This window comes from Odocoileus virginianus, chromosome 4 (genome assembly GCF_023699985.2).
Source record: "Odocoileus virginianus isolate 20LAN1187 ecotype Illinois chromosome 4, Ovbor_1.2, whole genome shotgun sequence".
In the NCBI taxonomy this organism is placed as follows: domain Eukaryota; kingdom Metazoa; phylum Chordata; class Mammalia; order Artiodactyla; family Cervidae; genus Odocoileus; species Odocoileus virginianus.
The window spans coordinates 38,378,421-38,521,218 of NC_069677.1; the positions used below are offsets into that span (position 1 = coordinate 38,378,421).

A 142,798-nucleotide genomic window follows, 5' to 3' on the forward strand; every position below is an offset into this window, starting at 1 on the left:
ACTGTCACATCCTTACATGACTACTGGAAAAAACATAGCTTTGATTAGATGCACCTTGGTTGGCAAAGTTATGCCTCTGCTTTTTACTATGCTGTCTAGATTGGTCATTGCTTTTCTTCCAAGGAGCAAGTGTCTTTTAACTTCATGGCTGCGGTCACCATCTGCAGTGATTTTGGAGCCCAAATATATAAAGTCTGTCACTGTTTCCATTGTTTCTCCATCTATTTCCCATGAAGTGATGGGACCCGATGCCATAATCTTAGTTTTCTTAATGTTGAGTTTTAAGCCAACTTTTTCACTCTCCTCTTTCACTTTCATCAAGAGGCTCTTTAGTTCTTCTTCACTTTTTGCCATAAGGGTGGTGTCATCTGTTTATCTGCAGTTATTTATATTTCTCCTGGCAATCTTGATTTCAGCTTGTGCTTCATCCAGCCTGGCATTTCCCATGATGTACTCTTCCCAACATCAGGAAAATGTTGGGAGTATCTAAATCTATCTGGATACTTCTGAGCTCAAATGGATACACTCTTCACATTGCAATTTTCCAATCAGGAAACAAGTTCCCTGTAGGAAATAATTGAGGACCAACAGCCCCACGATGGGAGTGAAGATCCCATGGGCAGGCTGGTCACTATATCCTTATGGTAACTCTGCATAATAAGGGATGCATAGGTGGAAGATAATGAGACAGGACTAAGTGTTAGGGGTTGTAGAGAGGCCAGGAATGTATTGGCTGCACCCAAAATCCTGCACTCAAGACTGGTCTCTGTCTTCTGTTACCTTGGGACCCCAGAAGAGCCTTGGGTACAAGCAGTGAGTGAATGAGTGAAGGTCGCTCAATCCTGTCTGACTCTTTGTGACCCTATGGACTATACAGCCCATGGAATTCTCTAGTCCAGAATACGGGAGTGGGTAGCCTTTCCCTTCTCCAGCAGATCTTCCTGACCCAGAAACCAAACTGTGGTCTCCTGCATTGCGGGCAGATTCTTTACCAATTGAGCTAAAATTGTTATTATTATAACTTCTATTTTATAGAAGATATTGAGATTTATAGATTACAAATGTCTAGGATTACACAAAATAGTAGTTGAAAAACCTAAATATAATAAGTAAGACTTTGTTTGGGCAACATATTTCAACTCTTTTGTTCTTTTGCCTACCGTTTACCTCTACATTTCTACATAACACACTTATCCTGTTATTTCAGCTTTAGATACTATATATGGTTCTATGAAGACCTACAAGACCTTTTAGAACTAACAAAGATACCAAAAAAGATATCCTTTTCATTATAGGGGACTGGAATGCAAAAGTAGGAAGTTAAGAAATACCTGGAGTAACAGGCAAATTTGGCCTTGGAGTACAGAATGAAGCAGGGCAAAGGCTAGTAGAGTTTTGCCAAGAAAATGCCCTGGTCATAGCAAACACCCTCCTCCAACAACACAAGAGAAGACTCTACACATGGACATCACCAGATAGCCAACACCAAAATCAGACTGATTATATTCTTTGCAGCCAAAGATGGAGAAGCTCTATACAGTCAGCAAAAACAAGACGGGGAGCTTACTGCGGCTCAGATCATGAACTCCTTATTGCCAGATTCAGACTTAAATTGAAAAAAGTGGGGAAAACCACTAGACCATTCAGGTATGACCTAAATCAAATTCCTTATGATTATACAGTGGAAGTGAGAAATAGATTTAAGGGACTAGATTTGATAAACAGAGTGCCTGAAGAACTATGGATGGAGGTTCATGACATTGTACAGGAGGCAGTGATCAAGGCCATCCCCAAGAAAAATAAATGCAAAAAAGCAAAATGGCTGTCTGAGGAGGCCTTACAAATAGCTGTGAAAAGAAGAGAAGCGAAAAGCAAAGGAGAAAAGGAAAGATATACCCATTTGAATGCAGAGTTCCAAAGAAGAGCAAGGAGAGATAAGAAAGCCTTCCTCAGTGACCAGTGCAAAGAAATAGAGGAAAATAATAGAATGGGAAAGACTAGAGTTATCTTCAAGAAAATTAGAGATACCAAGAGAACATTTCATGCAACAATGGGCTCAATAAAGGACAGATATGGTATGGACCTAATAGAAGCAGAAGATATTAAGAAGTGGCAAGAATTCACAGAACTGTACAAAAAAGATCTTCATGACCCAGATAATCATGATGATGTGATCACTCACCTAGAGCCAGACATCCTGGAATGTGAAGTCAAGTGGGCCTTAGAAAGCATCACTACGAACAAAGCTAGTGGAGGTGATGGAATTCCAGCTGAGCTATTTCAAATCCTGAAAGATGATGCTGTGAAAGTGCTGCACTCAATATGCCAGCAAATTTGGAAAACTCAGCAGTGGCCACAGGACTGGAAAAGGTCAGTTTTCATTCCAATCCCAAAGAGAGGCAATGCCAAAGAATGCTCAAACTACCGCTCAATTGCACTCATCTCACATGCTAGTGTTTGTTTTTGGCCATCTTCTATTCATCTCTCTCAATTTCTCTCTCGTCTTTTTATATCATAGATCAGTTTTCAAATGCCACAAATTCTTTGATATGCCTTCTTTTACAGAGTGAAACTCCCCACACCCAGAGTGTGGACTGGACTTAGGGACTCACTTCTAACGCCTGGAATAAGGTGGGAGGGATGGTGTGTGATCCGTGAATCATGTGCTCTGGCAAGTCAGCTGTGGTTTTGTGAGAATATATCAGGCAGCCTATGAAGAGGCCCATGTAGTTACCTTCGGTGAGGAGGGTACAATGGGACAGCTCTCCTAGCTTGATGGCTTTGCTACTGTTATGGTAGTTAAAGAATATTGCCTCGGGCTTTTTGAAGCTGCTTTTTCTGCCCTGTCCCCCACTTTATCTGGATCTTCTCTTGCCTTTGCTTGTAGTATCTGTGCTACTCAATTTATTTACTTAAATAATTTAAAGAATTAATTATTTCTGGCTGCACTGGGTCTTTGCTGCTGTGCATGGGCTTTTTCTAGTTGTGGTGAGCTGGGGCTACTCTCTCATTGCAGTGCACAGGCTTCTCATTGCAGTGGCTTCTCTTGTTGTGGGGCATGGGCTCTAGGGAACACAGGCTCAGTAGTTGCAGCTCTCAGGCTCTAGAGCACAGGCTCAATAGCTGTGGCGCACAGGCGTGGTTGCCCCCACAGCATGTGGGATCTACCCAGACTGAGGATCTAACCCATATCCCCAGAATTGGCAGACAGATTCTTAACCACTGGACCACCATGCAAGTCCTGGGCTACTCAATTTAGATTCTACCACCACAGATCCTTCTCTGTGAAGGACTCTGTCCTGGAAAGGAGGTTCAGTTGGTTAGTTCTGAGATTTACTAGGACCCAGATTGTCCCATACCATCTAACCTTTCCTTTGTCTTCACCCTTAGAACCCAGCTCTGGCACTGTTCCCAGGAAAAACCCAATTATCTTTCTATACCAAGTGGGCACATTTAGAATTTTGTGTAAGTGCCTTTGGCAGTTTGATTAGAGTTTGCTGTTGTTCAGTGTCACCCCAAGACCCTTTGCCTGCTTTCTACTTCCTCTTGCCTACATACTGATAGCCTGTAGGTCTCACTGATGTCTGTTAATCAGCCCTTTTCTTGTATTTCAGAGTTCACAGGATATCTTACTTTCATAGTAGATGATTGTCATGCATTTGTTGTGATGATGTTATTGTTGAGGATTAACATGTTGTTTTATTCTGCTTTTTCCATTTATCTTTTAATCTTGCATGATTGTGTGCTCAGTCATGTCCCACACTTTTGTGACCCCATGAACTGTAGGATTAGGTGGATTCAAAACTACAGAATGTCACTTTAATCTAGCACAGAAACTATCTCATTTTTAATTTCTAAAATTTCCTTTGTCCCCTGGAGTTCCCCTCTTGTTCATCTTCTGATTCTTGGTTTATGGACCCAAGAACTCTCAAAATATAATAGTGATTTAGAAAGTTCTTTTCTTCTCCTTACACTGCCCTTATTTTCTCCATGTTTCCTTTTTCTTACTGTTTCTGCATCTCATTTTCTTCTCAGAGTCTTTCCTCAACTACCTTGAGATCTTTGGCTCAACCCAGGCATATAGAGCATGAATGTGTGTGCGCTCAGTCATGTCCAATTCTTTTCGACCCTGTGGACTGTAGGCCACCAGGCTCCTCTGTCCCTGGGATTTCCCAGGTAAGAATACTGAAGTGGGTTGCCATTTCCTCCTCCAGGGGAACAGAATGAAGGGCTCTGTGTATATACATAATAGTGTATTGGTTGCTCAGTCATGTCTGATTCTTTGTGACCCCCATGGTCTGCAGCCTGCCAGGCTTCTCTGTTCACAGAATTCTCTAGGCAAGAGTACTGGAGTGGATAGCCATCCCTTTCTTCAGGGGATTTTCCTGACCCAGGGAATGAATCCAGGTCTCCTGCATTGCAGGCAGATTCTTTACCATCTGAGCCACCAGGGAAGCCGATAGGATGTGTTGATCAGCGGGCCTCTCTGTAATTGCTTGGGCAGCTGCAGCTTCATTTAATTGAGGGACTCGACACAATCAGGATCTGTAGGGTCCTTCTTTTGGGTTGGTCAGTTTCCTGCATAGGTGTCCTTCCACCTACCTCCACTGGGTGGGGGAAGAGAGTGACTAAGTTTGGTTGCCAGTGTGTTCTTCGAGGACCTACAGGGGAAATAGGGAGAGATCTTATTTTTCCGTACATAGACTTTATTCAACCTCTGTATCCAATAAAGTACTCAAAACATAACCAGAGTCTCTGAATCCAGATCCTCTGTGATTCAACTGGTTCTGAAAATAAACTTTCTGTCTTTTCCAGGGTGGGAGAAAGAGCAGTCTTCAGTCTGCCCTGGGGTGAGAAATGGAATTGGTTAGCTTAACTTCTTACACTTTTAAACTAATCATACTGTTTTCACCCCTACCCATACTCACGTCTTCCTTCCAAGTTACCTGGCACAATTACGGGTACACTTACTGAACCTTTGGGTTTCAGAAATTTGAAAAAAAAGGGATTAAGGGATAAACAAAGGTTACAGAAATGACTTTTTTTTTTCATTTTTTTTCCATTTATTTTTATTAGTTGGAGGCTAATTACTTTACATCATTGCAGTGGTTTTTGTCATACACTGAAATGAATTAGTCATGGATTTACATGTATTCCCCATCCCGGTCCCCCTTCCCACCTCCCTCTCCACCCGATCCCTCTGGATCTTCCCAGTGCACCAGGCCCGAGCACTTGTCTCATGCATCCAACCTGGGCTGGTGATCTGTTTCACCCTAGATAATATGCATGTTTCGATGCTGTTCTCTTGAAACATCCCACCCTCGCCTTCTCCCAGAGTCCACAAGTCTGTTCTATACATCTGAGTCTCTTTTTTTTTTGCATATAGGGTTATCGTTACCATCTTTCTAAATTCCATATATATGTGTTAGTATACTGTAATGGTCTTTATCTTTCTGGCTTACTTCGCTTCTCCAGAGCTTTTTTATCTTACAAAAATAAAACCTTGTATGCATTAAGACAACTCCCAATTTTCCTCTCCCCCAAGTCTTGGCAACCACTGTACAATCTGTTTCTATATATTTGATTCCTCTATATACTTCATGCAAGTAGAATCATATAGTATTTGCCTTTAGGTGACTGGCTTTTTCCTCTTACATTCTCAAGCTTCATTCATGTTGTAGTATGTGTCATGCTTTTTAATGAAATAAGTTTTGGGAAGAACAAAAAACACATTTCCCCTTAACAAGCAACACTGAAAGTATGATTCACTCTGAAAACATTGGATCAAAATTATAAGGCCTTTGAAAGCATTCCTTGAAAATTTTAAATAAACATTAAGCCAAAAACCTAAGGATGGAAAAAAAAAAAGATATTCCTCACTTTTGCAAAAATAAATGAAAACCACTTAAAAGAGAAATAATGTGTCAAATATGTATCATCCTTGGGGTTTCATGGCAAATAGCCTTACCAACGGATAATACAGTAAATTATCAACAATAATTACTCAGCTAAATGCCAGCCATTGGTTTTCCCAAAGAGCTTTTAAGTGAATGCCTCTGATTCTGGGAGAAGAGGCAAAACCTCCGTTTTCTTTTGTGGCTATAGTCTAATTATGCTATGATCTGAAAAGTTCCCCAAATTCAGTTTCCAGGATTTGTTTACCTTCACAGTGAAAAACCCAGCACAGAGATGCGGGGGAAGCCAGACTTAAAGCTTGAGTTGCTGTGAGAAAGTCTGAGAACTTGTTCAAGTTTGTATATAAAGAGGAATTCCCCAAAGACATTTTGAAAACACTTCTTTTCTAAGCAGGAGCATGGTAACCTACTGCTTAACCCACTGTGCATCAAGAAATAGGCGGGTGCTTTCCCCTTCGCTCCCACAAGCCGGCCTTCCTCGTACTTGGGACTTTCCCGATTCCCTGGTGCCTCTCAGAAGCTTTCTTTTCCTTTCTGCTTTCCTCGTTCCCCACTGTGTGCTGTTTCCTCTGTGTAGTTTCTGACCCTCCCTGGCTCCCGGCCCTCCCCACTCTGCTCTGCCCCGTCCTCGATGCACACGGAGAGCCCAGCAGGGCCTCACCAGCTGGGTGGGGTTTCATGCGGGGAAATGACCACATCCTGGAGCACCGCCCCGCAGTGTTTTCTTAAGGCTTGGGAGTTGAAGTCACAACATTTAAGGAGCAGGGAGAAAAAGGGAAAGCATTTACTGGGATGGCTCCAGAGAATGGCTGTGTGTATACCTCCAGAAGGTGAAATTGAGTGAAAGTGACCATGGAGGTAAGTCTTGGGTGGATGCCAGAGAAGCAGTGAAAGGAAAAGGGCCCTTGGGCGATGGTGGAACTGAAATGGGGCAGGCACGGCTGCAGGTTGTGGCTGGATTCACAAGCTAAAGGTCTCTCCCACCTAACCTTCTGAGGCTTGGTCAGCTGTGGGGCTGGAGCTGGACAACTGTCTGGTCCCAGAGCTGTCTGTTCCTGTAAACACCTGGGCTGAATCCTGCTCTAGTTTGAAAAGACAAAAAAAAAAAAAAAAGACCCCTAGCTGTTACTTCTAAAATAGTACTCCAGGGGACTTTCCTGGTGCTCTAGTGGTTAAGACTCCGAGCTTCCACTTCAGGGGGCATGGGTTCCATCCCTGATCAGGGCCAAAAATAAATAAGTGAAATCATTAAAGTAGTATTCTAGGTATTAGTAACATTCCATCCCCCAAGCATGGAGGTGGGCTCTGCAAGGTCATTGAGGATCCCCTGTGAGCAAAATGTTTCTTGAACCATTCTGGAATGTAGTATTACAGACAGACCTATTTTATAGGGAGGGAGCCATGAACATTGTTATTTCAAGGATATCTATTAGGCCCGAGCCTAAGGACAGAATCTAAACTTTAATAGCAGAATCTAAAATTCCATTTATAGTTTTATCCCTTGAGTTTAAGTCTTTAGTACTTAGTTGCTTTGCTCAGTCGTGTCTGACTCTGCAGCCCCATGGACTGTAGCCTGCCAGACTCCTCTGTCCATGGGATTTTCCAGGCAAGAATATTGAAGTGGGTTGCCATTTCTCACTCAAGGGGATCTTCCCTACCCAGGGATGGAACCAGCATCTCTCTTGGATCTTCTGCCTTGACAGGCGGATTCTTTACCACTAGCGCCACCTGGGAAACCCTGTTTAAGTCTTTAATCCTCCTGTAAAATGTAAGCAGATCCCAGGAAGGATGATAGATTAAACCCTCATGAATTTTGAGCCTCAAGTCACACCAGACCCACCCCTAACCTCCAGCCCCCACATCCCTTGCTCCAGGCACCCAGAATCCTCTCCTAGAGGCAACCCCAGGCTCCTTTAGGTCTTCATACCTGGAAGCTTGTGAGACTGATTTTTCCTGCCTGGGACACTTTCCCTTCTCTCTTTTTAACTATCTCAAAACCCAGGTAATGTCATTCATTGCTCAGAGTTATGCTCCAAGTCTGGCTTAATCTAACAGTGGGTTTCCTGACCACAGGGGTCTCTCCTCCCTGACGGCCTTTGTCCCAGGGTAATTATTGGCATATGGGCCCATCTTTCCATCAGGTTAAGACTTTTAAGTAACATGAGCTGCGTCTTGTTAGTCACTGACTCTCTTGCGTCAAGAACAGTATCTGGCCCAGAGATGTTCACTTCGTGGAGTAAATTAATTCCTGACTGCTGATGTGTTTTTATGGGAAAAAGTGCAGGGCTGAGTAGGGAAGGTGAAAATGCCAAGAGAAAAGGAACAGTGTGCCAAGAGATGCACCTGGAGTCACTGAAGCAGTCTCCTCTGGGTGACAGTTTTGCAAAGGGCCAGGGAGCTTAGAGGCATGCCAACTTACTTTTATACAATCTCTCTCAGAAGGTAACTATGACTGTTGAAGTATAAAAGGTATCGACACATTCAATGCACTTGTCGAAGTGGTGTTTAAAGAATCGTTTCTCCCAATAAAATAGGGCAAAGTTTCAAACGCAAATTTGCTTTGGATTTGTATCTGCTGCCATCTGTTAGTTCCAGGATCCTGGGTTACATCCTTCTTATTACTACGTTAAACATTATCAGCAATAAGAACAGAAAGAGGAAACAAAAACGTGTGTAGGGAAGTTGGATTTCACAGAGGCTTGACAGTCTTACTCTCTTTTCTTGCTGAAATCCTAGAAAACAGAAAACCACAGGAAGATGGCTTATTGAGAAAGACCCTATTCAACTTGACCATGAGTCGAACAGGGAAGAAAAGCTCCTCAGATGGAGAAACTACACCCCAGGCTCCACTTGTCAATGAGAGCATCAGGGGGTCAAAATCCAGGTTCCCCAAAGCTGGAAGCAGAAAAGAGAGCATTGACGCTAAAACAACTGATTCCCAATCCCAGGACAAGACACCGAAGACAATCTCCTTAGACTTTGGTAAGCTTCTGCCTGATGTTATTTCTTAATTTTTTAGAACAATTTTCTCCCCTAAGGGCTTCTTTGGTGGCTCAGAGGTAAAGAATCAGCCTGTAATGCAGGAGTTGCAGGAGAAGTAGGTTCGATCCCTGGGTTGGAAAGATCCCCTGGAGGAGGGCATGGCAACCCACTCAAGTATTTTTTCCTGGAGAATCCCATGGACAGAGGAGCCTGGTGGGCTACAGTCCATAGGGTCACAAAGATTTGGACATGACTGAAGTGACTTAGCATTCTCCCCTAAAGAGATGACATGAGTTAAATGACAGCTAATATAATAAAATCTGTTCTAAACATATATTTTGTTAAGTGTTTTAAATAATTTGCTCATTTTACTTTTAAATTATCAAAGGTAATTATGTCACAGAAAGGTTTAGAGAAGAATACCCAGTTTCCTTTCATTTTAACACAAAGTGCTATCTCTTCAAGATTCTTTTCAGATTCTTTTCATATGCATGTATCTATGGTCAACCAACCAGCCAACAAATATTGAGTACCTCCTACGTGCCAGTCACTTATTAGAAATATAGCCATGAAAAAAGAGAACCTTACGTACACAAAGAACCAAAAGCAGGCATACTTTTTGTGTGATAAGTCATATGAAAACCAATAAGCAATCTAAGGAGAGAGCGAATGATGGGCTGGGGTAATTTTAGATGCAGTTGGCAGGAAGGAGTTTCTGATTTAGTAGCAGAAACTCTGAGCTGAGATCTGAAAGTCAGCCACGAAGAATGAATGAAACCAGCCATATAGATATTTTAGGGAGTAGCTTTCCAGGCAAAGGGATCTGTGAATGCAAAGGCCCAATATGGGAGTGAGCCTGGAGTGCTTGAGAGCTGGCCCGGAGGGTAGGGATACTGAAGCAGGATGAAAGATGGAGAGAGGACGAGGTAGCAGAGGCCAAATGGACATACTTTGTACAATTAGAAGAGCTTATAAACCCCCCTGAGCTTACATGGAGCCATGATCCTACTTCTGGGACTTATTATACTGTTCAGTTCTCACATGGTTACATGATGTTCATGTGCCTACTTTTGACAGTGGCATAATATTCCATTCCATGCCTATGGCATACTTAAGTTCCTCTTTTTGCCCTTTGGTGAATATCTTTGGCTTTCCCCCTCCCTTGTTTTCTGCTTCCCTGTATTACACTAAATAGCTGAAAGTTCCCAGCACAGAGATTACAAATTCAAGGGTTATGAAAATATTGCCAATCTCTCTCTAAAGTCATGACATATACAGGGTCATCAATACATTATTAGAGTAAATGTATTTTTAAAACATTTATACTTTTCATGCAAACACATATAAGAGAGAACAGTACGAGTCCCCATGATTACCTTCCTCTAACAATTATCAACCCATGGCCAGTCTTATTTCATTTATACTTACCCCCATGTCTGTCAGATTATTTGTACCAAATACCAGAAATATCACTTTACCTGTGAGCAGTTTGAATACATTTTTGAAAGTAGAAAATTAAGAAGTCTATCTTTAAAAGAAGGTAATCAGAAAGTTGTTGCTGTTTGTTCTAAAATATGACTTGGGGCTTTAGGAACTTGGTTAATGGATACCCATGTAGTAGTGCTCAGTGGTGTCTGATTTTTTTGCAACCCCATGGACTGTAGCCTGCCAGGCTCCTCTGTCCATAGGATTTCACAAGCAAGAACACTGGATTGGGTTGCCATTTCCTCCTCCAGGGGATCTTCCCAACCCAGGGATCAAACCTGCATCTCCTCTGTCAGCAAGTGGATTCTGGGGAAGCCCCAGTGGATACCTATTATCATGATTAAATCAACAGTGCGGTCAGCTGGTTATCTCAGCTGACCAATACCAGCCCCTCAAGATGTGTGTGGCTTCTCCATTTTCATTTCTCCCTACTCAGCAGCCCCTGGAGTTACATGAATTGTCCCCCAGATGGCTCTGGGACCTGGCTGGTCTTCTCTGTTGCTGTCCTGGCTTTCTCGTCTACGGCATGGACCACTGCCACTGTTTCCTACCTGGTTTCTCTCCTCCTGGTCTTGCTGTCTTGCCAGCCTGTCCCCCACACTTCCACCGGACGCCCTTTCTAAACCACAGATGTCTTCCACTGGTTTGAAATTCTTCAGTGAGTCTTTCTTGCCTTGAAGAGAAAGTCTATACTCTCAAGCATGATCTTCATTGTGTTTGTGGTAAGCTGAATATCTCTTCATGGCCTCTGCCTTCCCCCAGCCTCACATTCATCCTCTACTGCTGATATTCTGATTTACCTGCAGTTTCCTGATCTGGCCACATTCCCCCAGAATGGTTCCCTGTGCCTAAAAAGACCTTCCCCTGTGTCTCTATTCTCCCTCTGCACCCCTCCCCCACTTATCCCTCTCTCCTGACCACCCACCTGGCTGACTCCAACTCATCTTTAAGGTGAAATTTATCTACCACTTTCACTTAGGCTTCCCTGGCATCTCAGACAGTGAAGAACTTGCCCGCAATGTGGGAGACCCGGGTTCGATCCCTGGATTGGAAAGATCCCCTGGAGAAGGAAATGGCAACCCGCTTCAGTATTCTTGCCTGGAGAATGGCACGGACAGAGGAGCCTGGTGGGCTACAGTCCACAGGGTTGCAAAGAGTTGGACATGACTGAGCGACTAATACTTTCACTTGGAAGCTTGCGAAGACCCATCCCAAGAACCAAAGCATTTACTGTCTCTACCCTGGGCCACCTGGCACCCCTGCTGGCCTCCACCCTTGCACTTTTCCTCTGTACTGTGACCCTGGCTGTCTCATCTGTCTCCTCCATCAGACAGGTAGCTCCTTGATAACAGGAGCTTGTTATCTTGATTCTTTGCACTGCACCACCCACGTTGCAAACATATAATCATGTTTTATGAGAGTATTAGGATTCTTGGTTGTAAACAACAAAAGCCAACCTCTCCAGGTTTAGCTTGGAAAAGAACTAAGGTGAGAAGATCCTGCTTGGCTCACAGAATCTCCTGGAGAAGCAAGAATTTGGTTCAGCAGAACTGCAACCAGAAAAGGCCTTGAATCGCTCCGCGGAGCTGCTCACATGTGGTCACTTTGCCCCCTCCACGGAGCACCAGCCCTTCTGTAGCAACCGCCAACCTGTAGCAGATCTGACTCATCTGTTACATATATTGATCTGTGACATAAGATGTTTTTTGAAGGAAGAGTTTCATAGATTAAAAAAAACATATATATGGTCTGTAAGGTGATGTGTGGGGGCCTCAAAAACTGGTACTCATATTTATACTTAGGTGTTTTGATACAGATTTATCATCTTGATTTTGGTAATTGAGGAACTATAAAGCTAATATTCATTCATTCACTCATTGCCGGGACCAGCCGGCAATGTGAACAGGTCTAGACCGCAGCAACATGGAAGCCTGAGAAAAAAAAGCTGAAAGTAAAGAATGGGGTCGAGAGCGCTGAATGCTCTTTAGGCAAGTCAGCGGTCTTATTGAGTAAAGCAGCTACCTTTATACTAGTACAAGCAGAAAACACAGTTCATAAAAAATGCCATCTAGTGTTTGTTACATCAATACAATTTTTTGTCTTAAGTGATTGCAGAAGCTTACATCTTGTTTTTGGCATTCCAAGATAAACTACTAAGTGAAGGTCACTACTACGTTTTTCTCAAGGAAGAACAAAGGAGGCCCAGCAAATGTTTTACTACTTTATCATGGGGTGGCGGGACAGGGAACAGCCTCTTTCAAGGCTTTCCCAGGGCCTTTTTGGGCCTTGAGCAGGCCGGCTCCCCGCAACTCATTTAGCTATTTGTTCATTCAACAGTGTTTACAAAGTATGTATCACGTCAAAGGTATTGTAGAGGCCCATCTTCCTGGGAAGGTTCAGCAACTTTAAGTCACTACACTCCTGATAAATGATCCAGGTGGGAATTATAGTTTCCAATTTATAGATGAGTAAACCAAGGCTCAGAGAAGTTAAATGACTTGCTTACCTGATGGACCCACGAGTTGATCCAGGTTTTCCAGTTGTGCTGCCTTGGACTTGCCAATCATATAAAATACATATTACAGAGCAGTCAAGTAGGATGTGGTCTGCAAAGGGATTTCAGAATCTGTCGGTTGGTTGTTGGGCTGCACCCCGCTGGCCTGCACATCTTGTAGTTGCCCCAACTTAAGACCAAAGAAAAAGCCTGGTGACAGCAATAGAGGCATCAGTGGTCATTGGTTAGGGGCATCTTACAGAAAGGCCCTGGAGTCACACCCCACCATGTGTGACAGACAATGGGCAGGACAGGGCAGCAGTCTTTGATATTCACCAGGAGGAGGAGGCTCCCATTTATAGGGGAGGTGGGCTCATCAGTAACCAGGGAAGCCAGCAGCTGGGGCAGGGGGCAAGCAGGCAGGCAGTTACTGATAAAGCCCTGTCATTAAGAGGATTGGATAGTCATGTGAGGAAAGCAAGGCCTGGTCAGGCAGGGGATGGACAGAGATCAAGAGAACAACCATCCTTAAAGGCCTAGCCATCATTGGTGGTGGTGACCTTGGAGAAGCAATTTATTTGGCCAGGTGAGCGTGGCAACTAGAATGTGGAGGATTAATTGGTGACTGTGTTGAAGAAGCAGGGCTAGCAGGCACACTCCACTCTTTTCAAACATTTGACAGTAAAGGAAATGATTGACAGAACAGTGGCTTGAGGAGAAAACAGAAAAAGAAGGCTTGCTGAAGCTGGAACTTGACCATGGTTGTATGTTGAACCTACAGAGATTAAAAAAAAGAAAAAGCTAAAAGACACAAAGGAGCACAATAAGACACAATGCAGAGAAAAAATTTTAAGCACAAAAATTTAAAAAGCACACACACATAATGGGCTTCAGAGCAGATTGTTCTGGGTTCAAATTCTGACTCTGCTGCTGACCAATTAACAGTCTGAGTCTCGGCTTCCAAATCTATGAGACAGTGTGCTTACGACTCCTCGCATCAAATGTACACAAAATGTTCTGTCCTCACTGGCATGTAAAAGGCAGTCCCTCCTCGTCTCCCTCATCCATAACTCTCCTCTGATCCAGCCCAAATTAGGGTTGTCAGAAAAAGAAAAAATACCTGCATTATTTGGGATGTACTTTTACTAAACAATGATTCTTCATTTATCAGAAGTTTAAGGTTAATTGGACATGGTATTTTTGTTTTTCTTAAATCTGCAACCCTACCTAAAATAAAATACCTTGTATCCAACTTACTATAATAAAAATTGAAGGCCAGAGTGAAGAGGTAAACAGTGGGAGGATGATGCTGCCTCTTACTGGTAGAATGTGGCAACACCAACCATCCTATCAAAGATGTACAGCCTGTAGGTGGCAAGCCAGTAGACCCACTGCAGAAGAGAGATGGAGTCTTTATTATCCTGCTAATATTTTAGTCTAAATTTACTACTATGGTAATGCTGCTATCTTTTCATTTTCCCTGGTGCCAATATATTTCTTTTTCTCTATATGATTTGTATATTTTTTTGTCAGGGTTAGTAGAGTATTATTGTACATTCGTACTTATGCTTTCCTATTGGATCCCAGTATGCATACTGTTTGTATGTATTATATTTATTTATTTGGCCTGACCACACGGCATGAAGGATTTAAGTTCCCTGACAAGGGATTGAACCCATGCCCCCTGTGGTGGGAGTGTGGACTATTAACTATTGCACCAATAGGGAAGTCCCTATATGTATTATCACTACAGGACCTCATTAAAGTCACTGTCTGTACATGCTTATTCATTTTGTCTTACAAAAGTACAGTATGTTCCACATGTGGCTTACATGTTGACACATGCAGTAGTAAACAATAAAATTAATATTTATTAATTATTAATAAATAAAATTAATATAGTCCATGGGGTTGCAAAGAGTCAGACATGACTGAGAGACTAACATACACACAAAATTATAGCTCTTATTTTTATTTAATCTTTTTAAATGTTAGTGACATGTTAGTGCAGCATTATTACAGAAGAACTTGGCAAGGGTGTCACATATGTCCATAAAAAAAAAACTACCTTATAACAAAGACAAATGAGGTTTTCTGAATATATTCTCTGGCAGGAGTTGAGAAAATACAAAAGCTCTTGTAGGCACTACTCTCTCTGGATTTATTGGTTGAAGGGTCTAGGAGTGAGCAGCATGAAATGAGCGGCAGGTGCTCCATTTGCTCCCTTTAGCCATCTGAGGTTCATTGGGAGTGACTGCAATGTTCCCTGTTAGGAGGCCAGCATGTGGGCACCTCCCCCAGCAGTGCGTTCACCGAAGATGTGTGTGCATCCTTCCACCAGAGCTGTTTTAAACGCGGTGCTAACAAGTTTACCGCTTCGTCTAGGAACATGATTCAGCCTCCATGCAAGAAGCCCAGGTCAGGCCATGAAAGAAGAGCCTCTGAGTTCCTCAGGCTCCATTGTAGGAAAAGGGTCCCTAGAGCAGCGAGTGTTGAGCACCAGCCACGGGGACAGAGGTCAGGTTTTGTCCCCTTCTGAGTTGAGGTTTCACAGAGGACTAGGTCACAGTTGTCTGTCTTCTCACGTGTCTCATCTTTAATACTGTCATTCACAGCAAATTCTTCTTTCTTCTTATCATACAGCCAAGACTCTCACTTCAGAAACAGAATTGGGATCCAGGATGCAGGAAAACGAGTGGTTTCTGCGGAAGCTGGGCAGAAAGGCTGTCAACAAGTGTCTAGATCTGAACAACTGCAGGCTGACAGCAGTGGATGTGACGGAGACGGGTCTGTATGGAGTCAGCCTTATCCAGAGGCGCAGAGGGCTGAGATGAGCAGGCTAAGCACTCCGACCTCACTTGGTAACCCGAGGTCTGCAGGGTGGCCTGGACAATTCGGGAAGAGCAGCTACGTCGCTATTTTTTTTTTTTTTAAGTCAATTGATTCTTCCTCAAGTTTCAAAGATTTGAGCCCAAGTTTAGGAGGGAGGTTTGTTTTCCCTGAGCAATTTTACCTCTCTACTAATTACCTCTAACTCTCTGAAATTCATCTGCTCCTGCATAGGATATAAACTCATCCATAAAAGCAAGCCCTGCTGGGAATTTAAAGGGGCATCATGTTGCTGTCTGCGGAATGAAAAGTATCATTCCTAGTGATTACAGCTCACATCTTTTTTTACACAAGAGTACAACTACTGTTTGTGACACTCCAATAGGAGTTTGGTTGCAAAAAACCCTCTTCCCAACAACACCATCATCACCTTCTTAAATATTCTCTTTTTTTGGATATCTTAAGTCAAGTATTTAATCACATTAAATGTGTCTACCAACAGAGGAATCAAGAGAACTGCGTTTTGAGTGAGGGGAGTCGGTCCTTGACTATTTTAATGAAAATCCATGCCATTACATTTGAGACAGATCTCTTAGCAGGAAACTGTAACCATGCCTGTGGTTCTCAAATGCCTGTATATGTGTCAGAATCTTGCAGAAGCTGTGGAAATGCAGATGCTTGAGTCCAACCCAAACCCACTGAACTGAAATCTTCCAGAGTGGGTCCCAGGAATGCTGGTTTTTTGCCTTCCAATGTGTTCAGTAGACTTTCATACTTTGTAAAGCTAGGATCATGGTAAACAAATTGAAATTGCTGACATGCTTTGGGCTTCCCTGATGACTCACAGTGAAGAATCTGCCTGTAATGTGGGAGACCTGGGTTCAGTCCCTGGGCTGGGAAGATCCCCTGGAGAAGGAAATGGCAACCCACTCCAGTATTCTTGCCTAGAGAATCCCAAGGACAGAGGAGCCTGGTGGACTATAGTACATGTAGTCGCAAAGAGTAGGTAGGACATGACTAAGTGACTAATGCTTTGAATGCTGGTAAAAAGAAAATATAAACAAAGTTTTGCCCCTAAGTATGTGTTCAGAATTTCTTCAGAATGGTGGAAGATCAGGAATTGCTGTGCCTGTAACTCTAGAAGCTCACCGTGTAACATCTAAATCCTGCCACTATTTTGACGTCCAAGATATTTATTTAAAGCAAGCAAGCAAAGATACCTTCCAACCTCGACTTTGGCATTTCCACTGTCAAGTCTTGTTGCTGCAGGAGATAAAGACAACCTTGGATGATTTTGTTCACGGAGAGCAGCTTCACTTTTCGTGGGCAATGGAGGAGACTCAGAGAAGGTTCTGGTCAGGCTTTGTGCCCGTATAAACCTCCACATGTTGGCCCATGTAGGTATAACAGGAGGTTTGTAAGATGGTGCTACCCAGGTGATCTAGATAAGGAAAAAGAGTTAATGGGCACGGTCTGAGCAGTCCTGGCCAATGGAGTGTTCCCCAGGCCTTCAGCTTGAAGATCCAATGAATGACAGGGTGGTGGTTGTTAGAGGGTTTGCAAAATAAAAGGACCAGTGTATACACATTGTGGTGACAGCAGTAGTAACATTTGTAGTTGAATTACCATTTCCACTGCAGTAAAGGAATTATTATGAAATCTCAGAGAAACACCACTGCCTTTTCAGAATGCAGTTATTTGGCAGAAATAAAAAAGGTCCCAAGAAATAGGATATGTAACATCACAACATCTCCAGTTGCACCCCTCAGGGAGCCCTGCTGTGCGGAAAGTCAGCCCGTCCATCCTTCTATCCTCTTACAGAGCAACAAGCAGTAGATGGATCCTGTTTACTACAAGTCACAAATTCCACATGTAAATCTGTCTTTTCTTGTGTTCACTTCTAGTTGCTTTGCTGCCTTCTCTCCCAGACTTGGAAAACCTGGATATTTCCTGGAATGATGTCATAGGTGGAAACCTCCATGTATTCACCCAGCAAATGCATCTTGTCAGCAAGTTAAAAATCCTGAGGCTGGGTAGTTGCAGACTTACTGCTGAGGATGTTCGGGCACTGGGTATGATGAATGCTTCCCTTGAGAGAGTGCTTGCCTGGAAGGATCTCTGCAATCCAAACCCTCAAGGGCAAATTACCTGGGTGACCACTCCCTGTGGATTCCCATGGACGAGGATGAAAGCGTTGTCTGTACATGATGCAGTGCTATGTTGAGGATTTGCATAGTTTTTAGAGAACTGTGTAAGCTAAGCCCTGGGATAAAGAGGGGAACAGGCTGAGCAAGCCTCTGGTCTCAGGGAGTTTAAATGGAAATAATAATTGCAAAATTTTTGCTCACTCTGGGTCTGTTACCTCATCTGTAACACAGAGAAATTGGGATAGATAAATTAAGTTCCTTTCCAACTTCAAAATACTTTTCTCTTTTCCCATTCCTATTTTTAAAAAATTGATCAAAACAAGATTTTTCAAATAAAAGCAATGGTTTACGTAGAACCAGAACCTCGGTTAAGTTAGTTCTGTATGTTGAACATTGAATAACCTAAAATGTAGGCTAAAATTTGTCATGCTGCTAACCCAGCTGCTTTACTGGAATGCTTGCTGATTTTAGATGCCAGACATACTTTTTTAGTCTTCTTTTCATCTCAAGTCTTTATTTCAATGATGTATTTTGATCATTTACATCTTGGCAAAGATTTCTGTAAAAGCAACAAAATTTATGCCAATGTCTTTTCTCTGAATTGGAGGAGGAAATGGCAATCCACCCTAGTATTGTCAGAAATATCCCATGGACAGAGGAGCTTGGTGGGCTACAATCCACGGGGGTCACAGAGTCAGACATGACTGAGCATGCACAGATGCACTTCTTTCTATTCATGCCTTAGAAAATGGCCAGATCCTAGTTAAAATCCTGGTCCCACTTCTAACTACTTTTGTGACCATGGACAAAACAACCTTTCCGAGCCTCGGTTTTATTACCTCTGAAGTGGGGATGATAGCCACCTCAAAAAATTGTGAGGATTAAATAATTTTTATAAAGTACCTACTACATGCTTGACACATAGTAGGCGCTCAATAATCAATAAGTCTCTCTTTCCCTATTTCCCCATCCAAAATTACCTTTCTATGGTTTTCTATGATCAATTTAGCCTCACAGGTTAGCAGCTGGTTATCATGTAGCAGAGTCTCAAATTTAACATACTGTTACTCAGTCATGAAAAGAAGTATAGTTTCTTTATTTTTGACTAATCTAATCTTTTTCATGATCCTCCAACCTTAAGGAACCAGAAATTAAATTTTCTTTAATGCTTAGATTTAATTAACTAATTTTAATTTTATTTTTGTAGGCACTGGGTCTTCATTGCACAGACTTTTCTCTAGTTGTGGCAAGCGGGGTCTACTCTCTAGTTGCAGGGCATGAGTTTCTCACTGTGGCGGCTTCTCTTGTTGAGGAGCACAGGCTTTAGGGGGCTTCAGTAGTCGTGGCACAGGAGCCTAGTTGCCCCGAGGCATGTAGAATCTTCCCTGACTAGGAATCGAACCAGTGTCCCCTGCATTTCAAGGAAGATTCTTTACCACAGACCACAAGGGAAACCCAGCAAATAGAATTTCTACCCTGGGACTCACTCCAAACTCATCTGGTCCAGGAGAGAGTCTGCAACCTTGTCACTGACATTCTGTGTCCCTTTCCCTCTCCTCAAGAAGTTATCCTCTCTGGAAGGACTTCTGTATCCTCTTCACCAGGAGGAGCTTTCTTATCATCCATACTCTACTTAGCCGTAATGGCAGATGGGGCATAAGAAAAGTAGGAGAGTAAATGGTTTATTAAGAAAGCACAAATCAGGAGTCATTCCAACATTATTACACCTGTTACAATTGCTTAGTGCAGGATGGCAAGTGTATAGCCCTCCAATTAGATGTACTACAGACAATCATGCCCTCTTTCTCCCTGATTCTGGGCATGCCTCAGGGCTATTAAAGTCACACTCCATTGACTGGCAATGGCATACAAAGTGATACCTGTTCATCAACTTATGTTGTTAAACTTCCTGAAGAATTTGCATTTTTAAGTGGGGCTCTTGGACTCCAAAAACCTTAAAGTGAAAGTCACTAAGTCATGTCTGACTCTTTGCAACCCCACGGACTGTATAGTCCATGATACTAGAATATAGTCCAGAATACTAGAGTGGGTAGCCTTTTCCTTCTCCAGGGGATCTTCCCAACCCAGGGATCGAACCCAGGTCTCCTGCAGTGCACGTGAATTCTTTACCAGCTGAGCCACAAGGGAAGCCCGAGAAACCTTAACCCATAGAATAAATAATCTGTGGCAGAAGTTCACGCCCGGTATCCAGCAGTAGAATAGAGGTTTCTGGACCCAGTGGACCTTCCAACACTTAATTGGTGTTCAGATTGACTCCACATGTTCAGAAAGTACATTTTGCCTGTGTGCAGCTCACCATTCTGTTCTGTCCCCAAAGCAATGACAATCATTCCTAAGGGCTGATCCCCCATTCTCTCCCGGCTTCCACTCTGTAGCCCTCAAGTAGTTTCCTGTGTGAAATGGTGTCAGAAATGTTAAGTTTCATCCCTGCTCACTGCATCCTTCTTTACCCCAGGGCTGTCATGAGCTGCTTGCATCCCAAGGCATGGTGAGCTGCTAATGCCTGCTGCTGCTGCTAAGTCGCTTCAGTCGACCCCATAGACGGCAGCCCACCAGGCTCCGCTGTCCCTGGGATTCTCCAGGCAAGAACACTGGAGTGGGTTGCCAATTCCTTCTCCAATGCATGAAAATGAAAAGTGAAAGTCTCTCAGTCATGTCCGACTCTTCGCGACCCCATGGGCTGCAGCCCACCAGGCTCCTCCGCCCACGGGATTTTCCAGGCAAGAGTACTGGAGTGGGTGCCATTGCCTTCTCCTGCTAACGCCTAGTGCTCGCTTATTCACTCCTCCCTGCAGTGGATGGATCAGTTGTTCGTGATATTCTTGAGGTCAGAGTGAGCTTCTCCTCTGTGATGGCCAGTGCCCTGCTTTTGCTTCTACCTCTGGCTGAAATATAACAGTGGTTATGTTGGGGAATAAAATTATGGGTGATTTAAATCTTCATGTTTTATTTTCTAAATCTTTTATATTTCTACCTCTGGACAAGCTTCTCAGCAATAATGGTCCCTAAAGAGGGTGGATGAGAGAAAGTAGATGGACTGGTAGAAATATTTACTACCATAAAAACGATTTGGTAAAATCATGGTGACTCAGGTAAAGAATCTGTCTGCAATGCAGGAGACCTGGGTTAGATTCCTGGGTCAGGAAGATCCCCTGGACAAGGGAATGGCAACCTACTACAATATTCTTGCCTGGAGAATCCCACAGAGGAGCCTGGCGGGCTACAATCCATGGGGTCCCAAAGAGTTGGATACAACTGAGTGACTAAGACACACACACACACACCTTACCGACAGGTGGATTTTTTGTTGTTGCTGTTGTTTTTACAATTTTTGCTTATGAGCATGGCTTCAAAACCCTGGCTGTGCCTAGAAGCTCACCCTGCTGGTCGTGGGTAGGAACTGGGTCCTTTTCTCCTCCCTGTTCCCTGGCATCTAACCAGGACCTGGCCCGGCTTCAATACTTTGGAAATGATGGTTGTATTGACTTTGAAATGAATTCCCTGCTTTGTGAACCTGACAACCAATCTGATCTTTGGACCTTTTTCTTTTTTTTTCAACAGGAGAAGCACTTAGAGTGCTGCCTGAACTTGAAGAGTTGAATTTGTCCTGGAACAGTAAAGTGGGAGGAAACTTGCCTCTGATCCTCCAGACGTTGCAAGAAGGGAGCAAGATACAAACCCTTGAGCTTGTGGACTGTATGCTTACATCAGAAGATGGGGTGTTTGTGGGTGAGTAGAGTTTGGTAGAGTCCTTCCCAGGAAAAATGTGAAGATGCCCATAATTGGAGAGCCTGGGAGTTGACATTGGCTGTGTTTCCTCTCGCCCTGAATTGAAAGAGTAGCTCACTATATCCCAAGTCACATGATCATGTAACACTCCCCCTACCCCCACCCCCTGCCTGCCCCAACTTTCATGCCCACATCTGTTTTCTTGGCTGTGCTGGGTCTTCACTGCTGCAAGTGAGCTTTCTCTAGTTGCAGTGAGTGCGGCTACTCTTGCGGAGCACGGGCTCTAGGGTGCACGGGCTCAGTAGTTACAGCCTATGGGCTCCAGAGCACCGGCTTTAGTATTAATAGTCGCAGCTTGCAAGCTTAGTTGCCCCATGGCATGTGAAATCTTCCCAGACCAGGGATGGAACTCGTGTCCCCTGCATTGCTGACAGATTCTTAACCACTGGACCACCGGAGAAGTCCCACACCCTGTGTCTTTACTGAGTTGTTCTTTGATTTCTTTTCTTCCAGGTCAGTTGCTACCTAGACTGCAAAACCTTGAAGTACTCGATCTTTCTATTAACAGAAACATCAGTGGCAGTCTCAATAGTATTGCTCATGGACTAAAAAGTACATCAAACCTGAAAGTCTTGAAGTTACATTCATGTGGGTTGTCACAAAGGAGTGTCAAGCTACTGGGTAAGTTAGCAATGACTGAAGCTTCTATATAATTTTATTTTACATTTGATTTTTTAAGCTGTTAGGAAATATAACAAACTAGAAACAGAGGTTAGGTTGGGGAATGAGATCATGGGTAATTTAAATCTTCAAGTTTTATTGATTTTCCAAGTCTTTTACAGTGAGCATGTATTTTTACAATTACAAAACTAAATGGCCAACTCCGAAAAGGCCAGGGTATTTTAGGTTTGAGAGAGACAGTGTGCAAAATAAAAGTGTGCTACTAAAGCTCTCCATTTCTCTCTTACTTTTGAAAGTGCCAGCATTATTTTATGCTTAGTAGTAAGAAGGAATTGGTGCTGATAAAAACAACTTCAGTGACATCTGTAGTTAAAATTTACTCTGCTATATAGAGTACCCACATTACTTGAGAATACCAAGTGAAATGTATTTTTATCCTTTCATCTTCTAGAGCCTGTCCTATCCTTCTCCTTGGCAGTTTCAGTCTAGAATGCTGCTAATGTACCAATGCTCAAGGATAGTAGAGGAAGAACTAGTAGGTGCAGAAATCGAAGCAAAAGCGCTAGCAATCAATGTAGGTCAAAGGGAGAGTGTTCGAAGACATTGTCAGGTCCAAAGGGCTTCGTGGTACAAAGCAGACAGTTATCCCTCCATCTGGGGTTTTGTCATCACAGTGTATGTATTTTCTTAGTCTCCCTTCTCCACGCCTGCCCCCTCCCCTGCTCCACTCCTGCTGACTGTCCTGTAATATGTCAGAGCAGGATTTTGACCTTCTTTGTAGATGCTGCCTTTAGATACTTGTGTGAGCTGAGGACACTAGACCTTTCCTGCAACAAGGAGCTGGGTGGAGGGTTTGAAGACACTGCAGGACTGGCCACGCTGGAGCACCTGGAGGGGCTGGATCTTCACCAGTGCTCGCTGACGGCTGACGACATGTTGTCCCTGAGTAAGTAGGTTCTGCATAGCTGAGGGAGGACTCTCAGAGCCTTGGCATATGTTTGGGAAACTGGCAAATCTGAGATGTACTGTTCATGAAGTTACTGGGAGGATCACATCATAAAAGTTCTGTGAATGTCCCAGTATAGTATTTGGCAAATATTAGGTGCCCAATAAATGTTGCTGTTGTTGTTGTTCAGTTGCTAAGACACGTCTGACTCTTTGCAACCCCATGGATGGCAGCAGGCCAGGCTTCCCTGTCCTTCCCTATCTTCTGGAGTTTGCTCAGATTCATGTCCACCAAGTTGGTGAATGTTAGTGAATCTAAACTCCTATACATATCTGTGAAGGATAGATGTGGCACTCGAGGAAGAAATTTTGAATTCCTGTGACTGTTTAGAAATGAATCTGTGAATGTCACAAAGCATATTACAAAGAAGGACGCAGAGGGAAAGTCAAAACAAAGGGCGCTGAGGCATTCTCTCTAACAAGTTACGCCAAGGCACTTAGATAAGGTGAAGTTACAGAAAGTAAGTGGATAGTGCATAATTACAATTTTAGGTCACCACCTTTACTTTCCTCCCACAGATATAGTCCTGTAACAGGTAATGTATATGCAGTTTCCCCTAGCAAACAGCAAGCATAGCCATAGGGATTAAGGGTTTTATTCCATCTGTGGCCACAATAAACCTTCAGAATATATCCTGAATCTGACCATGGCTCACTGTCTAGACCTCTACTATCCTGCTCCAGCCCACTGTCAGTTTCATGCCTAGATTATTGCAAGTGTCTAGATGGTTTTCCTGCTTCTGTCACTCTGACGGAATCGATATTTCTTTTCCCCATCAACTTCTCCAGTTACACTGTGCTGACTCCCACGCACACCAGCCATGCTCTGCTTTCTCTCTGAACTATGGGCTCCTCCTAGGTAGGGATGGTTTTCTTTGGTATCTCTCTATTGTTTGTGCACAAGGTCTGGCACAGAGTTGGCACCCAGAAAATGCTTGTTCAATGTGCGATTGAATGAATCAATCAATAAAGAACAAGAAAAAGAAATTTTTGTCATGTTTTGTACAATTGGGGGAAGAAAACAGCAGAATAGGTCTTTGGGTCTAATATCGATCTTTTGGCCCTGCTAATTTATTTCTTAGACTCTTATCCCTCAATTTGGGAAAATAAAATGAGTTTGAGTCTTTCATGAAGATTTTAAAATAGTAAACAATACCTTTTTGAGCTTTAAGTGGAGATTGTGATGGAATCAGCATCCCTTTTACTTATGAGTGTTATACCTGTGGAGACACTCCTGAATTATCAGGCCATTGGATTCCAAATAATGAATTTCCTCTGCTACAACTGAATAACACAAACCTCACATCTCATCTTGCTGCTCAGATGAAGATTAAAGTGCTAGAGGACTTGAATTGTTACCGATAGTTCAACTGAGAGATTAGCCTCTATTATCTGGATTCACAGCCACCAATGGGAATAAATGGCCCCAGAAAGGTAATGGTTATTTAATAAGAATTGCATGGTCCTCCTGCTCAGTTTTAAAAAGACAGAATTGAAAATACATCCTGTTTTCTACCTTGTGATGTTAAAGAATTGAACATTCTTTTATCTGATCATTCTCAATGGCTTCAAAGAAAGGGAATTATAGATCACTTAGCCAATGACATCTGATCAATCATCTAGTTGTTCAAGGCCCTGTGCTGAAGGCTAAGGGAAATTCAGAGTCAGGAGCTTCAGTTTGGTGAGGGTGGAAATAAACCAAATACGTGGTGAAGATCCCCTGGAGAAGGAAATGGCAACCCACTCCAGTTTTCTTGCCTGGGAAATCTCATGGACAGAGGAGCCTGGCAGGCTGCAGTCCATGGAGTCAGACAGTCGGATGTGACTGAAGTGACTTAGCACACATGGTGAATACAATGTGCTGTGGGCATCAGACGAGGGAGAAACTGTTGCATCTGTAGGGACCACAAGTACCTGCCCTCTTTTTTCCTTTCCTTTTCCTTCCTTTCTTCTGTCTTTCTCTCCTTCCACTAACGTTTGTGCCTCCGATTTCCAGACTCTGATGCACATTCTGGGCAGGAAGCAGCCTCTACACAAAGAGCTCACCTTCAGTGAGGGAGGGCAGAAGATCTGCATACGAACAATAGATACACAAACAAGTCACGCAATAGGGGTCCTGGGAGGAAAAGAGAATGGGGTGATGTCATTGTGAACACAGGGTTCCTGTGGCTTTGGTGGCCCTGGAAGGCTCTGAGGAGGTGAGTCAGCCCCACAGGGGTCCCAGGAAACTATATTTCCCACACTGGGAAGAACTAGGGCAAAGGCCTGAAGGCAGGAAAAGCAGCAGCAAAACAGGGAAACAGGGGTCCCTCCTGGCACAGCAGGGGCCCTCAGGACCCCACTCTGGTGCTGTTACCAACAGACATCTGGTGGGGTTTGTTTTTTTTTTTTAAACCAATGTACATACCTTAATTAAAAAAAAAAATTTAGCTGCATGTAGGATCTTAGTTCCCCAACCTGGATTGAACTAGGGCCCCCTGCATTGGAAGCGCGGAGTCCCAACTACTGGGCTGCCAGGGAAGTCCCAACAGACATCTGTTCTGATTGCTTGATTTCATTGCCTCTGACTTACATTTTGAGGAAAGGATGATCATATCAAACATTAACTGAGCAGTTAATGCGTGCCAGGCACTGTACCAGGCACTTTATATATACCAGGTCGTTTTATCTTCCCATTCTCTCTATGGAGTAGTTATTGTTGTTTTTATCATCGAAAAACTGAGGTTCAGAGAAGTTAAGCAACTTCCCCAAAGTCACACTGTTCTTTAGCAACAAACAGGATGAGAACCCAGTCTCCCCTGTCTCCAAAGTCTTTGCTCTCTACTTCTGGCCTGGAGAGAGGCTTAGAGAAGAGCCCAAGCTGCATGCTGGGGAAAGTGGCTGGCGTGTGTGGTGAGGAATGGTGTGTAAGGAAGGGCACGGGTCACATAGGCAAGCGCCATGCTTTCTGATCAAGAAGACTGTGGCACCTCAACACCCAGAGACCCCTTGTGAGATGCTGCCTGAGCCACGTCCCTCTTGATGTTTTAACAGCTCCCGTTATCCCTTTACTCTCGAGCCTTCAGGAATTGGATTTATCTGCCAACAAAGAGATGGGCAGCTCTTCTGAAAACCTACTCAGCAGGCTCCGATTTTTACCAGCGTTGAAGTCATTGATAATCAGCAACTGTGCTTTGGAGAGTGAGACTTTTACTGCCCTGGGTAAGCGATTCTCCGGATCCCTGCAGACACTGGTGCGGTAACACCCGAGAGGGAGGCCTCTGTTTCCAAGTGAATTTCACTCCAAGGCCCAGCCATAGGCACAGTGAAGTATCAATCTGTCTTCTTTTCAGGAAATAGGCTCTCTTAAAAGTGACTTTCAAAGCCACATGGATGACTTCTGGCTTTTGCAAATTTAACCTTTAACATTTTAAGGTGTGCATAGTTGACTCTTTGTATCCAGGGGTTCCAAATCCATGGATTCAACCAAAAGCAGGTCAAAAATAATTTGGAAAAAATTTCTGGAAAAAAATTTCCAGAAAGCTCCAAAAAGCAAAACTTGAATTTGCCTCATTCAGGCAACTGTCTATATAGATAGAATTTATATTGTGTTAGGTATTAGATAGGTGATGCTAGTGGTAAAGAACCCACTGGCCAATGCAGAAGAGTTGTGAGTTCAATCCCTGGGTCAGGAAGATACCCTGCAGGAGGTCATGGCAACCCACTCCAGTACTCTTGCCTGAAGAATCCCATGGACAGAGGAGCCTGGTGGGCTACAGTCCATAGGGTTGAAAAGAGTTGGACACAACTGAAGCGACTTAGCACAGCACAGAGATGATTTAAAGTATATATGGGAGGATGTGCATATATTATGTGCAAATTCTATGCCACTTTACATAAGGGACTTCAGTATTGATGGATTCTGGAAACAATATCCCTGTCTATATGGAGGGATGGCTGTATAACCAACTCTGGAGGTTCACGTTTGTAGTACCTTGTAATTCCACCGAGGTCAATATAAATTGAGATTGCTGTGAGTCTGATGGGCCATCAGAAGCATACTCTTTTCAATTATAGCTACACAATCAAAGAATCATAATCAGGTAGATATGACACTAAATTGCATCACATGACATGAATCTACAGATAATCCCTGACTTAACAATGGTTGAACTTAAGAGTTTTCAACTTTAAGATGATGTAATGGCTTCTCTGGTAACTCAGCTGGTAAAAAAAATCCACCTGCAATGCAGGAGACCTGGGTTTGATCTCTAGGTTGGGAAGATCCCCTAGAGAAGGGAACAGCTACCCACTCCAGTATTCTTGCCTGGAGAATTCCATGGACTATATAGTCTATGGGGTTGCAAAGAGTCGGGTATGACTGAGTGGCTTTTACTTTCTAAAAGCAATATACATTCAGTAGAAATCACACTTAGAATTTTGATCTTCCCCTGAGCTAATGATACATAATGTGGTATGATAGTCTCTCATGCTATCATAAAGGCAGACTTAACAACCACTCTGTACCCAGACAGCTCTGTTTTTCACTTTCAGTATAGTATTCAATAAATTCCACGAAATATCCAACACTTAAGTATAAAATAGGGTTTGTGTAGGATGATTTTGCCCAACTGTGGATGAATATAAGTGTTCTGAGAATGTTTAGGTAGGTTGTGTGCGTGTGTGCCAAGTCACTTCAGTTTTGTCCGACTCTTTGCAACCCCGTGGACTGTTGTAGCCACCAGGTTAGGCAAAGTTATACTGATGACCTAGGTGTACTAAATTCATTTTTTACTTAAGATATTTTCAACTTATCAGAATGCAATCCCACCATAAGTCAGGGAAGATCTGCTTAATTCCATTTGAATTAAGAAGTAAACCAACAATAAAAAAGAAGTAAATATATACAAAGAAATATATATATATGTATTTACGCATATAAACACACACATATAAATATGTATTTATGCATATAAATATACACACATATATAAATATATATCTAGTAAATATATACATATTTCTTTATATCATTTTTAGAATAAAAAGTTCAATTTCTTGTTAATAGGTCACTGAATCACATGAGTGGGAGGGGTGTTCTTATTAGATATTATAAAAAGAATATATATCTACCCCTCAAACATTTTTTAGAAAGAAAATGTAAAATGTAATTAATGACTATACCTTGTGAATAAGTTGCTCTGGTTAGTTTTAATGTTAGGGGAAACTATGAACTAGGCAGAAAGTCCTTCCATTTCCTTTAAACATCTTTCCAAGATACACTATTTCCCTTCCTTGTTTCTGTAACTGCAGTTAAGTAAACACAATACATTTTGGTGTTTCAGAGTTCCAGGAAGGTTTGGCCTTGTCTCCATTTCAGAAGCCAGTGGGATGTGTAAAAGCAGAACACACTCTGGAAATCTTGACTAGATGAGAAAACTGTTTACCTCTCTCTCCTTCTTAAACGTGAGGTGAAGGAAAGAAATGCCAGTTGATAGTGAATAAACCATTTAACCAAGTTTTACTTTTCTGAAGTTTCCAAAATTTCTTCCAAATGCTCTCTCCTTCTTAAACATGAGGTGAAGGAAAGAAATGCCAGTTGATAGTGAATTAACCATTTAACCAAGTTTTACTTTTCTGAAGTTTCCAAAATTTCTTCCAAATGAAAATAGGCAACATAAATTGAATCCATGGATTTCAGGCAGGAGAAACAAGGAATTGTGGAGGGTACTGCCCACACCCAGAAATGATGTCCCTCTTTCACCCAATTTAATCCAAAGACTGCTGGATCTCAGGATTCCCCTAGTGGTCCATGGGCTAATATTCCACACTCCAAAGCAGGGGACCCAGGGTCGATCCCCAGTCAGGAACTAGATCCCACATGCTGCAACTAAGATGTCTCTGAAAGTAAATGTGCTAGTTGCTCAGTCATGTTTGATTCTTTGTGACCCCCATGGACTGTTGCTCACTAGGTGCCTCTGTCCATGGGGATTCTCCAGGCAAGAATACTGCAGTGGGTTGTCATGCCCTCTTCCAGGAGATCTTCTCAACCCAAGGATCAAACCCAGGTCTCCTGCATTGCAGACGGTTTCTTTACCATCTGAGACACCAGGGAAGCCCATGACTCTCTTAACTCAGTGCTAATGATGTTGCCCTAGCCTAGGTTGCTCAAGTTCAAAGTTTATGACCTCTAAGGAAGTCTAAGTTATTGCTATTCTTATCGCTGTCAATTTCAGCTGAAGCCTCCATTCACCTCCCTGCTCTGAAAATAGTCAACCTTTCTTGGAATAAGTGTATTGGCGGCAACCTGAAGCTGCTCCTGGAGATGCTAAAGCATTCAATGTCTCTTCAAGTGCTGAGGCTGAGCAGCTGTTCCCTGGTGACAGAGGACATGGCTCTCTTGGGTGTGTATCTTCTGGTTCCAAAGCCATCCTGACTCTCAGAGCCCCGTGTGCCTGCCCTGCCAGCCTGGGGGAAGGGAGGTGGAGGAGGCAATGAGGCCTGGAGTTAAGCTCTCTGTGCACCTTCCCTGCTCCTTGACATCGGCTTGGGAGAAAGCTGGTTTGTGCTCAGTCACTTCAGTCATGTCCAACTCTTTGCAACCCCATGAACTGGAGCCCAACAGGCTTCTCTGTCCTTGGCATTCTCCAGCAAGAACACTGCAGTGGGTTGCCATGCCCTCCTGCAGGGGATCTTCCCAACCGAGGGATCAAAACTGCATCCCTCCTGCATTGCAGGTAGATCTTTTACCCACCCAGGAAGCCCTAAAATAGACACAGGCAATTCTAACACCAAATACACAGTAGAAACTGGTTCATAAGGAGATGGAGGAATTCCCTGTGGTCCAGTGATTAGGACTTCATGCTTTCACTTTTGAGTGTGCAGGTTCTATTCCTAGTTGGGGAACTAAGATCCTGCAAGCCACCAGGTGCAGCCAACCATTTAAAAAAAGCAAAAGGAGATAGATACAGATATGGGGTGGAAGAAGGAGGATTATCTGACATAGAATAGAAAGTTGGAACTGGATGTGGATGGGCAAGGCTCCTTGTCCTTGGGAGGGCTGTGCATGTGTGGATTTTGTTTATGCCTATTCCTGGCTTTGTTCAGCTAGGTGTAGTTTTTTTCTGTTCACCTTGTGGATGAATTATGTGTAAGCAAACAAGAAATTCGTGTTACGTTCACACTGTTCTCTAATATTTCAACCTAGTTGGAATAAATACGTGCTTTCAAAACAAGTGTTATGGCCAAACACTGTAATTAGAAGATGGGGACAAATCACTGTTATTTTATTTTGGATTTCCCTAATGACTAATGTGTGATCACCTGACCTGCCTCTTGAGAAACCTGTATGCAGGTCAGGAAGCAACAATTAGAACTGGACATGGAACAACAGACTGGTTCCAAACAGGAAAAGGAGTACGTCAAGGCTGTATGTTGTCACCCTGCTTATTTAACTTATATGCAGAGTACATCATGAGAAACGCTGGGCTAGAAGAAGCACAAGCTGGAATCAAGATTTCCGGGAGAAATATCAGATATGCAGATAATACCACTCTTATGGCAGAAAGTGAAGAGGAACTAAAGAGCCTCTTGATGAAAGAAAGAGGAGAGTGAAAAAGTTGGCTTAAAGCTCAACATTCAGAAAACTAAGATCATGGCATCTGGCCCATCACTTCATGGCAAATAGACAGGGAAACAGTGGAAACAGTGTCAGACTTTATTTTTGGGGGGCTCCAAAATCACTGCAGATGGTGATTGCAGCCATGAAATTAAAAGATGCTTACTCCTTGGAAGGAAAGTTATGACCAACCTAGATAGCATATTAAAAACTAGAGACATTACTTTGCCAACAAAGGTCCATCTGGTCAAGGCTATAGTCTTTCCAGTGGTCATGTATGGATGTGAGAGTTGGACTGTGAAGAAAGCTGAGTGCCGAAGAATTGATGCTTTTGAACTGTGGTGTTGGAGAAGACTCTTGAGAGTCCCTCAGACTGCAGGGAGATCCAACCAGTCCATCCTAAAGCAGATCAGTCCTGGGTGTTCATTGGAAGGACTGATGCTGAAGCTGAAACTCCAATACTTTGGCCACCTCATGCAAAGAGTTGACTCATTGGAAAAGACCCTGATGCTGGGAGGGATTGGGGGCAGGAGGAGAAGGGGACGGCAGAGTTTGAGATGGCTGGATGGCATCACCAACTCGATGGGCATGAGTTTGTGTAAACTCCAGGAGTTGGTGATGGACAGGGAGGCCTGGCATGCTGTGATTCATGGGGTCACAAGAGTCAGACACAACTGAGCGACTGAACTGAACTGAACTGAACTGAAGTAATAGAATGTTATTAGCTAGCAGTTTTTTTCAGGGCATTTGAAATTACTCTGGTAACACTTCTCTGCATCCCATGTACAGCTTGAAAATGGATTTTTTTCTCTTTCTTAGACACAACTGAGCAACTGAACTGAACTGAACTGAACTGAATGACTAATGAGGGCTTCCCAGATGGTGCTAGTGGTAAAGAATCTGCCTGCCAATGCAGGAGACACAAGAAACATGGGTTCAATGCCTGGGTCGGGAAGATCCCCTGGAGAAGGAAATGGCAACCCACTCCCGTATTCTTTCCTGGAGAATCCCATGGACAGAGGAATCTGGCAGGCTACAGTCCATGGGGTTGATTTTTGGCAAAAATGCAAAATCAATTCAGTATGACTTTTCAACTAATGGCTTGATTAGTTGAAGGCTTGATTAATTGAGCTATCATACACAAAAATATTAACTTCAGCCTATATCTCACAACTTGGACAAAAATAACTCAAAATGGATACGTAAAATGTAAATGTAAAACCTTTAGAATAAAATCTAGGAAAAATACTTGGGAACTTGAGTTTTGCAAAAAGTTTTTAAGATATAACACAGAAAGCTCTGCCCACCAAATTAGCAAATTGATAAATAGATCTTTATCAAAACTGTGAGTTATGCTGTGTGAAAGATACCGTTAAGGGGGTAAGAAGAAAATATAGGTAAGTTCTTTACCACTGAGCCGCCAGGGAAGCCTCCATTGGTCTATGTGTCTATTCTTTTACCAATTTCATACTGTCTTGGTTACTAAAGATTTATAGTAAGCCTTGATGGGAATGGAGCATCCTGCTTGGTCTGGAAGCCATGATGTGTGACAAATGATTGAAGGACCAGGGCATGTTTAGTCCTAAAAGGGGGACATTTGTGGGGACCTGACTGTTGTCCAACACTGCATGGCTGGCACGTGGAGGGAGCTGAGATTCCCAGCAGGTAGGCAGTGGCAAGGTCAGATGGGGCCCAGAGGCACAGCTTCCTCCAGCTTCAGTTCAGTTCAGTCGCTCAGTTGTGTCCAACTCTTTGTGACCCCATGGACTGCAGCACGCCAGGCCTCCCTGTCCATCACCAACTCCTGGAGTTTACACAAACTCATGCCCATCAAGTTGGTGATGCCATCCAACCATCTCATCCTCTGTCATCCCCTTCTCCTCCTGCCCCCAATCCCTCCCAGCATCAGGGTCTTTTCCAATGAGTCAACTCTTTGCATGAGGTGGCCAAAGTATTGGAGCTTCAGCTTCAGCATCAGTCCTTCCAATGAACACCCAGGACTGATCTCCTTTAGGATGGACTGGTTGGATCTCCTTGCAGTCCAAGGGACTCTCAAGAGCCTTCTCCAACACCACAGTTCAAAAGCATCAATTCTTCGGCACTCAGCTTTCTTCACAGTCCAACTCTCATCCATACACGACCACTGGAAAAACCATAGCCTTGACTAGACAGACCTTTGATGGCAAAGTAATGTCTCTGCTTTTTAACATGCTATCTAGGTTGGTCATAACTTTCCTTCCAAGGAGTAAGCATCTTTTAGTTTCATGGCTGCAATCACCATCTGCAGTGATTTTGGAGCCCCCATAAATAAAGTCTGACACTCTTTCCACTGTCTCCCCATCTATTTGCCATGAAGTGATGGGACTGGATGCCATGATCTTAGTTTTCTGAATGTTGAGCTTTAAGTCAACTTTTTCACTCTCGTCTTTCACTTTCATCAAGAGTCTTTTTAGTTCCTCTTCACTTTCTGCCTTAAGGGTGGTGTCATCTTAGTGCCACTCTTATTACAAATCCTGGAGCTAGTGTGTTGTGTTATTGGAAGTGGGAAACAGTTGACTAGCAAGTGTTCTTGGCTTTTAGCAGAGTGATTTTATTTTTTAGCATCAGTAATTCAGACAGGTCACCTGACCAGGCTGCAGAAGCTGGACCTGAGTTATAACGACAGCATCTGTGAGGCAGGATGGACCATCTTCTGCCAAAACCTGTGGCTCCTCAAGGAATTAACTGAGCTGGATATAAGCCTTCGGCCATCAACTTTTAGGAAGTGCGGACAATGGTTTAGACACTTGCTAAGTGCCGTGACCAAACTTCCCAAGATCACTGAGATAGGAATGAAGAGGTGGCTTCTCTCAGCTTCACAGGAGGAAGAACTACAAGGCTTTGACCAAGATCAGAGAAGCAGCATTCACTTTGACCATGGTGGGTTTCAGTAAGCTGACTTTCCAAGGCTTTCCATGTCACCCAAAGGAAGAAGAAAAGAACATGAGTGAATCCTGGTGAAGTCAAAGGAATACCAGCTTCTGAGCTGTGATTCATGTTACAAGAGCTTTGTAAATATATGTCTAGGATAATCTAATAAGAACATGCCGTTTTATGCTCTATTTTATGAAACAATGGTGGCATTTTTCAATGGGTTTTCATTTGTTTGGATACATAGTTCATTTTCTATTTAGAAGGCCTGACAAAATGTTTAGATTCCAGTAACGCATCTCCTTTTTTCTTTCCCTAGAATTTTCTGCCTCTTTTACTAAATGTTTTAAATATAGGGGTGTGTATTTATGTGAGTGTGTAAAATTCCAATGTGAAGGCACCAATGTGAAAATGTGGAACATTTTCATGTTATCTTTATCATCATATGTGTCTCAATGTGGTCTGATGGAAATGTAATCTTCATCAGAAAGTATGCCTTTCAGTTGTTTATTGTTTTTTGTTCTCTTGCCTTTTATATCAGATACAAACCATGAGTACAAACAATGGTCACTGACATACAGATCTTCATTAAAAATGATCAAAAATTCAAAACCCAGTATCAAAATCATACCTTGTTAAAATAAAGTAAAATATTTTGTTGCTAAAATAAACAAATTAACATATTACTAATACCTCTGAGCATTTCCTGGACATGGAATTTGCCTCATAAAAACCTATTTAATTCATTAATTAAAGTTCCTGTGTTGCTGTCAGTGATTTTGGGAATTTCTGGTTTTCTCTTACTAGAGCATGAAATTCATTGCATGGCAGAGGGATCTGCTCACACATTTCTATTCTGATATATTCTAATCATATTATGTTTTGCTTTCTTCTTGCTACACTAATAATTCATATTATAATCATTGCTTGAAGGACATGTTGAATTTGAAATCAATATTATTCCAAAAGAAAAAGTCATCAGGGTGAAGAAGTCTTGATTAGGATAAATGGGGATGTCTTAGGTAATGATCCTTCACTTCTCTGAGTAAATGTTCGGAGCGACTTTATTCATACTAGCCAAAAACTGGAAACAGAGAAACACCTTTCAATGGGTGGATGGTGAGCAAACTATGCACTACTACTCAGCAACCGGAAAGGAATGAACTATTGCTACGTGCACCATTTGGATGGACTGGAAGTGAATTATGCAAAATAAAAAGGCCAGTCCCCAAATGCTACTTATTATGTGATTCCATTTATATGATCCTCCTGAAATAACAAAATTACAGGTCAGGGGCTGGAAGAGAGACAGGTGGTAGGTGTGACGAAGGGTAACAGCACAAGTAGTGATAGAACAATTCTGTATCTTGATTGTGGTGGTGGCTACACAAAAGCTGCATGTAAGAAAATTGCATTGGACTACACACACACTCACAAATAAGTGACAAGTGCATGTATAAGTGACGGAATCTGAATAAGGCCTGTGGATGGTACTGACGTCCGTTCCTATAGTCATGGAGGATGTCAACACTGAGGAAGGGTGAAGGGTGCATGGACCTTTCTGTACATTTCTTTGGAACATCCTGTGAATTGTTTCATAATTAACAGTTTTAAAAGCAGACATGATAGTATAGTGAACCTCCATGTACCTATCACATGCTTTTACAATTACAATTTATGGCTGATCTTGGTTCATTTTAGGGCTTCCCTGGTGGGTCAGACAGTAAAGAATCTGCCTGCAATGCAGGAGACCTGGGTTCGATCCCTGGGTAGAGAAGATCCTCTGGAGAAAGAAATGGCAACACACTCCAGTATTTTTGCCTGGAAAATAGTCCCACGGACAGAGGAGCTTGGTGGGCTACAGTCCATGGGGTCGTAGAGAGTCAGACGTGACTGAGTGACTAAGCACACTTATTGGTTCATTTGGATCATCTACACTTATCTCTCTCTGCTATTATTCTGAAGCAATTCCCAGACATCAAAGCATTTTATCCATAAACATTTCAGTAAAAGAATCTTTATATTTATATGTAATTATAACCCATCACCTCATGGGAAATAGATGGGGAGACAGTGGAAACTGTCTATTTGGGGGGGCTCCAAAAATCACTGCAGATGGTGATTGCAGCCATGAAATTAAAAGACGCTTACTCCTTGGAAGGAAAGTTATGACCAACCTAGATAGCATATTAAAAAGCAGAGACATTACTTTGCCAACAAAGGTCTGTCTGGTCAAGGCTATGGTTTTTCCAGTGGTCATGTATGGATGAGAGTTGGACTGTGAAAAAAGCTGAGCGCTGAAAAATTGATGCTTTTGAACTGTGGTGTTGGAGAAGGCTCTTGAGAGTCCCTTGGACTGCAAGGAGATCCAACCAATTCATCCTAAAGGAGATCAGTCCTGGGTGTTCATTGGAAGGACTGATGCTGAAGCTGAAGCTCTAATACTTTGGCCACCTCATGCAAAGAGTTGACTCATTGGAAAAGACCCTGATGCTGGGAGGGATTGGGGGCAGGAGGAGGAGGGGATGACAAGAGTTTGAGATGGTTGGATGGCATCACCAACTCGATGGGCATGAGTCTGAGTAAACTCCAGGAGTTGGTGATGGACAGGGAGGCCTGGCATGCTGCAGTCCATGGGGTCACAAAGAGTCGGACACGACTGAGTGACTGAACCGAACTGATAACTCTGTGAATAATTTTTATATGATAGGCATCTAATTCCTAGAGATTTTGCCTTCTTAATCCACCAGGTTTCATTACCTCAATTCATACATTTATCCAATTATTTATTTTTCTTTACAGGTTTTCCTTTTACATCTTTCTTTCCTTTCTTATCTTTTGGAGAATTCCTTCCCTTCTTTTGCAATTTTAGCAGTTCTTCAAATTTCCCACATCCTTTGCGTACCATCATTCCACGCCACCAAGCCTGAATCTGAAAATAAGAACAGCATCAGCTCATATCGCAATGGACTGGGGACGGGTACAGCTCTTTTTTCTGCTGTGCGATATGTGATTTTCAAAATATGGAGAATGGAATATAGCTAGAACTGCAAACCTTATCTTCTCTCTTTCTCAGTTGGCCAGTCATCCAGGCAAAGAATTTTTAAAGTATTTGGTGTTTTTACATGCCAGGCATGGTTCTAGGGAAACAGCAGTTGAATACCAGGATCACTGAGTCGGTGGAGCTCACAGTCCAGTGAAGGGAAAAGACAATAAACAAGAAACACGTGACTGTATAATTTGACAGATGGTGACAGGTGCCACGGGGGTAACAGCGCACGGCATTGGGGATGCGTGTGCCTGTACTCTGCCTTCTCTCTTGTTTCGGGACCACTTGTGCTCCTACTTACAGGGAATCGTCACTTGTTCTTTTTTTTTTTTTTAATTTTAACTTATTGTATATTGGGGTATAGCCAATTACTATTGTGATAGTTATAGGTAAACAATGAAGGGACTCAGCCAAACGTATACAAATATCCATTCTCCCCTAAACTCCCCTCCCACCCAGGTTGCCACAGAATATAGAGCAGAGTCCCCTGTGCTATAGAGCCCTCACCTGTTCTTGAGATCGTATTTCCTAACACCCACCCAGGAACATCCTTTCTCTAGCAGACTCTTCATACCTGCCAGTGGCTCCCCATTTCTCTCAGAATAAAACTCAAGTCCTGGTCTCTTGCCTGCTGAGACAGCCCATGCTTTCTCTGTGGAGTGTTTCTCCCAAGGTTTTTTTCACCTTTTGAGACCAACAGCATTTTGTCTGTGGAATGTGTATATGTGTGTGCTCAGTCAGTTCAGTCCTGTGCAACTCTTTGCAACCCCATGGACTGTAGCCCACCAGGCTCCTCTGTCCATGGGATTCTCCAGGCAGGAATACTGGAGTGGGTTGCTGTGTTCTTCTCCAGGGGATCTTCCCAACCCAGGGATCGAACCTGTGTCTCTTGCGTCTCCCGCATTGGCAGATGGATTCTTTACCACTGCACCACCTGGAATGTGTATCTCTCTAAATAAATCCACCTCTTAAAAACACAAACAAAAAAACCAAAATTCAAGTCCTTGCACTTGCTTACAAAGCCCTATCGATCTTCCCCCACCCCCCGGACCACTTCACTCTCCCCTTGCTCACTCGCTCCAGCCCTGCAGGCCTCTTTGCTGCTCAGATGCACGTAGGCACCATCTCAGCTCAGGGCCTTGGCCTTTGCTGCTTTCTCTGCCTGGAACACTCTTCCTAATATTCAGATGGTTCATGCCTCCACTTCTTCAAGAACCTGCTTGATGGTCATTGCTATGAACTGAGTTATGTTCCCCCAAATTCATGTGTTGAAGTCTTAAACCCCAGTGTGTTGGTATTTGGAGATGGGGCCTTGTAAGGTAATGAGGTTTAGATAAGGTCGAAAGGGTGAGGTTCTCATGATGGAATCAGTGCTCTTAAAAGAACGGACAGATAGCTTGCTCTCCCTGTCACAGGAGGATGCAGTGAAATGGCAGCATCTGTGAGGCGGGAAGGGAAGCTCTCACCTTGTTGGTACCATGATCCTGGACTTCACGCCTCCAGAACGTGAGAAAATAAATTTCTGTTGTTCAAGCCACCCAGTCTATGATATATTGTAAGAGTTGCCTGAGACAGTCAATTTCCCAAAGCATCCTACACTGACCATTATCAATAAACTGAAACCTCTATAAATCTTTTTTTTTTTAAAGATACAAATGAGCTTATTTACAAAACAGAAATACATTCCCAGACTTAGAAAACAAACTTACGGTTACCAGAGGGGAAAGGTTGGGGGGAGAGATAGATTGTAAGTTTGGGATGGCTGTGTACACACTGCATATTTAAAACGGATAACCAACAAGGACCTACTGTATAGCACAGGTAACTCTGCTCAATGTTATGTAACAACCTAAATGGGAAAAGAATGTAAAAAAGGATATTAATATATGTATAACTGAATCACTTTGCTTTAGACCTGAGACTAACACATTATTAATCAACTAGGCCCCAATATAACATAAAAATTAAAAAAAAAATAAAAGGAAGAAGAAGCTAACAGATCAAGATCAGATGGAAGGAGACTAAATAGAGTAAGTGGCTATTTTAGTTGTCCAGTGAAATGGAAGAGCACTCTGAACCCTACCAGGTTTTCCTATCTAAGTACATGTTTTGACCAAAAACTAAAATAAAACCCCTATAATACATACACACACACAAGTTCTGGCAACCTCACTTCCCCTTAGCTTCAGCTTTTTTCCAATACCACGTAATCACTTTCTCACCTATGATTATGTTAGAAACAACATAATCACTTTCTAACATCACTTAGAAATCACTTTGTAACATATATTATGTGTTACACTTCATGTTCTTACTCTCACCACATCAGGCTTTAAGCAATATGAGGACAGAAATATTTGTCCATTTTGTTCAGGAATGTATTTCCAGTGCCTAGAACAGTGCCAGGTACATAGTTGCAGCTCAATAAATATTTGTTGAAAGAATGAATGAATGAGGTGGATGGAGGTATGCTGTTTTATATAAGTGGGCTTGAGGACAGGTGTATGGATATTTGAACAGAGACTCAACTAAGTGAGGGCCACAGTCTTGCCCACACCTGGGGGGAAGCACCTCTGGACAGAGGCAGGAGTATGTCTGAGTCTTGAAGTAAAGTGAAAATGGGAAGGATGAGATGGAGCCTGAAAGCAGCAGACCAGCTAAGGTGGTGACTTTCCAGGGAAGCAGCAGTGCCCAGGAGAGGGATTCTGGAAATTCACAAGGCTTTTTGTGTGTTAAGATTCAACAGAGTTCAATTGTGCGCCACTTACTCTGATCCATAGAGACTTTCGAAGCGTGTGCAGGCTTGGATAGGTTGGAAGCAACTCATTTCCAGAGCTTCAACTCTCATCCGTCCCCCTCCCTAAAATGTGTCTGCCAACGAACACAACTGCTGATCCTCCAGTCTCACCTCGAGTCCCACTGCCCCTTCCCAACTGCCCCTTTGGCAGCCCCTCATCCATTCGAATCTGACCAGGGTGGGTTGCCCAAGACTCCAAAAACCTCTGGGGCACTGAAAAAGGGATAATTCAAAATAGTAGTATTGATGTTGGCTCTAAGGACTGGGTAACCAATCCTTTTAGAAGAGAGGTGGTTTCCAGCTCTTTGCCTTCAAGAAAATTGAAGTTGATTTGTCAGCTGAGAGCCTACTATCTAATTTCGGGGGGCTATAACTGGAAGGAGTTCAGAGATGTGTGAAGCACTGCCATTTAAAGCAAAATAATACAGGCAAATAAATTTTTTCCATTCTTTTTCTTGTCAACTTGTGAATTTGAACAAGCTTTCTGAGCATTTCATCTGTAAAATAAAAAATAGGAATGGAACTGATGCCAAGCCCTATTTCATTCTAGCAGTAAGTAATATTTATGCAAGAATATATAAACTCTTAAAAGTCCTTTGGACTGCAAGGAGATCAAACCAGTTAATCCTAAAGGAAATAAACCCTGAATGTTCACTGGAAGGACTGATGCTGAAGCTCCAATACTTTGGCTACCTGATATGAAGAGCCGACTCATTGGAAAAGACCCAGATGCTGGGAAAGACTGAAGGCAAAAGGAGAAGAGGACAGCAGAAGATGAGATAGTTAGATAGCATCACCGACTCAATGGACATGAATATGAGCAAGCCCTGGGAGATAATAAAGGATACAGAAACCTGCCTTGCTGCAGTCCATGGGGTCACAAAGAGTTGGACACAACTTAGCAATTGAACAACAACATATAAACTATGTGAAAAAAATATTTCCCAAAATCCTATATGTCAAATAATTGAATATCAAAATTTATACTAGATTTTATATTGTTCTGGTCAATTTTATACTGCTACTAATTGCACAAAGACTCAGTCCAGAATGTTAAAATGCTATGATCATAGAAAGAAATTTTTAATTTACATAAATATTTTTGTAGCCTAGAAATACGAAAAGTGATCTGTAAATTATTTAGATTTTATATATATATATCTATATATATATAGGGAAAGTAGAATGGAAATACATGTTCAAGAAGAAAAATAAATGACAAAAGTTTTGCATGTAAAGAGTTTGTTCAAATATTTTGTAAATTGATGTTTACTGATATAAAATCATAATGGTATTTAGATTCCATTAGATACATTTAAAGTATTGATCTAACAACAATATTTTAAGATGACAATATATAAAATTCATTGGAAAGTAAATCCTTTGCAATGACTAAACTTAATGGCAAAGAAAGGTCTAATATCAATTTTAAAATGTGCAAGAGGGTACATTGTTCAAAATACTTCTAGGAAGTATCCTAAAAGTAGTAAGTAATTTCATCCTTCCAGTGTAGTCATCCCTGAGCATATACATATTAAAATTAATATTTCAATATAAACTACTTTTCTTTTCTATTACAGTTTGGGCATTATTTTGATTTTTTAAAATTATGTTTGTGGTAGCTTATGTTATCTATGAGCCTAATTTAAAAAGAGTAAGGGAGGTTTCGCATAATATTTATTAGAGAAGGGAGGGTGTAGGTTTGATTTGATTGAGGGCCATTGATAAAGGGTCTTACCGACCAAAGACTAATTTTTATTCCAGGTAAAATGGAGAGTTGTCAATTTTAGCAAAGTGCAACAAGATCTGACCTAGGTTTCAACAGCGTAGGTCTGACTGCTCAGTGGAAGAATATATATGGTAGGGGAGGCAGGCAAGTAACAAGAGACCCTAGCTGGAGGAATAATGCAGTCATCTGGGGGTGAGATGATGCAGGCTTGGACCAGCTGAATGGAGAATACTGAATACTGATTGTAATGGACACATTCCTGGGCTCTGGGGTATCCTTATATCTCCACTGGCTTAGTGGGCAATGAGGATCTTAACCCTTTGATGCTATGTTGATGGCAGAGCAGAACTCTGGCCTCTAGACCTGTGCTTCACAATGCTTTCATTTTTAACTTCAGGCTTATCTGACTGAGTTAACATAAGCCTTTCACTCCTGTGACTAGCCCGACAGTTTTAGATCATTTGGGGCTTTGACGTTTTGGTTTCTTTTGCCTGTGTGTTGGCTTCTTATCTAACAGAAAAGGAACAGAAAAGACAAAAAAGAAAAAAAAAAAGCTAGGATTTTTGTTCAAAAATCTCTCGCTTAGCCCTGGGGATGTAAAAGTATTCAATAAGTAAGAATCATAATTCTCAAAGTGTAGATGTGCAAAGAGCAGCCCTATAGGATAATATGTAAAGTTTCGCAATACCCTACTCCGAGAAACTATGGATATGTTATCCAAAATCATTGCTTATTTTACCTTTGTTGCCAATTCATTCATATTTCTCCTTTCTTTAAGGTATTCCCATACAGCCTCAGTGCCTCTGACACACACTGACATTGGGGGTTCTTCCATGGGGTTGCCTGTTAGTGTTAGAACTTTTAGATTCACTAGACTGTCCAAATTCTCCGGAAGATAAGTGATCAAGTTGTCCTCCAACCGTAATTCTTTCAAAGCTGAAATGATTTTTTAAAAAAATAATGAATTTGTCTTAAAAACTAGCAAAACTAAAGCATACATTGCTTAGTCCAAACACTTTGAAATGTTTCTTTTCTGTTAGACCATGTAACAAAAAAATTTAATGTTTTATAACAACTCAGAGTTGTTGAAGTCAGTGTAAATAAGTGTTAAAGGCAGGAAAATAGTAAATACTAAAAAATGTTGAGAATGTTCCATTCCTCCAGAGATTAAGGACAGAATCAGGAGATGACTAAGGAGTATCGCAGATCCAACCCTGTGGCCATTCTTTTTTTTTTTTTAATTTATCTTCTGCACTGGGTCTCGGCTGCTGCATGTGGGCTTTCTCTTGTTGCAACAAGTGGGAGCTACACCCTAGTTGTGGTGTGTGGCTTCGCAGCAGTGTCTTCTCTGCCGCAGAGCACTGGCTGTAGGGAGCTTGGGTTTCAATAGTTGTGGTGCATGAGCCTACTTGCTTGTGGGATCTTCCAGACCAGGAATTGATACTGTGACTCCTGTATCGACAGGTGGATTCTTAGCCACTAGACCACCAGGGAAGTCCTGCTGCTAATCTCGGAATGCCCCGTGAGTAGGCAACAGAATCCACTCATACTCCTTCATCTTTCTTTCATTAAAGAATAGTCACAGTTTGAAAATATATCTATACACCTGAAGATTCAGCCCAATATGGCAAAGAAATATTTTTAAAAATCTGGTTCTAGGAGGATCTCAGCAAAAACCTGTTAATTTTACAAATACAGAGTGGTTTAGCCTAGTGGAAAATCTTTGCATATTCCAATATGAATGATGTATGATTTTTTCATGTCAATCAAATAGGCTCACCCCCAACCCCCCCAGCCCCAACTACCTTGCTAATTTCATTACTCTGGGTCAATCCTTTTCCTTTTTCTCCTAAGTGACTTAGTGATCTAATGCAAGTTTATGACAGGACCCCAAGCCCAAATTCTGGCTGATAATGGGTATTCAGTAAGTTCTGGTTCACAGTATAATGGCTATGAAGATGAATGCCAATCTTCATAGCAGTTGATATTTTCTTTCCAATTCCCAATAAACTAACTGCCTTTGTGAGGCTTTCAGCTGTACCAATCAGGTGGCTTGCCTTCCCCGTATCACTAACTAAGAAGCTCTGCAAGGAGATGATGGGGTAGGTCTAAGCTGTCAATGATGAAAAGTGAAGTTGCTCAGTCATGTCTGACTCTGTGACCCCATGGACTGCAGCCTACGAGGCTCCTCTGTCCATGGGATTTTCCAGGCAGGAGTACTGGAGTGGGTAGCCATTTCCTTCTCCAGGGGATCTTTCCAACGCAGGGATCGAACCAAGGTCTCCCGCATTGTAGGCAGAAGCTTTTACCGTCTGAGCCACCAGAGAAGTCTCCTCAACACTGAGATTGATCTTTAGCAGTACAAGGATGCCTTGCATCATAGGAAATACTAGTCAAACTCCACTGGGCTGCAGATCTACAAAGATTCCTTACCTTGTGCTTGGCAAATAGCATCTGGGAGTTGCTTAATTAGATTGCAGTGGCAATCAAGAATTTCCAAGTTAGGCATTGATCCCAAGGATGCAGGCAGATACTCGAGATGATTGTTCTCAATATACAGCTCTTTAAGATTCTGAAATAACAGAAGAGTATGTTATCATACCATAATAAAAGAATTATGGTAACTAGAATCACCTATGAGTTCCCATGTTCTTTCAATGGGAATAGTATTCATCAGGATTAAGGGGAAAACACATTTAAAGAATCATCAACAAAAAATATAATTAATATTGAGTTAAGCCATTGAGTTAAGCCATACATGGTTCCCAGGTATGCAGGGAAAAGAGAACATGGGAATCTAGTGTTTATTTGTTTCACTAGAACTTAATGCAGAAAAACAATTTGGATCATTTAACTATAATTTGTTCCCTTTCAATAGCTAATTATCTGTGGCAGTTGCTATAGAACTCTAATTGCCTCAATTATCAACCCAACATGGCCCATGTGGAAGTAGACAAAATGTACAGAGAATAGGTTGACTATTTTCAGATTCACTGGGTAAAAATTTAATGTTTGCATTTCTCCCTAAGATTCTGGAGAGTGTGGCATGACATGTACAAGAAGCAAATTGACGAAAGGAGTTCTGTGAACATAGAGCAAAGGAATGAAGAATTAGGAATAGGTGAGAAGTACCTATGTTGTGTGTCATTACTCAGTTCCATGACTGGGAGCTATGTAGTGGCTTACACCTACTTCATTATTAAAAGTGTAGCACCAGGAACATGAAAAAATCATGCTTTAAAGCATGCATACATAAAGACACATTGGTATAGCTACTTTGAATAATGTTATATTGTTGCTTTGCAGGGGTTTAGCATAGTGCTGTGGACCCATCTTCAGCATGAAGCTGTTGCAATGGTTAAATAAACCATGATATGCTTTCCACCATGCAGGAAGGGGAATCAGACTCTCTCATGCAAAATGCAGATTCCTGGCCACATCATCTGTATGATACTTTAACTTCAAAGTAGTACAACTTTCAGAGAATACTTTTAAAAAGTGGAAATTGATTAGAGAGAGGTATGGCTCAGTTTTGCAAATAATACATGCCAAACCACACAGAAGGAATGAGTATGCCCTGACATATCCAAGACCAGTCGAAATAAAATGGTCTTCAGGTGTGGATCCTGTAGTTGTTCAGGTAGACAGTGGAAGCCTCAAAATGTAATAATGACTCCTTGCTGGGAGCTAGAAATCTACTATAGATGATTCCACATGCAACCTGTGAGAATACAACCATGTTTTCTCAGTATCAGCCAAGGAATCAGTGGGCATATACTTCTTTGCCTGCTCATTTGGGGAGGCTTACCTGTAGTCTCCTAATGCAGTCTGGCAGACGGGTAAGCTTGGCTCCCTCATCTTGGCCAATGTATAATTTCTCTAAAGACGCTAAAGAAAGGATCTCTTTCGGAAATGAAGAGAACTGATTTCCTGTTAGTCCAAGAATCTTCAGTTTCGAAAGTAAACCAAAGTCTGAAGGTAACTGGAAATATTTCAAAAAGATAAGTTTCAGATCAGGATTATTTTTAAAAGTAAGAAAATAAATTGGGCTTTTAGTTTTGAGGCAGATTTTTTTTTTAAAGGGAGCAATTTAGCATCTCCTGCAGATGCAAAGTTGGCCCATGTGTTTGCATATATAGTATTTGTACTTGTAGATCTAATGTCTGGAGTTCTATTTTTCCCCCAACCTCTGTGCTCTTTACTTTCATGCTCTGGATAAAGTTAGAGCAATTTTTAACCTATGTTATTGCAAGTTTTTCAATTCTGGTGTAGCAAATGCTTGACACTACTGAAAGAAAAAGTACAAAGCTTATTAGTATACTATTGTAACTATAATATTCATAATTAATTCAGTTATTGGCACTGATCAATTTAGTGATGTGACCTCCATCCTAAAAGGCTTTAGTTCAGCAATTTGGAAACTTTAGTTAAAATACCAGTTGGAAGGACAACAATGAAGATGATTATAATCATATCTTCTGCCCTGCAGTGAACCCCAAGGCTATGAGCCCTGGTATTAGGCAGGCATTGCACAGATTCCTAGACTTTCAGAGTTGGAAGGCCTTAAAAATGTCTCTGTTGTTACCCTCTAATATGGTGGTTGGATATGTACCATAGTTAGTCATCCAGCTCTTATTTAAACACTACCTCCTGGGATGAAAAGATCACTGGATGAAGACCACTTGGATTTCCTTCTACATACTCGGATTTCCTTCTCCTGCCAAAATCTGTGTCACTAATATATCCCCTACTGACCTCTTGCTGGCCCTCTGGAACCATGTGAAAAATCTCATTCTTTAAATACATGACACAATCACCCTACTGAATAAGTTACATAGATGCCTATTTTCCTGTAGGAAAAAAAGGCCCAACTCTGAATGTTAATAACTTCATTCATTTTGAACTACTTCTGTTACCTGGCTCTATTCTTCACTGGGAAACCTTTCCTCACAGGTCCCTGTTTAACCCTTGGCTTTCCTCCCACCCATTCCCTAACCTGCCATTCTATTTTTCATGAGAACGTTTAGTAGACTTCAGCTCAACCCAACCTCTCCCTAGATTTAGGGTGGAATAGGTAAATAATTAGTGAATAGATTATCCCCATAGTAGGCTTTCTTTTCACCTATAGGCAAAAATTTCAAACACTTGGAATAAACCATAAGACATTTTCCTCGTTATGTAGGGTGAGGGCTCATTTTCTTAAAAAGTTATAAAACATTTCCAGTTTTATTTACATCTAGAAAAAGAAAACTCAGAACAAGTCAACCTCCAGAGACGCTGATGTTTAAGCATTCCTTCTTGGCTATTTCAAAATTCTTCATCAGGCCTTAGATCCCTTCAATGCAAAGCATCTGCATTTAGTGCAGTCCTAAATAACAGGGGAAGATTTATTAACCTAACCACTTCATTATAACCCAGTCATTTCATTCCTATTGCTGGATCTTACCTCATAGGTTTAGCATTACTTTTTCAAAAGCCCACTGAATATCTAAAGATTATTTTTTCCAGGATATTCAAGAGCCAATAATGAATACCATCATAGTCATATTATAGCAGAAATAAATTTGGATGTACAAAAGCCCGCAGAACATGAGGTGAGAACAACTATTGCTGACAGTATAACTGAGCTGTAACCATTCTGAAACTGAGTTTTCTCCCTTAATAGTGTGAATGTAAAATGTTGCCTGCCAAATCAGTAAACAGAGGATGTAGCAACCATTGAGTCACTGCAGCTACTGGACCATGAACCCTGAGGGAACTCAGGATGGGAAGATCTGAACACTGGCCTTAGATAGCTAAGTTCAGATCAGTCGCTCAGTCATGTCTGACTCTTTGAGACCCCATGAACTGCAGCACGCCAGGTCTCCCTGTCCATCACCAACTCCCGGAGTCCACCCAAACCCATGTCCATTGTGTCAGTGATGCCATCCAACCATCTCATCCTCTGTTGTACCCTTTCCCTCCTGCCCTCAATCCTTCTCAGCATCAGGGTCTTTTCCAATGAGTCAGCTCTTCACATCAGGTGGCCAAAGTATTGGAGTTTCAGCTTCAACATCAGTTCTTCCAACGAGCACCCAGGACTGATCTCCTTTAGGATGGACTGGTTGGATCTCCTTGCAGTCCAAGGGACTCTCAAGAGTCTTCTCCAACACCACAGTTCAAAAGCATCAATTCTTCAGGGCTCAGCTTTCTTTATAGTCCAACTCTCACATCCATACATAACTACTGGAAAAACCATAGCCTTGACTAGACAGACCTTTGTTGGCAAAGTAATGTCTCCGCTTTTTAATATGCTGTCTAGGTTGGTCGTTAACTTTCCTTCCAAGGAGTAAGCGTCTTTTCATTTCATGGCTGCAATCACCATCTGCAGTGATTTTGGAGCCCAGAAAAATAAAGTCAGCCACTGTTTCCACTGTTTCCCCATCCATTTGCCATGAAGTGATGGGACTGGATGCCATGATCTTAGTTTTCTGAATGTTGAGCTTTAAGCCAACTTTTTTACTCTCCTCTTTCACTTTCATCAAGAGGCTCTTTAGTTCTTCTTCACTTTCTGCCATAAGGGTGGTGTCATCTGCATATCTGAGGTTACTGATGTTTCTCCTGGCAATCTTGATTCCAGCTTCTGCTTCCTCCAGCCCCGCATTTCTCATGATGTACTCTGCATATAAGTTAAATAAGCAGGGTGACAATATACAGGGTTGAAATATTCCTTTTCCTATTTGGAACCAGTCTGTTGTTCCACGTCCAGTTCTAATTGTTGTTTCCTGACCTGCATACAGGTTTCTCAAGAGGCAGGTCAGGTGGTCTGGTATGCCCATCTCTTTCAGAATTTTCCACAGTTTATTGTGATCCACACAGTCAAAGGCTTTGGCATAGTCAATAAAGCAGAAATAGATGTTTTTCTGGAACTCTCTTGCTTTTTTGATGATCCAGCGGATGTTGGCAATTTGAACTCTGGTTCCTCTGCCTTTTCTAAAACCAGCTTGAACATCTGGAAGTTTATGGTTCACATACTGCTGAAACCTGGTTTGGAGAATTTTAAGCATTACTTTACTAGCATGTGAGATGAGTGCAATTGTGTGGTAGTTTGAGCATTCTTTGGCATTGCCTTTCTTTGGGATTGGAATGAAAACTGACCTTTTCCAGTCCTGTGGCCACTGCTGAGTTTTCCAAATTTGTTGGCATATTGAGTGCAGCACTTTCACAGCACTGTCTTTCAGGATTTGAAACAGCTCAACTGGAATTCCATCACCTCCACTAGCTTTGTTTGTAGTGATGCTTTCCAAGGCCCGCTTGACTTCACATTCCAGGATGTCCGGCTCTAGGTGAGTGATCACACCATCGTGATTATCTGGGTCGTGAAGATCTTTTTAGGCTCATATCAAAAGAATGATTTCAATGAAGTCATTGAAATACATGATTTCAATGAACCTAGACTCTTGCATTTTCCCATATATAGAAAAGCACTGAATTAATTAACTTGAGAATTTGGTTTTCTTTAGGGGTGAAAGTTTTTTTTGTTTTTGTTTCTTGACTGCACCTGGTCTTAGTTGTGGCATGTGGGATCTAGTTCGAACCTGGGCCCCCTGCATTGGGAGCACAGAGTCTTAGCCACTAAACTACCAGGGAAGTGAGAATTTGGTTTTCTTTAATTAACAGTTAAATCATTTGAAGTTCTGACTACGTGTTCTTTGTTGTGAAAAGTCCTACATATCCTGGCTCCTCCCTTATATCTGTGGAGCAGTCCCTCTTAGCTACCTGGGAGGCTGCTTTCTGGGCTTAAGTCCTCAGTTCTGTCCACCAAATAAAACACAGTTCTCAACTTTTAGGCTGTGCATCACTTTTCAGTCAACAATAGGAATGGGCCATACATTCATAAAATCCATCTACGTATACATGAAAAGTCAGCTATTTTTGCCTCTATCTAGGCAAGAAAAAGCTACTGGCTAGGCTTCAAGTGCCAAAAGTCCATGAGGTAAATTTGGGGGTGGGAGAAAGAAGAAGTTGGCTTAAAGGCCATGTGTCATTAGAGAGAGAATTGATTGGGAGGTTCCTAGAGGGACTGGAATTATAGGAAATTGAGAAAGGAAGACAAAAAACACAGTAATACCATCATAAGAACTGAAGAATCATAAGTACTGGTATATGGAAACTTCCATGTTCAACATAAAAATAGTGAACATGTCCACGTTTCGGTGCAATCTGACTTGCAGTAAAGCTTGGTATTAGATGAGGCTAATCTTTGGTGATGGACAGGGAGGCCTGGCGTGCTGCGGTTCATGGGGTTGCAAAGAGTTGGACACAACTGAGCGACTGAACTGAACTGGACTGAATCTTTGCTAAGGGGCCATCTGTGTGTGATTCTCTCTTCCACCCTGACCTCTTACAAGAGGTCTCACAAGAGAGTATTAGGTATCATTCCTGACTCAATAGGATTTAAGTGAACTGTGTTATACCTCCCAAGGGCACTTATATTCTGATACTTTCACTCCCACTATGGAATGACAGACTTTGCTCACTGAAACAGGAATTCTTACATTGGCAGCAGAAGAGTTGGGGATGGGCAGAGGGCGTCTCATAGAAACTCCAAAATCCTCCAAGATGGGTTGCTACGTATAATAAGTTGAAATTAAGTACTAGATTCTCTTCCTAAATCTTAAAGTCATCATCAAAATGTTTACTTCCAGTTTTGAAACTCTCTAACAACAGAGGAAAACAAAACAAAAAATCCCAAAGTTCTAAAAGTTGAAAATCAAGTAAAAGATTCAAAAAAGAACAAAAAACAACTTTAAAGCTAGGACTTGTTATAATGTGTGATATACATATTGAGAGTGTTGTTCACAACCAGGAAAAACAAACATGATATTTGGTTACCATTGTTGGTTTCTAAACCTTCCATTCTTTCTCTCCAGAATAGTCTTTTGCTTTTAACAGAACTCTGTTCTTTCAAATTTTCAAATATTAAAAAACAATAAGGGGCTTTCCTGGTGGTCCAGGGGTTGAGAATCTGCCTTGCAATGCAGGGGACATAAAATATGTTGTATATATGTAGTTTTGTGTGATTAAAGATTTCTATGTGGCATAATATTCTGCAATTAGGTGTTCTACTTTTTAATAAACACCACAATTTTGAGATCTATCCACATCGGCACATATAACTCCAGTTCACTTAAACTATTGTATAGTATTCCATTTTATAAATATACCACAATATACTTGCAAATTCCTCTCACAACTGACATTCACATTATCGCCCATAAGCCATGATTATCAACAATACTATGATGAATGTCTGAACACACCACCCTGTACACACATGGGAGAGTTTCTCTGAGGACTAATCTGGTTTTGCAGATATCTGGTTTTGGAACATTAGGGCCTAAGGTTGCATGTGTCAGAACTTTGGAAGATGAACCCTGCAGTCCAACGTTATGGATTGGAATTCTGACTCTATCAGGTACAAGTATGTGGCCTTGACACGTTAAAAGCCCCATGCCTCATTCTGCTCCTATATCATTGAGGATGGTATCACCCACATCAGAAAGTCATTGTGAGTAATGTATGCAATTTAAGAAAAAAATCATGCAGGAAGTCAGAGGAACTCAGGAAGGAAAGCAGAGTGTGACAAGACAATTTAACTGTACTACAAATGTATAAATTAATCTTCCTCCCAATAACCAATAACTCCAGTCTTATGAGAAAAAAAAATCAAATTCCAATAGTGGAGGCATCCTACAGCATAGATTGACAGTACACCTCAAATCTGGCAAGGTCATCAGATACAAGGAAAGCCTGAAAAACTCTCATAGCCAAGAAGAGCTAAGGAGACGCAAAAACTAAATGTAATGTAGAAACCTGGATGGGATCCTGAACGGAAAAAGATTAGATCAAAACTATGGAAACATGGATAAATTATGGACTTCAGTGAATAAAAGTGTATCGATACTAGTTTATTAATTGTAACAAATGTACCATAGTAATCTAAGATGTTAATTGTTGGGGAATCTCAGTGTGGAATATATGAAAATTCTCTGAAATATGTTCTCAATTTGACTATAAATCTGAAACTATTCTAAAAAAGAAAGGCTATTTAAATTTAAAAAAAAAAGTCATTGTGAGGATTCAATGTGATAATACACAAAAAACATTTAGCCCAGTGACTGGCACCTACATACTGCAAATAAACATCAGCTACCATTATGATTACTGCAGCTATTCAGACGGGAAAGGTTATGATGACCTTTTTCACTCATACACTCAGCTCGAATTTTCTGATGTTTAGACACGGAACCACACCAATGTAGGGCCGGGCAGCATAGTGACAGCCAGGCTAGGAATCAGTACCTGGCATATTTTATTATCATCCAGCGCCAAGACTTCCAGGTTCTTCAGCGCACAGATCTGCAACGGACAGTGTTCCAGCAAGTTCTGGCTGAGGTCGAGAAACCGCAGGTTGACCAGGCGCCGGAAGGAGCGGCGCAGCACCCGCAGGCCGGTGTTGCGCAGGTAGAGTAGGGACAGCGAGGTCCACCTGCAGAGGCGGCGCGGCATCTTCTCCAGGTGGTTCCCACTCAGCCCCACCTCCGTCATCTGCGAGAGCTCGCCCAGGGTGTGCGGGAGGGCGTGGAGGCGGTTGTAAGAGACGTCCAGCACCGATAGCTTGGTGCACCGGCCCAGCGACTCTGGGAGAACAGCCAGGCTGTTGTAGGACACGTAGAACTTCTTCAGCTTCGTCAGGTTCCCGATCTCTTCCGGGATGATCGTCAGCTTGTTCTCATCCAGGTCGATGATCTCCAGGTTGTAGAGACCACACAGCTCCAGAGGGAACGCTGCAAATTGGTTATGCTTCAGGTGGATCTCTCTCAGTTTGGTCTGGTTCACTATTTCCTTGGGCAGAGATTTCAGGCGGTTTCCGGCCAGTCCGAGCAGCTCGAGGTGGTGAAGGAGTTTGCAGATGACGACGGGGATGTCCGCTAGGTCGGTGTGGTAGAGGCGGAGCTCGCGGAGCTGGCGGAGGCCGCTAAGCACCGGCAGGGACGAGGCTTCCAGCGGGTTGTCGCTCAGGTCCAGGCCCTCTAGGTTGCTCAGCCTTCCCAGCTCCGGGCATAGATTCTTCAGCTTGTTCTTGTTCAGGTAGAGAACCCTGACCTTCCTTAAGTGCTGAATATCCTTGGGTATTTCTGCAATCTGGTTGTTTTCCAAATGCACTTCCTCTAATTCTCTTAATGCTAAAATGTCTGCTGGAATAGTAAGTAAGCTCTGATTCGAAGCGTCAATGAAAAATATCCTATCAGAGACCTGCTGTGGATCACTTTTCTGCTGAATTCTAGATGAATGTTCGCATTTTGTGCTGTCACTTGACATTATTCTGATGGAAAGTTCAAATATTCAAAATCTGAAATATTGCAAAAAGAAAGAAAAATGTATGAGTTTTACTGTCACCAGATTTAATATCCTTAAAAGAAATAAAATTGAAATCTAGTTGATTAAATTTAGTGCTCAGTGTGACACAACATAAAATGTAGGTTTTTGTGTTTCATGTTGGAAGATAAATCGAAGTGTAGATTCCTCTTTCTCTTAACCTAGGTTGACTCATTTGATAAAAAAAAGGATTGTCTGGTTTGTCTAATTTCAGTTTTTAGAAATGCCTATTTTGATTCTATTTTCAGGTTGGAGGTATAGAAGTTTGCAAAAGATCATTGCTCTTACCATAAACACTGAGAAAACACTAGGAAAAATAGCATTTTAAAATATTGCATTTGGGGGTGTTCCCTGGTGGTCTAGAGGACAGAATTCCAGGCATTCACTGCCTGGTGAAATTTCACTGCCCGGGTCCAATTCCTGGGTGGGGAACTGATATCTTGCAAGCCATGCAGCCAAAAAAACAAAAATTGCATTTTTCCTTATATCTGGCATAAAGTTGTAGATGTAAAGGCGAACAGAATTAAATTCAAGAGATGAACTGCCTTCTAAATAAGGAGAGACCAGTGGGCACTTTCGTGCCTGGTGGAACTTTGAAGTTTTAGGACTGGCAGGTGGAGGATCAAGCCTTCCATAGGCATAGGTAACAGCCATGTGTGAGCTGGCATGATTGATTAGAATCTGTGAAACCAAGGGTAGTTATCAGTTAGATCCATTAAACTAGAACTTACTTAATAAAAAACTAACCTGCCTTCACTGACCAAGCTCAATTTGTTTTTTAACAAAAAGCATTGTATAGCCTAAACAATGTTAAGAGACCCTTCACCACCGCTATGGATAGTATCTCTCACTGAGTCTTGAGATGTTTGCCCAGTTTGTTTTTCAGGAACTTGAAGTCAGCTGTTGACCAGTTGGCACCCCAGTAAGTTAAGACTGGTTGGCAGTACTTTCCATGCACCTAGGTATGCGTGTTTGACCGGTGACCATTTGCCATCAGAGGCTCGAGAACTCTGCCCTCAGAGTGAGCTAATGCCACCAAATTCTGAGCATGTATCCCAGGAGGCAGCGTGTAGTTTAGTTGTTCCTGCACAGAGGACAATTATCTCACTTTTAAAAGTCTACAATCACCTTTCCCCATGCTCCCCATACTTCAGACCACCCTGTGTCTTTGTCTCATAAATATCCCAAGTCCCTCGTCTTTGAGGAGGTGGATTTGTGATTTGTTCTTTCTCCTCACTTGACTGATTCATGATAAACCCGTTTTTTGCTGCAAACCTCCCTCTCTCACTGTTTGACTTGCTTTGTTCTCAGGCAAATGAACTTGGCTTGGTAACAATAGGTCCACAGGGTTGCAAAAGAGATAGACATGACTTACTGGCGAAACCAAACCAAGCCCTTGGTTATTAATACATGCACACACATACACACACACAGCCTAAGGGGGAAGGCAGGAAAGACTATGACGTGATGGTGGCTGGGTTGATTGTGGCATCTCTGACTTGCCTTCTAGGGTAGGGTCTTTTCTGCTGGAGGACTAGACCTCCCATCCAGCATAGAGGCCCACTCAAGATGGAGAGGGGTGAATTCCCAGTCTCATCCTTAATGTTTTTGCTCTTTGCAGCATAGCAGTGTGTGATTCAGATCCTTATTTCTGTATACTTAGCCCCACAAAGAGTTATGAGATGGTGTGGCTGTTATTTAAAGAAAGAAAAAGATGGGGAATTCCCTGGTGGTCCAGTGGTTAGGACTACTTGCTTTCAGCGCCATGCGCCTGGGTTTGATCCCCGGTTAGGGTTTGATTCCCCCATTCAGGGAATCCCATAAGCCACGTGGCCAAAAAAGACAGACAATGTATCATGGATCAAATTATGTCTAGGACTAGTTGTCTTTAATAGTGTAGAGTCCTGCAGGATAAAATCTCATTTCCTAAATACAAATGACTGGCAGTGCTGATGGCTTTTAGGCAATCGACAGTATTCAGATTGAGGTGATAATATAAATAAAAGTAAGAAATTATAAATAAAAGAGAAATAGAGAATACCAAGGACAGTTACGTGTTCTAGGTTTTACTTAACCTATTTAATCCTCACAAGAAATCTAAGAAGGAGGTACTATGACAATCCCTGTTTCACAAGTAAAGAAACAACCGAAACGCTCTTCTCAAGACATAGTAGGAAGTAGAAGAAGGAGCAGAGCGTTTGACTTAACCTCAGTCATTTCCTCACCTGGGTTTTTAACATCATTTGTCATCACTGCGAACAAAGCTAGTGGAGGTGATGGAATCCCAGTTGAGCTGTTTCAAATCCTGAAAGACAATGCTGTGCAAGTGCTGCACTCAATATGCCAGCAAATTTGGAAAACTCAGCAGTGGCCACAGGACTGGAAAAGGTCAGTTTTCATTCCAATCCCAAAGAAAGGCAATGCCAAAGACTGCTCAAACTACCGCACAATTGCACTCATCTCACATGCTAGTCAAGTAATGCTTAAAATTCTCCAAACCAGGCTTCAGCAATATGTGAACCGTAAACTTCCAGATGTTCAAGCTGGTTTTAGAAAAGGCAGAGGAACCAGAGTTCAAATTGCCAACATCCACTCAATCATCAAAAAAGCAAGAGAGTTCCAGAAAAACATCTATTTCTGCTTTATTGACTATGCCAAAACCTTTGACTGTGTGGATCACAATAAACTGTGGAAAATTCTGAAAGAGATGGGCATACCAGACCACCTGACCTGCCTCTTGAGAAACCTGTATGCAGGTCAGGAAGCAACAGTTAGAACTGGACGTGGAACAACAGACTGGTTCCAAATAGGAAAAGGAATACGTCAAGGCTGTATAGTGTCACCCTGCTTATTTAACTTATATGCAGAGTACATCATGAGAAATGCGGGGCTGGAGGAAGCAGAAGCTGGAATCAAGATTGCCAGGAGAAATATCAATAACCTCAGATATGCAGATGACACCACCCTTATGGCAGAAAGTGAAGAACTAAAGAGCCTCTTGATGAAAGTGAAAGAGGAGACTGAAAAAGTTGGCTTAAAGCTCAACATTCAGAAAACTAACATCATGGCATCCAGTCCCATCACTTCATGGCAAGTGAATGGGGAAACAGTGGAAACAGTGACTGAGTTTATTTTTTTGGGCTCCAAAATCACTGCAGATGGTGATTGCAGCCATTAAATGAAAAGATGCTTACTCCTTGGAGGGAAATTTACAACCAACCTAGACAGCATATTAAAAAGCAGAGACATTACTTTGCCAACAAAGGTCCATCTAGTCAAGGCTATGGTTTTTCCAGTAGTCATGTATGGATGTGAGAGTTGGACTATAAAGAAAGCTGAGCCCCAAAGAATTGATGCTTTTGAACTGTGGTGTTGGAGAAGACTCTTGAGAGTCCCTTGGACTGCAAGGAGATCCAATCAGTCCATCCTAAAGGAGATCAGTCCTGGGGTTCACTGGAGGGACTGATGTTGAAGCTGAAACTCCAATACTTTGGCCACCTGATGTGAAGAGCTGACTCATTGGAAAAGACCCTGATGCTGGGAAGGATTGAGGGCAGGAGGGAAAGGGGACAACAGAGGATGAGATGGTTGGATGGCATCACTGACACAATAGACATGGGTTTGGGTGGACTCTGGGAGTTGGTGATGGACAGGGAGGCCTGGCATGCTGTGGTTCATGGGGTTGCAAAGAGTCGGACACGACGGAGTGACTGAACTGAACTGAACTGTTCTCCAGAAACCTGGTTTTAATTAAAATCTTCTTGGATGTGAAGGTTCAGGCTTGATTTTTCTTTTTCAGTCTCCAACAGAGCTATCTGGGGGAAATTTTTGTGCACTGACCACTCTAATTAAGGTTAGTTAGCACAACAAGTATGTCTGGGCTTCCAGACACATAAAAGAGCTTATTTCTCTTAAAATTCATCCTGTTCTATGATGAGACCTGCCTAGAAGGTCTCTATGTGTGTATTATCTCCCATGAATCATATCCCACATGTGTTTGGAATCAAGTTGATAGCCCTATGAAAGCTATTTATATTGTATATGCATTGTTGTTAGTTGCTCAGTCATGTCTGACTCTTTGTGACCTCATGGAGTATAGCCCACCAGATTCCTCTGTCCATGGAATTCTCCAGGCAAGAATACTGGAGTGGGTTGCCACTCCCTTCTCTAGGGGATCTTCCCAACCCAGGGATAAAACCCAGGTGTCCTGCATTGCAGGCAGATTCTTTACCTCCTGAGCCACCAGGGAAGTCCAAAATGTCAATTCCTTCGAGCCGGATTCGAACCAGCGACCTAAGGATGCCTGAGGAGCTTCAACACTACAGTCCTCCGCTCTACCAACTGAGCTATCGAAGGAATTGCATTGTACATGAATTTTTAGTGGACTTAATAAAAGGAGGTTGTAAAGCCAGGATTTGCAACAGCTGCCAGTAAATAAGAATAGGGAAGATTGATTCTTTACTGGCTATTTTTAATTAGGGATTGCTTTCTGGATGTACTTTTACAACCCAGTGTTACTGAGAAGTTTCTGAGTGGAATTACTCTTCAAGGACCTTCCCAGGTGTCACTAGTGGTAAAGAATCCACCTGCCAATCAATGCAGGAGACAGGAGATGCAGGTTCTATCCCTGGGTCGGGTAGATCCCCTGGAGAAGGAAATGGTGACCCACTCCAACATTCTTGCCATGGACAGAGGAGCCTGGCAGGCTACATTCCATGGGGTCACAAAGAGTCAGACATGACTTAGTGACTAAAGAGCCACAGCACAGGGAAGGGAGTGTGCTGAAGTGTACCTACATTCACATCTCAGTATTTCAGGCTACCTTTCAACTTTGCTGGTAGCACATGGGGTAAATGAAAACATAATTGTCTTTTCTATCATCATGTTTAATGTGAAGAACCACCTGCAGTGGTGCTTAAAATCTGTGCGTTACAGAGTGTTTCAAGTGACCTCTGCCTTGTGTGGCAACATTTCTCGGCCATGGAGCATGGTCTGGAAATGCCTGGCTGGGTAGAGGGAGGAAGAGAGGACTCAGATATTTTCTGTTTCACCTCTGAAAATAATAAACTTCATAAATGACCTGTTTTTACCTTGAGGATCTTCCTTGCACATTTTTCAGACAAGGAGTCTCTGGCTCCAGAGTCGTCTGCAAGGCCCTTTCACCTCCTTCTCTTTGACCTGTGGCAACCCCAAACAGAAGGCCTTCCTTTCTTCCTTCCTTGTCGCTTCTCCCTCAGGCCCAAGTACCAAATCCTGACCCATTTACCTGGTAACTAACGCTGCGTTCTGTCTCCTCATTCCTCAAACTCCTGAGATGTCTCCTACCTCCTCTCCCCTGCGCGCCTGCGAAGTGACTTCAGTTGTGTCCGGCTCTGTGCGACCTTATGGACCGTAGCCCGCCAGGCTCCTCTGTCTATGGGATTCTCCAGGCCAGAATACTAGAGTGGGGGTTGCCATTTCCTTTTCCAGGGGATCCCCCCGACCCAAGGATCAAACCCGCTTCTCTTATGTTTCCTGCATTGGCAGGTGGGTTTTTTTTTTTTTAACCACTAGCGCCACCAGATCCACCCTCCATCAGCTGTTCCCAGTCTGGGAGCTCCCTGCCCCATAACAGCTGTGCTTCTCAGAGGATGCACCGGACTCCACGTGGATCCAGCCTGACTTTCTTCGCCTCTAAAAGACACCCAATCTGCTCATCTCCAAAACGCACAAAGCAGTTCCACCTTTGGCAAGTTCACCTGGACGGGTCAGGACGATACCTCCTCCAAGAAGCCCTCGCTGATGGCCCTGCCCTTCCACAAGACTGATCAACTAGCCCCCCTTAAGCCCCCTTACCTCCGTCCGCCCTAGCTGTGGTGGGCGACTCAGGTTTTGCACCTAGCTTCTGCAGGTATAAACACAACTTGGGGAGCGAAGTGCGTCATAATCATCTTTGTATCCCCGGCCCTAAGTTCATCAGCCATGCCCCCTAAACCTGGAGAACGTCGCTCTGCAAAAGAACCGGGATGCCCTGCCTCCGTGTGTCTCTAACCCACGGCAGGGGACCAGGACCCAGATGGTGAACAAGGCGCCTCCACAGCATCGACGGTCACTACCTGCCTAGCCAGGCCTCCGGGACCGAGGGGTAAATGGCAGAGGTTAGTTAGCACAGCCAGCCGGCTAGGCGCTCAGGGTCGCGAGGTGGGGCCACACCTCTCGCAGCTCTTCGGCTGCGGCGGGCGGAGCCGGAGCACGCGCGCGGTCGTCAAGACAACGCCGCCGCGGCCGGCCGGATGTAGGGAGCATGGAGCTCAGCCAGAAGCAGGCCGGGCCGGCGTCCGGGTCCCCACTTCCCGCTCCCTCTAGGACCCCGACGCCGGCCTGGGCTGCGGCGGACGATAGCGGTAAGAAACAGGGGGTCCCTTCGGCGCCAGCCTGGCCCGGAGGAAACGCGCGAGGGGTGTCATGGCCAGGCCGAGTCCTCCGAGCAGACTTTGGCCCAGAGGTTGCCCGGAGGAGAGGACCCCTAGGAACCCTAGCTGAGCCCGGAACTTCGGGGCGCCCCCAAACGTGGGCGAGAGGGCAGCCCCAAGCTCCCGCGGTGGGTGCGCGGTTCTCGCGGTGGGTTGTCCTGAATTCACGTGTGTGTGTCGCTCTGTCTCCATGCGCTACTTGGGCCCCTTTTTGTGAAGTTTCTGGAGAGCAGGGCCCAGGTGGGCTAGAGGCTCTGGAGACAGCTCTTTGCACGCTCACGCCTGCACGGTTTTAAGTATTTCTGCACCCGTGAATTATCTGGTAGCATGTTAAGCATTCTTGCCTGGAGAAGTCCAAGGGAAGAGGAACCTGGCAGGCTCCAGCCCATGGGGTCACAAGGAATCGGACACGACTGAGTGACTAACACTTTGACTCTCATGTTAAGCGGAATGTTGTACACCCGTCTCCCTTCACCATTTCCATTTGGGATGCTTGTGTGCTGGTAGATAGGGAATTGTGCCACAGGCCTTACGTATTCCACACGGCACTGTGAGGTGGGCATTGACATGCTCTGCTTTTAGCATAAAAGGAACTTTAAGATGGAAGAAATTCACTAAGTTGACATTACACAGCCCTTCTGGATTAGCACCCCAGTCTGACTGACCTTCAGTTCTCAATCTCCCAGCACTTGACTTTTCCAATAGAAGAGGGTAACCACCTGCAAAATAATTATCTAGTAATTTTTAAAAGGGATATTAGGTAAAAATTATTTGGAATTCAAGAGTCAGGTGTGGATTAAAAATGAATCTAGGTTAAATTCTTGACATTTTCTTGTAGAATTGGTTATTCCTAGGTTTTGTTTTACAGTTTGAAAACTGGTTTATTCTTTTCTCCTAATATGAATACAGTATAGGAAATAAATTGTTGGTGCCATAGAATCCTGACATACAATTTCTTGGGTAAATTTTAAATAAAAGAGAGTAGCAGAAAAATATAGCTGATGCTCAAAAATACTTTAAATTCATGGCCATGTAGTTAAGTATACATATTCTTTGGCTTTGTTTAGCCTGTAATCTAAGATTCCTTCATGCCTTCACATAAACATGACTTGTAAGTCTACATGTGTTTGCATGTCCTGGATATGGTTCTGCCAGCTGAGGGCAGGCAGTGAACCTGAGAAATTCTCAAGGCAGCCCTCTTCTCTTTGATGACATATTTAAAATTATTTAAAAATCAAAATAGAGTAACTGTGGTTCAGACATGCAAAATGGAGCCGGGTGGCTGTTGTGGATATGATTTCAGATGCATTCCTTCGTCACTGAGAACTTGAACTGGCTTCCCTGGTAGCTTAGCTGGTAAAGAATCCGCTTGCAATGGCGGAGACCCCAGTTCAATTCCTGGGTTGGGAAGGTCCCCTAGAGAAAGAATAGGCTGCCCACTCCAGTTTTCTTGGGCTTCCCTGGTGGCTCAGAGGACAAAGAATCCACCTGCAATGTGGGCGACCTGGGTTCGATCCCTTGGTAGAGAAGATCCCCTGGAGAAGGGAATGGCAACCCACTCCAGTATTCTTGCCTGGAAAATCCCATGGACAGAGGAGCCTAGCCGGCTACAGTCCATTGGGTCTATACAGACTAGTGTCAGACTCAAGGACACTACTAGCTGTTTTCAAAATAGGAGCTGCTAGCTACACCCTTATAGTTTCAAATTTCTTCCCACCACTGCAACTTTGTAATCATTTCAGACTCCCAGTCATTCCTTGCTTAACAAGCAACCTCATTTCTTGCCAGCTCCAACCCCAGTCCCAATTCTTGATGAACCATTTGTGTAACCTCCTGGGTTTTTTGCCTTTGTAAATCGCCACCATTTTGCAGTCTGGTGGAACACAGTTCAAGTGCTTCTTGGATCTGTGTCTCCTGGATTGCATTTTTAACAAACACCAGATAATTACTTCTGTTTCAATTGGGTCTCCATTGCTGAGATTTTGTTTAACATTTTTAATACCAAGGAAGGTAGGAGCCAGATGAGAGGGAAGAAACCCAGTGGGAGCCCAGTTCCAAGAAGTAAATTTGTTTGAGGTCTACTTGTTTTATTTTCTGTTGAGGATGCTAAAGGAGCATTTTTTTGGATTGTATTACATCTGAACCATGGTCTCCCAAGTCCTAAGTCTAGGAGCATTTTTATCCTCCTTCCCCTCCGGGCTCAACAACTTGAGGAGTCCTTGTTCCTGAGAGTTTTAAATGTCCCAAGAATTACTATAGATAGGAATCTGTTTAGCATTGTTTTACTCATCATTTCTCAGACTTACAATAAACCCGATTCTATTCAGAATATCTTTGATTATGCGGTTGATTAGTATTCCACAGAACACAGTTTGGGAAATACTGTGCTAAAGTATTCTTTAAATACATGAAATACATGAAATAAAGCATTATTTAAATACATAAATACATATCCTAAAATAAGTGAAAGATTTCTTTAAAAATTGTTTTTAAATTGGAGTATAGTTGATTTACAATAGTGTCAGTTTCAGGTAGACAGCACAGTGATTTAGTTATACAGAATATATATGTATGTTCTTTTGCAGATTCTTTTCCATTATAGGTCATTACAAGATATTGAATATAATTCCCTGTGCTATACAGTAGGTCCTTATTATTTTATGCTTAGTAAGTGAAAGATTTTTTATGTACAATTATGCTGTTAAAAATTTTCAGAGGGTATCTAATGAGATGGGAAAGATGCTCATAATGTTAACTGAAGAGGAAAAGGATATAGAAAAAGAAAAATAAAGGGAATACTCCCAGACCTCAGTTGCAATGGTTCTTTGGCAATGGGATTGCTGATCAATGTTTCTTTTCTTTTATTTTCTTTTTGATATTGAAATTTCCAAGTTATTTGAAATAAATGTAGGTTAAATTTATTTATTTAGGCCATACCATGCAGCTGCAGGATCTTAGTTCCCCAACCAGGTATTGAACCGGGACTCTTGGCAGTGAAAGCATAGAGTTCTGACTACTGTACTAGGGAATTCCCCTAAATTTGTTTTTTTAAAGTTTATTTTAAAAAAACTGTAAGAAAAGATTATTTGCTTTCACTTTTAACGTAATGTTCTTTCTCTTGAATCTTGTTTTGCACATTTGTTTAGCAAACTGTTTAGTTCATATAGTGCAGAAATACACTCATGAAGGAACATTTTTGAGATGAAGAGACTTAGAGAAGCTGGATCCTCAAGATCTCAGGGTGGCTGAGTAGTGAGATCGCTGAGCTTTCTTAAAGAGACATACAAACACAAAAGCTAGGACAGAAAAGAGATGGGGAGTGGTATGTGCTTGTAAGAAAAGTGGTAGCATACCTTCTGCCCTAGAAAGCCTGGGCCTGGAAAAAGATGCTTTTAAAATAATACCAAAGGGGAGGGAGAAGGGATATATTGGGAGACTGGGATTGATATAGACACGCTGCTATATATCAAATAGCTAAGGACCCACTGTAACTCTACTGGGTACACTGTAGTGAATTATATGGGTGAAGTGAGGTGAAAGTTGCTCAGTTGTGTCCAGCTCTTTGCGAGCCTGTGGACTATGCAGTCCATGAAATTCTCCAGGCCAAAATATTGGAGTGGGTAGCCTTTCCATTCTCTAGGGGATCTTCCCAACCCAGGGATTGAACCCAGGTCTCCCACATTGCAGGCGAATTCTTTACCAGCTGAGCCCCAAGGGGAGCCCAAAGCAACCCGCACCTCCTTCAAGCCAGAAATGAACCAGTGACCGAAGGATAAGAAACTAAAAAAAGAGCCGATGTATGTATGTGTATGTGGGCTTCCCTGGGGGCTGTGATAGTAAAGAATCTGCCTGCAATGCGGGAGACTCAGGTTCGATCCCTGAGTCGGGAAGATCCCCTGGAGAAGGGAATGGCAATTTACTCCAGCATTCTTGCCTGGGAAATCCCATGGATAGAGGAGCCTGGTGGGCTACAGTCCATGGGGTCACAGAGTCGGACAGGACTGAGCAACTAACACACTACACAACACACATGTTTATATATAACTGATTCACTTTTCTGTACACGTAAAACCAACACAACACTGTCGATCAACTATACTCCAATAAAAATTTTTTTAAAAAGTAGTATTGAAAATAATAAGATGACCCATCAAGGAAAGCTGCAGGTATAACAGAGGAAGAAGACTTCAACTCCAGTTTTGTTTCTGTCTTCCCTATTAGTGACTGGACAGGGAAAAATCACCTTTAGAAAGAGGAAATAGAAGACAATGGTAGGTAAAGCACTTCTATGAGTGAGGCCTCAACTTGGAGAGACCTGTTCTTCTAGGAAGAACAGACAGAGCTGTATTCAAAGATGCTATCAACTTACAGGGTATAGGAGGTCTTCAAGAAGGCTGTTGGACTTGATTTTTCAGATCCCTTTTGAGTTTAGACTCTATGATAAAAGCGTCCTTATTTGAAGCCATTATAAGCAAACTTGAGTTACCCATATCCATCATGGCAGAAAGGAAAGAGGCTTTGGAGTCAAGTTTGATTCAATACACTGCTGTATGATTTCAGGCAAAATACTTAGTTTCTCTGGACATCATTTTCCTCAGCTGCCAGGCCTATTATTTAACAGTTATTTCTCCTTTTGTGTCACTTCCGAGTTAAGTGTGTGCCATCCTCAGTGAGTACTTCTATGGCCCTACTTCTCCAAACAGCATTTTTCTTCTCTCCCATTCCTTATTTTACTTTCTCTGTTCTTCCTTTTCTTCCCCTCACCCCTGACTCTACACACACATACATTTATATCTTTGAAAGGAATCTAATTTTAGTGGGAGGAAGCTCCTGGGATAATTTATATGTGATGAAAAGTATTGCATTTATTTTTCAAAAGTTGCAGCATCTACTGGTGGTCTCCAGGCATATTATTATGATCTATGTATGGAAAAGTCCCAGGAAATTAAACCTTTTATATTGCAAATACTCCAAGAAGTGGATGAAGAAGTTGAAAAAGGGTAAGGAAGACATATACTTAATTACATTAGGAACAGTCACTGATACTCATCTGTTTGAAAACTCTTGGAATACTGAGTGATTTGAAAGCCATTTGCAATCACCAGCCCAGGTTGGATGCATGAGACAAGTGCTCAGGCCTGGCGCACTGGGAAGACCCAGAGGGATGGGGTGGAGAGGGGGGTGGGAGGGGGGACCGGGATGGGGAATACATGTAAATCCATGGCTAATTCATTTCAATGTATGACAAAAACCACTGCAATGTTGTAATTAGCCTCCAACAAATAAAAATAAATGGAAGAAAAAAAAAAAATGAAAGCCATTTGCAAATGCTGGATGAAATTGACATGCTTTTTTGATTCAGCATAGATGACTGACACAGGTCTTGGAGGTAGTCGAATTTAGTGTTTAAAAAAAAGCACTAGACCAGCATTCTCCAAGTCTGAGTTCCAGATTGGTTGTTAACTCCTGTGAGCTGGGTTTATTTATGCAAATCATTGACGTATTCAATGTCATTACCTATCAATTGGGAATACTTTGGTTTTTCTGTGGTTGAGAAATTAAATTATGCATATATTAAAGTGCTTTTCAAAAGCTGTAGTATATATTCAGTAGTTTTAAGTTACTTGATAAAAATAGGTATTGTGGTACTTGGTTCCAGTAAATACTGTCCACTGTTGTCACTAAACATGAAGGAAAAATATTTTCTTTACTGGATTTCCTTTTAATATTTTAACAGATCGGTAGGAATCACATTAAATATTGCTGGTAACAGTCGCTCACTATCAGGAGAAAGAGTAACAGGTGAAGATTTCTGGATTCTTTGCAGAGTTTTAAAGAATAATTCATTTATTAATGGTATGTCTCCTTAAGAATCATTCCTTCCTGCTCTCATTCTCCTGATTAAGTATTCATTAGGAGGAATATCAGCTTCTATTCATCTGTATTCTTCAGGTTTGGATGTTAGATACAACCTCCTAAGTGATGTTGGCGCATACTATGCTGCAAAACTGCTCCAGGTATTTTACTGCAAAATGTTCTTTGTTCATTTTTTTTTTTTCCAGGACTGAGTTAAGAACCAGTCTTTTCCTTGGAATGTGCAGGGTTTCAGCAGCCCTAGCCTGTGAAACTAACCCTTTATTGTAGACTTCACTTTGGAGATACCCAAAGTGAAATGCTGCTTTATGGTTGTGTTTTATTTAAGAAAGGTAGTGTGGTTCACCAATAAGAACAGGTGTCCTGAAAGAAAAGGCTTTGTTTCAACCTCAGAAGATTGACATATACATGTGTGTGTCTGTATTTTCAGTTAAAATGTTTAAAGCAGCATATATCATTTTTATTCTTCCCTTAAATTGGCTTTTTAATTTCCTAGTTCTTTGTCCCATTCTCATGTGCTGCAAGTGTTTCTATTCAGCCAAAAAAGATCTTAAAATTCTCATACCCATGAAATAAATGGCACAGAATATAAGGAAGATTAAAAAAAAAAAACTAACCAAGTTATTTTCAACAACCACAAATCAAAATGCTGCAAAAATCACACCCACCAAAATGTTCTCAGATCTGTTTATGGTGAAATCACCTAGTCCAGTGACATATACACAAAACCTAGTTTTGCAAAATATCAAGGGTCTTGACTGTGCTATAACACTTGAAATACGGTAAAAGCACATTTGTGTATATGGTCTCAGTAGAGCTCATACCTAGAGCCTCTTGAATCGTCTTGTGCAAAGTGATACGCTGTGGTTCAGTACATAAAACACATCCATACTTTGAATCATTGATGGAAAATGAACGTAGTGGGAGGGAGGCTCACGAGGGACATGTGTTTACTTAATAGCTGACTCACACTGTTGTACAGCAGAAACTAACAACAGTGTAAAGCAACCATCATCCAATTTAAAAAAAAACTAAAAAAATGAACAGAGTCCTTTTCTTTATCCTGTGATTATATTTGTTTAAATGAGAATGTTGATTTTTTTTTTTTCCTTAATCGTCCTTTGTTTTGCTGGACCTTGAAATTTCCTGGTTATAAAGATTTTTTTTGCTGGTAAACACTTTTACTTAAAAAGCAGCTCATATATTCTTGATTGATTTCTTGTAATACATGTATAATAGCTTCTTTTCTCTTATTTTAGAAACAACGTAATCTCATTTACTTAAATCTTATGTTTAATGACATTGGGCCTGACGGTGGAGAACTGATTGCTAAAGCCCTACATGTAAGCATTTGTATACCTCAAACTAACAATTTGGGGATTTTAATTTCTTTAATTTTAGCTCAAAACCAAGAGAAACAAATGTTAATGTCAACTTGTTTTCATATTGTGCAAATGTATATTTTTTGTTGTACTTCAATTCATTAACATTTAGACATCACATGAGTACTTCTGAACTCACTTTTAATACAGTTCTATGGATAAACCATAATGGAAAATATTTTTTAAAAAGTATATGTAACAGTCAGTTTGCTGTACAGCAGAAATTAACACATTGTAAATCAACTATACTTCAATTTAAAAAAAAGTTTTATTAAGACATAATTCACACAGAATTTACCCTTTGGAAGTGTTCAGTTCAGTGGCTTTTTTAGTATACAGTGGACACCCTGAACTTTGAACTGCATGGGTCCACTCACATATGGGTTTCTTTCACTAAATACATGCTGCAGTATGATACAATTCATGGTCAGTCGAATCTGAGAGTGTAGGATCTTGGATATGGAGGGCCAACTGTGAAGTTAAACTTATTTTCAACAGCACAGAGGGTCACTGCTCCTAACCCCTGTGTTGTGCAGTGATCAGCTACATTCGCAGTTTTGTAACCATCCCCACTTTCACTGTTGTTAGAACACCTCCTCCCCACAAAGACCCTGTTAGTAATCCCTGTCTGTGCTTCTCTCCCTCACTCTCCAGCACCTTGCAGTCGTATCTACTTTCTGCCTGTCTATTCTGGCCATTTCATATAAATAGAATCACCATGTAACATGTGGCCTTTACTGACTGGCTTAATGCTTTCAAATGTCGTCCATGTTGTAACATACTTCATTCCTTTTTATTGCCAAGTAATATTCCATTGCACATTTCATTCATCCATTAGTTAACAGGTATTTGGATTTCCACTTTTTGTCTATAATGAATAATGCTACTATGAATATTTGCACACATTTTTCTGTGCACTTTTCAATTTTCTAGGGTATATACCTAGGAGTGGAATTGCTGGATTATTTGGAAACTGTTTAACATCTTGAATGACTGCCAAACTGTTTTTCAAAGTGGTTGCCCCTTTTTATGTTCCACCGACAATGTATGGGTATTCTGATTTCTCTATATCCTCACCAATTCTTGGTACTTTTTGATTTGAGCTATCCTAGTGGGTATGAAGAGGTTTTGTGGTTTTGATTTGCATATTCCTAATGAATAATGATGTTGACATCTTTTCACATGCTAAGTGGTTATTTCTATATTTTCTTTGGAAAATTGTCTTTTCAAATGTTTTGCTCTTTCTGGATGTAAGTCCCTTATAGGATATGACTTGCAAGTATTTTCTGACATTCTGTAGGTTGCCCTTTCACTTTCTTAGTAGTATCTTTAGAAGCACACAATTTTAGAAGTTCAATAAAATGCATTTTATGTTTTTCTTGTTGTTTATGCTTTTGGTGTTATATCTAAAGTCGTATCTGACCTAAAGTCATGAAGATGTACACTTACATTTTCTTCCAAGTTTTTGACTCTTTCATTCAGTTCTTTGATACATTTTAATTTTTGTATATGAAGTGACATAGGAGTAATTTCATTCTTTTTCATGTGGCTATCTAGTCAACCCAACACCTTGTGTTAAAACTGTTCTTTCCCCACTAATTTTGACATCCTTGTCAAGAGTCAGTTGATTATAAATGTGAGTTTATTTCTGTACTCTCTATTCTATTAATTTATATATCTGTTCTTAGGCCAGTCCCACACTGTCTTGGCTACTGTAGTCCTGTAGTTAAGTTTTGAAGTGTGGGTCTTCTTTGTTATTTTCAATGTTGTGTTGTTTCTTCTGGGTCCCCTGCATTTCCACATGAATTTTAAGATCAGTTTATCAATTTCTGCAAAGCAAACAAACAAACTGGGATTTGAGAGGGATTGCTTTAAATCTTTAGATCAACTTGGGGAATAGTGCCGTTTTAATATTGTCTTCCGATTCAGAAACATGGGATGTATTTCTTCATATATTAGTTTTAACAGGTCTTTTTTTGTTTTGGTGGGTTCCTTAGACTTTTCCACATATAAGATTATGTCATATGCAAAAAGTTTTGCTTCTTTTCCAACCTGTATGCCTTTTTTTTTTTTTTTTTTTGCCTTATCTAGCCCCATCCAGTACAATGTAAAATAGAAGTGGTGAGAGTGGACATCCTTTCCTTCTTTCCACTCTTGGTGGCTGGGGGGTGGGGGTGGGCAGGGTTTGACTTAATTTTAAAGGTAATTATGTGCACTTATGGTTCAAATATTTATTCGTTAGGACAATGAAATGTCTGTAATCTTGTGAATGATTTATCCAAAGAATGAATTATGAGAAGGAATTAAACTTTGCAAATGTCTGAAAAATTGTGTCACTTTCAAAGTAATACAGGGAAATGTGAAGTGAGTGTTTAATGGGTATAGGTCTCCTTTAAGGGTAAAGAGAATGTTTTGAAATTAGAGGTGATGGATGCACAACACTGTGAATGTAGTTAAACCCGGTGAATTGTACTTTTTGGCTGCGCCATGTGGCTTGCAGGATCTCATTCCCCTGACCAGGGACTGAACCTGAACCCCTCAGCAGTGAGTATGCAGAGTCTTAATTGCTGGACCACCAGGGAATTCCCAAATGGTACACTTCACTTTATATTTTCACCTATTATGGGAAATTGAATGTTACGTTTATGGAATATATCCTGTCCAATTTCCATGAAAAACTGAGTCTGCAAATAGTAATAGTCTCCTAACTCACGTAATCTGAAGAGAATTCTGTGGGCTAAAATTTTAATCCAGTTTTGCCTCTTTTCCTTTTTAGAAGAACAGAACTCTGAAACACCTCAGAATGACTGGAAACAAGATTGAAAATAAGGGTGGAATGTTTTTTGCTGCAATGCTACAAATTAATTCATCCTTAGAGAAATTAGATCTGGGTGACTGTGATCTGGTGAGTTAAACTGGTTATGAGTGTCACTCACATATTTGATCATTCTCCCTGGAGAGTAGCACAGAGAAGTGTCAAGAGACCAGCTACATGATAGTCTTATGAATGACTGAAGCTCATCTCTAAGATCTAGTATCAGAGAAAAAAGATTTTTAAGTAAAAATCAGATTATAATAATTTTATGGAAGAATATCCAGTGTAATAAAAATCTTCCTAAATTTCCATCTGTTACCCTTCTTAACTTGCATGGGATTTTCTAAAGAATCTTATGTTCCTTTTAATTAAATACTTCATTTGTATAACATAAATTTTTTATTTGTGGAAACATTTTTCAGTGAGTAGTTATAGCGTAAAACCTAAGACAATTCTAAGAGCCCTCATCTGACCGCATATGTCTTCAAAGTCCAGGCTTCATTTTCTCAAACATGCCTTCAAACCTTCAGGCCTACTGTTAGGAACCTAGTTAAAAGGTTGATGCAAAATCACTGGGACAGGATGACAGGAAGATGGGCCAAGGAGGCTCTTTGGTATAATAGGCTCTAAAGTGTAAGTGGGTAGATACAGTAAGGAAGGAATGGGGAAAGTGTTAGTTCGATATACAGTTGACTTGACAACATGGGTTTGAACTGCTGGGTCCAGGTAAATGCAGACTTCTTACAATAGTAAACACTACATTGCTACAGGATTCAAGGTTATTTGAATCCATGGATACCAAGGTATACCATTGATCCCTGACCCTTTAGGGTCAACTGTATATTTTCTGCACATAATAGTCACAATCCTAGATTCTAAGGATACAGGAGTGCATCAGATATAGTCTTTGCCCTTATAAAGGTTATATTTTGGTTGGGAAAATATCAGTAAATTAGAGTAAAGTGCTACAAAGATGGCAAAGTACTCTGATAATGGGTGGGTAGGAGGTCATCTGTGTGATAGGATGGTTATCCCTAAGACCTGAGGAAGTAATACTAGGATGAAAAGAGCTGCCTCATCTGTGAAGGATGAGAAAGAGCTGCCTTTAAGAGGGACATGGCAGAATATTCCAGGCCAGGGATCGAGAACATGCAGATCCTGAGAGTGCTTCCCCAAGTGTGGTATGGTGCTAAGAAAGTGCTTCCCCAAGTGTAGCATGACTGACATAGATTGAAGTAATTTTAATACTCATGTATTTATTTTTACAAATGCTTTCTATTTATTTCAAGGGTTTAATGGTTTCCCATTTATGGAAGTGACAGTTTTAGGAAGTTTCTGCACTAGTTCAGGTGGGTGATGAGAACCTGGGTGAGGTGGCAGCTACAGAGATGGACTAATTAGAGGCATCTTTTGGAAGCAGAATCTGTTAAGATTTGCTTCTAAGATCTGGCAATCAACTGATAGGAAGGTAAGAGGACTGATGGAGTGGGAACAGGCCCAGGTTTTCTGGTGTAACAACTGGATATGTATCCATCACAGAGATGCAAGAGGATCAGGCCTTTCCAAAAGGCAGAGGGGGCCTACTGGAGTTGTGAAGAATGTGATTAGTAATGGTTTGCCACCATAAACACACATTTAAAGTGTGTTAGTATGAATATAAAAGGAAGTTTGCATTAAGGATATATATTACAAGTAGTATAGAGCCCTAGCTGGGATCCACTTGTGTGTCCGCATGTCTGACATCTGCATCATATAGAATCTTGAAGATTTAGGAGCAAACCTAGAGGTAAACATCTGAGGAAACCTTAACAAACTCCCCGTGCATGTTAAAGATGAATTTTTTCCGAATTTGATCAATCTACATTCAAGGACTAGGAAATTAAACGTTTAAGAGCACAATTTTGATTTATCAGAGCCCAGTTTTACTGATCTCGAACTATTAAGGAGGTCACTTTATATACTTTGTCAGTTTCCTTAATGAACTTATCTGTTTTTAGGGAATGCAAAGTGTGATAGCATTTGCTACAGTCCTAACTCAAAACCAAACAATTAAGGGATTAAACCTAAACCGACCCATACTGTATGGTGAACAGGTATGTATTCTACGTGAGCAGTTAATAAGCTGTATGTGAATAAAAGGGTTGTGTCAAGGTTCATGAATGCGCTGTATTTTTAGAATTGTAAACTACCATTTACAAATGAAAACCTGAGTGGAAAATTTTAAATTCTTGTAAGAGTTTTATAAATATGGTTTTAGATGTTGCTTATTTAAACAAATATATTGTCTTTTGTTCTTATGAACTCATTCACAGTGGGTAAACCTTCGAGGGGCAGCGTGCTTAAATTAAGATGAACACATAGATGATTAGAGTTTAAGGGCTAGAGAATTGTAAGAGCCCAGTGTGAATTGTTTTGTCATTTGTTTTGTTATATTGATGTGATGAACTACTGCATCTTTGAAATCATAAGTAATAATGGCATACTGCCTAAGAATAGCAGTCCCGGAGGTCTGGACTTCATCCTATAGATAAGCTGCATTCTGTAGCTTGTGGGCTCTCCGTTCCCCAACCAGGAACTGAATCTGGGCCCAGTAGTGAAAGCAAGTCCTAACCACTGGACCCTCAGGGAATTCCCTCATGCTCACCCATGGTACCAATTGTTGTGTTTTTCCCTTCTGGGATGATTGATATTTTTTAAATGATTTCTGTTGTTGCTGTTCAGTTGCAAGTCATGTCTGACTCTTTGCCAATTCCATGGACTGCAGAATGCCAGCTTCCCTCTCCTTCATTATCTCCTAGAGTTTGCTCAAACTCACGCCCACTGAGTCGGTGATGCTATCCAACCATCTTATCCTCTGTTGCCCTCTTCTCCTTTTGCCTTCAATCTTTCCCAGCATCAGGGTCTTTTCCAGTGAGTCAAGCTCTTTACACCAGGGGGCCAAAGTACTGGAGCTTCAGCATCAGCCCTTCCAATGAATAGTCAGGGTTGATTTCCTGTAGGATTGACGGATTTGATATCCTTGCAGTCCAAAGGACGCTCAAGAATCTTCTCCAGCACCACAATTAGAAAGCATCAATTTTTTGGCACTCAGCCTTTTAAACTAACCTCTTTTACATCACTTAGTCATTGTACTTTACAAATGCCTGCTGCCTGTTTCTAAGATGGTAAAGGTATCATTTGTAACAAAATGATTTATTTTTAAAAGTCATGCTAAACAAATAGCAAACTGGAGACTAACAGTCTTAACTGATAAAATCTTTTTAAAAAGCTAATTTAAATAACAGACCATGTTTGAAATAAACATGTACTGCTTTAAAATTATATTTTAGAAAAAAAGACTCTCTATTTTTAGGAAGAGTCTACAGTTCACCTAAGCCACATGTTGAAAGAAAATCAGTGCCTTATTGAATTACACATATGTAAACATGATATAAAAAATTGTGGTATGAAACAGTTATGTGATGCACTGTATCTGAATAGGAGCCTACAATACCTTGATGTAAGCTGGTAAGTGATAATCTGTATAATCTATGTAAAGATTCATAGTAGGTATGATTCTCTGTTAGACACTAAATCCAAAAACTAGAAAATAAAACCATTTTTACTTTTTTATCTTGAGCTTCAGTTATTATTCAGTTTAAACCGATATAATATCTCCTAATAACTGGAGTGAGCAATTTAAATATGTAAACCAGAATAGAAGCAACATTTTATGGCAAATTTTCATTAACATGTTTGGAAATTGAGTGATTAAAATAAATCTTAACTAAAATAGAAAGTACTGCTTATAAGTTTCTAACCCTGCAATCTCTATGAATAAAAGGACACTTCATATTTTCAAATATAACTACATTTTTTTCCTTTCCCAGCAATAAAATAACTCAGGATGGAATGAAGTATTTGGCCGATGTTCTGAAAAGCAATACTACCCTGGAAGTAATAGATCTTTCTTTTAACAGAATGGAAAATGCAGGAGCAAACTATCTCAGTGACGCTCTTGCTTCACACAACAGGACTCTTAAAGCGTTAGTATGGTTTTAAATTTAATCAAAATAACAGAAAAAAAGTTGTTTAGAACACTAATCTTAAACCTCTTACCACTTAAGATTCATGGTGAAATATGAAAACTCAGTTTCTAAACTGACATATTAAGTTACAGGAAACATTTCAGTGTCTTCTATTTTCTTTTTAAAGGAATGTCTTTTAAAAATGAGATTGATATCAGTTATGAATGCTTAAGGTTAATGAGAAAATTCTTATCACTTATTTATCCTGAATTTTAACAGAAAAGTTATAATCATTCAGTATGATAGTGACTTTAAAATAAGAATGAATCAAGAAGAAAATAGTACTCAGATGACTTTATCCTGAAAAATATGTCTGTAATCCACTCCAAACCTTTACTGAGTAATAAGTAGAACAATAGTCTGTTTACTTCCAAAATGTAGGTAGCTCTACTTGAAGAATCCAATTAGAAAAGTTTCTTGGATTTCAGGAATTGTAAGATCGGTATTTTATCTACTACACTGAATATATTTAATGCTAAGACAACACAATAAGATGCATGTAATAAATGCTGTTGGTAGCTCATCCATTCTCTCTGTGGAACTGTTTCCAGGGTTACTACTTTTTGTTTCTCCACAGGTTGTCAGTGGTGAGCAACAACATAGAGGGAAAAGGACTTGTTGCACTTTCACAGTCGATGGAAACAAACCCTACACTCTCTCATATCTACATCTGGGGAAACAAATTTGATGGAGCTACATGTGTGGTGAGTTTGTCTTCACTGAGGTTTCTTCCTGGGGCTTTCCCTACAGCATCAGATGGTGTTTACTGATGAGTTAGTCAGGATTACAAAGTATAGTGAGACACTGCAGTTTTGATAAATTTTAACATACGTTCTAAAAATTAGCTACTGGAAAGTTCTGTGGTTGAAATAGTGAGAGATATCAAATACTACATATTAGTATGAGTATCACTGAGGGACTTTTCTGGTGGTTTCAGTGGTTGAGAATCCACCTGTCAATGCAGGGGACACAGGTTCAATTCCTTGTCTGAAAGATGCCACATGCCATGGAGCAGCTAAGCCCATGTGCCACAACTACTGAGGCCCGTGCGCCTGTAGCCTGTGGTCCACAAGAGGAGCCAGCACAGTGAGAAACGTGCCCACTGCAATGAGGAGGAGCCCCTGCTTGCTGCACCCAGGGAAAGCCTGTGCTCAGCAACAAAGGCCCAGTGAGGCTGAAGACAAGTCAGTAAATAAAATGGGAAGTTATACAGTCCTAATTTTACTCCAAAGTTAAGTATTTTGTTTTAAAAAAATCACAATTGTTGATTTATTATCAATTTGATGTGGCACAATCTCTAACCTGCTACCCAGTAATTAAAGCAAGACACAGAATTTGAAAATACAAGTTGTCAAAATATTTGGTATGTTGCTTATATAAATATATAGAACCCTTAATACTGCTTTCAAAACACACAAGCAGCATCATAATGAACAGTTTTCAGTTAGAAAGAACAGAAAGAAAAATAAGGTGGCAGGATTCTCAAAAACTGCTGAAAGACTGATCAAAATTCTATCACTAAAAAGATTAATAACATGTACACTATTTTTTTACACCACATCCACATTCTATAACACTAGAAGCTGAATTGAGTTGGACTAATAATGACAAGCTATAGCAGAAAGCAACTAGACTTGAATCTTTTACTAATTTCTGCTTTTCTCTACAGTAATTAATCACAACCTTACTGACTAGTTAAACACGTTTGTATGACACCTTTATGTAGATGTCAATGATCCATACAAGATATACAAAGAAAATTCTACAATGAAGAAATAATTATGTGGCCAGCTACAGCAGCATCTAATATTAAGGGAATGGTCTCTCAGCCTAAATCTGTCAGTTACCTTCAGGGAGTCCATGAACTCAGTTTTAAGCCAAAATCTGTGGGTGTTTATTTTTTAAAAATGGATCCCCAGCTATCACTGGATCTTCAGGGGCATATACAATAGCACTCCACCCTCATTTATGAGTCACCTTGGGACTTGAAAATTTTGACATGAAACCTCTGGTCCACAAAATGGTAATATATATAGAATTGTTATCTCAGTGAGTCATAAGGCAACAAAACATAGTTAAAGTTAAAATGCAGAAATGAGTTTTACGAGATTGTAATTTCCACACTGTGTGAACAATACCTGAAAAATAGTATAATTCAGCAGTTATTCAGAATATTTCAGACTATAAATTATCACATCTAAATGTGAATGTTGAAATTTGTAAAATGAATAAGCTATTTTCTTAATGATAGTTTTTCTTAAAAATCCTAGGCATATTCAGATTTAATTCACACAGGCCGTCTAAAACCAGACAATACAGATGTGGAGCCGTTTGTGGTGGATGGACACGTGTACCTTGCAGAAGTCTCCAATGGCCTTAAAAGGCATTATTACTGGACACCAGGTTATGGAGAAGCTTGCAGCCCATCATCTAATGCAGGTTTTTCTCTTGCACCAGTAGGTCAACATTTATGAAAAACAAACTTTAAAGTAATTTTCATCTATGTGATTACTTTTCAGATATTAATATTTTATTGTCTATTAAATTTTTTCAGACTATAAGAAGTTACTTTTGTTAGACAAGACTTTTGTTAGACAAGTAAAAGATACTAAATTCTAAACTGTCCACTGTGAAAAAATGAATAGTGTAGTTTTTTCAAAAAAATTTTACAAAATAGGGACCAAAATTTGAACAACTGGAGAAGGAAATCAAGGAACTAATTTCTTTTTATAAAGAAAATACACCCAAAGAGTAAAGCAGTATAGAAGGAAAGGTCATTCTTTAGGTCATTCTTTCAGTTAGGTACCCTAACTGAAAGTTGTCATGAAGTAAAACGGTTTCAGGGGGCAGATTCCAGGGGCCATCAAGGGGTTTAGAGGTTGAAAAAGTATTTAAGGTATTTTATAGATGGGTTTTGGTACAATTTCACAAATACAGGCAAATATATATAAACAGACACATATAAATACATATAAATGTATACTTTACAAACATGTCAGTGCTGCCTGTGAACTTTTAAAAGAGAATTCTCTTTTGGAGGATGCCACTAACATTTTAATGATTTGATGGCAAATAATTACCCTTGTTTGTGGCCAAATGTTTCCAAATTAAGATTTCTACAAAGAGGCAATAGACACTATGATCCTTTGATTACAGACTCGTGTTCACAAATTTACTCATATATACCACTTAACTGTTTAACCTGAATGATTTATTACTGCTAAGCCAGGCAAAGTGTGAGGGAAAAAAAAAAAAACCTGTGGACAACTTAAAGAGGTTACTCTAAGTTTTGCACCTAAAAGGAAAAACCATCTGTCTCTAAATGTTCTGAATGAAGAAGTGAAATAAAGGCGGTGGTCAGTTTTATAGTTGTCAAAGTATTGCCTTAAGTATTGTGAATTCCTCATATCATAACTGTATTTATTCCAAAAATTTAACATTATAAAAAACCCCAAATCTCTTATTCTCCATTCCTTTAATAAAGAATTAAGATAAAAATTTCCTATGATTTAATGATTTTTAAAATTTATCAGGCTTTTCCTTATATTCATCACCTAATACCACATTTCCATACTCCCTAGGGAAATGTGTGCGTGCATGCAGGGGTGTGGAGGGGTAGGCACAGATGATGGTAATGGTTATGAAAGGGGAAGAACATCTGAGTAAATTATCTGAGCCATTATTTTTCACTTAATGTTCTAGAGTTACTGAGCTACTGAGCGAGAAAAGACCTAAATGCCTTACCAAATCCATTCTCATGCTTTCAGAGAGATGAACTTGAATCATCCAGGACAGATGGTTGCTATCAGGTTGAGTCTGTGCTGAAAAACAAAATCTTAAAAACATCTGCAGTTGTTTGAGAAATACACTCATTATAGTTGATGTTAATGATAACAAAATGTGTGAAATGGATTTCAGGGCTTTTTTTGGAATAAGTATCGTTCATATGTTATATTAAAAGAAAACTACTACAATCTGATAATGGAATTTTAGAACATGACTTTCCACTGTTTGCAAAAAACACTTATTGAAGATCTTCTGTCACCAAATGTTTACAATGGAACCAAAAAAAGTGTACAGACTACAGAATTCTAAGTGTGACTTTATGTATCCTGACACTTATAATGACTGATATGACTTACCGATTTTACTTAGTTTAGTTCTTAATCAAACTTTAGTTTCCAATTCGTTGCATGTTTCAGATTTATTTTCTTTTAAGGCTTCTTCTTTGAAGATATAAAGACTTTGTTTTTGACAGTGTTCTTTTACATTCAGTTCAGTTGAGTTGCTCAGTCGTGTCCGACTCTGCGACCCCAGGAACCTCAGCACGCCAGGCCTCCCTGTCCATCACCAACTCCCGGAGTTTACTCAAACTCACGTACATTGAGTCGGTGATGCCATCCAACCATCTCATCCTCTGTTGTCCCCTTCTCCTCCCACCTTCAATCTTTCCCAGCATCGGGGTCTTTTCAAATGAGTCAGTTCTTCGCATCAGGTGGCCAAAGTATTGGAGTTTCAGCTTCAGCATCAGTCCTTCCAATGAATATTCAGGACTGATTTCCCTTAGGATGGACTGGTTGGATCTCCTTGCAATCCAAGGACTCTTGAGAGTCTTCTCCAACACCACAGTTCAAACGCATCAGTTCTTTGGCACTTTTACATTACATGCTGAATATAGCTAGAACTAAATAACTGTTATCTAAAAAAAAGTTGCATGTCAGAGGAAAGTCAGGTTTCTATATTGTTAAAAATGCAATAGGAAATAAAATTTTTTGATCAAATCTGAAAAGCCACGGAATTCAATGTCTAAGAAAACCATGCTATTAGAAAAAATAAAAACATTTTTAACAATTGTCATGGAAAACATTAAGCTGATGAGGAAATGCTACTCTTAGCAATTAAGAGAGTCAATAAACTCAGACTTGTATAACAGTATTACAGACTTCTTATGCTCGAACATCTGTCCAGAGTATAGTTTAAACTGAAGATACTAAATCAGCATTTTTTTTAAAGTATGGAGAATGAGGATCAAATGGGGGAACTGTTAAAAATAGATTCTTAAGAGTTGGACCTACTGAATCAGAATTTCCAAACAGTCTGGGGAACCTGCATTTTTACAATCCAGGTCATCTTTAATCTCACTGAAGTTTAAAAACCAATGCTCTGGTTTTCTCATTCTTGAAATTATTATTTTTTAAAAATATATACTTCTTTTAAATGGAAGTATCTAAGTCAATAGCTAAATGAATTATCACAAAGCTAACCCATCTGTTAACCATGATACAGACAGAGTAAATGTCAGAACTGCTTCCAGCCATCTTCCCCAATAGACAATCACCATCATGATGTCTAACACCAGAGTAGTTTTGCATGTTTTAGAATTTTATATAAATGGAATCATATATATGCTTTTTGTATCAGACTACTGTTGTACAACATTCAGTTCAGTTGCTCTGTCGTGTCTCTTTGTGACCCCATGAACTGCAGCACACCAGGCCTCCCTGTCCATCACCAACTCCCGGAGTCCACCCAAACCCATATCCATTGTGTTGTTGATGCCATCCAACTGTCTCATCCTCTGTCGTTCCCTTTTCCTCCTGCCCTCAATCTTTCCCAGCATCACGGTCTTTTCAGATGAGTCAGCTCTCTGCATGAGGTGGCCAAAGTACTGGAGTTTCAGCTTCAACATCATTCCCTCCAATGAACGCCCAGGACTGATCTCCCTTAGGATGGACTGGTTGGATCTCCTTGCAGTCCAAGGGACTCTCAAGAGTCTTCTCCAACACCACAGTTCAAAAGCATCAATTCTTCTGCACTCAGCTTTCTTTATAGTCCACCTCTCACATCCATACATGACTACTAGAAAAACCATAGCCTTGACTAGATGGACCTTTGTTGGCAAAATAATGTTTCTGCTTTTTAATATGCTATCTAGGTTGGTCATAACTTTCCTTCCAAGGAGTAAGTGTCTTTTAATTTCATGGCTGCAATCACCATCTGCAGTGATTTTGGAGGCTAGAAAAGCCTGACACTGTTTCCATTGTTTCCCCATCTATTTGCCATGAAGTGATGGGACTGGATGCCATGATGTTAGTTTTCTGAATGTTGAGCTTTAAGCCAACTTTTTCACTCTTCTCTTTCACTTTCATCAAGAGGCTCGTTAGTTCTTTTTCACTTTCTGCCATAAGGGTGGTGTCATCTGCATATCTGAGGTTATTGATATTTCTCCTGGCAATCCTGATTCCAGCCTGTGCTTCCTCCAGCCCAGTGTTTCTCGTGAGGTACTCTGCATATAAGTTAAATAAGCAGGGTGACAATATACAGCCTTGACGTGTTCCTTTTCCTATTTGGAACCAGTCAGTTGTTCCATGTCCAGTTCTAACTATTGCTTCCTGACCTGTATACAGGTGGAGTGTAATTCATTCATGTTGTTTAATGTAGCAGTAATCCATTCAGCTTTTGTTTTGAAATATTCCATAATATGTTGGGTAGTAGGGGTGTCAATAGGATTCTGAAAGAGATTCTCCCAGGCTAGGACACAGTCACATCAAAGTAAACCTTTGTGATGCAGTTTACTTTCCCAGGCTACTCTGTTCCTCTGTGCTATGGAGGGGACCCACAAGTTCCAATATTCTCCCAAGGGGAGACTCACAGGGTAGCTGAGTGGGAAGCAAATAGGTGAATGTGAAGAAAGTAGGCTTATCTGGAGCCTGCAGTGGGGTGTCATGTACTAAACCTGCAACCAAACAGGACTGTTTGAGACATTTATGCAGAAGTCTCAGGCCTCTCTTTTTTAACATCCAAGAGAACTAAAGTGAAGCTGGTCTGCCAAGAAGTACTGGGCTCTGACCAGGCTAGGAAAAAACCTGATCACATATTTTATAAGCTGCTACCTACTGCATCAGAGGCCAGCAGGTATGTCCAGAAAATGGAAAAGTAACAACAGTGTCTTCCCTCATGCCCCTTGGTCATATAAGCCTTCTCTCCTCCACACAGGTGGACACCATTTTAGAGAGAAGACAAAGGGTATAGATAAGACAAGTTTTAAAATGTTTAAGCACTCCCTTAAGATATAAACTGTCTTCTTTATATCAGACTAGGTTTTTAATTTTTTTCCAGACTTCCCACTGGGTGGGAGCTCAAGGGGACGAACATGTTAAGTTCTGTAGGAAAACTCTACTTCTTCTGCACATCTGAATTGTAATGAGTAAATTTGCAACCACATGCATGTCAAACATTTTCTTTCATTTCCTTCTTAGCAGTCATCCTTTAAGACTGCATTAGCAAATCCAGACTTCTAGCTGCAGACTATTATGCTCATCACTTATCAGTGTTTCAAGTTTGAAAGCAATAAAGTGGTTTATACTTTTCAGATATTTGATAAAATGATTGTTTGCTGTACTCACTCTGCTTTTCAAACTAAGTAGTTTGAAAAGTCCTTACATCTACTCAAAATGTATCCACCTGGCTTCTACCCACTAATATTACTGCAGCTGCCTTTCTCAAAGGATCATCATGCTCCAGTTATGCAACCCAATGTTGTCTTTGACTGGAATCCTATTTCTCTGTACTATGTGATCAGTACAGAGCCACTTTTGTCTTTGTGAAATCTGTACCACCCTAGTTTTCTTCCTGTTATCAATTTCCATCTCCTGTCTTTTGCTCATTCTTAAGAATGTATATTCCCCCATGATTCTGTCCTCATCTTTTGTTCTTCTATACCATCTCCCAGGGTTGCCTAAATCATTTCTGTCACAATAATTATTAGCCTTATGCTGCAAGATCTCTATCTCTAGCTTTAACCTCAACTGGGTTTCAGTCCCCATTTCCAACCACCGCTAGACATTTTCACATAGGTGTCTCACCACCAATCAAATCCAGCAGATAAAAAGTCTTCTCTAACATAAACCTCCATCTTATCTCCCTATCATAATTAATAGCATTACCATCTACTCAATCACTAAGGATCAAAACTTAGGTTACTAAATTGGGGATGCAGGAAGAGAAACTGGCTCAAGCCTGCTTAAGAAAAGGGGGATTCAGGTTGGGTGCATGAGACAAGTGCTCGGGCCTGGTGCACTGGGAAGTCCCAGAGGGATCGGGTGGAGAGGGAGGTGGGAGGGGGGACCGGGATGGGGAACATGTAAATCCATGGCTAATTCATTTCAATGTATGACAAAAACCACTGCAATGATGTAAAGTAATTAGCCTCCAACTAATAAAAATAAATGGAAAAAAAGAAAAAAAAAAAAAGAAAAGGGGGATTTATGGAATTTGCAAGTTCAATCCATGGCTGGGGAACTAAGTTCCCACAAGCTGCGCAGCATAGCCAAAAAAAGAAAAGGGGGACTTACTGTAAGGGTTTAATAGGCAGAAACCACGGGCATTCACGCACAAGGAAACGAAACATGGCTATGCCACCTCGAGTGCGACTGCAACTCCCAGGCCACTCTGGTTTCTCACTGGGTCACGGTCATTTGGTTCTGCAAACCTACTTCACCCCCCTGCTTTATTCTATAGATCAGCTTTCTCTGCTTCTTCACTGTTTCCTTTAGATTTTTGGCTTGCTTCACTGACTATGGACCAGATCTAAATGATCTTTTTTATGTACATGTAAACCAAGTGTCTGAAGTAGTTCGTTTGAGCTAATAACTACTTAGCCCAACTTCTTCCTGGTAAGGTGTTCTATCAGCTGTGATCACAAGCATGGAATCACAAGCATGTTACAAACATCTACTCCCTGCCCTTTAGCATTCAACTGTAGTTGAGGGTGTGAGATCCTGGAGTATAAACCTGGCTATCTAATTCCATTCTCCCAGCACAAGTGAAAGGCAGAGAAAGGTGGTAGAGGTATAGTGCTAGATGTGTCTTTAATGATTCCTATCTCTGCCAACACTTTTCAGATTTTCTCTCCATTCCCCTACCTCAGTCAGCTGTGAACAAATCCCTCCCAATAGCCACCTCCTCCTGCCTGCCTATCCAGGAAAGCAACAGCTCTTTCTCTGTCCATTCAACTTCCACTGACTGCTTGACATTTCCTTTCCTGCCTTCCTGTTGTAACACTGGCATTCAGGCCTGTCTTTCCCATTTGACTGTAAACTTAAAAGAGGAAATCATCTTGTTCATCTTTATGGCTTTATGTAATTCTGATTTCAACAATTTTCTAGCATTTCAAGTAATGGCCAGATATTTTAATTCAAATACTTGATTCATATGCATGGTGTTTATTTCAGTATATACTTCTTGAAAATAAATACCCTATTTCTGAATGACTACTATGTTTACATGATAATTATCCAAATCCATTAAGCAAATACATCACATCTCTGCTGAATGAAGTGGGGTGGGGGTTGCAGAGGACAGGTTAAGTAAATCGTATCACTGTCTCAAGAAATGCTCTGATAACTATCAATAATGCTCATAACTAATGAGTAAAAACATAGAATTTACAGAAGTGGCATTAAAATACAATTTATTTTGTGGTATTTCTAGCCAAATTCCAAAGACTCAAAATCTGAGTAAAAAGTGGAAAGTCATATTAAGAGCTTCATTTACCAAGAGACAATATAGGAACTTCCCTAGCAGTCTAGCAGTCAGGACTCCACCCTTTCACTGCCGAGGGCCCAGGTTCAATCCTTAGTCACAGAACTAAGCTCCCACAAGTTGAAGGGTGCAGCCAAAAAAAAAAAAAAAAAAACCCATGATACTGCCTACATACCACATATCAAGAGCCGAAAGGAAGAACACCAAGAAGTGTTTAGGATAATCATTTTCTATGTTTGGTATGCATTAAGACCACCTATGGAGCTTTTCTAGCATGTTCTGAAGACTGATTCAAAGGGCCCAAGGTGTGGTGGGGCTTGGACACCACTATTTTTAAAATGTTTTTGATGTGTATCAAATGTTAATCGTACTAGGATATTTTTAAAAATGAGTACATGTAGGTTAATTGTCTTTATATAAGCACATTTCAACTATCACTTGTACAATTTCTGTAGACAGGAAACATACAGAAAAGTGACAAACTACTGTTGCAACAGAACTGACAGGACTTTTTCTTTTGGAAAAAAATAAAACACTTTTCTAAAATCTGTCTATCAAAATCATTCTATGAAATGAAACATAAAACAAATAACAGCAAAAAATCCTTTATATATAATCTATGGTTTCTTTTTAAAAAGCCTAAAATCTAACAATACAGAAGGAATTATCTAATACAAATACAAAACAAAATTAATTTATAAAATAATTTCTTAGTAAGATCTTCAGCATTCTAAAAAGACTTTCAAAAAACTTAGTAATACTTACATAATTTAGAAATAGACCTTTCCCAAAACACTGCACTGTAACAAATATATTTAAAGATGAACTTAACTGATAATTATGAGTGTTACAATGATAGCAGATACAACTAAAATATATGCATATGATAGTAATACAGCATTAGAAGAATGACAAGACAAAAACTCAAGTCTTCAAACTTTCTTTACAAGTCATTCTGGAAGAGCGTCATGCCATGGCAACTTAAAATAAAATTATTTTAGCTAAGAAGCAGATAATGTGATGAAGAAAAACACAACAAATCAACCTTAGCCACTCCAATCCTTTAATCCTAAAAATAATAAATTGAAAGGCTAATTTATGTAAAGACAAAATACTAATTACCATCATGTTAGAGGAAATCTGGTAACTACTACCCTTACAGAATTATGACATCACTGTAGCAGTTTTTAAAAAGAAATTTTGTTCATTAGATGCTTGGATTAATGAAGATGTGAATTAAATATAGCCTCTCCATTTCAGCAGACTTCTTAAAAAGGCTGAGTCTTAATTTTCTTTAATTTCTTCACATTCCAATAAATTCCTATTGAATTTAAGCCAGAATAGATTAGTTGAACATTTTAATAACTTTATAAATTGTATTTAAACCCTGTATATTAAATTAATACATATGAATAACTAGATTTCTTAGATAAATTAAATACTAAGTTTGATGTACATTGTACAAAGGCAGTATTTCAAACTCTAAGTCAATCCCACTGGTGGCTATTGTGAAAATGCTGACTGTGCTGTGAAATGGTGATGATCTGTACAGTTTACAAGAATTTAGTTTTATTAAGTCTTCTGGTTGGTTCCTATGACTAGGACCCCAGAGAAAATACAATTAAAGAGATCAATACCAATAGAAAATACATAAATTTTATTACAGGTGTAGTTTAAAAGCAGAAAACAAATGAGCCATAACTAATGCATGGCAGAAATAGGAAATAAGGTCATCATGGTGTTTGATCAGCAGTATAGGAACAGACTTTGCGGAACTAAAAATTTAACGTCCAAAGACTAGGCAGTGAGATTAAATCAATACGTGGGGAAAATGGAAGGGGCAAGTGGTAGTTAAGTATCAGAATAAATTTGAATTTTCTACGTTCATTAGGAAGGAAAAGGACTACTGTGAAACTACAGCCACCACCAACTGTTATGGTTTAATCTATAAAAATTTCAAACTTGAAACTTATAAAAAAACTCAAATATAAAATGTTTTAATAAACTAGCTTTCTGATAACGCAAATGTCTACTTATAACTGAAGTTAATTTTTTAACTACTTATGAATATAATGTACCAAATTCAGAAGTTAAGTGTTTTATAATATGAACTAAGTTTCTATTTAGAAAATTCTTTAGGATTTTATTTTTTAAAAAGTGCATAAGAGGTATAAGAGAAGCTTATCAAAAATTTTCAAAACTCAGTATATTTCCCTCATCTCCAATTATCTAGAAACTTATTAAAACAATCTGCATCAAATTTGAAACTGCTTTTAATAAGATAAAAACACCAAATAGTTATCTAAAATTCATTTTGAAAATGTAGACTCAGATAATTCAAATAAAAAAAGTACTGACCACCAGTTTTCTCCAGAATTCTGAGTTCTACACAACAAAATTTATATCTAGTTTTCTAGTTTTTAAGAGAAGCACTTTTTGTTTCATTAGAAAAGTTACCTTCAGTGGATTAATAGTTACTTCAAAGTAACTAAAAGTTCCTTCAGTGGAGAAATAGCACAAATCTTATTGAGTACCTCAATTTTTCTAGTAGAAATATGAATTTCCCCCTCACAGTTTATATGTGAAAGTCTTCCCTTGTGGCTCAGCTGGTAAAGAATCCGCCTGCAATGTGGGAGACCTGGGTTCAATCTCTGGGCTGTGAAGATCCCCTGGAGAAGGGAAAGCAGTATTCTGGCCTGGAGAATTTGCCAAAGAATCAGACATGACTGAGTGACTTTCATAGTTTATATACTGGTCTATGGAGCTTGCTAACAGCACTGTCATGGGCTGATACTATTATGGATTCTGTTTAAATTTTGAGAAGAAAATAAACATATTCTACAGGTCAAAACTCAATCATAAACTGATAGATTTCACTTCAGTAAATGAAAGTGAATTCTGAAATGAAAAACAGAAATGGAATTAAGGCAACTCTAAAGCAAAGTTATACTTATTCACCCCAAATAGTGCTACTGCAGTATAATTCACTCCTTTAAAAGTTGTGTATAACCTAGACATAAAAGCCAAACATCAAAACAAGCATTGCAGCCATGAAGCAGCAGCAGGTGCTTTTACTTCAGTGAATGAAAATAATGGTCACAACTCAAATGAATGGTCAATTTAATGTGAATATGTGCACCTTACCAGAGATGTTTATGTTTACTACCAGAGACGTCTTAGCAATTCCATATTCCTCACAAAGTCAATATAGCTGTTGTAAAAAAATCAACTGTGGTTCCGAATACCCGTTCACGGTCGACCTCAGCAATGTATCTGACGTAGGAGACTGGTTATCTGTGACAGGCAGTAGCAGGTGGTGGTCCTCAGTCCCAAGTGGAAGAGTTAGTGGTAAAGTCATATCAGAAGGTTTCACATCCAAAGTTTCTGACAGAGGACTTTTTTGTATGGAGTCTTGTTCACTCAAGGGATGATCTTCTATACTAGAATCTAGAATTTTATCTGCACCTGAAGGAGAAGGGAAAAAATTCACTATCTTTAAAAACAAAACAAAAACCCTGAGGAAGACTCATCTACTTACCATTCCCATTCTAACCCTACCTTTAGTCACACTGTTTCTCTTTTGCTGATTTGCCCTTCTCATTACCTGCACAAACCCATTAAGGGCATCAAGACTAGGTTCATGCATCAACTCCATTATAAAAATGGACTTAATTGCTCTAGACCAGGGTAAGCTGTTTCTTAATCACTCATTTGTCAATACTTCATATACCACCTTGTGACACCTAGCTATCTATTTTACTGCTATGTAACATCCTACTTAGGTATGTCTTGAATGCTCAACAGACTAGACATTCCTTAAAGCAAATGTCTAATTATACTTCTCTACTTCCAAGTACCTTATAGTGCTACACAGGTAAGTACGCTTTTTAATTCACTGAATGTATTAGTAATTCATATCATTCTGTGAGTTCAAGTTCAGAAGTATGGCACTTTCATTTCTTTTCAAAAGAAATTCTGCATCACTCAAGGGATTAATTACCCTGATGACTAAAGACACACTTTGCTCTTCAAAATCTCCACTAGCTTTCCCATGCTCTTGTTACTCCAAAAGTACTAACATAATGATTTCAATCTCACTACCCTCATTAGACAAACTTGCCAACTTTTATAAAGTTATAACTCTCTTTTTCTTCAGGTCAGCTGGTCAAGAATACAGCCTGCAGTCTCTTGTTGCAGTGACTCTCTTCACAATGTTCTCTCTGCCTGGATGAACACTTCCTTTCCCATTTCCATCCTCCATGTTTCAGGTTCTCTAGAATTAAGCCTTCCCAATACTCATGTCGGAAAGACTCAATCTCTTCTTCAGTACTCTTCTGTCTTTACCATAGCCTACATTCTGTCTTGTAATCACAGTTATTTACTTAGATTTCTGGTTTCCCGCACTAGACTGTAAGCTCTCTGAGGACTAGACTACACTTTCCTAGTATCTGAGTGGTTATGTGTACTTTAGAGGTACTTAACAAATGCTCGTCGAATTTAGGACTCACTCAAGTTTTCAGATGTTACTACCTTAATCTTTATGATGTTTATGTTTACTACCCAAAACTTAGTATCATCTCTACACAGTGAGGAAGACTAATTTTGTTTCTAGGCAGAAAAGAATTGTAAGCACGTTGAAACTTCTTCAAGGATTCATTTTTAAGCAACAGACTAAAAATTCTGTAGTATGATTTTCCACTTCACATATTGTGACAATTTGGGCATATCGGTTTCCCTATTTACTCTCATACAATTTTTGGACTGGTGTTCATGATGCTCCTTTCTCTGTATAACTACAATAAACCCCAGGTAACCCAGACTCTAGTATGGGAAAGAGTGACATACAGTTGTTTTATGTATTCTTTCATTCTTGAAATTGTTCATACATCAGGTTTTAAAGGAGAAAATATTTTCAAGCAATGTTTATTACAAGGTCAATATGGAAAGAAACAGTCAACTCACCTACACATTACAAAGCTACCTTCCTCATATGGGTACACCTTGTTTTAAAAAATACATATCTAATTTGAACTGTTACAACGTGTATCTCAATATTTTAAGGAACAGCATAAGTATGAGAGCTCCAAGTTTTTAAAAAACACGAACATTTACCAGAATGTACTTTTGTTTTGTGCTTCTTTAAATTTTTAATATCTGTGTAAGAATTTCCACATAATTCGCAGATAAATGGTCTTTCTCCTGAAAAATAAGTCAAAAAATCAAAGCCTCAGTATTCTAGAAACTGCTAAGGCAAAAATATCAACGTTCATGAACACAGTACTAACATTATTATATTACTTAAATTTAATTTCTTTCAAATTACCATTTTAATCTCTTGGTTCTAACATAGCGAAATAAAAACTTCCATACATAGGCACTCCTTTCCTTTATGCAAAGCTTCCCTATTTCAAGGAAAAAATCAAGCATTTTCACTAACAGAAACCTCCAACTAAAAAATTAACTCTATCAGACATTTAGTGAGTGCCAATTATATGCCAGACTCTGGCTAAGAGATGTAGCTGAAGGGAAAAAACGCATAATTATGATCTCTACTCTCAGGTAGCTTATAAATTAGAAGATCCTTTCTATTATGAGGAATAGCTTTTAGAAAGATAAAGAACAGTACATTTTCAAAGTGGTCTTTTCCTTTGTTTTAAAAAACCTTGAACATTTAATATTTTCTTCATACTATCTATACACTACCTTTTAGAATTACCATGTCATTGCTGGAATATATCCCTAAAACTTGCATACTAAATATTGTTTCATAAGAAAATCTGATAGTATCTTAGTATTACCTATCCCTTTTCATTATTTGGCATATCTGTGCAATTTTATCCAAATCATTTAAAAACTACTGATTACCTGGAACACGTCTTAGAAAATCTACATAATTTTTGACCCAATTTAATCCATACTCCAAACAACAAAAAAATAAACAAATAAAAACTGATACTCATACATTAAAATATAGCTATAGCTAGAGTATGACTAGATACCATATAGTCCATAATGGTTTAAAGTCAATGTTTACATAAAAAGAAATTAGAGAGAACAAAAAATAATACGTTCTCCCTAAACACAGACCTGTATGGGATCGAAAGTGTTTGTTGAGCTCTCCTGAGGAAATAAAACTTTTCCCACAAATACCACATATGTATGGTTTTTCACCTAGATGGAAAATAAAAGATAGCGAAGTGGTGTACTATACCAATATAATATTTATCAATTACAATAATCTATAGTAAGCTGTTCTAAAGTATTATTTAAATTAAGACCTCTTTATATTGTATTTTAGAGGTATTTTCAGTGTGATCCAACGTAAATGAACATTACTAATTATTTTATACTGTTCATATAACCTGATACTTTTTCATATAATAAAACTTTCTCCAAATATCCTTCCAGTAGACTAAAAATGGGCAAGAAGTCTGATTTTTATAAAATTAAAAACATGAAAATTCATCAATCCATATTTCAATTCTTGTTATCTACAAGATTATTAAAGGGGAATTAAAATCACTTAGGAAGATCTATTAAAAAATTACCCTACAAAAAAATGAAAATCTTTGAATAGATTTTGCTTCAAAATTGATACTTTGGGTTTTAAGTATCTATTTAATTTACAAATCTTAGAATATTTTGTAGAAAAAGTCCTAGGAAGTTACTAAATTGATGTTCTATCCAAACTCATCCCAACCCCTTAACTTTATAGCTTTATTCCAGGGAAATGAAGCTTCAAGAGGCTAAGGAGTTTTTCTAACGCCATAAAAAATGTCTTAACTCAAACTTACATACTGTCAAAATTACTTGATTTTCATGTACAAAGTTACATGATAAAAAAATTTCACCCACTGTGTATTATTCTAGAAAATCAGTCTGTTTTTACATCTAATATTTATGTGAAAATCAGAAACATAAAAAGCTTCAAGAAGCACAAACACAGAAGCCTGTACCCTACTTTCTGTAAAGGCTCGATTTCCCTTACTCTTTTATTACAACTGTCCTTGTTTTAGGCAATCTCTGTGTCACATCCTTACCTGTATGTTTCCGAGAATGAGTGATAAGAGAACTAGAGACAGCAAATGCCTTCCCACAGGTATCACACACATAAGGCTTTTCTCCTGTATGCCTTCGAACATGGTAGGTCAGTGTGCTGGCTTGGGCAAATCGCTGTCCACACCTATCACAGACATATGGCTTCTCTCCACTATGCTTCCTATTAGTAAATAATTACAGAGATATATGATGGCAAGTAAAACAACCTGAGGATCATGCTACATAGCAAACTTTTTTGTACAATTTTTCATGCAGCATTTTGTTTCATCTGAACAGATTCAGAATATGTATTTTAAATCAACAGTTTTCCCCAGAAATAAACCCACGCAAATATGATCAATTAGTCTGTGACAAAGGAGGCAAGACTACACAATGTTGGAAAGACAGTCTCTTTAACAAACGGTGCTGGAAAACTGAACAGTGACATTAAAAAAAGAAATGGATTAAAGACCTAAATGTGAGACCAGACACTATAAGATTCCTAGAGGAAAATACAGGCAGAACACTCTGACATAAATCTCAGCAATATCTTTTTCGATCTGCCTCCCAGAATAATGGAAATAAGCACAAAAATAAACAAAGTGGGGCCCACTTAAATGTAAAACCTTTGGCATAGCAAAGGAAACAACAGAACAAAAAGACAACCCACAGGTTGAGAGAAAATGTTTGCAAATGATGTGACCAACAAGGGATTAGTCTCCAAACCAACAGCTCATATGATGCCTAACAGCATCAAAACAACCCAATCAACAAATGGGCAGAAGACCTAAACAGACATCTCTCCAAAGACATACAGATGGCCAAGCAGCACATGAAAAGATGTTCAATATCACTAATTATTAGAGAAATGGAAATCAAAACTACGACATAAAAAGAAAAGACCTATAACATATCACATCACACCAGCCAGAATGTCTTATCATCAAAAAAATCCATAAATAAATGCTGAAGGAGGGGTGTGGAGAGAAGGGAACCCTCCTGCACTGTTGGTGGCAATGTAAATTGGTACAGCTACTATGGAGAACAGTATGGAGGTTCCTTAAAAAACTAAAAACACAGCTACGATGACCCTGCAAGCCACTCCTGGGCATACATCCAGAGAAAAACAAGACCCAAAAGGATACATGCACCCCAATGTTCACTGCAGCACTGTTTACAATAGCCAAGACATGAAAGCAACTTAAATGTCCAGCTACAGAGGAATGGATAAAGATGGGATACTTTTATACAACAGAATATTACTCAGCCATCAAACAGAATGAAATAATGCCTTTTGCAGCAACAAGACTGGACCTAGAGACTTTCACACAGACTGAAGTCAGTCAGACAGAGGAGAAACATATGAAATCCCTTATATGTGGAATCTAAAAAGAAATTATATAAATGAACTTACATACAAAACAGAAAGAGGCTCAACATACTTAGAGAAAGAACTTATGGTCGCGTGGAGGGGGGTGGAGGGGAGGATGGGAAGGAACAGTTAGGGAGTTTGGGATGGGCACGTACACACTGCTATACTGAAAATGGATAAACAAAAAGGACCTACTGTATAGAGCATGGAACTCTGCTCAATGCTATGTGGCAGCCTGGATGGGAGGGGAGTTTAGGGGAGAATGGATATATGTATATGTATATGGCTGAGTCCCTTCCCTGTTCACCTGAAACTATCACAATATTGTTTATTGGCTATATTCCAATACAAAATGAAAAGTTTAAAAAAATTTTAAAAATAAAATCAACAGTTTCAATGTATAATGTCGAGAATAAATGTTTCAGTTGTTATGAAAACATTAGTTCTGAGATTAGTTCAAAGTTTTCCCATCAGCTAAATGTGGTAGTCAAGTATGCCCACAATACTACAGGCAATTATTTTTGCTTGTCCATTCGCTTTCCCTAAACCTTCAGCACCCATCTTCACTCTCAGCTGATGTCCTTGCTTCCCATTTTGCTAAGAAAAATTTTAGCAATCAGAAGAAAATTTCTACCACCACAAACCTCCACCTATAAGGCATCTGTATCTACAGAATTTGCTTTTCTTCATTCTAATACAAGAACGGTAGTTCTTCCTATTTGTTTACTTGAGACACTATCCCCCTTGCCTATTCCAGGTTTAATCCTGAAATTTCTTCCATCCTGTATCATCAATTCCCCTCCTCCTCTGGATTATAGAATACAAATATGCTGATACATCTCCCATCTTAAAAAAAAAAAAAGACCCCAACCCTACTTGTTCCTCCATTTTTCTCCTCTCCTTTTAGTAAGATCCTGAGTCTCCAAGAATTCTACTCTCATTTCTTCCCCACTAGTCTCTGCTAACACTGCTTTCCTCAAAACCACTGCTAACCTTTTACTTTGCCAAATCCAAGTCAATTCTCAGTCCTAATCTCCCTATTATCAGAATCTGACACAAAGATGGCTCCCTTCTGAAATCTTTTCCTCCACCTGGATTCCAAGATTGCCCAACATTCCTGTTTGCCCCTATTTTTGCTGTTCCTTCCTGTCATTTCAGCTGGTTCTTGCCTATCTCTCAGAACTCAAAATTACTGTGCCTCATGACTCCATCCTTTGATCTCTTTTCTGTCCATCTTCATTCTCCTGGTGATCTCATCTCTAACATTATGACTTTAAATACTACCTACATGCCAATGACTCCAAATTTATGCTGCTGCTGCTGTGTCACTTCAGTCGTGTCCGACTCTGTGCGACCCCATAGACGGCAGCCCACCAGCATCCTCTGTCCCTGGGATTCTCCAGGCAAGAATACTGGAGTGGGCTGCCATTTCCTTCTCCAATGCATGAAAGTGAAAAGTGAAAGTGAAGTCGCTCAGTCGTGTCTGACTCTTCGAAACCCCATGGACTGTAGCCTACTAGGCTCTCCATCCATGGGATTTTCCAGGCAAAAGTACTGGAGTGGGTTGCCATTTCCTTCTCCACCGAATTTATGTCTTCAGCTCAAACCAGTCCCGACTTCCAGATTGAACCATCGCTTACACATTTCCATTCAGGTATCTAACAGTCATCTCAAATTTAACACGATCAAAATTCTACTCCTAAACTCAAACACTCCTACTTAAACTGCTCTATCCACAAATTCCCATTTCAGTTAATGGTAATTCCATCTTTTCATATGATAAAGCTCAAAACCTAAGTATCGTTCTTAATTCTACTCTTTTTTATACCCCACATCCAAATGTGCAGAGAATTCTATTTGCTATACCTTTGAAGTACATGCAGAATCTGACTACCACTTATCTCTCCCACTACTACCTTGCTGACCTGAACCACCATCCCTCTCACTCGGGTTTTATCTATAGCTTCCTAACTGGTGACTCTGCTTCCCTCTTGCAATCCTACAATCTTCTGCTAACAAAGCATCCAGAGTGCTCTTACAATGCAAGTGAGTTCACATCACTTACTTCTCATCTCAAACACAAAAGCTTCATAATGGCCTACAAAACCTTTACCATCTCAAACCTTAACACCATTCAGACCGTATTTTTCTCCCTGACTTATTCCCCTCCAGGCATTATGGCTCCCTTCTGGTTCCTTCACTGTGCTAATAATATTGTGTGATGGTACTACAATTAGAACTCTACTGTCCTGAATTCTCATATAATAGTCTATTTAAGGCTACAGTGAATGACAGACTTAAAGATCAAATGTCTTTTTTTTTGCTTTTATTTTTACCTTGCATGAATCTTGAGATTGCTAGAAGTTGCAAACTGTAAATTGCATACATCACATTTATAGGGTTTTTCCTCACCATGATGCATGCGACTATGGAAGACTAGCTGGCATTTCTGAGCAAATCCTTTATCACACAATTCACATTTGTATGGCTTCTCACCTAAAAGAAAAGTAAGTAAAATTTATATTTAGAAGGAAATATTGTTTTAGTTGCTTAAGTCATACAAGCTTTCAAAAGAGTTCAACAGTATTAGTTTCAGTATTCAGAAAATATTAACTGCTAGAAGTAAAAAGGCATATAAGATCTTTTTCCAGATTGATTATTGAAAACACCAATAGAGTTAAAAGAAATTAGTGTTTCTTATTTCATAACAGTGAAAGGTGATGAGAGAAATATATAATGCTTCTGAAAAGTACAAATCTAGTATACCAATAAAAGTTGAGAAAGGAATGTACATATAATTTACGTTCAGAAGTTGACAAAGTCTAAGGAAGCAGGTAGTGAGATATCTTGGCAAAATCTGAGAATCAGTCTGAGTTGTAATTACTTTTTCTCTTTATCAGTTTTAATATATTGTCTGTTAAACAGCAAGCTAGAACTAAGTTTATGCTTATTTTAACTGTGAGGAAAAATGGTTTAGAGTTCACGCACTGGGACTTCAGAGTACCAATTACAACAAAACAAAGAGCCATTAAATATTTGGTCACAATTACAAAGGTATTCTCGAGTCTAACATGCTCAATATTTTTACGAATATAAGTGTATACTAAATTTTGGACATATATAGTCAACACTATATATTAATGCCTATAAACACACTTCAGCCACAATATAAAGATATCTATACTTCCCACAGTCTTACCTGTATGAGTTCTTACATGAGTTTTCAGCTGGTTACACTGGGTAAATGCCTTTCCACACAAGTGGCAGACATAAGGTTTGACTCCTTTATGTATTCTCATGTGCCTTCTCAAGCTGCTGGCTTCTGAGAACACTTTCCCACATGTGTTACACATTGGTTTGGCCTTGGAATACCTCTGATCCAGCTCTTCCCCAGAGCTTTCCAGTTCATAAGAGTTCTTGACACTGGCTATATTAGACATAGAGTGTTCTTTCAGAGCACAGTTTGGCTGTGATTTTCCACGTTTCCGTTTCACTGTAACAGTCTGCACAATATCTTGTGCTGGGAAAGTATTTTCCACAACTGATGTCAACTCAAGTTCTGAATTACTTCTTTGTGCAACTTGTTCTATTATAGGTGTGGACAACTTATTTGCATCGAGAAATAATTCAACAGACGCATTCTCTAAAATGTCACTGGGATATTGCACTGTTTTATTCTGCCCTGTTTTCTGGGAATTGAAGGCCTTCTTCTTCTTTTTAGTTTGAGATGACTTCTTTGCTAAAGCTCCTTGTTTAGGATTTGCCTGAACTAAATCTGTAGACACTTCTGATTTCTCCCGACTGTTATAATCTCGCAGAGTCAGGAGACAAGTCTGTTGATTCAATTCAATGTTTCCAGTAATACTAGATATCTCTGTAGAAGAGGGATTAGCAATAAAAGCAAAATCTTCCATCTTTATTTTACATTTAGTGACCACCTCTTCCACTTTGAGATAGTCAGCAGCCTGATGGATTTCTTTAACATTCCAACTGTAAGGAAACAAGGCTAAATGACAATATTCTGATCAAAGAAAAAATGTTTTTGAAATACAACTACACAAATATTTGTCTTTTAAAGACCTAATGAAGTAGAATGATGAAAAATGATTAACAGAACAAATTTATTCACTCAGAATGTTTAGGAAAAAAATATTCAGTTTTACAGAATTTGAAAAGATAAAAAGTAATGGATCATTCATATGTACAACCATGGAAAAACAAACTGTTAATATTTCTACTTGTTAAAAAAACACTTGGAACAAAAAAATAGTTGTTGGCAACCTACTGCCTCCTTCCATTTATCCTGAGGCCTCTTCAGATAGCAACCAACTTTTCTTTATTTGTAATTAATAAGAGTCTTGAAAAACTATTATCTTCCTCTGCTCCCCTATGAGGAACTTGAACAGTATTTCTTGAAACTTCCTGTGCATTTCAATTACCCACGGATTTGTTAAATGTAGATTCAGATTCAGCAGGTCTGTTTTGGGGCCCAAGCATCTGCATTTCTAACACACTCCCTGGTGATGCCAATGCTGCTGGTCCATGGATCACAGCTGAAGGAACAAGGTTTTAGAAAGCACTAAGCTCTCTAGAAACCTTCCCAGCTTTTTTGTGTTTGATATTCAACACAAATTAGCTGGAGAACTTATCATATTAGAGTTATGTAGAAAAATTTAACGTTCAATTTGAATGTTCAACATGCAAATCAATATTTACTGAGGATCTACCATGTGTGGTACTCAGAGGGATATTAAGACATATCAAATAGTCTCTGCCCTCCAGAAGTTTACAATGCAGGGGAAGGCTGGTTGTTCAATTACGTTAGCAATGGCTCTGGACTACTAGCTGACTTAATTAGGGTAAGTCAGCATCTTTGGGGGCTTCAATTTTCTTAGTTGTAAAGTCAGAGAGCTGAGTTGGTATTAATACCAAAAACACGCCCTTTTAATTATTTGAGAATGAATATATACTTACACACATATAAATACACCCTCTACTAACCTTCCTATTTGTCATTTTCCCCAGAAAAAAATTTTTTCAGAAAAAATTAAGTAGATTTATAGACTAGTCTGGAAACCTAATCACAAGTTTTAGTGAACACTTTATTCTGGGAAAATCCATCCCAATTTCCTAAATATACTACAAACAAACTTTTCGACAATCATCTGTTTGCAAACTGACTTCCTTAGCTAAGAATACATCACTTACTCTATTCTTATGGCCTTTGGCTATAATTTTGGAACAAATAAGGAATGATCCTTGTAATTAAGTTAACTTTCTGTTTGCAAAGGTACAGTATGAATGCCCCAAAATAAATACAATCTTATTAGTCTTCCATATGAATTTCTTTGCATGTATATACCACTTAGTCTGTAAAAACATTGTTTCTTAAGCATTTTTTTATTGATTTTTGTTACACAGTCTACTATTAAATTACAGTAAGTGAGAGACACTATTAGAATGAGACCCAAATTTATTCTATCACTTATTATACCAAGGTCTCAAATTACAATTGTTCTTAGTAAATGAACCACAATACTAGGTCAGATAACCTTTAAGACCACTACAAACTAGTACTGAATCACACATGAATTGTTCAGAACTGAAACTGTAATTCATACAAATTATTTACCTATTTCATTGATAGCCTATAAACTCAGTTACAGTTAAAAAAAATCAATCAGCATTTGTTTATGCAAATAACTGACTTGCTTTTGTTTATAAACATGAAGTTAAAAGTGTTTGCAAACTTGCTTTCACTTTCTGAACAGCCACTGAAAGTCATTTAATTACCTATACCAGATATATGGCTAACTGCTTTATATGAGTAACTGTAATCGCCATTTTACATACAAAGGATCAGAGGTTCAAAGAAGTAACTCGTCCAAGATCACAGAGCATTAGAACTAAGATTTGAGCAAGGAAACTGGCTCCTGAGTCCACTTAATTCTTTCTTATTCTGTTCTCTTGATAATTTGTATAGACTTTCTATTTCTGGTATGCATCTTCTCTTACATTTATGGCTGGGCTCAAACAATTAACTCCCCAGCTCTCCAGGAGATGTGTATCAAAAAAGACTGAGCCAAACACCTGGCTCTTCCTCACACCGGTCCTCTGCATGGGGCTCAAAGCAAGCTGCCCTTCAGTGTGTGCAAACCAATTCAAGATTTCTCTGGCAAAGTTAACTGAGAAAGGGAAATCACTAAATTAAAGATCAACCAAAATTCACTGGTTTTGTGATTGTTTATTTTATATTACACATTCTAAATTTTTAGATCAAAGGCACTTGTACAGCCAAATATTCAGGAAACTTAAATAATATCATGTGACATTTATCTGTGACACTGCTGTTCCTTTAAGCAACTTATACAGAACTGACACCAAAATTTCATTACGTCAAAATTTAAAAGTAATTCCAAACAGCATGAATGCTTCCTTTTTAATAGGATTAAGGAAAATCCTGACTCCAGCTTTTCAGAGAAATATATTTTCATGATAAGCTGCAATGTAAAGAGAGGGAAGGATTTTGTTTAATGTGTACACGTATGTATCTATAGCGATCATCTGGAAAACTGAAATAATATTTATCAAAGTGTTAAGAGTGATTATCCATGGGTGGCAGAATTTCAGATGTTTCCTTTTTTCCTTAATTTTTCTCCAATAAATGTGGATTCAAAGGATTTGGAGAGTAGGATAGAAAAGAAGAAATAAAGGAAGGAAACTAATGTTCACTGGGAGATAGTAAATCCTAAATCTTCACAGTAACAACCCATGTAGTTATTATCATCTCATTTTTTTCATATGGAGAAACTGAGGCCTAGAGACGATGTATATTGATCCAAGAAACAGAGAGACTGACAGGCAAGATCTAATTCTAAAGTTCATAACCGTGCTATATCAGATGGTGACCTATTCATGTTTACACTTTCAAAAAAGCTGGAGAATAGAAGGCAGGAGTAATTTGATGGGTTTCTCTTTCCTTTTATCCCTATCGCCTTTCTCTCAAACAACGAGTAAACATATTAGTATTAATTTAACTACACAGTTCATTGAAATGAAAGACAAAATGCCTGCCTTATCAGGTTCTTCAGAACTTACTTTTCACTGCAGTGACAGCATTCAACATCTCAGAGAAGCATTCTAGCTGACTTAAGCATTTTATTTTTCTGAATCAAGATCAGGAAGAGGTCCTGCATGTTGCTATTTATGGCTAGAAAAGGGGGCACTTTAAAACCAACAGATTCTTTCTTCTTTCTCCACCTATACCTCCCACCCAAACATCTTATGAAGTAGGGGATGAAGAGTGAGAGAGAAAACCAGAGGGAACCTAAAGGCCAAAAAGCAAGGGGAAATTGGAATTCAATGAAAATTCATTGTATTTCTATTTCGATCTTTAAGTTTCCATTCCTCAAAACACACACTGTGTTTCAGTAGGTAAGTCAAATATGTCAAAAACCATGCTGTATTCCTACTAACATCTGTACTTTTTGTGCTTATGAAATGTAGTCTGTTTACTGCAAACCAGCGATATTGACCTCTTTATTAAAAACAACACTGGGCACATCAGTATTTGAAGACTGAGAGTTCAGGTATTGAATGGAAAAAATACTAATCTGCTTTAGCTCAAAACTATTGACCAGCTTTTGTAAGTGGAAATAACACATGTACCTTACCTGTCAAGATTCAAAGTTCCTGTGTATATAAACTCCAAAAGTTTCTGAAATCCATCAGCCTTCACCTGACTCTGATCAAGAAAGACATTGTTCTCAGAAGTGCTCCTGTAGATTGCACCAAAATATTCACTAAACGAGGCAAGCACATTCCTATGAGCTTTAAACTGGAATTCCCCAATCACTATGGTACAGTCACAAAGAAAACCTGCTTCCCGTTGTTTGTTCAGTCTCTCTAAAAGGTGCTCACAGTGGTGCGAATACTGCATTTTGATATCGGAATCGAATTCTATCCTTGTTCTAAAAAAACAAGAGAGAGAGTAAATCAGTACCACTAAGTTTTCATCAAACTTTTCTCCCAAGCTATTGGTGAATAGAGACACAGAATCCAAACAAGAACAAAGTCTGTTCTCATTTTACGCCCCCAGAAAATTCTTATCAAGCAACTACAGATAAAAATGCCAAAGGGATAAAAAGCCTTCCTAGTTTTTATTTCATCATGGTCAACTAACACAATCCTTTGGACACGTCAACAAATGACGATGTGTGAAAACATTGCCACAAAGTGAAAAAAAAGCACCGCAAAATTTCACACTTCTACATTGCAAAGAGTCGGACACGACTGAGAGACTGAATTGAACATCAGTTGAACCTTCACAGTTTCAAGCTCAGTAGGCACACGTAACTTACGGGAAAAAAAATTAACAAACCACTAAGAAATGATTCCTTGGGACAAATGGTCAAAGGACATGGTACGAGTTCTTTAAAATTTTCTCAACTACTTCTCTGCCTTTCGATTAAGTGTAAAATTGCTCTCAAATCTCCAAAACCCGTTAACTTCCGCAGAGCATACAGCGGCTTAAAAGGCAAGGCGGGTGCCGAAGGGGGCGGAGAACCAGCAAAGTCAAGAGTTGTCAAAGATCTGGTCACTCGCCCCGAGGAGGCCACGTTCCTCCCTACCACCACCTCCGTCTACTCGAGGCCGCAAGGAGAGTGACAGTAAAAGCCGGTCTCTCCCGACTTCCGTCTTCCTACCCTTCGCCCAGCTCCCACTCCCCCAATTCCCACGGCAGAGGCTGTGGCCAAGGCCAACACCGGGGCTGCCTCGCCCTAGCTTTCCACCCTAACACCTTCACACCGGCCTGAATGCGAACTCCACAGAGCCTGCCCTCCAATGCCAGAAGGTGTGGAGAGAGCGGGAATAGCGGCCTGGGGCAAAGACAGAACTCACCTATAGAAACCCGAAGGGGAACAGTTTCTTCACTCTCTCTCCGCCATCTTGGAAAGACGTCACCACGCCACGCTCCGCCTTTCCCTGCTTCCTCCACGGTGACGTCACATCCGGTCCCGCGCGTTCCGCGGTTATGCGGTAGGCTCTAGGACCCTGGCGGTCCAACAGCAGCCTGAGGGCAGCATGCTGGTGCATAGAGACCTCGCTACTTAGCCTGCCAGGAGCACCCGGAAACAGGGAGAGTCTTGGCTAGGCGACAAAGGGCTCGCTTACGGAGCCACGACTGTCGTCCTCACCTTGAGCATTCTACACAGTCAGCATCTCGCGCTCCGCCTGCGTTTTGCGCGGAGGCTGAGCCGCGCTGCCCTGCGGGCCTCTTTCCAGGAACCAAATTGTGCATTGTATGCTGGGGCTTGTAGTTAGTTGCTCGTCTTCTCCCATTATCCTCCACTTCCGTGAGGCCCCACGAGTGGGAACAGCTGCTTTGTGTACTCTGGCTCTCGGCCATGGGAATTTTGGAGCTGAGACTGATCACCCCTTTTTATTTTAGGCACTACCAGAAAGCTCTTGAGAAACTATGAGTCTTGTTTGCATCAGCCAACTGGAGCCCAATATCCAGGATACCCTTACCTGGTGATAGAAGTCTGAGATGCAAGAAAGCGGTGCAAAGCAGTAGGGCACACTGGGCATGCGCTTGGGGAAAAGTGGGCTTTATGCCGGAAAAGGTTCTGCCTGTGGACTAGAAAACATTTAATACAATTATTTGCATTCTATGCAGATTTTGTACAGTGAGGGAAGCTTGGCGGGCTACATGCAGTCCATGGGGTCGGAAAGAGTCAGACAGGACTGAGCACGCAGTCAACCACAGTGAGGGAAAGGTGTGCTGGTTAGCTCCGTGATTTAAAAAGACGTACAAACGGTACGTGCTGATATGTTAGGGTGAGTACTTTTATGCGGACATCAAAAATCCAAGAAAACAAAAACTTCGGCATTTTTTTACTTGTTAAAAGTTGTGTCAGGACCATGGGAAATTTACTTACGACTTAATTTTAAAGAACATTGTAAACTTGAATTTATTCTTTTTTGTCTCGAGATTTTTTTTACAACCATATTTTGTTTGCTCTCTGTAAATTCTTCTCGGTTAGAACGATGTTTATGGGGGGGGGGGGGGGAAGCCCCACAACCGTTAGGTTTGTAAGGGGAAAAAATGAGTCTGGTTCTTGATTTCGTCTTCTCTTTGAGTATAATTTTCTGATTACATTTATTTTTGTCGGAATCCTTTTCGGTAATTTATTAATTCAGGGATAGCTGTGAGTCTCTAGTAGGTGTCAAACAGATATGAAGTATATGAAAGAGCGCAAAACATGGTCTCTGGCGTTTAGAAAAATCAACAATCTCAATGGGAAAACTAATGGAAAACTGAATGACTTGTAATACAAAGAGTGCTGAGGTGACAGGGCTTACCAGTTTTTACCATGCGTTTAATTACTCTTGCTAGGCTGTACATTATTTTTTCAGTATCAGGTTGTGAGTTGAATTTAAAAACAATTGTTTAAAGTCTGGAACACTTCTTCCACGTGCAAGCCATTAATAAGAATATTTGTTCAATAACATCTACGTTAAAAGTTCAAATTCCCAAGGTACTGCAAATTATTATCAGAATTTTACTTTTTAAAAGAGTAAGAAAAGGAGGATCGCAGGCTCCTTTTGCTCCTGTTAAAAAGGGAAAGCAAATGAAAGCTGTTTCCGCCCGGTTTCGAACCGGGGACCTTTCGCGTGTTAGGCGAACGTGATAACCACTACACTACGGAAACCTGCCTGCAAAACGAGGTTGAGAAACTCCCTCATAGGTCTTCATAGTTCTATTGTGGCACGCGGTTCAGAAAGTTAACGTAACTTTTAACAAAAGAACAAAGAAAACCCAACGGGAAATGACCATATGTCCAGTTAAACAGTGCTACCATTTCAAAAGTTGAAATTTACGTACATTGTTTTCAAAGTCCCTGGTTAGAAACTGGGCACACGTTAGTTGGCCCTTCTTTGAGGTTTACTTTCTTCTACGGAAAAGAAGTATATTAGCTTCTTTGTTGCTGAGTGTCTCGGGTGTGTTTCGGGGCTTTGGCTAGCTAGAAAAAGGCGACTGCGCTGGGATCCTGGAGTCCTCGCTCACGCAGGGGCGGAGGGGCGGAGGGGCGGAGGGGCGGGGAGGGGCGGAGGGGCGGGGTGGGGCGGGGGCGCGGAGGAGGGGCACCAAACTCCCCAGCCGTGATCTTAGCTTCTAGAGAGAAAGCGACGCTTTCAGCCTCTCGTGGAACGACGTGTAGTTTAGATTTGAATTTCCTCCCTTGCTTCTGTACTAGTTTTAGACAGCACTTAGTTTTAAAATCTTCTATAGGGTGTGCAAAATTCAGGGTGGTTTTTTTTTTTTTTTTTAATCAGACATCAAGATGCACTTTTTGCCACACAGCGTGCATGAATTTTCTAAGCCTGAACTTCTCATGACTTAAGTAATATCGTTTACCCTGGAAATAAGCAGATACACCCTGATGTCTAAAAAAATAAATAAGTTTTCAGGAATGAGAGTGAGCTTCCATATTACACCGGGGGCGGGGATTGGAGGAGTAATCTGATGGGATTGCTAAAAAAAATTTAAAAGTGAGATGGTACTATTTCGGTTTTGAGTACACTTTGTTTAGAAACCACGGGGAAAGAAACAAAGTATTGCCGATTATATGTAGATATAATAAAAGTATGTTAAACCCACTTTAAATCCTGGCACTTTCCTCCTTTCTCCTTTTAAAAATTGACAAAGTTCTCTTTCAAGAAGTTCAGAAGCGTGAACCGTGCCCCGCCTTCTACACTTTCCCCGTTCAAATCTCTGCACCTTTTGTCGATTTTAAGGGCGCATCTGAGAACTTCCTGCAGGACCCTGGACAGACATCTATTAACCGAATGTAGACGGTAAAGAGTCTGCCTGCAGTGAGGAAAACCCGGGTTCGATCCCTGGGTCGGGAAGATCCCCTGGAGAAGGAAATGACAACCCACTCAAGTCTCCTTGCCTGGAAAATTCCATGGATGAAGGAGCCTGTACAGTCCATGGCGTCGCAAAGAGTCGGACACGACTGAGCGACTTCATTTTAATGACGTTGAGAAATAAAAGGTTTTACAGCTCATGGAGTTATTAGAGACAGCTTTTTGTGAAGCCATTTTTATTAAGCTTTTGAGGGAAGAAAGGCAGGTTTTCCTGATAATGGTATTCCTGGATTCCAAGGGGGTGATGAGTGGTCCAGGGCGAGTGAGACACAACTGTAGGTGGCACTTTAGGGGGCACCTTGCATCCATCGAGTCCTCTGCCTGGGGCTCTCTCGCCCCCCCCCCCCCCTCCCCCGCTCCCCGCTCCCCGCTCCCCCTCCTCTAGCCAACCCCGCTCAGTCCCGGCGGGGCGGTGCCAGGGCCACTATGACGCGGGGTTCCAGGAGCTAAGACCCCGCACATCACTTTTCGCGCACCCCGCGCAGCCGGCAGCCAGGGCAGCCCAAGCAGCCGGGAGACAGCAGGCGGCGGCGGCATGAGCTACTACCAGCTACCAGTGGTGATCGACAACGGCTCAGGAGTGATCAAGGCGGGCCTGGCCGGGTCCCGGGAGCCTCAGTTTGTCTACCCGGACATTGTGGGCCGCGCCAAAGGCCCGACGGGCGTCGAGGGCGCGCAGGAAGTGTGCGTGGGAGACCAAGCGGAGCAGCGGAGAAACTCGCTTTCCATCAGGTACCGCCTTCTCTCGGCGGGCAGGACCCGGTGGAGGGGAAGGCGGGAGAACCCAGAGGAGGGGCCGAGGCTAGAGAAAGGATAGGAAGCGAGTAACGAGAGGCTCTGCCAGGCGGCGTTGTTACAAACGCTTGAGCACAAATCTCTGAGGGTACCACATACCTACAAAGTGAACATTACTTGCTCTTTGTATCTATTCAAATATATTCAAACGTATAAACACTGTCGTTCATAAAATACAAGTTCATTTAGAAATGTTAATTCCTGGTACCTTTGTCATTTGGGCTATTTGTTTTCACTAACTGATATGAAAACTGTACTATTATGTGAAGATCTCCCTATTTTCTTTTTAATTAAAAGGGTATTCCAAAGGGGCAGAGAAGATGGAAATCAACAAAAAAATTCAGAGGAAGGTAGCTAGGTTATCTTCTGCTGGCAGTTACCATCTCTAGAGGCGCTGGCAGTCACCGCCCATAAAGGGATACTGGTAATAAAAATGAGGATTAACCCAGTTTTGAAGAGAGTAAAAACTGGAAAAATTTAAAGCTTCCATTTATCTTATTGCTCTTCTTACAGCTACCCAGTGGAACGTGGTCTCATTACTTCATGGGGGGACATGGAGATCATGTGGAAGCATATCTATGATGATAACCTCAGGCTAAAGCCCTGTGATGGCCCAGTCTTGATTACAGAGTCAGCACTGAACCCACTGGCCAACCGGCAACGGGTCACTGAGGTGTTTTTTGAGCATCTGGAGGTTCCTGCCTTCTTTATGTCCATCCAGGGGGTGCTAGCTCTCTTTGCTGCTGGCTTCACAACTGGCTTTGTGCTGAATTCAGGTGCTGGGGTTACCCAGTGTGTACCCACCTTTGAGGGTTACTGTCTGCCTCATGGTGTCCAGCAGCTAGATCTGGCAGGTCTTGACCTCACCAACTACCTCATGATGCTGTTGAAGGAGGACGGCATCATGCTGCTTCGTGCTTCAGACAGAAAGATTGTCATGGACATTAAGGAAACCTATTGCTATGTGGCAATGAACTTTGAAGAAGAAAAGGCCAAGAAATCTGACTGTATAGAGAAGATTTACCAACTACCTGATGGGAAGAGGTTCAAGCTCCATAGCCAGCTCTTTCATTGTCCAGAGGCCCTCTTTTCTCCAAGTCTCATGCACCTTGAGAGCCCTGGCATTGATAAGATGTGCTTCAGCAGCATAATGAAATGCGATGCAGATCTGAGGAATGCTTTTTTCTCCAATATTATCCTTGCTGGGGGATCAACCTCTTTCCCTGGTTTAGATAAACGTCTAGTTAGGGATATAGCAAAGATGGTACCTGCCAACACCCCTGTGCAGGTTATTGCTCTCCCAGAGAGGAAAACATCAGTGTGGATGGGAGGCTCTATTCTTGCATCCCTGTCTGCCTTCCAGGACATGTGGATCACTGCTGCAGAATATAAAGAAGTTGGACCCAATATAGTACACCAGAGATGCTTCTGACTACAGATAAATGGTTAGGAGAAAATGTTTTGAGTATATGTGACAGAAAACTTTGGATATTACATGTTTGGGAAGACAGAAAATATTTCAATTATTGGAATGTCCACATCTCTCTTGCATTTCTATAGTGGAAATAATGGAGAAGCAGTCAAATAATAGATGCTTACTGAGTTGAACCAAATTAAATGCTCATGCTGTTACTTCAGTTGTGTCTTCACTCTTTGTGACCCGATAGATTGTAGCCCACCAGGCTCCTCTGTCCATGGAATTCTCCAGGCCAGAATACTGGAGTGGGTTGTCATGCCCCACTCCAGGGTATCTTCCGGACCCAGGGATTGAACCCATGTCTCATACCACTTGCATTGGCAGGCCAGTTCTTTATCACTAGTGCTACCTGGGAAGCAAGTTAAATGCTAGAGGAGACATTATTCTTGACCTTGGAGATCTCACATTTCCTTTAGAGAGAGAGAGCAATTTGTGGTACAACATGGTATGTGCCAAATGAGTGATATAGCTTTCAGTTTGTTGAAGTTTATGAAATGAAGTTTGCTATGAGGGAAGATTTCATAGCAGAGGGAAGCCATCATGAATGAGGTAGCATTAGGATGGGCATGGCAGGGTGAAAAAAAAAAAAGGACAGATATTCAGAGGAGCATAATGGAAATGAGTAAGAGTCTAGATATGAGGAGGAACAAAGCATATTCAAGGCATGTTTAATACACTGGTTTAGTTAAAATGAAGAGCTCTTATTGAGCAGACTAAGAGCAATGACTAGGAATGTAAATTAAGGCCAGAGGCTGGAAGGCTTTGTTTTAAATGTCGTATAGGCAAGAGATTTGAAAACAGGAGACATAAAGAAATTAAGATGAATGTGGTGGTAGTTGGGAGGATAAATTGCACTGGGAAAGGCCCTGTAGATTCAATGATCAATTAAAAAGTTATTAGTCTAGATATAAAGAAGTCAAGTCTTACACTCAAGATTATAAGCAAGAAATGAAAAACTGACAAGTCTTGGTGCTTAATTAGTTATGAAGGGGAACGAAGGGTCTGAAATGACCAAGATGGCTGAGAGAATGTTGGCAGTGTTGACATAACTCAAAGTGTAGTATCTGCTCTGTGCAAAGCACTGTGCTATGTGCAGTAAGTGCTAAATCAGGAGTCAGATTGTGTCCTGTGGAATCCAGCAGTCCAGTGTAAGAAATGAAATTCATACCTACTACAATAAGATGCAAAGTGGGTTAGTGTCCTAAGAGAAATGTGAAGTGGGGTTTTGTAGGAGGGAAAACACCTTGAGTGCTCAGAAAGACTTTCTGATAGATTTGGCATTGGGGCTGAACTTGAAGCTGGAATTTAAATCTAATAGATTGCCCATCCCTCTGGACTTAGGGGCAGGATGTGTGGATTCAGGTCCAGGCCCTGCCAGCCTACCAGCTGCATTTCAACAAATTGTTTAAACATTTTGAATATCAATTTCCTCATTGGTAAATGGGGTTGCTAATCCTAATCCCTATCTGTTTCACCAGGGTCCTTATGAAATACAAAGAAGATAATGTTTCTACAAGCACTTTCAAAATGTTACTTTGCTTAGAGAATTAGACAATTTATAGGTCCAGTTCTTGCTAATTCCTGCGCAGAGTCAAAAATCACTTGTGTCCTTCAGCGCACATTATACTACTTGAACTTTTATTGATCGCAATTTATGCAGGCTTTTCTTTTGGTTTGCTTGTCTTTCTCCCTTACTAGATATGTTCTTAGAAGACGAGTTGTGGGCTTTCTCTTCATCTCTGTCTCCTTCCCTCATGACTTCTACGGTAGGTATGCAGATATATAGAACTGACGAAAAGCATACTGATGGCAGAGGGAACATTAGGGCAAAGGCTCCAAGGTGTAAAAATGATGCTATGTACAAGCAGCAGGAAGTAATTCAGTTTGGCCTGAAGGAAAGATTTAAGAAGAGGTGCATTTCGTTTTTTGACATGTGTTTTCCATTTAATTGGGCCTCCCTGATAGCTCAGTTGGTTAAAAAAAAAATCTGCCTGCAATGCAGGAGACCCCGGTTTGATTCCTGATCACTATCTGGGTTGCAAAGATCCCCTGGAGAAGGGAAAGGCTACCCACCCTTCCCTACCTACCCACCAAGTATTCTTGGGCTTCCCTTGTGGCTCAGCTGGTAAAGGATACATTTGTGAAGAGGTGCGTTTCATTTTTTGACATGTGTTTCCCATTTAATAGTGATTGTAAGCACAACTACTAGACTGCATACGGTGTAGAATATCTGAGAGCAGTCTGAACATTTGGTGAGGTACTCACTAGATTCACAAGCATTGTAGAGAGAATGATCACAACCTCCTCTCTTCAGAGTTCTTAAATTGCTTTTTTCCTATAAGAAATCTCAGCCAACACGTTACCTAATTTAAATAACAGCTCAGAGAGATGGGCAAGACAAGTAGTATTCCCATTTACAAATTAAGAAGCTGAGCTTTAAAGAGATTAAGAGATAAAAACTTTAAGTGATTCCCAAAGTAGCTTACTGGGTTAACTAATTTAACTGTGGCTTCTTAGGCAGTTAACCCAACAACTAGCATGGAATAGACTCCAGCCTTTTAGGATTATGGATGATCCTTTTCAGGAAATCTAGGGAAAGGAAATAAAATGTGAAAATTTTCGTTTAGTACTTTTTGTTGTTCCCGTATCAAATCAATCCCCATAACATTTTACTTTTCTCTCATTTAGAGGTGCCAATAGTGGCAGCTCCATGGAGTTCACCCAATTGAAAAGTTCTACTTTTAAGATCAGCCAATTATATGAAAAACAGCATTGTACCAGCGAATATGAAAACCTGCTACAATTTATGGTGCATTGTTCTTTCTTAACGTGATCATGACACGTTAAAGCAAAGTCTGTGATTGAAAAGCCTTTAAAGGGAGATTCAGTTCTTAATATTAAGATCAAGAATGAAGTAGTTATATGTCATAAAAACATCCTCTGCTCAAAAAGTTGAGAGAACATTCTAAGGAGGAGGGAACAGGTTAGGATCTCAGAGGCAGCCCAATGAGCCGAACCAAGATTCTGGTTTAGTCGGTGCTGCTAGGGAATCTATTAAAGTTCTCTATCAAATGTGATGATCAGAACTGAGCATCATTGTATTGGCCCTAAATTTTTTCTATGAACTCCATTTCTTTAAGATGATATCGTGCGCCATACCTGGTTTTTAAGAGGTGGAAAACAGCGCTCAGAAGCACTCAAGCTAATTTTCAAGTCACAAGGTCACATGTCGGAAGTAAAGATTCAAATCTGCGAATAAGAAACGTGGGGTGGGGCGGCGACTATCCTTTAGGCCGGAAACAGAACTTTTGGAAAAAAAAAAAAATTGCGAGACCGGTTATCGCGAGAGCCGCGGTGGACAGGCTCGGCCAATCCGCGTAGGGGCCGACTGCTGCATTCATAAGGAGACGCAGCCGGCGGCGCGACGGGTTGCGGAGGGTGGGCCCCGGGTTGGTGGCAGCCATTTCTCATCTAACCCTAATTGAGACGGGCGTAGGCGCTGTGCTTTTGCTTACCGCGCGCTGTTTTTCTCGCTGACTTTCAGCGGGCGGAAAAGCCTTGGCCTACCGCCAGCCACCATCCAGTGTGGAACAAACAAAAAATGTCAGCCGCTGGCTCGCTCACCTCTCCCGGGAACCTGCGGTGGCCCGTCCGCCCAGCCCCAGCTCCCCGCCTGAGGCCGCGGTCGGCCCGGGTCTTCTCCGGAGGTGCCCATTGCCGCCGTGAAGAGTTGGGCTCTGTCAGCCGCGGGTCGCTCGGTGGGCCGAGGCATGGCTGTAACCGCAGGGAAAGGAACGGAGCGGGGTCCCCGCGCGCGGTGCGCTTCCCTGAGCTGTGGGACTTGCACCCGGGACTCGGCTCAGACACCTGCAGCCTGAGGGACTGCGGGGGGCGGTAAGGGGGAGGGTAGCGGGAGGGTCTGTTTTCTCCCTGAATGGAGGGGGTCCGTCTGTGTGCGTCTGTCTCCCCTGCCATCAGTGGACCGCGAAGCTTGCAGATTGGACCGGAGAGCATGCAAATAAAACTTGTCAGAAGGACAAGTGGAGGCAGCTCCAAAATCCGTCCAAATGAATGGGCAATGAGCTGAATAGTTGGCTATCTTATAGGGTTTTTTCCTCCTCCCCTCCTTTGGTTTTATTGCCCTTTATCAGTGTATCACAACCTAGTTCTTGCTCTCCGGATTTTGTCCAGGTTTTTGCCTCTGCTGAACTTGATCCCGATCAGTCCTGGGATGTGTAACAGCGGTGGTTTTTTTGTGTGAGATCATGAATTCTTACTTGTTAACAGGAAGATCTAGTGTGTTCTCAAAACAGTGGAAGTCATGCTCCTTAATGGTCGTTGCTTTTCATCTTTGTCTCCATCTTTGGATTCAAAGTATTAAGGGGCGATAGGAATTTCAGAAGAAATTTATCCCCCCACCCGCAAGAATTAAGTCAGGTTTCTTTGCTAAAAGGGAAGGAAAACAAGGAAAAAGGCCCATTAGGAAACAACCAACAAATCATTCTTCCCTCCTGTCATAAAACCTAACTTTCAAGTTATGTGAGGATTCATCCGAAGTCAATGCCTTCACTTCTATAATAATAAAAACACTTTAATTGGTGAGTAATTGCTTTAGTGTTGTAGTGGTTTCTGCTGTCCAGGAGAAGTGAATCAGCAGTATGTATAGATCTGTCCCGCTCTCTTGAGCCTCCCCCAGCTCCCCACATCCCACCCATCTAGGTCACCACAACGCACCAAGCTGAGCTCTTCCCACTGGCTACCTATTAATATTTTATACATGGTTGTGTGTGTTTGGCAATGCTGCCCTGTCAGTTTGCACCCCCACTCCATCTGGATTCCTACCCTGCAAATAGGTTCAGTACCATTTTTCTGGGTATCATACATATGTTAATATATGACATTTGTTTTTCGCTTTCTGACTTCACTCTGACGGACTCTAGGTTCATCCATATCACTACAAATGACTCAATTTTGTTCCTTTCTATGATTGAGTAACATTCCATACACACACACACACACACACACACACACACATACCACATCTTTATCCATTCGTCTGGACATTTAGGTTTCTTCTGTGTCCTGGCTATTGTAAATACAGCTGCAATGAACATTGGGGTACATGTGTCTTCTTTGAATTGTGGTTTTCTCAGGGTATATGCCCAGTAGTGGGATTGCTGGCTCATATGGTAGTTTTATTCCCCGTTTCACAAGTAATTTCCATACTGTTCTCCATAGTAGTATCAATTTACATTCCCACCAACTGTGCAAGAGGGTTCCCTTTTCTCCATATCCTCTCCAGCTTTTGTTTGTGGACTTTTTGATGAGGGCTGTTTTGACTGGAGGCCTTCACTTTCTTAAGACAGTTATTCTGGTAGCAGTTGCTGGGAGAGGGAGTAGCAGGCAGCCTGAATTTCAAAGGCAATCAGTGTGATACCCTGTTGGGATCTTGACCCTGAGAAGATAGATCAGGGGGACCATGAGAGTATGTGTATTTATGAACCTGTCTAGAATTTCATCTTACTGCCTGAAGTAGGTCCCTCAGTGTTGTCCAATACAATTCTTATCCTTCAGTTAAGAAGTGTGAAAAAAACTACACCGTTGTTGATAACACTCTCTGTGTAAGAAGGAAAAAGAATCTTCCCATTTCAACATGGTTTTGTGGAAGGAACATGGAGTAAATTACTGAATGAGGTTCTAGTTCTGATTTTGCCAAAGATTTTTCTAGGTTTTTGAGGTAACTCAGCAAGCTTTACTAAGCTTGCATTTACTCAGAAAGGGATCTCTTTAAGATCGTCTTTGAAGACTGCTGGTGTTCCTTGAACTATAAATAAATAGATGTCTTTTGTTCCTGCCCCATCTAGTGGTACGTTTGCTTCCCCACATTTACAAAATTTGTGGTAGAGGCTGGTCTGAAGCCAGCCTCCTGCTGGGGAGGCTCTCTTTTTTTTAATTCCTCTTTGGCTGCTGTGTAAATCAGTGGGGTTCCCCAAACCCATGCCCCCTGCAGTGGAAGTGCAGCGTGTTAACCACTGAACAAGTCAGTCAGGGAAGTCCCTCTCTATCTCTCTTTTTTTCCCTTTTAAAAAAAAAATGTATTTTTCAGTTGAAGTTAATTGCTTTACAGAATTTTTTGTTTTCTGTCAAACCTCAACATGAACTAGCCATAGGTATACATGTATCCCCTCCCTTTTGAACCTCCCTCCCATCTCCCTCCCCATCCCACTCCTCTAGGTTGATACAGAGCCGCTGTTTGAGTTTCCTGAGCCATGCAGCAAATTCCCATTAGGTATCTGTTTTACACATGGTAATGTAAGTTTCCATGTTACTCTTTCCATACATCTCACCCTCTCTTCCCCTCTCCCCATGTCCATAAGTCTGTTCTCTATGTCTGTTTCTCCATTCAGTTCAGTTCAGTCGCTCAGTTGTGTCCAACTCTTTGTGACCCCATGAACCGCAGCACACCTGGCCTGACTGTCCATCACCAACTCCCGGAGTCCACCAAAACCCATGTCCATTGTGTCAGTGATGCCATCCAGCCATCTCATCCTCTGTCGTCCCCTTCTCCTCCTGCCCTCAATCTTTCTCAGCATCAGGGTCTTTTCCAATGAGTCAGCTCTCCGTATGAGGTGGCCCAAGTATTGGAGTTTCAGCTTCAACATCAATCCTCCAATGAACACCCAGGACTGATCTCCTTTAGGATGGACTGGTTGGATATCCTTGCAGTCCAAGGGACTCTCAAGAGTCTTCTCCAACACCACAGTTCAAAAGCATCAATTCTTCGGTGCTCAGCTTTCTTTATAGTCCAACTCTCACATCCATACATGACCACTGGAAAAACCATAGCCTTGACTAGATGGACCTTTGTTGGCAAAGTAATGTCTCTGCTTTTTAATATGCTGTCTAGGTTGGTTATAACTTTCCTTCCAAGGTGTAAGCTTCTTTTAATTTCATGGCTGTAATCACCATCCACACTGATTTTGGAGCCCAGAAAAGTAGTCAGCCACTGTTTCCACTGTTTCCCCGTCTATTTGCCATGAAGGGATGGGACTGGATGCCATGATGTTAGTTTTCTGAATGTTGAGCTTTACGCCATCTTTTTCACTCCTCTTTCACTTTCATCAAGAGGCTCTTTAGTTCTTCTTCACTTTCTGCCATAAGGGTGGTGTCATCTGCATATCTGAGGTTATTGATATTTCTGCTGGCAATCTTGATTCCAGCTTCTGCTTCCTCCAGCCCAGCGTTTCTCATGATGTACTCTGCATATAAGTTAAATAAGCAGGGTGACAATATACAGCCTTGACGTGTTCCTTTTCCTATTTGGAACCAGTCTGTTGTTCCATGTCCAGTTCTTACTGTTGCTTCCTGACCTGCATACAGGTTTCTCAAGAGGCTGGTCAGGTGGTCTGGTATGCCCATCTCCTTCAGAATTTTCCACAGTTTATTGTGATCCACACAGTCAAAGGTTTTGGCATAGTCAATAAAGCAGAAATAGATGTTTTTCTGGAACTCTCTTGCTTTTTCGATGATCCAGCAGATGTTGGCAATTTGATCTCTGGTTCCTCTGCCTTTCTCTAAAACCATCTTGAACATCTGGAAGTTCACGGTTCACATATTGCTGAAGCGTGGCTTGGAGAATTTTGAGCATTACTTTACTAGCGTATGAAATGAGTGCAATTGTGTGGTAGTTTGAGCATTCTTTGGCATTACCTTTCTTTGGGATTGGAATGAAAACACATTTTCCAGTCCTGTGGCCACTGCTGAGTTTTCCAAATTTGCTGACATATTGAGTGCAGCACTTTCACAGCATCATCTTTTAGAATTTGAAAATCGCTCAATTGGAATTCCATCGCCTCCACTAGCTTTGTTCGTAGTGGTGCTTCCTAAGGCCCACCTGACTTCACATTCCAGGATGTCCGGCTTTAGGTGAGTGATCACACCTTCATGTTTATCTGGGTCGTGAAGATCTTTTTTGTGCAGTTCTTCTGTGTATTCTTGCCACCTCTTCTTAATATCTTCTGCTTCTGTTAGGTCCATACCATTTCTGTCCTTTATTTAGCCCATCTTTGCATGAAATGTTCCCTTGGTATCTCTAATTTTCTTGAAGAGATCTCTAGTCTTTCCCATTCTATTGTTTCCCTCTATTTCTTTGCATTGATCGCTGAGGAAGGCTTTCGTATCTCTCCTTCCTATTCTTTGGAACTCTGCAAACTGCTATTCTCTGAAACTCTGTTTCTCCATTGCTGCCCTTCAAGTAAATTCTTCAGTACCATTTTTCTAGACTCCATATATATGCATTAGTATATGATATTTATCTTTCTCTTTCTGACTTACATCACTGTGTATAATAGGCCCCTCTCTCATTTTTAAAAAGGAAAGTAGTGGTTTAATAAGTACAGTTCAAAAAATACTACAGCTTGTTCTTACACTTGAAATCCTCTCCTTGACAAATGTCTTATAAACATTCCAAAGGAAAATTCTCAGTAGTATGAACATTTGATATCCAGTGAGACAATTTACATGACAATGTTTTGTAGATAATAATTATGACAAATATGACTTCTTATTCCTACAAGATTTTAGTCCATTCACCAGATGGAGAAACTCGCTTATTTAAGTTTATTTTTTGCTGAGTTGGGACCAGCAATTAGCCCCTTGAACTTTTCAAGTCCAGTGTTGTATTTACTATGTGCCATCTTAATGCTTCATTGGCTTGCCTGCAAAAATTATTAGTGTTAGCCCCACCATCATTTTCTGGCTTAAAATAAAATAACATCCTTAAAGATTACTTGCCAATGAACTTAGTTTTAATTACTTATGATGAATTTCAAGTTATAAAGGGGAATGTGAGAATTTTAAATTACTGAGAAACATGGGTTTTGTTTTGTCTCTAAAAAGAGAGTTTTCTTTTCTAAGGTTGGCTATAGTTTTTGATTTGAGGATGTCATGAGTTTTAATTTAGTTTGTCCTGGTTCTGCAGTGGAAAGTTTCATATTGGCCTGGCTCAAGATGTAAGAGACAAGCAGAAGATACCTGCACCCACACTCACACAAAGTGTAGAAAAAGAGTGGTTTTAAATTCAGGTGAGAATGAAATGACAAAAGGTAATTGCCATTCCTTCCCCATTTATTCTTTTAAGGTAATAATGTTTGATGGAAGTTAAAAACAGCAAAAATATCCGAGACTTAGGCCAAGGTTCACAACTTAGGTCTCTGCAGTGCACCAGAGGAAACAAAAGGAATGATCACATCAAGATTAAGAAAATAGACTGTAGATATAGTGGGAAAACTATCCCTCTTAAAGGGGAGGCAGCCTTGTGGGAATGGACTCCCCAAATTACAAATATTTCAGGGGGAGACAAAAAAGAAGATATTTATGTGAAAGTGAAGTCTCTCAGTCATGTCCGACTCTTTGTGACCCCATGGACTGTAGCCTACCAAGTTCCTCCGTCCATGGGATTTTCCAGGCAAGAATACTGGAGTGGGTTGCCATTTCCTTCTCCAGGAGATCTTCTCAACTCAGGGATTGAACCCGGGTCTCCCACATCGTAGGCAGATGCTTTACCGTCTGTTGATAGTTAATTTAAAATAAAATTTAAATATTGTTACAGAAGGAGTGTGGGATCAAGCTGCTCACTGCTCAGAAACTCATAAACAGGCAGGTTGGTGGGAAGGAAATTTTGCTTTATTTCATATGCTGGCAACTGGGGAGGAAGGCGGGGAAGGCAAATATCTGTCTAAAGGCCACTCCAGCTCTGGCAACCAGTGGGGCAAGGGCTTTTTTTTTTTTTAAAGAAAGAAGGAAGGGGCTACCTGCAAAAACATAACAGTCAGCTCTGACAGTCATCTTCAAATTGGCCATCGGTGGTCTGACCAGCGTAATCTTGGTTGTTTTAGGTACAGTTAATATCTTCAGTTTCAGGGTCCATTTGTTCCCATTTCTTTGAAGCCAGTTCTCAGAATTGTGGCAGCTCATGTTGTGGGTACAGTCTGGTAATCTTGTTGTTAACTCCTCCACCTGGTGTTTTACTGTCTACAAGACAGCTCACAGCTCAGAATATTATCTATAGCCCTTGAGAAAGGACTAAAGGGCCTTGGCTATGCTTAATGCTACCTTATTATTATTTGGTCTTCTTTCTCTGTTTTGTTTCTGCATTTCTCACTTATCTGATTAAACTTATCCTTTGACTAAAGTCTTCCGCAGACAAAAGGCAAGCAGAAGACATGGTGGGGGTGGGGTTTTGGGGGGGAAGACCATAGGGTCCTGCTCCATTTCAGTATGGTTGTATAATAAAGAATTTGTTGTTGTTATTGTTAAGTTGCTTAGTTGTGTCAGCCTCTTTGCTACCCCATAGACTCTAGCCCACCAAGTTCCTCTATCCAAATACTGGAGTGGGTTGCCATTCCCTTCTCTAGGAGCTCTTCCCAACCCAGAGATGGAAACTGAGTCTCCTGCATTGGCAGGCAGATTCTTTACATCTGAGCCATTGGGAAAACCCCAGTAAAGAATTTGGATGGCTTTTATTCCTGAATCCTGAGAAGTAGCTCCTATACCCTTGGGATTTCCTAGCAGTGCCTTTCTTATTCATGGTGGGCCCCTCAGACCACACCTGATAGCTTATGGGATGACCTAGGATGGAGGCTGGTTATACCAGCAATCCCAAACATGTCCTCATCAGCCAGACCTCTCAAGAGAGTAGTGGGGTTAGAGACTGACCAGTGACTCAACAAGTCATGTTGACATAATGAAGTCCCAATAAATACTCTGGGCATTTTGAAGCTTGGGCAAGGAAGCTTCACTTTGGGGACCCTCCCAAAGACTTCACCATACACGTCTCTCTCTTTGACTGGTTTGTATTTGAATCATTTCTGTAATAAAACTGAAATCGTAAGTATAGCACTTTTCTGAGTTCTATGAGTCACTGTAGTGAATTCTCTAACCTGAGGGGTAGTCAGCTGAATTGTAGCCAGCTGGTGGGAAGTCAGGATGACTTGGGGAATCCCTGTCTCACCCCTTATATCACTAAGGGCAGCCTTATGGAGAACTATGCCCTTAACCTGTGAAGTTTGGCCTAACTTGAATGTTGGTGTCAGAAGTCATTGCAATGGGCCACTCAAAACCATTTTGAGGAAAAAATCTGGCCCACTGTACCTACTAATCTGTGACCTTTGGCCTAGGTAAATTCAACTATACTGAAGGAGGAAACAGAACAGGCTCTATCTTGAAAGCAGGACTCCATCTTGGGCCGGACTGTGGACCTTGAGCTAAATGCCCAGTATCTATGGAAATGATATACCAACTGGAAAACCAGGCCCCCAGAAAGAAGAGCCCCAGAGCTCTCCATTGCTAAAAGAATACCCTAATTATCTGTGTAACCAATAGAATCATACATTCTATTAGGCTTATTGGGGTTTGACCACAGGCCTATTGATAATTGCCCACTGTTAACTACCTAGGCTTAAGGCATATGAATCATGGGTTAACTTTGATTGTCAGGGAATTTGGGGAGGTGGGTTTGTGCATGTATATTTAGGGTATATAAGGTTTTCATAAAAACTGGTCGGGGTCCTTGGCTAAGAGGAGACTCTGTCTTGGGCCCACCGGTGTAATAGACTGCGCTCCACTGTCTGCATTGTCCTTCTGAGTGAGTTTGTTTCCCGGAATGCGTGGCTACAGCAATACCAGAAGTTAGGAGTGATTTTCCTGGAAGTAGGGCAGTTTGGGCCATCCCACCTGTTAAAGGCCTATGCAAGATAATTGTATTTGAGAGCAGGCTATGCTCATGGCAACTTTTATAGGCCCCCGGAAATATCACTAAAGACAGAAATTTAAAAAGAAAACTTCAATAACATTGTGAAAATAGAATTGGAACTCCTTCCCCAGTTTTAGGACCTAGGACACCTAGGACAATTGTTTTGTGAATCACCCTGAGGGATAGGCCTGTCCTTTAGTGTCCATCTGTCAGATCCTGGTGGGATGTGAGGAGGCTTCTCCCATCTGTTGGTTAGGTTGAGGCCATTTCCCTCCATACCCTTTCTCCACCTTGGTTTAGATCTCCCTTCTTAGAAAGTCATCAAAGTGTGCAGTATTGAAACCGAGTAGAACCTTGTGGGGCTCCCAGGTACAACTCATCTCTGGGTCGCTCTTTTTTAATTTGTAGGAAATAGGCTTCTCTCAGCCTCTGTGACCTTCCCTGAGCTTCAGAGGGCTAATCAGGGAGGAGAGGGAATGCAGAAACAGTGGAGGGGCAGTCAAGAAACAATAGTCTAGCCCTGAGGCAGAGTTCTGTAGCCCTGGGGCAGGGTCCTTGAAGAATATCTCTAACAACATCTTTAAATTCTTCTGCAGAGCTAAGTCCCCCACCCAGGTGGAGGGTGGAAACTTCAGGCTCATCACAAGATGCCTGGAGTACTGTTACCTCAATCTCTGGGTCAGGAAGATCTCCTGGAGGAGGAAATGGCAACCCACTCCAGTATTCTTGCCTGGAAAATCCCATGGACGGAGGAACTTGGTAGGAGGAACATGGGGTCACAAAGAGTGGGACATGACTGAGCGACTTCACTTTCACATAAATATCTTCTTTTTTGTCTCCCCCCTGAAATATTTGCAATTTGGGGACTCCATTCCCACAAGGCTGCCTCCCCTTTAAGAGGGATAGTTTTCCCACTATATCTACAGTCTATTTTCTTAATCTTGATGTGATTCATTCCTTTTGTTTCCTTCTGGGTCTTATTCTCATAGTTTGCAAGGAATGATTTTATAGCAGTCTGTTGGGAGCATTGTTTCTACTCCAGCAGAAAGTGGTTTTGATTTGTGTTGGGTATACAGGTAAAGGATGTATGGATAAGGGTGGAAGTGCTAACGTCAGGTTTTTTATATCACACTAATAATGAACTCGATGCACATCTGCAATAAGACATACTGTTCTAGGGACTTTTCCAGTGGTCCAGTGGTTATAACTCCATGTTTCCACTGCAGGGGGAATGGGTTCAGTTCCTGATTGAGCAGGGGGAAGTAAGATCCTGCATGCTGCATGACCAGCAAAAAGAAAAGAAAAGAAAAAAGTTGTTCTAGAAGATGTTTACTATCCTATGTTTTGTCTTGAGGGCTGTAGGTCTTTACTGCGATGATATTTATGTGTGCATCATGGCTGTCTATGTTAGAGATGTTAAAAGAATAATTAGAGCTATTAAACCTGATTTTAGGAGAACCCATCAGAAAAATAATACAGCAAATGAAGAAATAAAATTACTGAATTTTTATATCAAGTTTTGAGTGAGGATATTATAGCTAAAATGAAAAGCATTATTTGTACATATCATTTGCAGAAAATAGTTGAATTCGTCTCATAATTATTTAAAATGTAAGTAGCTTACTAAAGTGAACCATTGACTTATTTTCAACCTTGGAAGAAAAACTCAATTAAAGCTGCAATTGAACTGTAATGGCACCAAGGAGTTCAACTTGACCTCATATGCCAGATGATAATCATCTTTCAAGTGTACAAACAAGGAAGCAGAGTTATCAAAGAATGAGAAATACATTTGTTCAAAGACCATTTACTGCTTTAACAAGAGGTGAAAGCTTGCCAGAAATGTATAAACACCTAACACAGTGCTATTCATAGGCTTACCATGTTCAAAGACTTGGGGGGCAATTTAAAAATATCTTTGAAGTTAGGAGTATTCATCATCATATGTAATAATGCTTACTTTCTAGAGCCCCTCTCTAAGGAGGGCAAAGCAATTTATCTGACTTATTTTCATGACATCCTTGTGAGATAAGGCAACTACCATTATCTCCCTTTTGCAAATGGAGAAAATGAAAACACTGGGAGGTAAAACTCACTTGAAGAAGGTCAGTAGCAGGCCCAAGAATTTAAACATACACACGAAAGCTTTTAACTCCCATTTTAGTCTAACTACAGAAAACTAAACAAACAAAGAATTACAAAAATAAGCATCTTAAACTTTTTCTTTTTCAATTAACGAATCATTAATGGTCAATCACTTTTTCCTTGTCTGCCTTGGTAAGGGAAACTGTCTAAAATCAGGCTTTTCACAATAAGTAGAATTTTATTACACTGGAAGGAATGAAATACTTGCAAAACTGTGTCATTCATTTCACACTTACTAAATGCTTCGTCTGTAACATGTTGCATTGTTGAGACTTCAAAGGTGAGAAACATATTCCCCTCCTCAAAGTTCTTCCTGGAGAGTAAGATTATATAAACAGGTTATACATTGCATCTGTGTTTTTTTTTTTTTTTTTTGGCCATGCCACATGGCAGGTAGGACCTTAGTTCACCAACCAGGGATTGTACCCATGCCTCTTGCATTAAGGAAGTGGAATTTTAACCATTGGACCACCAGGGATTTCCCGCAGTGTTATCTAAGTTTAACTAAATTCTTCATTTTATTTCCCTAATTCTTGCTCTCTTCTCCCATCTCTGTAAGTGCCATTGCTGTACACTCAGCTGCTCAAACCAGTAATCTGGGCCTCACCCTGCCTCATTCTCCCCTCACCTCACCATGTCCTCTGGTCTATCTCTAACTCATTCCATCACCACCTAATCCAGTTCACTGTTGTCTCCTGCAGAGACCTTTTGACTAGTTTTCTGCTTCTTATCATGTCCCCTACTCACCACCAAATCATTCTTCACAAAGCAGCCTGAATGAATTTATCAAAATGCAAACCAGACTGTGTTTCTTCTCTTCAATAGTTTCACATTGTACTTGGAATAAAATCTAAAATTCTTATCAAGCTTTTGCATGATCTGGTCTCTCCTTACCTTTTCAACCTCATTTTCTCCCCTCTTCTCTCGTTTTCTGTGCTCCAGCCCCCCAGGGCCCCCTCCTTTCAGTTCCCAGGACTTGCCAAGCTCTCTTTCAACATAGTTCCTCTGCTTGCATTGCTCTGTTCCTGCACTTGGAATTTTGGGCACCTTCTCATCCTCATTTTGATTTAGATACTAACTTCTTGGAAACCTCTGACTCCCTTTTAGCAGCTTCCCCTTCCTTGTATGACATTTTGTTGGTTACCTTCATAGCATGTTTTCCTGATTTGTAATAAATTATTTGCTTATTGTCTGCCTTCCGCACTGGGCTGTAGAGATAGGGGCAGGGACAAAGTCATTTACCTCACTGGAATATCCCTGGTGTCTAATGCATGCTGCTACTGCTAAGTCACATCAGTTGTGTCTGACTCTGTGCAACCCCATAGATGGCAGCCCACTAGGTTCCTGTCCCTGGGATTCTCCAGGCAAGAGTACTGGAGTGGGTTGCCATTGCCTTCTCCTGTCTAGTACATAGCAGGTAGTGAATAATTACTCAACAGCTGTTGAGTAAATGAATGAGTGCTGTTGGGACAGACCACAGACCACCAATTGTAACTGCTTTTTTATCAGCGCAAAAGCCAAATGCTAAGTAGATGTCTGCCAAGTAATAATGCTTTCTAATTTTTTTTTCAGTTATAAATGAATGTAACAGTATCACAAAAAACATTGAGAACTAGATAACAGCATTTCTGTAAAACTCAAGTACCATTTGGTATATTTCTTTTTAGTCTCTTTTTGACTGTATATTTTATATAATTATATCTGACATGCAAAATTTTACAGAATTATTTTTCAAATTGTGCTTTTTACACTTGGTAGTAAAGGCATCATGCTGCTGCTGCTGCTGCTAAGTCACTTCCAGTCGTGTCCTACTCTGTGTGACCCCATAGATGGCAGCCCACCAGGCTCCCCCATCCCTGGGGTTCTCCAGGCAAGAATATTGGAGTGGGTTGCCATTTCCTTTTCCAGTGCATGAAAGTGAAAGGTGAAAGTGAAGTCGCTCAGTCGTGTCCGACTCTTAGCGACCCCATGGACTGCAGCCTACCAGGCTCCTCCGTCTGTGGAATTTTCCAGGCAAGAGTACTTGAGTGGGGTGCCATTGCCTTCTCCGAATAGGCATTGCTTTTTGATATTGCAGATCCTTCAGAACTGTTATTTAATACTGTTACTTAATATTCCATTGAGTGGTTGAACCATAATCTACATGAGATTTTATCTACTGATGGATATTTAAGTTAATTTCAACTATTTTCCTGCTATTGTGAATAATTATTATGCACATTTGCCATATTTTGAATTTTTCTTTAAAAAAAATTTCTTTTTGCCACACTGCACTGCATGTGGGATCTTAGTTCCTCGACCAGGGATTGAACCTGTGTCCTCTGCATGTGGAGTCTTAACCACTGGACAATCAGGGAAGTCCCTAATATCTTACCTTTATTTTTATTTTTGCCTGTGTCACACAGCTTGTGGGATCTCAGATTCCTGACCATTGATTGAACCCAAGCCATGGCAGTGAAAGCCTGGAATTATAATCACTAGGCCACCAGGGAACTTCTTGACCTATTTTTAGATTATTCATTTACTTAATTACTGACAGTGAATGACTAACACAAGCAATAGTATTGGTTTGAAGCAGAATTTTCCATACTGATATAATACCTCTACGTAATCTACCTATTTTGCTTTCTCGTCTAAAGTTTCCATAATAAATTTTTTTCTGGATCACCACACACTTTGCTAATCTAGGGCTTTAGTTTGGACCACAGTTTCAGACTTAGGGTAGCTGTGTAGATTTAATCATTCATTTCTCAAGTCTAGAAGTTTTCTAGTTTTCACTCTAGAAAACTAAATGAAGGACATATTATATCTTTTTTGTCTTATCCTTGTCCCCTTTCCCACCTTGCTTTCACCGCCAATCAGTTTTCACAAGGCAGAAGGTAACGATGATATGGAGAATGAGAGAAAGAAAGAGAGGGAAAGAGTGGAAAGAGAGAGAGAGAGAATAACCAAGAACAGAGTGCGCCTCTTTCTTGGATGGCTCTGATGTTCCAAGTTACAGGGACAGAGAACATCGGTGTAGAGGCTGGATAGGGAGACAATGATGCCATTCCTACATCACACCTGACTCATGCATTCAGCTGTAGCCATGCATTGCAGGTGGGATAGATTGACCCTGGCCTCTTTCTGGAACGGTTCTAATCCCATTTCCCTTGTCATCATGATGGTTCTAGGATGGTCCAGCTGGTACAAGTCCCGCACTTCAGTTTAGTGGATGAGTGAAGTAAGGGTCTCTTCTGATGGGAACGAAGAAGCAAGAAAACTGATGTTGCTTCTCTTGCAACAAGGAGGGAAGCCATTCTGAGGACAGAGTCAACACAGAAAGAGATGCAGAACCCAGAGACACACACAGAGAAAGGTGGAGTCCTTAATGGACTGTACTGTCAATCTTCCCCTACTTCTGGACTTTTCAAATACATGAGCTGATAAATCACTTTATTGTTCAAGCCAGTTGGAGTCGAGGTTTTTGTTGCTTCTACTAATATCAGTGTAATGATGCAGGAGGACTGGCATGACTGCAGGATGATTGCTATCTTGCCACGTAATGATACTGTGTTCCTGTTCTAGGTGGCTTCTGTCCTAGAAGAAAATGTTCTCCATGAGATAGGAGGCCTGCCTCGGAAATCTCTGGGGCCTGTTCTTCTTCCACTGGGAACTCCCACAGCCTGGATGCCCAGTGATGAAGGCATTGCCCTTTCTAAAGACAGGACTTGCAACTTTCAGATACTATATTTGCAAGTAAATTTTCTCCTGTTAGGGATGTTTTGTAGCTACCACTACCATGGATGTGGCATGTGAATATTTATAATATCAAACAGCAGAGGCATAGATGCCGGAAGGCAGAGGCAGCACCAGTCTTGACAAGAGACTTATGCTATTCAGGGATATAGGCCCAAAGACTAGGAAGTTGGAGCCAACTTCCTAAGAATGCTTAGATTGCTTATTCTAAGAGAAGAAAGAATCTTTTCTTCTATGTGTGTGTCTTGTGTGTTGATGTGCAGCTTTTCAATAATGAGATATACAGTAATGAAAACTTGACTTTTCCCATCTCCCAATCCCATTCCTTCCTTTTCTCAGAATAGGCTCTCCCCTTATTTGGCTGGTTGTTTATTATAGGGAAGTTCCTATGAATAATGTTGTATCTGAAGTCAGGATATCCATCTACTTTAATTTTTACGTAAAAGTTAATGTTTAGGACTTCCCTGGTGGTCCAGTGGTTAAGAGTCCACCTGCCGATGCAGGGGATACAGGTTCCATCCCTGGTCTGGGAAGATTCCACATGCCTCGAGGCCACTAACTAGTGTGCCATAACCACTGAGCATTCCTGCTCTAGACCCAGTGCTATGCGACAAGAAAAGATACCACAGTGAGAAACCTGAGCACTGCAACTAGAAAGCAGCCCCTGCTCGCTGCAAATAGAGAAAGTCCACACGCAGCAACAAAGACCCAGCACAGGTAAAAAACAAAAACAAAAGTTAATGTTTAAAAAGAGTTAATAGGTGCTGTTGGATGATTGCCTAATGTGCTGTTTCTGTGTGGAACAAACCTTCCTTTGGCATTCATCACAACAACCTGAGTCTAGAGAAGAAGAGCACTGTTGATGATACTGCTTCTGAATTGTTGACTTTCAAGTCAACACATCTTCCCTTCTCTATCAGACAGGATGGTGTTCCAGAAAAATTGTTCTTACCTGTTGAAGAGTGTAATTTTCTCTGCTAGCCCAAGATATGGAATTAAAACAGAGTTATATGAAGGGCAAAGGAGAAGGCTAGAGGGGATGGCTGTTTCTTTTTTAAAACTTAAAAAACTATTGTTATGGAAAAACCCAGTTGAAATTTCTGGCCAACCCAATAAAAATAGAGTTGCCATATGATCCTATAATCCCTCTCCTAGGCATATGATCTGGGGAAAACTATAATTTGAAAAGATACATGCATTCCAATGTTCACTGAAGCACTATTTACAATCACCAAGACAGGGAAGCAAACTAAATGTCTGTTGACAGATGAATGAATAAAGAATATGTGGTATATTTATACAGTGGTCTATTACTCAGACATAAAGAAGAATGAAATAATGTTTTTTGCAGCAACATGGATGGACCTCAAAGTTATCATAGTAAGTAGAGGGAATGGTTTGAATTTACCAGTTCTCTCTGCTTTTCTTCTCTCCTGTCTTTCTTGCCTTCCCCCACTTACTTGGTTGTTTGGTCTTTGTCTTAGAGATTCAAATGCTGATTTTTTTAATAGGGCACAAAGACTCAGCTATAGTATTTTGAATTTCACACTATTTATGCTAATATTTCTTGAAGGTGTTTTGCAGGTATTTACTTATTTTTTGCATCTGTTTATTCATTTATTCATTAATCCCATAAATATTTATTGAGTATCTGCTATGTGTCATCATCATGCTAGGTGCTAGGAATACCAGGCACTGGGTGACCAAACCTCAGCATCCCAGGCAGTAAATTAGGGAAGACAAACAGTGACAAATAAACTAATAAATATATAATTACAGAGTGTAAAGAAAATGAACAGGGTGTTATGCTAGAGAATAATATGCTAGTAGATGGAGGAGGAGAGGACTGTATATTTTCAGATGGTATTTTGTAGATAGGTCTGTGATAGGGATTTTATGACATGCACATGAGAGAAGGGAAGGGGGAATTGGTCATGATTCTTAGGTTTCTGCCTGAGCAAGTGGGATGAATGTAGATGAGATTTAATAACATGAGGAAGAATAGGTTTTGTAGGCATGTCAATGATTCAGTGTTTTTATGTTGAGTGAGATGTGAAACATCCAAGTGAAAATATTTAGACAGTTGTCATTAGCTTTAGTTTGTATACAGGACAGGCCCTGCTTTTTCTACCAAGCAGTGTAATTATTTTTAAATTAATTAATTTATTTTAATTGGTGGCTAATTACTTTACAATATTCTGCTGGTTTTCACCATACATCAAAAATTATGGAACGCTTCATGAATTCGCGTGTCATCCTTGCGCAAGGGCCATGCTGATCTCTGTAACGTTCCAATTTTAGTACATGTGCGGCCAAAGCAAGCACCATCCATTGTAATTATTAATGTTACCTTTCATTCTCAAAAGTTTTGGTTTATACAATATTTACATGGTCATCCCATGTATTGGTGAAAGTAGTTTCGGTGGATTAGGGAAGTATGATATTGTAATTTATAATTAGAAATATATATTTAGTCTTCCTTCCTGTTCCTGCCACAGAGCTCTTAAAACCCTTGGAATTTCCTAAATTTTAAGAATGACAAAGATGTCTTGATATTCACAAGAAATTCCTTTCAGCCACACCTGAGCTTATGTTAATAAGCTGATTTTTGGAAAGCACCTAAAGTTGCTTCCGGGAATCAACCAGGTGATTAGCGGGTTGAAACTTTCAGTCCCACCACCCTCGGCTCCTCCATAAGATGTCAGAGCCTAGGTTGTGTGCAAGGAATCCTTCATTCTTCTCATACTCAAACAACAGTTTGTTGAATACTTTAAAACAATTATTTTGTTAGTACAAGACTAATAGTTGCTGAATACTTTAAAAATGATTATTAGTACAAAAGCTACTATTGTAACTACTACAATCTGGATTTTATATAGGATAAAATTGAGGGTGAGCAAGGTCTGTGATCTCCTCACTTAACTAATGCTTCCTCTGTACTTCCAATATCACTATTCCCCATGTAATTTATTTAGCTTTTCTTCTTTTGATTCTTTTCTTTTTTGGCTCTGCCACACAGCATTTGAGATCTTAGTTATCAGCCCAGGGATGGAAACTATGCATCTGCAGTGGAAGTGAGGAGTCTTGACCACTGGACCACCGGGAAGTCCCAGGCTAGGATATTATGGCAGGTCTTGAAGCTCTTCCTCGATAGAACTAACACCCAAAGGCACAGAGCTTCACAGAAGCAGCACACAGCAGAAAATAGATAAAAACAAAAAGCTTATGTTCTAGATTCAGAAATTCATCCACCCCCACGTGCTTTATCTATTCTGTGATCTCGTGATAGTCACTTCTCATTGCCTGGACTTGGGTGTATTTATGCCTTTTTTTTGCCTCTGCTGGCCTTCTTGAACTTGACTATATGTTGTCAGTTTGAACTCTGCTTCTATTTGACCCCTCTGTCTAGACTCCCACCTAGATCTGGCCCCTCTTAAATAATCATGTCACCAATGCTATCCCCATCCCAGTTCAGTTATCGTTTTATCTTAGCTTTAAACCATATATGAAACATGAGTCATACATTCTGTTGATACGAATTTCCTGGTGGTCCTGTGGTTAGGACTCTGAGTTCTTACTGTCAAGGTCACAGGTTTGATTCCTGGTCAAGGAAGATCCCATAAGCCATGTCTCATGGCCCAAATAAAATAAATTCTGCTGTATTGATCATACATACAAATATTTTGTCTTCCCCATTGCTTCAACTCCTGAATTCCTTATAACACCTGTAGCTTAAAAAACCACCAGTCACAGAACCCTCCTGGACTGTGTGTCTTTCATTAAATCACATGTGTGCATGCTAAGTCTCTTCACTCATGTCTGACTCTTTGTGACCCCATGGACTATAGTCCGCCAGGCTCTTCTGTTCTTGGGATTCTCCAGGCAAGAACATTGGAGTGGGTTGCCATGCCCTCCTCCAGGGGATCTTCCCGACCCAGGGATCAAACCCATGTTTCTTATGTCTCCTGCATTGGCAGGCGGTTCTTTACCACTAGCGCCACCTGGGAAGCTCCTTTTCTGTCTTCTCCCGTGTGAGTCTTGAGACTGGGTTTTTCTAGATTCTCTTTCAGTTGCCCAGTGATGAGTTCGCCAACTCCTCATTCTCCTTTCCTGTCTGTCTCCAACACACTCCCTGCTCATCTTAATAAAAACTGGCTCATCTTCTCTAGATTCTCAGTTGTATTCAGTCCAGTTCTCTTTTCCTTACTTGATAATTGGCACACTTATACATTTCATACCTAGGAATTCTCAGTTCAGTTTAGTTCAGTCGCTCAGTTGTACCTGACTCTTTGTAACTCCATGGACTGCAGCACACACCAGGCTTCCCTGTCCATCATCAGCTCCTGGAGCTTGCTCACACTCATGTCCGTCGAGTCAGTGATGCCATCCAGCCATCTCATCCTCTGTCGTCCCCTTCTTCTGCTTTCAATCTTTCCCTAGGAACTCTACCTGTCTGGTATTCAAGTAAAGCAGGAAATTATCAATCTGGTGCTATTCCGAAGCCATTCGAAGATTACAGAAATCTACACATGAAAGAAAATGACATATAAATATAGCAGAGTTAATTAATTTACCAAGTTTCACAGTTGATGTCAGAGCCATATTGAATCTCAAGTCTATTTGTTGTAAAGCCTGGGCTGCTAGCTACCATGCTTCTTATTTCTTACTTTCAAAAAGTTAATACAATTATACTTATGTTGAAAGATAACTCTTAAAAAACTAAATGTACTTACCATATGGCCCAGCAATTACACTGCTAGACATTTATACCAGAGAAATGAAAGGTTATGTTTTTACAAAAACCAGTACATGTGTTCATAGCAGCTTTATTTTTTTTTTTAAAGCGTTTTTATTTTGTATTGGGTTATAGCTCGTTAAGTATTCTTGCTTGGGAAATCCCATGGACACGGGAGCCTGGCAGACAGGAGTTCATGAGGTCGCCAAAGAGCCGGACCGACTTAGTGACTAAATACCACAACAAATAACTGGTTAACAATGTTGTGATAGTTTTAGGTGAACAGGGAAAGAACTCAGCCATACATATACACGTATCCATTGTCCCCCAAACTCCCCCTACCCCATCTGGCTGTCACATAACATTGAGCAGATTTGCATCATAGCAGCTTTATTTTTGAGAGCCAAAACATTGGAGAAGAGCTAAAATATCCTCCACTGGGTGAATGATGAAACAAACTGTTGTACATCCATACCATGGGATGTTACTCAGCAGTAAAAAGGAACCACCGATACTTGCAACAACTTGAATATATCTCCGGCATTATTCTGAGTGAAAGAAGCCAGTAACACAAGGTCACAGAGATATGATCCCACTTACATGACCTTCTAAAAATGACAAATTGTAGAGGTAGAGATTCATGGTTGCCAAAAATAGGGATGATGGAGGGAAGTAAGGGTAGATGTATCTGCAAGTGGGTAGCATGAGGGACATCTTTGTGAAATGGTTTCAAGTCTTGATTGCACTGATGACTACACAAATCATATCTGATAAAATCACAAAGCATTATACACATACATTACCGATATCAATTGCCTGGTTTTAATATTCTGCTATAGCTGTGTAAGATGGTCCCATTAGGGGACACTAGGTGAAGAGTGCATGCGAGCTCTCTGCACTATGTTTGCAACTTCTTCTGCATCTATAATTATTTCAAAATAGAAAGCTAAAAAAATAGCCGGATTGTCTTTCATCTTCCTCCTGACTCTGTCTTCGCCAATCCAGCTTGTAACTCAGCCAGAGACTAGGCAACATTAGACTCTTTTCTGTCCCCCCAGACCTAACCAGCCTTGAAGTTCTGCTGGTTCCACCCTGAGCGTGCATCTCTGCATTCTGACTCTCCTCCCGCCCTCTCTGACTTTGCTTTATGTCAGATCCTCTAGTCTGATCTTTTGCAATAACTCTCGGACTGGCCTCCTATCCCCTATCTATCTTTCTCCATGCTGGTGTCCTCTATAATTTATGAATCAGATCCTGTTACTTCTTTGCTCGTGAACAGTTGGTAGTTCCCTGATGCCCATAGCTTCAAATCAACTCAGGGTGGCCAACAGGAGCCTTCAGTTCCTGTTCTCTGCTCCTCTTAAGAGCAATAAATCTGTGTGTCCTGGAGGCTCTTCTCCTCTCTGTTTTTGGTAGATTAGTACATGGTTGGTTTAGCAAGGCAGAGTTTGCATGCAGAAGAGGCTGATACCCACATGTGGGCTTTGGAGGCCCTCCCTTTCCATCAAGGTCACTTCTCTGTCCAGGGAGCATGCAGGGAGCAAGACATTCCCTGTTCCCCAGAACATTATGTGGTGACTCCCCTTTCTACTGGGATGTTAGCTGTTGGGGAGGTGGACTTTCTATGCAGGGCCTAACCTCTGGAATAATAATTCAGGGGATTATGACATTACACCACTTCTCTGCTTATAAGCTGTTCTCCTTATAACCTTTATATCTTCCCTGCATATAAGACACTATGCGTATATGCCTGGAGCTACCACCTGACATTTCCTCCCTAGATTCAGCTGCTGGTTCCTGCTGAGTGTATGGCATTTTACAATGACCTTCAGTCCTCAGAAAGTGTCCTCTCTGCTGGCTCATGTACTATTCAGTTTTCTATCACCTGCACCTTTATGATTCCTGCCGCGTCCACCAAGCAGAAACAGATCAGGTGTTCATGTTATTAATGCCTAGTGCTTCTTCATTTTTCTGTCAGGAAACTTCTAACAGTGTTTTGTAGACCCAAAAGTGAGATTGCTTCCTTCTTACCTCACCTGGACTTCAAGGCTCTTTGAAGGACAGGCGAGTCTGTCTTCCAGCTTTGCATTTCTGATGCCTGCAAGAGGCTTGCGCTTGGCTGGTGCTCAGTACGCATTTGTTAAATGAACAAATAAATTGTGACTTGAATGAGGGCCCCTCAAAAGCAGTAAATGCTCTTCCAATATTAAACATGATGAAAATACCTTAAAGAATCCAGCAAAGTAAACCATAATGGTTGGAACCAGAAAGGTTGATAAAACAGAATCAATTAATAATTTTTACGAACTTGAAGTCCTCTACAGAGATACACAACACAAATATACATAGATATACATCATACACAGCGGATGGTGTGTAGTCAGCTTTCATACTTGGATTAACACACCGCAAAGAGTAAAGGTCTCTTTCCCTTTCATTCATTGGGGGCTCGCTTGGCGCCATCCCCATATCACCCTTCACGTCCACTTCTCTTCGGCGGGAGATAGCTGACATAGGCCATTGCATAGTGCTCAGCTGTTGACAGTTAAATAAATACTTTTGAAAGGGAAAAATACTGTCTTAGGTGCAAAAACAACTGAATTTCAGCCACCAGATCATTTCCTCCAGCTCGTCACCAGGAAAACGACAGGTCATTCTTCATGTTGATGGACCTGGAGGCACAGAGCTCTATCTCTCCTTACCAGCAGGAGAGTTATAATGTGGCTGCATTTCTTGACTCAGATGCACTGCTTTCCTGGTAGGTTTTTTTTTTTTTTCTTTTTCTTAAATTGGAGGATAATTGCTTTATAATGTTATGTTGCTTTCTGCAGTACAACAAAGTGAATCAGCTCTATGCATACATAGTACACCCTCCCTCTTGGGCCTCTCTCCCTTCCTATCATCCCACCCTTCCAGGTCATCACAGAGCACAGGGCTGAGCTCCTTTGTGGGAGTTTTTGCCCGAAAAGGGCTTTCTCTACTTTTGAACTCGCGTGCTTCCGTCGTGTGCGACTCTTTGCCGCCCTGTGGACTATAGCCTTCCAGGCTCCTCAGTCCGTAGGATTCTCCAGGCAAGAATACTGCAGTGGGTTGCCATGCCCTCCTCCAACATTTGAGTTTAACTATGTACTGTTAGAGGCCCCCCAAAAGGCTGATTTGTTAACTCCCCTATTTTTCTGAAGAATATTTGTAGCTAAATCTGAAGTTAAAAGCTGACTTTGTCTTATGCGCTTCCAGTGGCTTTATGAGAAAACAAAGGAAATAAATTGATCTGTACCTTAAAACTTCCATGAGAGCTCAGCAGATAAAGGATCTGCCTACAGTGAAGGAGACACAGAAGACGTGGGTTCGATCCCCGGGTCGGTAGGATCAGCTGGAGGAGGAAATGGCAACCGATTTCAGTATTCTTGCCTGAAAAATCCCATGGGTAGAGAATTTTGGTGGGCAACAGTCCAAAGGGTCCGAAAGAGTTGTACACAACTAAGCATCTAAGCACACATATAAGTTAAATTTTTAAATGAAGAAAGATGATTCAAAAGGGATGATATTTATATTTATTCTTCACTTTAGTATCTAAAATGGTGAGCCAAATAGAAATCGATAAAACAATGATTTGCTTTTAGCTTTTAATCAGAAATAAGAATAATTGCACATAACACTTTTTCTGATTTTAGGGAAGAAAGTTTTGTTTGCTATATTTTCTATTCTCCTTAGGTTTCAAATGACTTATGAATACCAAATCCTACTTTCATAAAGTCATTTTTTTTCTGTTTTAAATTTATGCTCTGTCAAAACCTTAAGGCTGAAAACTTTGAGCTTAAGCATTTTATTTTTTCTCAACAGTAGATGGCAATATCTGTTCACCTGTAACAAAAACCTCAATCATAGTGATGACTATAGACTTAGCATTTCTGTTTTTCTCTCACCCTGTAGAGTGAAATCAGTCTATTTAAAATGGTAAAACTGAACACAGGAACAGTTTGCATGCCAGTATAATCTTAAAAATTTTGGTTGAAGGGGTACAGAAGTATATGAGTAGATGAAACAATGCCTTTTTTCACTCCAGGGTAGAGAGGCTGGCAGCGCCAAGAAAAGGCTGCTAGACGCAGTGAACAAAGAGAACAGAGAGGTAGACAGTCTGAGGCAAGAATGAGAGCAGTTAGGCTAACAGTTTTTAGCTAGTTCTGTTAAAATTTATGCTCAGATTCTGTTACATACCCACAAAGGTTTTTTGCTTATTTTTTTTTTTTAATTTCAAAGTGTGGTTTTGCCTAGAAAATTTTAAACTTATACTTTTTTTTTGAGAAATAAAGAAAGGAAACAATGCCAGTTTTGTACCCAAGGCCCACATTTACACTTTCCTTCTCCAGAAAGAAAAGGAGTAGGGGGTTGAGGCTAGGATTTGGGAGAGATTTCCTTCAGAGCCAACCCTCCTGATTCCCTCAACTGGAACATTTCTTATAAAGTGGGTTTCTAATGTTTATTTGAAGAAATGGCCCTGCAGCTTCAAAAATTTCAAAAATCCCAACTGATGGCCTAACAGAATTGTGCTTTACAGGTTCCATGGCACTACTTCTGTGATAAATCAATAGGTAAGCTTTCTTAAAAATTTTTTTAAATTTTCATTTATTTGACTGTGCCAAATCTTAGTTGCGGCATGTGAACTCCTATCTGAGGCATGTGGGATCTTAGTTCTCTAACCAGGTATCAAACCTGGGCCTCATACCTTGGGAGCTTGGGACCTCAACCACTGGACCACCAGGGAAGTCCTCAAGCTTTCTTAAAGATAGGGATAATATGCAGTTTTATCCTCCCAAGCATCTAGCATCATCTGTGCATTTGGAAGTGCTAATGTATAGTGTTGTACACCATGATGAGAGAAGCATACTGATATACTCTCCAGCTTTTACTTTTGGAATTCCCAGGATGAATATTACCATCATTAAAATTTATATTTAATAATTAGCATTTGGTACTAATTTGATTGTTTATTAGCTGTACCTTTCTGGGTTTTTTTTTTTTTTTTTTGGATTGGTGGTGGAAGTAAGGTTAGATGCTGTAAAGAGCAATATTGTATAGAAACCTGGAATGTTAGGTCCATGAATCAAGGCAAATTGGAAGTGGTCAAACAGGAGATGGCAAGAGTGAACATTGACATTTTAGGAATCAGTGAACTAAAATGGACTGGAATGGGGGAATTTAACTCAGTTGACCATTATATCTACTACTGTGGGCAAGTCTCCAAGAAATGGAGTAGCCAACATAATCAGCAGACAAGTTCAAAATGCAGTACTTGGATGCAATCTCAAAATATGACAGAATGATCTCTGTTCATTTCCAAGGCAAACCATTCAATATCACAGGAATCCAAGTGTATGCCCCAACCAGTAATGCTGAAGAAGCTGAAGTTGAACAGTTCTATGAAGACCAACAAGACCTTCTAGACCTAACACCCAAAAAAGATATCCTTTTCATAGGGGACTGGAATGCAAAAGTAGGAAGTCAAGAAATACCTGGAGTAACAGGCAAATTTGGCCTTGGAATACAAAATGAAGCAGGTCAAAGGCTAACAGCGTTTTGCCAAGAGAATATACTGGTCATAGCAAACACCCTCTTCCAACAACACAAGAGAAGACTCTACACATACACATCATCAGATGGCCAATACCAAAATCAGATTGATTATATTCTTTGCAGCCAAAGATGGAGAAGCTCATACAGTCAGCAAAAGCCAGACTGGGAGTTGACTGTAGCTTAGATCATGAACTCCTTATTGCCAAATTCAGACTTAAATTGAAGAAAGTAGGGAAAACCACTAGACCATTCAGGTATGACCTAAATCAAATCCCTTATGATTATACAGTGGAAGTGAGAAATAGACTCAAGGGATTAGATCTGATAGAGTGCCTGAATAACTATGGATGGAGGTTCATGACATTATACAGGAGGCAGTGATCAAGACCATCCCCAAGCAAAAGTAATGCAAAAGGCAAAATGGTTGTCTGAGGAGACCTTACAAATAGCTGGGAAAAGAAGAGACGCTAAAGGCAAAGGAGAAAAAGAAAGATATACCCATTTGAATGCAGAGTTCCAAAGAATAGGAAGGAGAGATACGAAAGCCTTCCTCAGCGATCAATGCAAAGAAATAGAGGAAAACAATAGAATGGGAAAGACTAGAGATCTCTTCAGGAAAATTAGAGATACAAAGGGAACATTTCATGCAAAGATGGGCACAATAAAGGACAGAAATGGTATGGACCTAACAGAAGCAGAAGATATTAAGAAGAGGTGGCAAGAATACACAGAAGAATTATACAAAAAAGATCTTCATGACCCAGATAATCACGATGATGTGATCACTCACCTAGAGCCAGACATCCTGGAATGTGAAGTCAAGTGGGCCTTAGGAAACATCACTGTGTACAAAGCTAGTGGAGGTAATGGAATTCCAGTTGAGCTATTTCAAATCCTAAAAGATGATGCTGTGAAAGTGCTGCACTCAATATGCCAGCAAATTTGGAAAACTCAGCAGTGGCCACAGGACTGGAAAAGGTTAGTTTTCATTCCAATCCCAAAGAAAGGTAATGCCAAAGAATGTTCCAACTACTGCACAATTGCACTCATCTCACATGCTAGTAAAGTAATGCTCAAAATTCTCCAAGACAGGCTTTGACAGAACGTAAGCTGTGAACTTCCAGATGTTCAAGCTGGATTTAGAAAAGGCAGAGGAACCAGAGATCAAGTTGCCAACATCCGTTGGATCATAGAAAAAGCAAGAGAATTCCAGAAAAACATCTACTTTCACTTCATTGACTACGCCAAAGCCGTTGACTATGTGGATCACAAAAACTGTGGAAAATTCTTCAAGAGAGGGGGATACCAGACCACCTGACCTGCTTCCTGAGAAATCTGTATGCAGGTCAAGAAGCATCAGTTAGAATTGGACATAGAACAACAGACTGGTTCCAAATCAGGAAAGGAGCACATCAGAGCTGTATATTGTCTCCCTGCTTATTTAAGTTGTATGCAGAGTACATCATGTGAAATGCTGGGCTAGATGAAGCACAAGCTAGAATCAAGATTTCTGGGAGAAATATAAATAATCTCAGATATGCAAATGACACCCCCCTTGTGGCAGAAAGCAAAGAACTAAAGAGCCTCTTGATGAAAATGAAAGAGAAGAGTGAAAAGTTGGCTTAAAACTCAACATTCAGAAAACTAAGATCATGGTGTCCAGTCCCATCACTTCATGGCAAATAGATGGGGAAACAGTGGAAACAGTGAGAGACTTTATTTTTCTTGGGCTCCAAAATCATTGCAGATGGTGACTGCACCCATGAAATTAAAAGATGCTTGTTCCTTGGAAGAAAAGCTATGATCAACCTATACAGCATATTAAAAAGCAGAGACATTACTTTGCCAACAAAGGTCTGTCTAGCCAAAGCTATGGTTTTTCCAGTAGTCATGTACAAATGAGAGTTGTACTGTAAAGAAAGCCGAATGCTGAAGAATTGATGCTTTTGAACTGTGGTGTTGGAGAAGACTCTTGAGAGTCTCTTGGACTGCAAGGAGATTGAAAGGTTGTTGCTGAGCCACAAAAGACACCAGAATTTTTGGCCTTTGGAGGAGAAGAATTTAATCCGGGGCCAGTGACAAGGCTTGATCACTCAGAGCTTTTGTGCAATAAAGTTTTATTAAAGTATAAAAGAGATAGAGCAAGTTTCTGACATAGACATCAGAAGGGGGCAGAACGAGTGCCCCCCGTTAGTTTTTAGCTGGATATTATATGGTTATTACCAAGTTATTAACTATAGAAAGGAGATGTCTCAAAACTCAGAGTGGCAACAGGGCCCTTAGCCACCACGTGTATTTTGAGATAACATTGGCACCAGGTGAGTTATCCCGGGCCATAAAATGATTGACATGAATCTTGAAGAAAGGCAGGTTTCCAAGTAAATATATAGTTTCATTAACATAGATTAGCAGAACAATATATGAGTAAAACATATAGATTTGCCAAGTAGGTTCTGAGTCTTAGGTGGGACTGACTTGAAGAAAGACAGTTTAGGGTAAATTCATTCTTCATTAACGTAGCTTAAGACAAACATTTCCATAAGAAAAACGTATTGGTTAGCTCAAGGTTTGAGAAAAGTTCAGGTGGAAGGAGGTGTCTTTATGGCAACACAGTATTTTAAGAGAAACCTTTTTCTAAATTTCTATAGAGAAGGGGAAAAAATCTAACACTTATTTGTTTCCTCCTGCCACTTATGAGAGAGGAAAAAAATGTCTGACGCTTGCAGCCTATTTCCTCCATTTGGAGACCCCTGGCCTCCCTGCCTGTTACCCTCTCAAGATCCAACCAGTCAATCCTAAAGGAAATCAGTCCTGAATGTTCATTGGTAGGACTGATGCTGAAGCTGAAACTCCAATACTTCAGCCACCTGATGCAAAGAGCTGACTCAGTGGAAAAGACCCTGATGCTGGGAAAGACGGAACATGGGAGGAGAAGGGGACGACAGAGGATGAGACGGTTGGATGGCATTACCAACTCAATGAACATGAGTTTGAGTAAGCTCTGGGAGTTGGTGATGGACAGGGAAGCCTGGTGTGCTGCAGTCCATGGGGTTTCAAGGAGTCAGACACGACTGAGCGACTGAACTGAATTGAACTTGCCTCACCAGACACGGCATGCAGGATCTTAGTTTCCAGGTTAGGGGTTGAATACAATCCCCCTGCAATGGAAGCTCAGAGTCCTAACTACTAGATTTCTAGGAAAGTCCCTATAACTTTCCTTTTTGCATTTTAAAATAAGTCGTCCTTTTGTCAAACTAGTGCCATTGAGAATTTGCCCCTTGGAGGACTGTGGATGGGAAGACAGCTGTTTTCAGACAGGACTGCTGGGAAGCGTGACAAGAGTCTACTACTGCACCACCAAGCATCAAGCCATTTACAACATACAAAGAAAAAGACAAAATGGGTCATGTATGCATGCTCAGTTGCTCAGTTGTGTCCGACTCTTTGCGACTCCATGGACTGTAGCCCACCAGGCTCCATGGGATTCTCCAGACAAGAATACTGGAGTGGGTTGCCATTTCCTACTCCAGGGGATCTTCCCAACTCAGGAATTGAAGCTTCATCTCTTGAGTCTTCTGCATTGGTATTCCTTGAGTCAAATAGGTCTAGCTCCCATGACATCATACTGACCCAGACTTCAAATGTTTTTATGTCTCACATTAATATTGGGCCAATTTTCATAACAGAGGAAATGACTGTTTCCTTGTTTTAGGATTGGCAATCAGCCTCTCAGAATCAATATCTGATTATAGTCCTTTTGGATTCTTTTTCTAAAAATATTTCACTTGTGCCTATGGCTGATTCTTATTGACGTTTGATAGAAAACAATGAAATTCTGTAAAGCAATTATCCTTCAGTTAATAAACAAATAAAGTAGAAAAAAATGGTTCACTTGAAGTAGGTAGATTTTGGAGATAAATGTTTTGAGGCGCCAAGGAGAAATAAGATATAATCTCAATATTTCTAGGTCAGTCTGTGTTGGTGACTATTGATTTCAGAAAAAAATTCCTTAGGACTCTGGAGATTTATGTTGATACTTGAATTCCTATTAAAAAACAGGTCCCATGGTTGTCTGTCTCTCTTATTATTTAAGAAGGTTATGGCATGTGTGGTTAACTGAATTCAGTTACTGCATAAATAAAGTGACCACATTCCATGGAGTTTTGATGGGTTTATGGTCAAGTGAAGGAAATTATCTTGGCTATTTCTTGATGGATCTTTTCCATAGAAGACACTGTGCTTCTCTCTTTATTTCCTGTGAAGTGATGGGTTTCACAGCAGAAGCTTACCTGTTTATAGGGTCACCGGACATCTGGCCAATTTTGTTATTTATGAGAAGTCTTCCTCCAGGCAAAAAGCTACATTTCATCTTTTCTTTTATCATATTAATATGCTTGTAAACTAATGCATTATGGGATCTACTACATGTAGCTGAAGACAATCTGCAGTGTATATCTATGTATTTTTCATCACAAGAAACAGCTTGAATTTCTTTATAACACATGAGACTCTCATCTATCCTATTTCACAACAGCCTTTTGCTGTTCATCTGGTTTTATGGTCCTTACTATGTACAAAGAAAAGTGTGGACCTAAGAATAGGCCTTAAGATTGTAAGCTCCCCACATCAGAATACATTAAAGGTTCGATTTAATATTACCCATTTATAGGCAGCTTTGAACAAACTAAGAGTGATGATTATGAGTGTGAACTGGAAAAGCCTGTTAATTTCACTTTCTTTCCATTCACTCTTATCTCAAATTCTCCAAGGTGGGACTTTTATCTGCATGTTTCCAAGAAGGTGTTCAATTAATAACAGAAAAGAATTAAGACTGATACAATCATTTCATGGCTTAATTTAGCTCTTTTAAACAGAGAGCCGGGAAATTTTCATGTTTTCTTGTTTGATCCAGTTTTTCTCCCATTGTATTTGCCATGTAACAGATTTAGTAGTTTCTTCTCAGTAATTTATCACAGTCATTTGGTTTTTGGTCACTTACCACATGACATATACCAAATTTAACTCTAAGTGAATAATATTTGAAATGTTAATTTGTAATCTGCACAAGTCTTACTCAAACCACAAGCACCCTCTCTATTTAGAGCAACTATCTCCTGCCAAGGTGTCCACATTTTATGTCCCTTACATATCCCTGCCATGTTTTCTCCTCTAACCTTGAATTGTGTTACCCTCCTCCTGTTAGCCCTGGGTTCTAGGCCCTCTGTGTCCTGTGTTTAGCTATAGCCCCAGCAGTTAAAGAGTTGGAAAGAAAAAGAGCTAGTGCAACTGACATGCAGCCAGATCACTCCATCCTTTGAGACTTAATTAAATGGACTCAACCTCTAACCCCATACGTGGCGGGAATGCAGGCATCTCTTAGCCCCACCCCATCCCTGCCGTGTCTGAGGATTCTTGAGGGGGCTGTGCTACTGACCAAGGCCCTTGGATTTTTGCCTTTCTGCTTCTGGAAACTTTCTCCACTGTGCATTTATCCTTCTTTCTGTGTTTTCTGCCTGCTTTTGTGAGTGTAATCTTCCTGGACATCACTCAAATCTTCTGCTGCTTAAAGTCCTGACAACTCAGGGTTGTGTATAAGATCTTATGAAGGGCTTGGGGCCATGAAGGCATGCAAATCACTTACAAGTGAGCTTCAGATGCTCCTGTTCTCAAAAACCCTTGGCTATACGGCCTCTGGACAGCTGCAGTCTTCCAGACTGCTGCTGCAGCTGCTAAGTCGCTTCAGTCGTGTCCAACTCTGTGAGACCCCATAGACAGCCCACCAGGCTCCACCATCCCTGGGATTCTCCAGGCAGGAACACTGGAGTGGGTTGCCATTTCCTTCTCCAGTGCATGAAAGTGAAAAGTGAAAGTGAAGTTGCTCAGTCTTGTTGGACTCTTCGCGACCCCATGGACTGCAGCCCACCAGGCTCCTCCATCCATGGGATTTTCCAGGCAAGTGTACTGGAGTGGGGTGCCATGGCCTTCTCCATCTTCCAGACTAGGAGGACACAAAGTTCCCTTTCTCCCTACTTCTAAGTTGCTTTTTCCCTGTGCCCAGTGCCTGCTCCCGAAGCCCACAAATCCCTGTCTGCTCTTATGAAGGACAGACTTGCTCCGTGGTCATTTCCTGCCTCATTGCAGCTGTGCCCCAAGGATTCTTTGCACAGCCAAAATGGCTGTCTTCACCAAACAGAGTCTGTTCTCTAAGATGACTTCTGATACTAGCAGTTAAAGCGGTATTTGTTTAACGTGCTATGCTGAATGTGAATAGTTAATGGATAATCCCCTTCTGGAGATATTTGCACATTCATAGGGGATTAGCTTGAGGAACTGGCTGACTTAGACTACTTATGGATCCCTTTGGTGAGAGGTGTCTGATTAGGAGAAATCAAACTTTTTAAACTCCACAAATTGTATCATGGAAGCCACTGATTTCTCCAAAATTCTACCTGTCTTGTGGTCTCCTTATTTTTCTCTCTGCAAGCAAAGAAAGGAAAGTGGAGACATTTAAAGAACAGAGAGTTCATAATTAGAGTTTAAGACATTTAAAGAACAGAGAGTTCATAATTAAGAGTTTAAGTTGATGTCTATGCTACCCATTTATATGCATTATTTTATTTAATAAAAACTCACACAAATGAGGAACTTGTGAGATAGGAAATTGTTGTTGTTCACTCGCTCAGTCATGTCCAACTCTGCAGCCCCATGGACTGCAGCATGCCAGGCTTCCCTGTCCTTCATCATCTCCTTGAGCTAGCTCAAACTCATGTCCATTGAGTCGGTGATGCAATTCAACCATTCCTCTGTTGTCCCCTTCTCCTGCCTTCAATCTTTCCCAACATCAGGGTTTTTTCCAATCAGTTGGCTCTTTGCATCAAGTGGCCAAAGTATTGGGGCTTCAACCTCAGCATCAGTCCCTCCAATGAATATTTAGGACTGATTTCCTTCAGGATTGACTGGTTTGATCTCCTCACAGTCCAAGGGACTCTCAAGAGTCTTCTCCAACACCATAGTTCAAAACCATCAATTCTTCAGTGCTCAGCCTTCTTTATGGTCTCTCACATCCATACATGACTACTAGAAAAACCATAGCTTTGACTAGATGGACCTTTGTCGGCAAAGTAATGTCTCTATTTTTTAATATGCTATAGATTTGTCATAGCTCTTCTTCCAAGGAGCAAGTGTCTTAATTTCATGGCTGCAGCCACCATCTGCAGTGATTTTGAAATAGTCCCCTTTGAAGTAACTCACCCAAGGCCACATAGGCAGTGGATTCACTCTAGATGGGTCTTACTTCAAAATCCTGTGCCCTTCACCATTAGGCACCATGGAACTTTTCTCCATACACAAGGTCAGTACATTTCTTCAAGGGCAGAAGTCCATTGACTTCCATGTGTTAGTTTTCCCCCCTTGTCAGTAAAGACAGCATTATTTAAACACATACTATTTCTTTATGCCTGAACAAAAATCAGTTTTTTGTGGGATATGTTGGCCTTGTGACCAGTTTAATCAACGATAAGGGATTGAGGTAAAGCAATATTGTCTAAAAATTAACCTCTGTTTCTTTATAAATATATGTTGTGTATATATATATATATATATATATATATATATATATATATAATATGAAATCTATTTTCCTCTTTATCTTCCTGTACCTGTATCAGTATAAAGAGGGGTTGGTATATTCAAAATATCTGGAAATTTTTTTGTTTGCCAAATTAAAGTAATGTGATAAACTTCATTAAAATTAAACATGAGAAAACAATGACCCTTTCTAAATGAAATATGATGCTCTGTAATATGGTTCTCCTAAAAAATAGGGATTGTCATAAATATATTTGCAGTCATTTCCTGGTATAAAAAGGTTCATTTTCAAATAATTCATAGAGGAAAAAAAAGTCCAATTAAATTTTAGTTTAAATTTTCTCAGTAGGTAATGCAGGTGGCGCTAGTGGTGAAGAACCCACTTGCCAATGCAGGAGACATAAGAGACGCCAGTTTGATCCCTGAGTCGGGATGATCCCCTGGAGGGCATAGCAACTCACTCCAGTATTCTTGCCTGGAGAATTCCATGGACAGGTAAGGCTGGCGGGCTACAACCAGTTCATGGTGTCACAGTCAGTCAGACATGACTGAGCTACTGAGCATGCATACATAAATATGTGCATATTTAAACACTCTCATACTTTGCTTTCTTTCCTTAATAATATGTCATGGAACTTTTCCCGTATCAGTATATAAAGAATTTTTCCATTTTTTTTTCATTTGAATAATATTCAGTTGTCTAGCTGAACCATATGTCATTACTCAGTCCACAATCAAAGGTTATTCGGCTGTTTTGAATCTTTTGCCCTTTTAAACAGTGTTTTAGCTATTAATTTTGTGTTGTTTTGCATGTATGTGAGTATATCTGTAGGAAGTGGAATTGTTGGGTCAGAGAATACATGTGTTTACAATTTTAATATACATGTAATTGCCCTCCATAGAAACGTAACTAATTTATAATATGAAAGCAATGTCATAATATTTAGCTAACATACAAGTGTTCCTATTTCTCTACAGTCACACCGAAAGGGCGCTATCAAACTTTGGTTTTTGCCAATTTGGTAAGTGAAAAATGGTATCGTAGATGTGTGTTTTACATTTTCCTACTATGAATGAGTTAAGCTTCTTTTCATATATTTAAGACCAATTTGTTTCTTCCTCTGTGACCTGTCACATATCTTGTCCGTATTTTCCTATGGAGTTAGTTTTCTTATCAATACTATTCAGGAAATGTATCTATCATTCATATTGCAAATATTTTCCTCAGCTCAACTCCTTGGCATTCCCTTCTCCAAGGGATCTTCCCAACCCAGGGATTGAACCCCTTTGCAGGCAGATTCTTAACCATTCTGAGCTACCAGGGAAGCCCTCAACTCCTTGGAAAAGTGAAAGTTGCTATGTGGTGTCTGACTCTATGTGACCCCATCGACTAAATGGTACATGGAATTCTCCAGGCCAGAATACTGGAGTGGGCAGCCTTTCCCTTCTCCAGAGGATCTTCCCAACCCAGGGATTATCCAGCGAATCTTCCCGACCCAGGAATCGAATGGGAGTGTCCTATATTGCAGGTGGATTCTTTAACAGCTGAGCTACCAGGGAAGCCCTCTAAAGGTTTGGCCTGCTTTAATTTAAGGTTCCAATTCTCACATAATCCAGTGAATATGTCCCATTCACTAGCTAAGGAGAGATAAGGTGAATCTTCCCATTTGGGAATAAAAACTCCATCAATATTAATCTCTTTTTTTCTTAGAGAGTGGCTATCTGTC

At 40.7% G+C, this 142,798-nt stretch overlaps 5 protein-coding genes, 1 long non-coding RNA gene and 3 other non-coding genes across 32 annotated transcripts; 3 read left to right on the plus strand and 6 right to left on the minus strand.

Moving 5' to 3' along the window:
* Positions 1–6,515: 6,515 nt before the first annotated feature.
* Positions 6,516–35,028, plus strand: LRRC31 (leucine rich repeat containing 31). 4 transcript variants are annotated; one of them, XM_070466443.1, is made up of 10 exons: positions 6,516–6,773; positions 8,652–8,897; positions 15,520–15,663; positions 17,610–17,777; positions 21,435–21,602; positions 22,116–22,283; positions 23,065–23,229; positions 26,322–26,489; positions 29,504–29,671; positions 33,487–35,028. In XM_070466443.1, exons 2-10 carry the CDS (start codon positions 8,708–8,710, stop codon positions 33,816–33,818), a joined length of 1,671 nt encoding a protein of 556 aa, XP_070322544.1. In that variant the 5' UTR covers positions 6,516–6,773; positions 8,652–8,707; the 3' UTR covers positions 33,819–35,028. The 4 variants fall into 4 exon arrangements, with proteins under 4 accessions (XP_070322544.1, XP_070322545.1, XP_070322548.1 ...); XM_070466444.1 differs by lacking the exon at positions 29,504–29,671; XM_070466447.1 differs by lacking the exon at positions 8,652–8,897.
* A 1,536-nt stretch (positions 35,029–36,564) lies between these two features.
* Positions 36,565–59,010, minus strand: LRRIQ4 (leucine rich repeats and IQ motif containing 4). Of its 6 annotated transcripts, none has more exons than XM_020882090.2 (6): positions 58,887–59,010; positions 51,715–52,765; positions 45,179–45,352; positions 43,804–43,942; positions 42,110–42,306; positions 36,565–36,727 (listed from the first exon to the last, which is right to left on the minus strand). In XM_020882090.2, the coding sequence occupies exons 2-6, from the start codon at positions 52,732–52,734 to the stop codon at positions 36,578–36,580; spliced, it is 1,680 nt and encodes a 559-aa protein (XP_020737749.2). In that variant the 5' UTR covers positions 52,735–52,765; positions 58,887–59,010; the 3' UTR covers positions 36,565–36,577. The 6 variants fall into 6 exon arrangements, with proteins under 6 accessions (XP_020737749.2, XP_020737747.2, XP_020737751.2 ...); XM_020882088.2 differs by lacking the exon at positions 58,887–59,010 and adding an exon at positions 58,627–58,750; XM_020882092.2 differs by lacking the exon at positions 58,887–59,010 and adding an exon at positions 57,882–57,982.
* TRNAY-GUA (transfer RNA tyrosine (anticodon GUA)) lies at positions 57,057–57,147 on the minus strand. The gene is given in 2 exon segments: positions 57,057–57,092; positions 57,111–57,147. It is a non-coding gene; the product is annotated as a tRNA-Tyr (tRNA).
* LRRC34 (leucine rich repeat containing 34) lies at positions 58,837–90,085 on the plus strand. 12 transcript variants are annotated; one of them, XM_020882100.2, is made up of 12 exons: positions 58,848–58,928; positions 64,123–64,243; positions 64,981–65,099; positions 65,196–65,260; positions 66,377–66,460; positions 69,276–69,404; positions 71,312–71,407; positions 72,667–72,821; positions 73,184–73,339; positions 73,959–74,085; positions 75,652–75,837; positions 87,081–90,085. In XM_020882100.2, the coding sequence occupies exons 2-12, from the start codon at positions 64,170–64,172 to the stop codon at positions 87,336–87,338; spliced, it is 1,449 nt and encodes a 482-aa protein (XP_020737759.2). In that variant the 5' UTR covers positions 58,848–58,928; positions 64,123–64,169; the 3' UTR covers positions 87,339–90,085. The 12 variants fall into 12 exon arrangements, with proteins under 12 accessions (XP_020737767.2, XP_070322551.1, XP_020737759.2 ...); XM_020882097.2 differs by lacking the exon at positions 58,848–58,928 and adding an exon at positions 59,039–59,174; XM_020882105.2 differs by lacking the exons at positions 58,848–58,928; positions 87,081–90,085 and adding exons at positions 59,041–59,174; positions 77,084–78,316.
* MYNN (myoneurin) lies at positions 83,135–100,488 on the minus strand. Of its 3 annotated transcripts, XR_002311795.2 has the most exons (9): positions 100,236–100,488; positions 99,008–99,304; positions 94,534–95,324; positions 93,671–93,830; positions 89,965–90,143; positions 89,012–89,095; positions 88,037–88,123; positions 86,069–86,389; positions 83,135–84,245 (listed from the first exon to the last, which is right to left on the minus strand). XR_002311795.2 is itself a non-coding variant. In XM_020882085.2 (8 exons), exons 2-8 carry the CDS (start codon positions 99,271–99,273, stop codon positions 86,127–86,129), a joined length of 1,830 nt encoding a protein of 609 aa, XP_020737744.1. In that variant the 5' UTR covers positions 99,274–99,304; positions 100,236–100,487; the 3' UTR covers positions 83,321–86,126. The 3 variants fall into 3 exon arrangements, 2 of the variants coding, with proteins under 2 accessions (XP_020737744.1, XP_020737746.1); XM_020882085.2 differs by having other exon boundaries at positions 83,321–86,389; positions 100,236–100,487; XM_020882087.2 differs by lacking the exon at positions 89,012–89,095 and having other exon boundaries at positions 83,321–86,389.
* Positions 100,489–101,013: 525 nt separating this feature from the next.
* ACTRT3 (actin related protein T3) lies at positions 101,014–105,695 on the plus strand. 3 transcript variants are annotated; one of them, XM_070466453.1, is made up of 3 exons: positions 101,014–101,174; positions 103,754–104,000; positions 104,577–105,695. In XM_070466453.1, the coding sequence occupies exons 2-3, from the start codon at positions 103,804–103,806 to the stop codon at positions 105,493–105,495; spliced, it is 1,116 nt and encodes a 371-aa protein (XP_070322554.1). In that variant the 5' UTR covers positions 101,014–101,174; positions 103,754–103,803; the 3' UTR covers positions 105,496–105,695. The 3 variants fall into 3 exon arrangements, with proteins under 3 accessions (XP_070322554.1, XP_070322555.1, XP_070322552.1); XM_070466454.1 differs by having other exon boundaries at positions 101,014–101,154; XM_070466451.1 differs by lacking the exon at positions 101,014–101,174 and having other exon boundaries at positions 103,675–104,000.
* Positions 101,977–102,049, minus strand: TRNAV-AAC (transfer RNA valine (anticodon AAC)). The gene has a single exon. It is a non-coding gene; the product is annotated as a tRNA-Val (tRNA).
* Positions 105,696–107,182: 1,487 nt separating the features above from the next.
* LOC110130282 (uncharacterized) lies at positions 107,183–108,857 on the minus strand. The gene is made up of 3 exons (XR_002311797.2): positions 108,700–108,857; positions 108,027–108,129; positions 107,183–107,429 (listed from the first exon to the last, which is right to left on the minus strand). It is a non-coding gene; the product is annotated as an uncharacterized lncRNA (long non-coding RNA).
* Positions 108,858–125,396: 16,539 nt separating this feature from the next.
* Positions 125,397–125,500, minus strand: LOC139034893 (U6 spliceosomal RNA). The gene has a single exon (XR_011487471.1). It is a non-coding gene; the product is annotated as a U6 spliceosomal RNA (small nuclear RNA).
* Between the last annotated feature and the right edge of the window lie 17,298 nt (positions 125,501–142,798).

Bases quoted from the DNA above. Each gene is read 5' to 3' on its own strand.
- LRRC31 (XM_070466443.1), top strand. From the start codon at position 8,708: ATGAGTCGAACAGGGAAGAAAAGCTCCTCAGATGGAGAAACTACACCC. The intron at 21,603-22,115 runs GTGAGTAGAGTT...CTTTTCTTCCAG, and splicing joins AGAAGATGGGGTGTTTGTGG to GTCAGTTGCTACCTAGACTG. The intron at 23,230-26,321 runs GTAAGTAGGTTC...ATGTTTTAACAG, and splicing joins TGACGACATGTTGTCCCTGA to CTCCCGTTATCCCTTTACTC.
- LRRC34 (XM_020882097.2), top strand. From the start codon at position 59,075: ATGGAGCTCAGCCAGAAGCAGGCCGGGCCGGCGTCCGGGTCCCCACTT. The intron at 66,461-69,275 runs GTAAGCATTTGT...TTTCCTTTTTAG, and splicing joins TGATTGCTAAAGCCCTACAT to AAGAACAGAACTCTGAAACA. The intron at 73,340-73,958 runs GTTAGTATGGTT...GTTTCTCCACAG, and splicing joins CACAACAGGACTCTTAAAGC to GTTGTCAGTGGTGAGCAACA.
- MYNN (XM_020882085.2), bottom strand. From the start codon at position 99,273: ATGCAGTATTCGCACCACTGTGAGCACCTTTTAGAGAGACTGAACAAA. The intron at 90,144-93,670 runs GTAAAAATAAAA...ATTTACTAATAG, and splicing joins AATCTCAAGATTCATGCAAG to GAAGCATAGTGGAGAGAAGC. The intron at 88,124-89,011 runs GTCTGTGTTTAG...CTTATTTTTCAG, and splicing joins ACACTTTCGATCCCATACAG to GAGAAAGACCATTTATCTGC.
- LRRIQ4 (XM_020882090.2), bottom strand. From the start codon at position 52,734: ATGTCAAGTGACAGCACAAAATGCGAACATTCATCTAGAATTCAGCAG. The intron at 42,307-43,803 runs GTAAGGAATCTT...AAATCATTTCAG, and splicing joins TGCTATTTGCCAAGCACAAG to CTTTGAAAGAATTACGGTTG. The intron at 36,728-42,109 runs GTAAAATAAGCA...TCTTATTTTCAG, and splicing joins TGAATGAATTGGCAACAAAG to ATTCAGGCTTGGTGGCGTGG.
- ACTRT3 (XM_070466453.1), top strand. From the start codon at position 103,804: ATGAGCTACTACCAGCTACCAGTGGTGATCGACAACGGCTCAGGAGTG. The intron at 104,001-104,576 runs GTACCGCCTTCT...CTCTTCTTACAG, and splicing joins AGAAACTCGCTTTCCATCAG to CTACCCAGTGGAACGTGGTC.